Raw genomic sequence first — 144,179 nt, forward strand, 5'->3', positions numbered from 1 at the left:
GTTTTCATTCCTGATTGGTTCATAATAACAAAGTTTGTTGTGTCTTCATGCCCAGTTGGTTCATATTAACACGGTTTGTTGTGTTTTCATTCCCAGTTGGTTCCAATTAATTTGTTGTGTTTTCATTCCTGTTTTGTTTCTTCCTTGTTTGGTTCAGATTAACAGTTTGTTGTGTTTTCATTCTTGTTTGTTTCAGGTTAACACAGTTTGTGTTTTCATGTTCATTGGTTCAGATTAACACATTTTTTCTGTTTTCATTCCTGATTTGTCCAGATTGGTACGGTTTGTTCTGTTTTCATTCATGTTTGATTCAGGTTAACACATGTTGTTGTGTTTTCATTCCTGTTTGTTCAGATTAACACAGTTTGTTGGGTTTATATGCCCAATTTCTTCATATTAACAGTTTGTTGTATTTTCATACCTGATTTCTTCATATTAATAACACAGTTTGTTGTGTTTTCATTCCTGATTAGTTCAGATTAACACAGTTTGTGTTTTCATTCCTATTTCGTTCAGATTAACACGATTTGTTGTGTTTTCCTATTTCATTCTTGTTTGGTTCAGATTAACACAGTTTCTTGTGTTTTCACTCCCGATTGCTTCAGATTAACACAGTTTGTTGTGTTTGTCATGCCCGATTTGGTTCATATTAGCACTGTTTGCTGTGTTTTCATTCTTGATTGGTTCGATTAACACGGTTTGTTGTGCTTTAATTTGTGTTTAGTTCATATTAACACTTTTCTTGTGTTTTCATGCCTGATTGGTTCATATTAAGAAGGTTTATTGTGTTTTCATTTGTGTTTAGTTCATATTAACACATTTGTTGTGTTTTCATGCCTGATTAGTTTATATTAACACCATTTGTTGTATTTTCACGCCTGATTGGTTCATAAAAACAGTTTGTTGTGTCATGCCTGATTGGTTCATATTAACATGGTTTGTTGTGTTGTCAGTCGTGTTTGGTTCAGATTAACACGGTTTATCATGTTTTCATTCATGTTTGGTTCAGATAAACACTGTATGTTGTGTTTTTATGCCCGTTTGGTTCATATTAACACAGTTTGTTGTATTTTCATGTACGATTAGTTCAGATTAACAGTTTGTTGTATTTTCATGTACGATTAGTTCAGATTAACAGTTTGTTGTGTTTTCATGCCCGATTGGTTCAGATTAACACAATTTGTTGTGTTTTCATTCCTGATTGGTTCATAATAACAAAGTTTGTTGTGTCTTCATGCCCAGTTGGTTCATATTAACACGGTTTGTTGTGTTTTCATTCCCAGTTGGTTCCAATTAATTTGTTGTGTTTTCATTCCTGTTTTGTTTCTTCCTTGTTTGGTTCAGATTAACAGTTTGTTGTGTTTTCATTCTTGTTTGTTTCAGGTTAACACAGTTTGTGTTTTCATGTTCATTGGTTCAAATTAACACATTTTTAGTGTTTTCATTTCTGATTTGTCCAGATTGGCACGGTTTGTTGTGTTTTCATTCATGTTTGGTTCAGGTTAACACAGTTTGTTGTGTTTTCATTCCTGTTTGTTCAGATTAACACAGTTTGTTGGGTTTATATGCCCAATTTCTTCATATTAACAGTTTGTTGTATTTTCATACCTGATTTCTTCATATTAATAACACAGTTTGTTGTGTTTTCATTCCTGATTAGTTCAGATTAACACAGTTTGTTGTGTTTTCATGCCGATTGGTTCAGATTTACAAGGTTTGTTGTGTTTTCATTCCTTTTTGGTATAGATTAACATAGTTTGTTGTGTTTTCATCCCTGATTGGTTCAGCTTAACAGGTTGTTGGGTTTTGTGGGCGGCAATAGCTCAGTTGGTAGAGCAAGCTGTCTTGTGACGATGGGTCGGCAGTTCGAATCTGGCTCCCAACCAGTCAAAAACCTGCATATTGCCGTTGTATCCTTGGGCAAGACACTTAACCTACCTGTATGAATGAGGTGGTTGTCAGAGGGGCCACCTCCGACAATGGCAGCCATGCTTCCAGGGCAGCTGTGGCTACACTAGTATCTTACCAACCAATGTGTGACTGCATGAATGAATGAATAATGCAACTTGTAAACCGTTTTGCGTGTCTTGAAAAGCATGGCTCTAAGCACTCTATAAATCCAAGTTATTATTATTTATATGCCCGATTTCTTCATATTAACAGTTTGTTTTTTCATACCTGATTGGTTCATATTAACATTGTTTGTTGTGTTTTCATTCCTGTTTGGTTCAGATTATTGTTTGTCTATCAGTTTTCTGTGCTGCCTCTCGGTCACTGTGGGCTTATGTTTGCTCTTCAATGACTCACTTTGACTCACTGAGTTTTCAGTTCTGCCCAATAAGAAATGTAGCAGAGCTCAAACAGTGCACATTGCACTGTTTGGGTCAGACCCGGACGATTGGGGCCCTGAAACAATTTGACCAAGTTGTTGCCAGGCTGATAGAGGAAAGCTGTGATTATGCCTGCAGTGATGGGTGCATGGTCAGGGTTAGGACCTGCTCCTGTTCCAGTATTGCAGACTGAATGCCCCCCCAAAAGAAATCGGTCCACCTGCCTTCACTGCACATGCGCCATTTGCGACCACAGCAGCTCGTCTGAGTCTGAGTCTCTTCACCCAAAGCGATCAAAGGGAATAATGGGATTATTAACCATCAGATGACAAAGTAAAACCTCTTAAATCATTATAAAGTCAGTTTTAAGAAGAAACGAGGTGAAACTCGGTGATGCTTTGAAATGACCGACGTGCAGTGAACGCATCAGGTACTAGCTCGTGTAGCCATGCCGCTTCATCCATCTTTTATGATAAAATAATGCTGAATTTATGTGGAAATGATTGTTGTACAAAAGCTTCAGATATCTGTCGCTGAGATAGATGATGACTGAAGCAGAAACGAAGTGATAATCTGTGAACCGCGGCTAAAGACGCATGCACAGCGAAGGCAGGGCGGACAAATTTTTAGGGTGGACCGTTCAGTCGGCGACACCAGTCTTGCTAAAGTCCGGGCCTGTTCTTATATTTTCGTGTCTCATTAAGACGCTGTCATGTGCAAACTCTTTTTCCTTCATGGTTTTGTTATGTTCATATTTGGAGCATGTTTGCATTTTCAGAGTTTGTAATTTATTGGATTGTTTTTGCTGTTTACGATCAACACTTTTACAAAATAAACTGTTTGTTGAAATGCGTTCAGTATTTGTTTGTTCTGAAAGGTTTACAGCCGAATTAACAAGCATTTTGATTAGGCACCAATAAACAATGATATTATGATGTTTGATGGCTGAATTTTTAAATTAATTTTAGAATCTACATTCATTATTCTGCTGTCTTTTGTTTTATACTCATCGTATGTTTCAGAACACTGTGTTTGTGTCTTACTTCCTTAATTTTTCTCTCTTCTGTTTCATCATGTAGTGAAACAAGAGACAAAACCTGCTCTGGTCACAGCCACAGTTGTTCCAGAAAGTATTCACAGTGCTTCACTTTTTCCACATTTGGGTTATTCCATGTCAAATCAAACAATTTTAAAACTATTTCCCAGGTCACTCCTCAGCCCTGTTCTGTCAATTTGATATGTCACTCACATTCCAAAGTTAGGATGAAATGCCAAATATTATCTTCAAAGGTTTTGAAGTTACAGACCCAGGAAATTTTGGTGAATTTTTCACAATTTGTAAAAATGGTGCTTGTACCAACTTCAGATGTTAATAATTATCTTGCTGTTAGTTTCACAGGTGTGAAACTGCTCACTCTGGGCTAACCTTTGGTGTAGAGTGGAAAGACTGAGTCTGAGACTAAGTTTGGTTTATATTGTAGCAAGCCCAAAATTTGACATGTTCATATTTCTGATTGCTGGAAAACCAAAGAAATAGACCAGCTATGTCAGTCTAATTGGCTGTACCATAATTTATGATGTGTTACCTATACAGTCAAATTATAAATCAGATTGTTTGGAGCAAAATCTATAGTCATAAATCTACCAATTTTGAGCAAGCTTCAAAAGATAGGCCATTTTCTGCCCCCCAGATGGCAATGTGGGTATTTCAGCACCACATTAACATTTTTAATATGTATTCTTACATATATCAAAATGATGTGTAGCAGAGTTTAAGAAATTTGTACCACAGACCATGGAAGACTCCACTGGATTTTGGAGATGATCCAGATCTGGGCTCAGGATTTCACTTTATATAGGCTTTGAAGGCTTATGACAAATGTGGGTGTGGAATCCATTAGCTTAGTGGGGAATTTAGTGCAGAAAATCCACTATGGTGATAGTGCAGTTTATTTGTCAGGGATGGAATTTCAACAAGTTGAGACTGTGGCCTGCTTCCGTAATCGTGTCCATAAAAATCATAGAGGGATATGCTTTCCAAACTTAATACCCATTACTATATTGGATGATGTTGAAATTGAGGATGGCCCAGTGGTTGTTCCAGCAATAGCAAAGATTTCGTGTCTGCTACCTACAACGCACGTGGAATGTGTCAGGATGAGGCACAAACCAGGTGGACACAAATGCAAACTCACTGCAGATGCAGTTAGAATTAGGTTTAATCGTTGAAGAAGGCAGGGATTCGGTTCCCAGGTGGTCCAGCAATGAGGCAAAGGTACCGACAGACGTGAGGCTGAGGCTTGGTCAAAAAAACAGGCTGAGGTCAAAACACAAAGCGTGGTGGCAATCAAAGGCAGAGACAAAAACGTGGTCAAGGACAAAACAAGGTCTAATACCGGCAGGCTGAATACAAGACAAAAGGAGGCAGGAAACGACAGCTGGAAAGTGAAAGACATTCAACAAACAAGCAAGGGACTGTGAGACTGTGAGTGCTTAAATAACTGGTGGTGTGATTAGTGAAATGAGATTCAGGCGTGTGAAGGTTCTGGAAGGGGGTGTGACTAATGAACAGAGATAGGCATGAGACAAGATAGTGAAGGCAGGAAGACAGAGTGGGGTGATGAAACAGACAAAGATGTGTGAGCAGGTGCAAGAGTGGGAGTGAGTGAAAATGCAAAGCAGACAACGTGTGGGAGACAAAGACACAAGAGCTGGAGTAGTCAAAGAACAAGAGGCAGTAACAGAAACCATGGACAGAATGCAGAACAACTATGACCAGTAACAAACTAAGCCTGAACATAAGAACTGAATACACAAATGAGAAGAGCAAAATAAACAACTGAAAAACAGAATAAACAAACCCAGTGACTAGAGAATAATGCAATTAATAAAACAAGATAACATAAACAGAAAATGCAATAAATAACAAATGGAACATAATCAAATAAGAAGCACTGCAGATAAATAACAAAACCCTGTGACTAAAGTATAATAAAGCAACACAAAATAAATGATAAACAGAGTGCAATAAATAACTAAAGGAACATAACCAGACAGGAAACACTTGCAGGTAAATAACCACCAAAAACTGTGACCAAAGCATAATACACACAATGTGATGAACAGAACTAAACTACAGCTACATAAGGAACCAAGAGTGAACAACTACAAGGATGATTGACAAACAAAACCAGTGATAACATGAACATGAAAACCTGACAACAATAAACAAGACCAGCTTAAGCATGACTAGATACATGGCCTGAAAGCTCAGAGCACAAAAGTGGAAAAAAGACTTCAAAATAATAACAGTCGGGCCCAACAGGGCTGGATCATGACAGTATGTCTCAAACCTAAACCTACTTCTAGGCATCTTATATATGCTACTCTGGAACCACCCCTAAACCCAAACAGTTCAACTGTCAACCCCACTGAGGTCCTTAGACTGGGTCTCATTAACATAAGATCACTGTCCTCAAAATCATTGTTGATCAGTGATCTAATTATTGATCATCACTTAGATATGATTGGGCTATGTGAAACTTGGCTTAAACCTACAGCTGTCCTCCCCTTAAATGAGGCCTGCCCACCAGCATATACATTTAGTCACGTCCCTCGTGATGCAAAGCAAGGCGGGGGTGTTGCTCTTATTTATAAATCTAGGTTTAGTTTATTAGCTGTTGGGGGTTACAAATATCACTCGTTTGAGCATCTGATTCTCCGCTCTGCTCAGGATATTACACATTGCCAAGGTCAGAAGAATAAAAATCAGTCGTATTACTTTGTCACTGTCACTTGTCACTGACTTACTACTCTGATTTGATCAACAAAAACAAGCATAACTCAAAGTTCTTGTTCGACACGATGGCAACACTTATGCATGGACAACCACCTGTAGTTCGCTCTCCTTTTACAGCACAAGATTTCCTGGATCACGTTGGGAAGAAAATAGAACACATCAGGTTAAACATATCCCAGCATGCCTTAACCCAGCCACTACACCCTGCTATTGAGGTGGGCGCCACTACTGAGATATTACCTAGATTTACAGAATTTGATAGTATCTCACTAGGCATGCTGACAAAACTCAAAATGTCAACAAAAAGCACAACCTGTTTATTTGCTCCTATAACAACAAAACTGTTTAAGGACCTGTGGCCCACTCTTGGGCCGACTGTGCTGGAAATCATTAATCTTTCTTTAACTTCTGGATCTGTTCCTAAATGTTTCAAATCTGCAGTGATTAAACCATTACTTAAGAAACCTAATCTTGACCCTAGTGTATTGAAAACCTATTGGCCGATATCAAATCTATCATTTATTTCTAAAATTCTGGAAAAAGTGGTGTCACAGCAGCTCGTAGACTTACTGAGAATAATCTCTTTGAGCCACTGCAGTCTGCTTTTAGAAAATATCATTCCACAGAGATGGCTCTCACTAAAGTGGTGAATGATCTTCTGCTTACAATGGATTCAGACACTCCTACAGTTCTGTTGCTGTTAGATCTCAGTGCTGCATTTGATACAGTGGATCATCATATTCTACTGTGTGTCAGAGTGCCCTTGCATGGCTGACGTCATACTTGACCAGTCGTTCTCACTGTGTTTTGTACAGTAACACTACCTCTAACCTTAGTGACATGAAATTTGGGGTTTCACAGGGGTCTTTCTTAGGCCCACTGCTTTTCTCCCTTTATATAGCACCCCTTGGGCACATATTGCGGCATTTTGGGATTACCTTTCACTGCTATGCAGATGATACTCAGTTATACATGCCGATAACTGCTGGTAATCTCGTTCACATAAAATCCTTAGAAGATTGCCTTGCAGCAGTGAGAAGTTGGATGTCTAGAAACTTCCTACTTTTAAACTCTGATAAGACTGAAATGATGGTTCTTGGTCCAGTGAGACATCGGCATCAATTTGACCAGTTAATGCTCAGCCTTGGCTCGTGTGTCATACATCACACTGACAAAGTGAGGAACCTTGGGGTAATTTTTGATCCTTTGTTGTCCTTTGGCCTCCACATTAGAAATATTACTAGGACTGCTTTCTTCCACCTGCGAAATATAGCGAAGATTCGTCCCATCCTGTCTATGGCTGATGCTGAGACCCTGAGCCATGCATTTATCTCTTCCAGTCTGGACTACTGCAATGTTCTATTTGCTGGTTTACCACAGTCTAGCATTAGGGCTCTCCAACTGGTTTAAAATGCTGCAGCCAGACTTTTGACATGAAGCAGAAAGTACAACCACATTACACCCATTTTGGCATCCCTTCACTGGCTTCCTGTCCCAGTGAGATCAGATTTTAAGGTTCTGCTACTAACCTATAAAATTATTCATGGACTGGCACCTCCCTACCTAGCTGACCTAATTAAACCTTACGTACCGGCCCGGGCTTTATGTTCTCAGGGTGCAGGACTACTTTGTGTCCCTAAGGTGAATAAGAAGTCTGCGGGTCACAGAGCTTTCTCTTATTGTGCCCCTGTTCTGTGGAATGATCTCCCTGTGTCAATAAAACAGTCAGATTCTGTGGAGATTTTCAAGTCCAGACTTAAGATGCACTTATTTTCCCTTTCATATGGCTAGCATACTGGTACAGTTTTGTTTTACGCTTTTTACTCTTAATTCATTTATTAGTAATTGGAGCGGGCTGGAGCCTCAACTTTACCTAAATTCTGGGTCTTTTAGTGAAGTTTAGGGCTAGTGGCCGGTGATCACCTTAGTATTTCTGGTTTTTTTTGTTGTTTAATGCTGGCAAATTATACAGTATTTTTTGTCTTTCTGATGCCTGACTGTTTTTTCCTCTCTGTTTAATGTGCAGCTCCATCCAGAGATGGGAGTTGTATTCGTGTTGGCAATCCTCCTGTCCTGTGCACCAATAACATTTCTTGTATATTCGTCCATGAATTGTTCTGTAATTTATGTTTGTAGCATGGCCCAAGCAGAGGGTCACCCCTTTGAGTCTGGTCTGCTTGAGGTTTCTTCCTCAGAGGGAGTTTTTCCTTACCACTGTTGCTCTGGGGGTTGGTAAGGTTAGACCTTACTTGTGTGAAGCGCTTTGAGGCAACTCTGTTGTGATTTGGCGCTATATAAATGAAAATAAATTGAAAAATTGAAATTGAAGGATTACGTCAAAACTATTTCACGGGTTCTCTCCTAATTTGGACTACAGATACATATGAGGCCATGGAAGACTCCACTGAATTTTGGTAGTGATCCAGATCTGGATTGGCGGACGTCATTATTATTTGTTATTCATGTTTTCGTTTGTTTGTTTAGTCCTGTTTTGTATATTCATTTGATTTGTTTTTAGATTGATATTTGACATTTACAAAGAAATCAATTTTGAATGAATTTCAGAATTTTATTGTATTGTTCTTTTACACCTATATTTCTAATTATGATACACATTGGGGGAGGTGATGGTCTAGTGGTTAAGGTGTTGGGTTTGAGTCCAGAAGATCATGAGTTCAAATCCCCGCCTGACTGGAAAATCACTAAGGGCCCTTGGGCAAGGCCTTTAATCTCCTATTGCTCCCGGTATGTAGTGAGCGCCTTGTATGGCAGCACCCTCAGGGTGAATGTGAGGCATAATTGTAAAGCGCTTTGAGCGTCTGATGCAGATGGAAAAGCGCTATATAAATGCAGTCCATTTACATTGTTTGTACCTTTTTATTTGTGTCAAAATGTATTCAAAATGCAAATTTTAGGTTTTTAATTCAGAGAGAACTGATACTATTCAAACAATGAAGCTTTAACTATTTTGGCCTTTTTGCTTAACATTTCAGTAGTTTAGACAATTGTAGCCATATATAAATTTGAGGTATTGCAAAACCTAATTTTATTAATTTATTATCAACAGGGCATGATCCTGGGGGTGCTGGCGGAACAGTCCTTGCCTTTTACAATGGCTCCAGTACATAGAGATGTCCAGTGCCCTGGTGTCCGACCCAAAAGACAGAAGTGCTCACTCACACATGTTTAGACAGATTTGAGAACAATATTTGAGAGAAATTGGTATTTTTATGTATATAGAAAATGTTTTGGATATTTGAGCTCACCTCATGAAAATTGGGAGAAAAAACAAAAGTGTTGTGTTTTATATTTTTGTTCAGTATATTTTATCAGTCCCAAAACCAACAACCTTCATATTAACACACCTGTTTAGAAGAACCACCCACTAATCAGCTTCACTCTTACCACTCCACACAGACCTAAGAACTGTCAAAAAGAATGTCTAGACATCAGTCAGGGGAATGAAACTCAATCCAAAACTGTCGACCTAAACAGATTCACAAACACCAGTAAGAGGAACCATTAAGTAGCATACATTTGTATATTTTAATGTCCCACTAAGCTCCAATATTCTGGGTTGACAACTGACACATGCTACTGATCTACTGTAGGAGACCAGTAGCATGTGTCAGAACTACATTTTTCGTCGTAAACACGAGGAAAAATGGTTAACAGCCGATGCTGGGCCACATGTAACACATCACCTCTATCCCGTCCATTCACTCGTTTCCATTTGTGGCTTCTTCCCCCTTTGTATTTACAGACATTCAGTTTTGCAGGTGCATACACCTCAGTACACTTCACACAAGAACGAAATACAAATCCATGCTTCAGTCAGCTGCAGGTTCATATTCACATTTACATCAATATGTATAAAACCACATACATCAAACAATCAAACATTGTAAAGCAGATAAACTTTGTTTGTACGTAGCCTCATACAATTTCTTCAGGGTGGTAAAACAAAATCGAGGTGAGTTAAAAATGTGCGTGCAGTGTCACATCTTATTACATTTTATTACACATGACTTCTCTACCGGTGTCTTGAAAAATAAAATACACACTAATAATAATTTTCTAAGAACTGCTAAGAAATAGTTTTGAGTGTGGGATTAAAAACGCAGATGCCACATGGGAGCATCATAGGGATTTCTTTGTTCAACAGGTATGTGGTCCAAAACAGTTTTCAGGATTGTCGTCTCTCTTTGTTGTGCCTTCTCCTGCCCCCTGAACTTCCTCAGAGGCTTCTAGAGAAGACGTACATCCTGATGCAACATGGGAATCATAGTCCAAGAAGAACATGGGGCTTTGTTGAGTGACAGCTGGGCTTACTGGTGAGTCACCAAGTGGACAGGTGAGCAGGGAAAGCTGCAGCTGGTCGATGGTGCTGGTGGGAAAGTGTTGATCATCTGCAACAAAGGTTGGGGGAGAGGAGCTGGTTGCCACATTGGGACTGCTTTGTGGACCAGATGGTGAACTAAAGGTAGAATCTTCAGCAGACAGAGAACGCCTCAGCTTGGCCCGTGCATTCTGAAACCACACCTGGAAAACAGCGTAGCGTCACAGGTTAAAATTCATGGAAAATATCTGAGGCAAGCAGGGATGATTACATCATCACCAGCACCCTCAGTTTACACAGGCAACACATGATGATACAGATAATGAAAATTTGAGTACAATGGTTAGAATATTTTCATGCATTGAAAGGTGCATGAATGCAGATCAGCCCACAGTTCATCCCTTTAAGGTTAGCAGTGGAACAGACACTTGAGCTGCAGAAAAAACATCTCGCACAGCTCCAAGGCAAACAAGAGTCTTTTCAAATTGAGTTTTTTCAGCCACATCTTTCTGATTTCCTCATCCTTTGGTCGGCATTGGAAACTCTTAGTCTGGCTGCATGTTAAAAACATTGCTGTTGTAGCCGTAGATTTAATGTTGTCTGGTTGTTGGTACAACCGCGAATAGCGCAACATGTTCCTGAGCTGCACAAGGACATTTTTAAAATGCTACGGGAGCTCAACGTTTAGAAAAGAAAACAAACAATTTCAAATAGACTGGTACGGGAAATAAAAACCGCAAGTAAACAATGGCTCACTGCTACTTCAGGTGTCTCACAGGAAGTTGCACCCATAATCGCTTCTACAGCAGCGTCCCCAGGAATAAGGTGGATAGACAACTGCTAAGGGTGCTGTCCATCCAGGAGGGGGTGCCACAAATAAGGGAAAAAAGTAAAGTCAACTTTCACTGTTCTTATATTAAAACTAGTCGATACAGTTTCCCTATTAGTATAAAATAAAAGCCCATATTGAATTAACTACATAGCAAAACACATTAAATAAGAATGGTGATAATGAGAATGTAGCAAGCTGTAAGAAAAAACAAAGGTTAAGCTAGTACATTTGTCTTTTTTGCATTCTGCCAAACAGAGTTATCTTTACACACAACAACATGGAGACAATGGGGGAAGTCAGCAAATACACTACACTTTACACTTATTGTATCAACAGCACTAACAACACTGTGAAGCCAACATGAACCACAATAAAAACACTTAAAACCCTTAACTCCCACAATGCATTCCAGCACAACAATTTACATGCTTAGTGACCGGCCAATAGTTTCTTCGTTGCCTCCCCTTGAAAGTGTCTGATGAGCTTTTCCAGGTCATTATGTCAATGTGACATAACAACATCAAACAGCACAAACTGTCTGATGCCCAGGGGAGAAAAAAAAAGAAATGAAGAGCAGGGAAAAGCGGGTCCAAGACAAAGGTACAGTAAAAATAATGAAGCCACTATGACTGTAAATTGATGTGCTGCAATGCATTATGGGAGTTCGGTACCTCAGTGTAACATGTAGTGTGTTTTATGATTTCCACCATTATCTCTGTCACGTTGCGTAAAAAGATAATAGGCAAAAGCTTTGTTTTTAGGGTTTTTTTTTTTTTACACAGCACCATTGGGGGCACCATTAAAAATCTTGGCTACAGCACCAAATCGGTTAGGGCCAGCACTGCAAGAAGGAGAGTGAGGAAAGCCACCAAGACACACAGACAACCCAAACAAAGTTACAGGCTTATGTGGCTGTGATTGGAGAAATTGTGCACAGTGCAAATTTTGCATTTTGCACTATGTATCTCACTTGTTTCATTTTAATTCCAATATGGGAGCATGCAGAGCCCAAATCATGAAACTTGGGTCAGTGTCCAAATATTTCTGGGCCTAACTGCACAGTGCTGTGAAAAAGTTAGTGTCCTCTTGAGCACTAACTTTAATGGAGTAAATATGGACTGTATTTACTCCATTTAAGCACCCCCATTAACACCCTCCCCCACATTAAATCCCTTACTGATTTTATTCACGCACACACACACACACACACACACACACTGCATCCAGAAAGTAGTCACAGGGCTTCACTTTTTCCACATTTTGTTTTGTTACAGACTTGATCCAAAATGGACTAAATTCATTTTTAACTCAAAATTCTACTCAAAACACCCCATAAACGCAACATGATTTTTTTTTCTCAAATTTATAAAAAATGAAAACTAAGAAATCACATAAGTAAGATATCATCATTTGCTCAATATGTTGTTGATGTACCTTTGGCAGCAATTACAGCCTCAAGTCTTCTTGAATATGATGCCACATGTTTGTATTCACAGTCTTTGCCATGAAGCTCTAAATTGAGCTCAGGTGCATCCTGTTTCCACTGATCATCCTTGAGATGTTTCTACAGCTTAACTGGAGTCCATGGAGTAAATTCAGTTGATTGGACATGATTTGGAAAGACACACACCTGTCTACAGTCGCTTTTCTACTTCACAAAAGTAGCACTACTCAGCTCGACTCTACTCGTGTTTTGTTTTGTTTTTTTTTGCTTTTCCAAGCCGATACTAAAATGTGACGTCAACAGGCTGCCGGCCACTGATTGGTCCGAGAATGTCGTGAGCGCGCCGACCGAGACGAGAATCAAAACCCGCCATTTTTAAATAGTCACAGTGGTGTTACAGCGACCGTCCTTTTCTTTCATTTCACAGTGAGTTTTTTTTACTTGCACAAAACCACACTGTGGTCTGTGGATGAGTTGTGGATGTTTCTGTGTTTGGTGGCGGAGGAGAGAATACAGAGAGGTGGATGAAGCGAACATATAAGGTCCCACAGCTGACACTGCATGTCAGAGCACAAACCAAATCAGTCAAAGGAATTGTCTGTAGACCTTCGAGACAAGACTGTCTCAAGGCACAAATCTGTGGAAGGGTACAGAAACATTTCTGCTGCTTGGAAGGTTCCAATGAGCACAGTAGCATGGTGTTGGCAGCATCATGCTGCAGGGATGTTTTTGTTTGTTTTTCCATTTATATAGCGCTAAATCACAACAAAGTTGCCTCAAGGTGCGTCACACAAGTAAGGTCTAACTTTACCAACCCCCAGAGCAAGCACACAGGTGACAGTGGTTTTTCAGAAGTAGAAGGAACTGGGAGACTAGTCAGGATTGAGGGAAAGATGAATGCAGCAATGTACAGAGACATCCTGGATGAAAACCTGCTCCAGAGCGCTCTCGACCTCAGACTGGGGCAACGGTTCATCTTTCAGCAGGACAAAGACCCTAAGCACTAGGCATGTGGAGATTAATCGATACAAATCAGTATTGAGATATAAACGTGCGCGATGCGAGTGCATTGATTCAATTGACGGGTGAAATTGTGATGGATCACTCGCTGCCTGCTAGCATCAATTTTTTTCTGATGCACATTGAATGCACCACAGACTGAAGCCAGAAAGTAGATTTCTACCACAACAAAAATGATGACATCAATAGCCTTTTGCTTAATGATTCCCTTATCGGTCCTTCCGTTCGGGATAACGGAGCAGCCGTTGTTTTTGAGGGTGTTTATCGAGAAATGACCATTTCACTATGTTGATTGTGGACTACAGTGGGGCTGCTTGAAGCTTGAAGCAACGAAGCAGCACTTTGACCCACTGTTCGCTGGTTCTCTGCTTCACTTCCAGCGGCAGGTCCGCAATTTCTTCATCAACCCCTCTCAAAACCATTTAAAGATGTCAACTGTGAGTCACTTTTATGTGGACTAAAGTCATGAACTGGGACTCTTGTCCTGTTGCGTGCGTTTTACGCGATGGTTCTCTGGCATGAGCACCAGTCGGTGTGTAAACTGAAGTTGTCCATCAGGTAAAGGAAATAATAATAATAATAATATCCTAATTGCGCAACTCCAAAGGGTCGTGCAGATTTGATTAGAATTAATAACTTCAGAGCGAATTGCTGTTTTAAATCAAATGACACCTCTTTCCAAACATTATAATAACAATAACAATAAACTACAACTGACCAAACCCAATTTTTTCCTAAAATGATACATCTTCCGTTTTTTTATGAATTCCATCCTGATGTGCAGCGCAGCCTACTGAAGAGCTCAGTTCAGAGTCTATGGAGTTACATTTGTGTCATTAATATCTGAAATGAAATGCTTTTGTCAGAAACTACAGATCATTTCTATTTCTGTCCAGAGATCATGGATCCATCATGTACATCAAGGATCCAGTGAACATGTACAGATTCTACTGATTTTTATTTATGTCCAGAGATCAAGGGTCCAGTGACCAATTTCATATTTATTTACTTTAAGACTCAATAAATGTTGTTGACATAGAAAACCTGTAAAAGCCTACTTTTAGTACACCAAAAATTCACAAGAGGTATTGATAAGGGAATTGATAAAGAATCGGGTCGATAAACAGAATCGATAATGTCATCGATGTTGATAAAATCTTATCAATAACCATCATTAATCGTATCACATTAGGAGGAATTGAATCGCCATCAAATACATATCAAATTGCATCGAATCATCAGTATCTTCATATATCGCTATATGATACATATAGCGATACATAGTGCATTGCGGTGCGTATTGAATCGTTGTCAGTGATGAGATTCATATGCCTACTAAGCACACAGGCAAAATATCAAAGGCTTCAGGAAACTCCGTGAATGTCCTTGAGTGGTCCAGCCAGAGCCCAGACCTGAATCTGACTGAACGTCTCTGGAGAGATCTGAAAATGTCTGTGCACCGACGCTCTCCATCCAACCTGCTGGAGCTTGAGAGATGCTGCAAACTGGAATGGACAAAACTGTCCAAAGATAGGTGCACCAAGCTTGTGGCGTCATATTCAAGAACACTTGAGGCTGTAATTGCTGTCAAAGGTGCATCAACAAAGTATTGAGCAAAGGGTGTGAATACTTATGTACCTATGGTTTCTTAGTTTTTTATTTTTAATAAATTTGCAAAATTGAAAAAAACAATTTTTTTTTCATGTTGTGATTATGGGGTGTTGTGAGTAGAGGTTTGAGGGAAGAAAAATATTTGCTCCATTTTGGAATAAGGCTGTAACATAACACAATGTGGAAAAAGTGAAGCGCTGTGAATACTTTCCAGTTGCACCGTAAAGCTGTAACTGGTGATGCAACAGGCTAAGTTTCGCTCTCTACAGTCTCTCAGTCACATCCATATTTTCTGTGGATGAACGCTAGAACGCTTTATGTGTTTTCATGGGTGACTTGGTAGCTTTCCTCATCAATTTCCTTCTTGCACAGACTAATAGTAGCAGTAGTAGTAGAACCTGACGGGGCTGTTTGGATGCAATTACTGTACCATCAATTTAAAGCTCACAGTCTGAACAGTGACCTTATGTTCCGTGTTTGCTTTCAACTGTAATGTTGCCATGACAGCTGAAATTTTCTAAATGTTGATGTCCACATATTTATTAAAATATGTTTTTAAATGTATCCATTATTATGTTCATCACCAGCTGACCTGAAACTGTCAGTGCATGGATGCACTGCACTCATGCTTAAAATACTGAATGACTGATTTTTTTTTTTTTTTTAAGTTACCCCATCTAAGAAAAATAAATAAATAAATTGACTTTACTAATGTAATGTGATGTGACCAATCGCAGCACGTTGTGAGATCCAGTTGTCACCACACTCTCACCTGCAACACTCGCTTGGGCAGACCAGTTTTATGAGCAAGGCATGTCCAGTCTTTTCCATCAGGGTTGTGCTTCCGGGCAAAGTAAGATTCCAGCATCCTAACTTGCTCACTGCGGAAACACGTCCTGATGCGCTTTGTTCTCCGGCGAGCCTGCTCTCCTGCGATTCTGTCATCCAGTATGGGCTCTGGACTGTTCAAAGACACCTCTCCTTCTCCTGAGATCTGACTGTGAGCTGTCTCAAGGTTCACTTCATGCCGTCATACAAGGAAATAAGATGCAGAAGTTGAGACACAGAAAGACCTTCTCAGATAACCAGATTTTTATATTCACAGCCCAATGCACAATTCTACAAAAACAACAAATTGAGTGCATTATCGTGATGTAGTGAGATGTACCATTTACAAGCATGGGCACATGTGCACATGAGCACGTGTGTTCACTGAAACAAAGATGTGACACATACTGAAGACAACGTGACTGACTGAATGGGTTGTACACATCACCCAAAAAGTATCACCACAGGGCTCATCTACGGGAGCACATTGGATGGACTCTAAATGTTGTTGGCAGGTGCTGTGCTTCTGTCTCAAAGCTCATTATCTGTCTACGTTTGCTCCAGAAACTAAATCAATGGAGCGCTTTATAAAAATTCACTCACTGGGATGAAGTGCTCCAGGCACCAGGCCTGTGTTTTTATGCCAGAAGTGATTTTTTAATATGGAAACATTTTTAGATTAAAGCTCTAGTTGGATTCATTTTATTAGGGGAGGTGGGATAAGGTAATTATCACCAAGTGCACTCAAGTACTGGCAAAACTTCTAGCAACTTTTATCTTCTGTAAAACGATCCATAAAAATGAACTCAGGTTACATTAAATGTGTGGCAGAGACGATGACGCTGATTACAATTTTCTTTTTTAATGCTTAATTAGCAGCAGTTAATGAGCGTGTATGCGTAACCAGCTGCTACAGTACAAACAAATACCTAAATCAATAATCTGCAGAAGAAATGACCAAATAGCAGAACATAATCTGAAACAATAGTTCACATGCACCACGCAAATCCAAACCAATCAGAGTCATTTCCTCACCTTCTTTTGGACAGGGTGTGAAGTTGGGATTGTGGGGTGATTGACAGCAGATGTTCTGGCTCTGCAGACGGCACTGATCCTGTGACTGCAATTTCACATCACACTCCTGAAACATGAATTTCTTATAATGACGACAGAACATATTTGGCAGCTTTTCACCGATCGAACAAATAAACAAATGCAGAACTCAACAGAGCACACTCAGTGTAAACACATTTTGGCATTTTTGAACAAGCTTATTGGGATATGTGTGTGAAACTCACCATATTACAGTGCAGGCAGCAACCAGCATTTTGTTAAAAATCGCTGGCCTTGAATTAAGGCAGGGGTCAGCCGCATGTGGCTCTTTAACCCTTCCGCAGTGGCTCCCTGTACCTTAAAGGCTCTGTGTCTCTGAAGCTTTTTCTTTTGTTGTCCTGTGCGACAGCATCTTTTAATTTGAAAATCTCAGAGGATTTCAGACTGACGCTGTGACGGAACTGTAGCACCTCTGCAGGCAACCAATCACACGGAGTATCTGCACGAAGGCAGGAACTTTGTAGGCTACATTCTGCTAAGTAGCCTACAAAGGCTAGTTAGAACTAGAGGTGGGCGACACCGGGAATTTTGGTATTGATCCGATACCAAGTAAATATAGGCCCAGTATCGCCGATATTGATACCGATACTTTTTCATCTTTAAGCTTAGATCCAAAGGATCCAAAAGACCCAGGATCGAATTTTGCCAAACATTGTACGTGACAACAAAATACTTTATCACAATCAACATTTTTATTTAAAAAAATATCACTCAATGCAACTTAAAAAAAATCTCCTGACGTAGAGGGCTGACTCGAGGAGAGCGATGAGTGGGTGGGCCAGGCTGAGCCTACCTGCATGGCTGTTGGCTGGCGCCGCTGAGCCATGTCACGGTGCAACAACAAAAGACCAGAGGGGGGAGGGTGGGCTGCTCTGTGTTGTGACACAGCGCAGTGCTGCTCTTACAGAGATTAGACTTTGATGAATCTGCATACGCTGAAGTCGGTGCGTGTGAGAGAGAAAAAACCTTAAGTATTGATCTTATTACACGAGGATCGTTCCAATATCGGTACCAACATTGGTATCGATATTATCGATATTAGGATCGATCCGCCCACCTCTAGTTAGAACATCAATGCATGTGAGACAGCGAGTGCAGAGCAGAGAGGGAGGATTTTAAGCTGAGTGTGATGCAACATGGTCAGAAAACAAACTGTGGAGCCACCTTATTTCTTGCTCCACTTTCACTACCGGTGCGGTGCTGACTGTACTGTCCTGTTCACACCATGTACACGTTGGCGACAATTATACTGAATTTATGAGACGACACTGATGTCAATTTATGCATTAAGCATCATCACAGACAAATTAAATCATCAAAACACCTTAAAAGATGAGAATATATGAACGAACTGAATAAAAATCATGCATACGAGCAGAAATCAGAAGCAGAAATCTCTGAGCTTTAATAGGCTGTTATTTTCCAAAGGTATTTATTTTAGATCTTGAGTTAATGTAGTTATTTGATGTTCAATCACAAAATGTGACCAAGGAGGAATAAAAAACAGGATGACTTCATCACACTAAAATGAACTCGAGTCGTAATAAAAATATAAGATGGCTGATTTTTATGTTATTTTTCAAAGTTATTAAGCTGCAGCTTTATGTTTTATGTATTTCAAAATAAGTTACCTCTTATTTTATTCATACTTATTTAAAAAAAACACGGGGAGTCAAATCAGTCAGTTCAGTTCAGTCTGTTCAGTTTATATCAAAGTTTTCCTGCACACGTCTGTATTGTTTCCTTCTTTATGAGAGTTTGGTGTTTGCGTTTATTCTACAAAGTTAAAAAAAAAAACAATAAAATGTTAACACCAGTTCTGTAATTTCAAAAATGCAACAGAAAACAACCACAAATCAGAAAAAGTTAGGACTATATGTAAAATGAAGATAAAAATAAAAATGTTGCACTTGTCCCCATTTCTCCACTCACACCCACAGAAGCCATAAAATCTTTCAGAGTTGTGTGTTGGTGGCTTCCCTCACTCGTCTCCTTCCAGCATAGACATTTAGTTTTTGAGAGCTGCCTACCAGATACAGATTTACCATAAAGCACCACACTGTTTGTATTTTGGAATGATCGACGTAAATGAAGTCTAAGAAATATTCAGCAAGTTGGAAATGTTCTTGTATTCATCCCCTGACATTTCTTAAGAAAACTGGCTGTAAAAATTATGAATTAATTCTTACATTTAGAATAAACTGCCCTGTGCCAACTTATTTTTTTCTTGGAAAATGCTGCAGGCCTTGTAGGAATGGATTAACAAATAAAGCTGACCTCACAAAACATGAAATATGTTGGTTTTATACAGTTTGCAGTAAATAGAAGCCGAAGAAAATGTCAAGACATTATAAAAAGCAAAAAACATTGAGTTTTAACAATGTTTTTCTCCTTTTCCGTATCTGACGTGATAGTGTCATCCGTTTGTCCTGTGATCTTATTGTGACAATGTGGCTGGCTTTGTACAAGCCCCAGTCAAGCAGCTACTATCGGTTTGTGTTAGTTTTTGTCTGACAAAAGTCCCTTTTCCATTCAGCAAAATGAGTTCCTTGTCAGAAAGGTGTGTGTGTGTGTGTGTGTGGTGTTCAAATCTTTGAAGGGAGTTCAGATTGAGATCTTTCATGCTGCCTGGACGTTTGTTTGCCATTTTCAGTGTGAGTGTGGTGCACAGAGAGAACACGCAGCATTTCTGGACCAAACATGGAGAAAACTGATTTCACGTCTCAGTGACAGACTGGATGTTTCACTGTTTTCAGTGAGAGGCTGATGGGAAAATTATTATTATTTTTTTTTTAATGTTAACGAGGAGGAATCATGGACAGCAAGAAACTGATTGTGTGTAAAGTTTGTGGTCTGCTGAGAAACATCATTGATCTCTGATAAATAATATGCAAAGTAACATCCAAAACAAGTAAAAAAAGAAAAAGAAAAAAAGTCCAAAACAAGCAAAGCCACCAGACCTGGGCTTTGGAAATGAAATAAAATGAAAAACCTATGTATAAGATCAAAGTGTTATCCTTTATTGTCCAGGTTTTGAGCTGCGGATGGACTTATTTATGCAGTGACTCATCCACTGACTACCTGATTCAGGCTGTTCAGGACTGTCCAATCGAGCGCTTGACTAACCTGGCAGGAAAAGCAGTAAGGATGGATGTTTGGATCACTGGACGTCACGGCCAAACTGGAGGCTGGGATTGTCTGGGGGCAGTGGGCACACTGACCACCTCCAAACATCCTAACAGGAGAAAGTGAGAAAGAGATGGGAAAAACATTTAAAATAAATAAATAAAACTAAACTCACCATATTTTCTGGAGTAGAAGTCCCATTTTTTTTTTCTTTTACTAGTTTGTTTAGTCCTGGGACTTACAGTAAAAAAATTCACACATTCATTATTAATAATAAAAAATTATAATGGATATTTATGTAGAACTTTCAAAATAATGAAATCACTGTACAATATAAACTGCAACAATAAAAGAAAAAAAAATGACAATACACTGCAACAAAACCCAAAAACCCAAAATAAAGAGCTGAAAATCCAAACAAAAGGTGTGACATATATGGATTTTTCCTCTTCAAGAGGCAATTTTTAACAGGTGCAATTTAGACTCCAAAAACAGTATGTGCTTACTACAACAAAGTTCTTATTTCTGGTCCTTTAGGCTTGGGAGATTAAAATGAACTTTCCGATTTGGCATGAAGGGAGCAGAAGACAATTAAATCTCAGAGACATGTTTAGAGATTTTCTCTGTCGAGAGCTGATCTCTAATCACAAACACAAAGCTGATGCTGCCGTCCTCAAACTCTATGCCATCCTCCAACGCTCCACCACCCTCTAATGTCCTCTCACGCTCCGCCGTCCCCTAACGCCCTGCCATCCCCTAATGCGTCAGAACACTCCACCGTCCCCTAATGCTTCCGCTGTCCCCAAATGCTAGAACGTACCGCTGTCCCTTAACGCTAAAATGCTCCACCGTCTCCTAACGCTCCATCATTCCATAAAGTTCTGATAAAATACACACAAAATCACTAGTAAATTACACTGGTCAACAACAACAACAAAAATTGTTGTATGGACTTTGAGAACTGATTCAGGATAATTTTGGGATGTTGAATCACATGATCCATATTGATGGATTACACAAATGTTTCTCATTCACTCATGAGTTTGATGCCACTAATCATACACAAAACCAAGTAGTAAGATTAAGAAATGTTGTAATTTTTAAACATATGTTTGACTGTAACAGCATTAGTTTCTTAACAGGAATGTTGGTTAATGTGTGACAGGTTCAGCATGTTACAGTTTAGTGAAGATTTTGTCCTGATTCTTCTTTATGTTAAGGTAGTTAACATGTCCACAACTTCTAAACAAAGGAAGTGTTGCAATGACCCAGATATTTTCTGTTATATCTTTGGTTGCTTCACTTTACCACCTCAAAGACGTAACATCAATACTTTTATCAAAAGAGTGTACCTTGCGTATTTCAGAGTACCACATGGTGATCAGGACATAAATTATGCGCCTCGCCAAGTTTGCACAATTTGTGTTGAAACACTGAGATCCTGGTATCAAGGAAAGAATACTAAGCTCAAATTTGGTGTGCCAATGGTTTGGAGAGAACCAAATAACCACTTAGATGACAGCTACTTCTGCTTTGTAAACATCAAAAGATTTAATAAGAAAAACAAACACCTGCCAGTATTCCATCTGCTATACGACCGGTTCCGCACAGTGACGAAATGCCCGTACCCATTTTCACCAAGCTCCCAGACATCGATGAGGATGAGTTTACTTGTTCCACGTCTTCATCCACTTATGATGATGAAGAAGAAGAAGAGGATATAGCGCATGAGGCATGGGATGCAGATCGAGTTTCTCTGTATAGCCAGTCCAAATTGAACAATCTGATCCGAGATTTAAATTTGCCAAAGCAATCTGCTTAACTGCTGGCTTCCAGGCTACAGGAGAAACATCTTCTCAAGACTGGAACAAACGTTTCATTTTGTCATAACAGAGAGGCAAAACTGAGAAAGTACTTCCACTCTGATGGCCAACCGTCGATTTCTATTTACTCACTAGATGGAGGACCAGGGCTAGAGCGCCGCCATCTTGGTTAGTGACTGACAACCAGACATAAATAGAAATCAATGGACACGATCAATGTTTTCAAGAGCGTTTGACCATAAATCTACATTTTTCCATGCTTATACATTTATTCAAACTCAGTTCCACATTTGTACAGCCAATATTTGTCAACACAAATACAGAAGAGGATCAGACTATTTATATAATAGATTTGAATGAATTTGTTAGTCCAGATGTTGTGAAGCAAGATAGAAAATAAAACCATCAGTTTGTCAAACACCCAATGTCTGCCATGACACGAGATACAAGTCTGATCCTTAATTAATTTCATTATGAAGTTAAAGATGGGAAATAATCAGGGGTGAAAGTAAGAGCTTCGCTCGCTTGCATCATATTAAAGACATGAATATTAAAGACTGCTCTTAACCCACCTGTGGCGCCGCTTTTATGTAGCGCTTCTCCGCAAAAATTTCAAATAAAATAAATATAATGAAACAGCTACGCCAGCCAGGGTGAAAGTAAGATTATTCAATCATTTCTGGACCAAGCTGAAAGAAATCCAAAAACACTTTACTGAAATATTCATATTCATATCATAGAGAATTTAATCTCATTTGTGTATATTCTTATATTAGTAGAATATATAATGTCAAAGTGACTGTCATGTGACCCACCAAATTGAGAGAAAAACATTTCCATTCTATGAATTTGCTCTTACAGAATATCTCAGGATGGAAAATTTGATGTGAAGAAAAAAACAGAGATTCATTAAAAAGGGATAAATTGAGACTTATGAAAGTGAGATTTCTAATTGAATCGCTAAACAAACGGTGAGATATGTATCACAACAAAGCAGTAAAACTGAAGTCACTACTACTACAGAATACAGATCGATACAAAAATAAATCATTTTCTAACCTTTATTCAGCAATTTTAGTCATTTCCTCACATCATTTATATTACATATAATACACACTTATGAAAGCTCACTCCACAATTTATTATTATTTATTTTTTTGTTTATTTAACCTTTATTTAACCAGCTGATACTCCTTTGTCAGCTTGTCGCAGCACCTGAATGCTGCACAACACAGCATTTTCAGATCACTTTAAGCCAAGTTTAAGGCAGCACATCATAGATTTGTATGCCTGACAACGAGGAATAGCGCTAAGCAAGAGCTCACAGGCTGCATCCGCCATCTGGTGGATTAATAGAAATCGATGTGGCCAACGTATTTACTGCACAGATGTTGAGGGACTTCTTCTTGCTGTGGGTATGCCTACATATCAATTAAGTGACTGGAGACTTTTTGTTGATAGCTCAAAAAGAAGCCTAAAATGTATCTTACTATAATCTGATAATCCACTAGATTTATGTTTTATTCACAGAGTGGTGAAGGACATGTAAGAATAAAAACAGAACCTGGAGAAAGTAGAAACTCAAAGAAGAAAATGAGGGAACCACTGGTTCAGTAAGTCATCTGGCAAGTTACATTCAAGGATTTGTACACATTAATGAAGAACCAAGACAGGAGATGCATGTTTAGTGTTTAACACATTCATAAGAACACTCTGTCACCCTGAAGGAGAACTACACAAACATCAAGGTTGTGTTTGAAAGACTGAAATACTGTGATCACCAGTGGTTAATCTGTGTGGATTTGAAAATGGTAAGTTCTTATTGGGACAACAAGGAGGTCACACCAAATACCCCTGGATTTATGCTACTGGGATAGTGGAGCTAACAAAGAGCTTTGGGTAAGAAAAGAATGGCCACCGAAAAATACAATGAAACTTGGAGAAAAGAATATCATAAACAACCCCATGATTGAAAAAAATATCACTCTACCACCACTGCACATCAAATTTGGACTAATGAAGTAGTTTATCAAAGCACTTGATTGTTCTGGAGACTGTTTTAGCTACATATGCTCAACCTTTCCAGGCCTTAGCTATGAGAGGAAAAAAGCAGGAATATTTGACAGGCCTCAGATCAAAACATTGCTCAAGGACCACAACTTCATGACTACAATGACCGCCGCTGAGGCTTGAGCTAGGATTGCATTTACTAATGTGGTGTATAACTTCCTTGGCAATAAGAAAGCTGACAATTATAGAGAGATGGTGGAGGACCTTCTCCTCAGCCTGCAAGAACTAGGGAGTAGGATCAGCTTTAAAGTGCACGACTTGCACAGCCACCTGAGCGAGTTTCTCGAGAACCTTAGTGACCTAAGTGAGGAGCAGGGCGAGCGTTTCCATCAGGACATCAAAGTGATGGAAGAACATTACCAAGGTCGATGGTGTCAGATTAGTGCTGGGGTTTGATGAGAGAGGTCTTATGCAGTTTATAAGAAATAAGCTACAAAAAAGAAAATTTATGATAGTGAGGAAAATAAGTATTTGAACACCCTGCGATTTTGCAAGTTCTCCCACTTAAGCCCAGGTTACACGTCGACGGTTTTGTCGGCGGGTAGTACGTAGACCGAAGTTCGCGGTAGTTCCAGCTGTTTTCGCGGTGGAAAGGGGCGGAGCATTTCGCCGGCATTTTGAGCGCCGTACTAGCCGCAAATACGCGGATAAAACGCCGCTAAATCCGCCAAATAAAGCTGCGTTTTGACGCCGTAGCATCCGGCACACGTCAGGCAACGGGGGTTAATACCCAGTTCTATCCTTTACAATCGCAGGTTAAGACGCGCGTGAGAACGGCGGTGTTCTGCTGCCGCTGATAAAGCCCTGTGTACCGCTGGATTTATCCAGGCAAATCCTGCGTTACTCCAGGAAATTTTGCATATAGGCACCGCCCCCAGAGTATAATAGGCTGAAGCAGCTGTCACTGCAGGGGGAGGGAGCTCATCTCTCAGCCTTTTCTTCTCCTTTCCTTTTCCCCTCCTCAACGTGTTGCTCGTCTCCACCACAGGGCTACCCTGTGCTTCTGAACCAGACCTCTTGGTAAGTCCTAGCCACTGCCAATTTTCTTTTAGAAGGCATACTGGAGCTTCTCTGCAAAAATATCTGGAGCTGGCCGCGACTGAGAGGCCTGCATGCAGCGCGCTAGCGTTTTTAAACTGACCGCCGCCTATCAGCCGTTTGGAACGCCATTAACCGGGAGGTGGCGTTTAGAACGGCATACTGTCCGCTAGCGCCGCCGTTTTGTCTTCCTCTGTCGCCGGTTAAAACGCCTTTGAGATCGCCGGTGTCAAATCAAATCAATTTTATTTATATAGCGCCAAATCACAACAAACAGTTGCCCCAAGGCGCTTTATATTGCAAGGCAAGGCCATACAATAATTACGGAAAAACCCCAACGGTCAAAACGACCCCCTGTGAGCAAGCACTTGGCAACAGTGGGAAGGAAAAACTCCCTTTTAACAGGAAGAAACCTCCAGCAGAACCAGGCTCAGGGAGGGGCAGTCTTCTGCTTGGGGCTGAGGGAGAGAATCAGGAAAAAGACATGCTGTGGAGGGGAGCAGAGATCAATCACTAATGATTAAATGCAGAGTGGTGCATACAGAGCAAAAAGAGAAAGAAACACACAGTGCATCATGGGAACCCCCCGGCAGTCTAAGTCTATAGCAGCATAAATAAGGGATGGTTCAGGGTCACCTGATCCAGCCCTAACTATAAGCTTTAGCAAAAAGGAAAGTTTTAAGCCTAATCTTAAAAGTAGAGAGGGTGTCTGTCTCCCTGATCCGAATTGGGAGCTGGTTCCAGAGGGGAGGAGCCTGAAAGCTGAAGGCTCTGCCTCCCATTCTACTCTTAAAAACCCTAGGAACTACAAGTAAGCCTGCAGTCTGAGAGCGAAGCGCTCTATTGGGGTGATATGGTACTATGAGGTCCCTAAGATAAGATGGGACCTGATTATTCAAAACCTTATAAGTAAGAAGAAGAATTTTAAATTCTATTCTAGAATTAACAGGAAGCCAATGAAGAGAGGCCAATATGGGTGAAATATGCTCTCTCCTTCTAGTCCCTGTCAGTACTCTAGCTGCAGCATTTTGAATCAACTGAAGGCTTTTCAGGGAACTTTTAGGACAACCTGATAATAATGAATTACAGTAGTCCAGCCTAGAGGAAATAAATGCATGAATTAGTTTTTCAGCATCACTCTGAGACAAGACCTTTCTAATTTTAGAGATATTGCGCAAATGCAAAAAAAAGCAGTCCTACATATTTGTTTAATATGTGCATTGAATGACATATCCTGATCAAAAATGACTTCAAGATTTCTCACAGTATTACTAGAGGTCAGGGTAATGCCATCCAGAGTAAGGATCTGGTTAGACACCATGTTTCTAAGATTTGTGGGGCCAAGTACAATAACTTCAGTTTTATCTGAGTTTAACAGCAGGAAATTAGAGGTCATCCATGTCTTTATGTCTGTAAGACAATCCTGCAGTTTAGCTAATCGGTGTGTGTCCTCTGGCTTCATGGATAGATAAAGCTGGGTATCATCTGCGTAACAATGAAAATTTAAGCAATGCTGTCTAATAATACTGCCTAAGGGAAGCATGTATAAAGTGAATAAAATTGGTGGTCTGTGTAGTCTGTGAAGAAGATTCCCCATTTACATGAACAAATTGTAATCTATTAGATAAATATGATTCAAACCACTGCAGCGCAGTGCCTTTAATACCTATAGCATGCGCTAATCTCTGTAATAAAATTTTATGGTCAACAGTATCAAAAGCAGCACTAAGGTCTAACAGAACAAGTACAGAGATGAGTCCTCTGTCTGAGGCCATAAGAAGATCATTTGTAACCTTCACTAATGCTATTTCTGTACTATGATGAATTCTAAACCCTGACTGAAACTCTTCAAATAGACCATTCCTCTGCAGATGATCAGTTAGCTGTTTTACAACTACCCTTTCAAGAATTTTTGAGAGAAAAGGAAGGTTGGAGATTGGCCTATAATTAGCTAAGATAGCTGGGTCAAGTGATGGCTTTTAAGTAATGGTTTAATTACTGCCACCTTAAAAGCCTGTGGTAAATAGCCAACTAATAAAGATAGATTGATCATATTTAAGACCAAAGCATTAATTAATGGTAGGGCTTCCTTGAGCAGCCTGGTAGGAATGGGGTCTAATAGACATGTTGATGGTTTGGAGGAAGTAACTAATGAAAGTAACTCAGACAGAACAATCAGAGAGAAAGAGTCTAACCAAATACCGGCATCACTGAAAGCAGCCAAAGAGAACGATATGTCTTTGGGATGGTTATGAGTAATTTTTTCTTTAATAGTTAAAATTTTATTAGCAAAGAAAGTCATGAAGTCATTACTAGTTAAAGTTAAAGGAATACTCTTTGTCAGCCTGGCTACAGTGCTGAAAAGAAACCTGGGGTTGTTCTTATTTTCTTCAATTAGTGATGAGTAGTAAGATGCCCTAGCTTTACGGAGGGCTTTTTTATAGAGCAACAGACTCTTTTTCCAGGCTAAGTGAAGATCTTCTAAATTAGTGAAACGCCATTTCCTCTCCAACTTATGGGTTATCTGCTTTAAGCTGCGAGTTTGTGAGTTATACCACGGAGTCAGGCACTTCTGATTTAAGGTTCTCTTTTTCAGAGGAGCTACAGCATCCAAAGTTGTCCTCAAAGAGGATATAAAACTATTGACGAGATAATCTATCTCACTCACAGAGTTTAGGTAGCTACTCTGCCCTGTGTTGGTATATGGCATTGGAGAACATAAAGAAGGAATCATATCCTTAAACCTAGTTACAGCGCTTTCTGAAAGACTTCTAGTGTAATGAAACTTATTCCCCACTGCTGGGTAGTCCATCAGAGTAAATGTAAATGTTATTAAGAAATGATCAGACAGAAGGGAGTTTTCAGGGAATACTGTTAAGTCTTCAATTTCCATACCATAAGTCAGAACAAGATCTAAGGTATGATTAAAGTGGTGGGTGGACTCATTTACATTTTGAGCAAAGCCAATCGAGTCCAACAATAGATTAAATGCAGTGTTGAGGCTGTCATTCTCAGCATCTGTGTGGATTTTAAAATCACCCACTATAATTATCTTATCTGAGCTAAGCACTAAGTCAGACAAAAGGTCCGAAAATTCACAGAGAAACTCACAGTAATGACCAGGTGGACGATAGATAACAACAAATAAAACTGGTTTTTGGGACTTCCAATTTGGATGGACAAGAGTAAGAGTCAAGCTTTCAAATGAATTACAGCTGTGTCTGGGTTTTTGATTAATTAATAAGCTGGAGTGGAAGATTGCTGCTAATCCTCCGCCTCGGCCCATGCTATGAGCGTTCTGACAGTTAGTGTGACTCGGGGGTGTTGACTCATTTAAACTAACATATTCATCCTGCTGTAACCAGGTTTCTGTAAGGCAGAATAAATCAATATGTTGATCAATTATTATATCATTTACCAACAGGGACTTAGAAGAGAGAGACCTAATGTTTAATAGACCACATTTAACTGTTTTAGTCTGTGGTGCAGTTGAAGGTGCTATATTATTTTTTCTTTTTGAATTTTTATGCTTAAATAGATTTTTGCTGGTTATTGGTAGTCTGGGAGCAGGCACCGTCTCTACGGGGATGGGGTAATGAGGGGATGGCAGGGGGAGAGAAGCTGCAGAGAGGTGTGTAAGACTACAACTCTGCTTCCTGGTCCCAACCCTGGATAGTCACGGTTTGGAGGATTTAAGAAAATTGGCCAGATTTCTAGAAATGAGAGCTGCTCCATCCAAAGTGGGATGGATGCCGTCTCTCCTAACAAGACCAGGTTTTCCCCAGAAGCTTTGCCAATTATCTATGAAGCCCACCTCATTTTTTGGACACCACTCAGACAGCCAGCAATTCAGGGAGAACATGCGGCTAAACATGTCACTCCCGGTCCGATTGGGGAGGGGCCCAGAGAAAACTACAGAGTCCGACATTGTTTTTGCAAAGTTACACACCGATTCAATGTTAATTTTAGTGACCTCCGATTGGCGTAACCGGGTGTCATTACTGCTGACGTGAATTACAATCTTACCAAATTTACGATTAGCCTTAGTCAGCAGTTTCAAATTTCCTTCAATGTCACCTGCTCTGGCCCCTGGAAGACAATTGACTATGGTTGCTGGTGTCGCTAACTTCACATTTCTCAAAACAGAGTCGCTAATAACCAGAGTTTGTTCCTCGGCGGGTGTGTCGCCGAGTGGGGAAAAACGGTTAGAGATGTGAACGGGTTGGCGGTGTACACTTGTGTTTAGGACTACGCTTCCTCCTCACAATCACCCAGTTGGCCTGCTTTCCCGGCTGCTCGGGATCTGCCGGAGGGGAACTAACGGCGGCTAAGCTACCTTGGGCCGCATCGACTACAGGGGCCTGGCTAGCTATAGGATTTTCCAAGGTGTGGAGCCGAGTCTCCAATTCGCCCAGCCTGGCCTCCAAAGCTACAAATAAGCTACACTTATTACAAGTACCATTACTGCTAAAGGAGGCCGAGGAATAACCAAACATTTCACACCCAGAGCAGAAAAGTGCGGGAGAGACAGGAGAAGCCGCCATGCTAAACCGGCTAAGAGCTAGTAGCTGCGCTAAGCTAGCAGATTCCTAAAAACACACAAAGTGAATAATGTGTAAATAATTTAGAGGTGATTCAGCAGAGGGAGTGCTTTAGTTAAGGCACGTGAAGGCACCTGATGACTTTTACACTGTGAAACAAATTGTTATCTCATTATCTAGATCAATCTAACTACGCAGATTAAACAGCTAACAGATACAGCAAAACATTGCTGTGCTCCGGAAGAGGAAGTGATACAATACCGCAGTGAGAGCCAACCACCACGACGTGGGCTCTATCACTGTTTTACACGCCATTGATTAGGGATACAATGCCGGCCACCAATTACGGCAGTGTAAACTGCGGCACTACAGGAAGGGGCAGGATGAAACGGCGATTAAAAAGTATCAAACGGCGTTGTTTGCGTTGTCTCCATCGTCACGCGAATTCTCCGCTAGCGCTCCCGGAATTATTTGACATGTTGAATAATTTTTTCGACGATTCCCGGTAAAGCCGGAACTAAGCCACGCCCCCCAGTGCCGGCGTTAACAACGGCGTGTGATCCTTAAGACAGCCAAAAACTCTTCCGGGATGCTTCCGGGAGCTCTTACCGTCTATGTGTAAACGGGGCTTTAGAAATCAAGGATGGGTCTGAAATTGTCATCTTAGGTGCATGTCCACTGTGAGAGATATAATCTAAAAAAAAATTCGGAAATCACAATGTATGTTTTTTTTAATTTATTTGCATGTTACTGCTGCAAATAAGTATTTCAACACCTGCCAATCAGCAGAAATTCTGGCCATCAAAGACCTGTTAGTCCGCCTCTAAAAAGTCGACCTCCACTCCACTTATTATTCCAAATTAGAAGCACCTATTTGAGGTCGTTAGCTGCATAAAGACACCTGTCCATCCCACACAATCAGTAAGACTCCAACTACTAGCATGGCTAAGACCAAAGAGCTGTCCAAAGACACCAGAGACAAAATTGTAGACCTCCACAAGGCTGGAAAGGGCTACAGGGCAATTGCCAAGCAGCTTGGTGAAAAAAGATCAACTGTTGGAGCAGTTATTAGAAAATGGAAGAAGCTAAACATGACTGTCAATCTCCCTCGGACTGGGGCTCCATGCAAGATCCTACCTCGTGGCGTATCAATGATCCTAAGAAACGTGAGGAATCAGCCCAGAACTGCACAGGAGGAGCTGGTCAGTGACCTGAAGAGAGCTGGCACCACTGTTTCCAAGGTTACTGTGGGTAATACACGAAGACGTCATGGGTTAAAATTGTGCATGGCAAGGAAGGTTCCCCTGCTTAAATCAGCACACGTCCAGGCCCGTCTTAAGTTTGTCCATGACCATTTGGATGATCTAGAGGAGTCATGGAAGAAAGTTATGTGGTCAGATGAGACCAAAATAGAACTTTTTGGTCTTAATTCCACTCGCCGTGTTTGGAGGACGAAGAATGCTGGGTACCATCCCAAAAACACTGTCCCTACTGTGAAGCATGGGGGTGGAAGCATCATGCTTTGGGGGTGTTGTTCTGCACATGGGACAGGACAACTGCACTGTATTAAGGAGAGGATGACTGGGGCCATGTATTGTGAGATTTTGGGGAACAACCTCTTTCCCTCGGTTAGAGCATTGAAGATGGGTCGTGGATGGGTCTTCCAACATGACAATGACCTGAAGCACACAGCAGGATAACCAAGGAGTGTCTCCGTAAGAAGCATATCAAGGTTCTGGAGTGGCCTAGCCAGTCTCCAGACCTAAACCCAATAGAAACTCTTTGGAGGTGTTGTGTGTTGGGGGGGGGGGGGGGGGGGGTGTGGCTGGACATTTTGGTGTTCTTTTCTTTTCTTTGCTCTCCAGGTGGTATGAAAACTGATTTGTCTGTGGAGAAGGTGCTGGCTGAAGAGTCCTTCACCCTCATCAACGTTATGTGCAGCACCTGTGGATGGTGCTCAGATGCAACCTTAAAGACTTTCAGCTGAAGCAGATAATTAGATGGCGTTCTGCATTTAAGCCATGTGTGATTCAAGCAGAATTGCCGGGAACTCGACCTTGTGGTGTTCGTTTGAGAGACGCTGAGGACCGTGCCTGGGTTTGACACATCGTGCCTGTGAAGGAAGAAGGGTGAGGGACACATGCTGTCAGCACACATCTGAGGTGAATAATTGTTTGACTAATTGTTGATAGTAACTTGGTATTTTGTTACGCAGTATATTTGAATTGTGATGAGAATTGTGCAGCTCGCTTCTCACTGCCGTGGCGTGCGGACAACTGATCCTCCACCTGTTGTGAGAAGCTGCTCATTTACATAAAGCTTAAATACAGACCTGAATGTGTTGCTGATAGTGTGTGCCTTTTGAAGGATACTGCTTGTAACTGCTGACTTACCTCACCTCTTCTATCCTTCACAGAGAGTCGGTTTGTCGTGTCCACCTGGGGGGTGTTTGGCGGTAAAAGTGAGTCCAGAAGCGCCGGGCTTCGATCCTTTTGGGCGCTGGAGAGCGTGCCAGCCTTCACTCCACCAGACTGACGCTGTTTTAGTTTGTACACGTTGTTATGCACCAAAGGGTGGAAGAAATAAATTGTTTTGTTATTGGAACCGCTTTCTGGTTATTTTAGCGCTGGGTTCCGTCAGACGCAGGTCCGCTCCTCAACCCGCGTCGACACATAACAGTAGGACCCAGCGGCAGAGGCGGTTCCATTCGCCGAATGAGTTCAAGAACACTTGGAGAAAATATGGGAGCAATTACAGCATCTCGCAAACCAAATTGAACAAACAGACGCCCGTGTTACGGAGCTTGCAGCGCAAGCTGTTCCGCTTCCTGCTGCTCCAGCTGCGGCACCATCGATACCGGTGCAGATAACTCCGTCTCCCAGAGATTCGGCGTCCGAACTGATTATTTGTCATCCGGAGTCTTATGCGGGAGATGTTGAAGCCTGTGCTTCGTTTTTGATGCAATGTTCTCTGGTGACGTATCTCCAGGGGTTCTGGGACAGGCGAAATAATACACAAAAAAACAAAAAAAAAAAAAACTTGTATGGGTTAATGTTTTGTTTCTTTGAATAGGGGTTATAATTTGTTTGGGGAGTCAGAGGCGTGTCTGGTGGAGTGAACGTTAGGCGGCTAGAAGCCCGTCTGGGCTCACTTGATCGTTATTTTTTTATGTGTATTTAGGGAATTTTCTGTTTGGGTTTTGGGGTCGTTTTGTTTTGTTGTTTTTTATTTCCCTACTTCCCTAACCCCAACCTCACTTGCCCCAAGACCGTTCGTCTTGTGGCTTGTGGGGTGGTGCAGGTTGGTCACGCTGAGCGTTCTCAGAAGACCTCTGCACCTAGGGGGGGGTTGTTAGGGGCGTTTTTCTTGGTTTGGTTAGGGCCCGGTTCCACTCCAGCCTCGGTGAGCCTTTGTACCGTTCGTCATTGGTGTTGCCGGGGTGTGGTGCAGCGGGAACATACCTCAGTCGGAGGGGTGGGCCGATCTGTTGCCGTTCGCCATTTCGGTAGTTCCACCCCTCCCGAGAGGCTGGGGTATGGTCGAGTTGGGGCACCGGACGTATTTCCGGTTTTCCGCTGCGCCTTGGGGTTGGGGCTGGGTTAGTTTTTCCTGTTCCCTTCCCCAGCTTAATGTTTTGTGCCGTTCACCAAAATTGAGCCGCCGAGGGGCTCTGGGAGGGACCTGGGGTCTTTCGGGGTGCCGGGGAAGGTAACAGGGTTTAACGGTTGTTTTATTTGCCCCCAGGGTTGTTTAGGGTAGTCCTCCGGGGGTTGGATTTTGATTTTGTTTTGTTTCCTTCCACGTTCCACCTCCAGGGTTGATGGGACGGTCCTCTGGGGGGGAATTGGCTTGTGGGGCCGACTGGCCAAGTGTGGCCGGGTCTGGGGTTCCGGGGTTGTGGGGAGGGTGCCTCCTGGGGTTTGATGGTACGGTCCTCTGGGGGGCGCCGTTTGCTCCATGTGTACCTGGGGACCTTTGTGGGATTCCGGTTCTGGCTATTCCTCCTGGAACTGGCGGTAAAGGCCTTCTGGGGGGTGTTGGGCTCTGCAAGTTGTTCTGGGGGGGTTGTTTGTTATTTTTCTTTTATACATTTATGTTTGTATTGTGTTTGTGGGGCTGTGTTGGGTTTTTGCATTTGGGAGTTTTTCTTTTCTTCCCGGGGTTGGATGGGACGGTCCCCTGGGGAGGTTTTGGGTGGGTTTTATGTTTTTTCTTGTATGTTGGATTGTATTAGGGACGGTTTTGGGGTTTTTGTTGATGCCAGCCGGCCTTCCAGCTGCGGTGCCCTGTCCTGCTGTCTGTGGTGGACCTTGGGGGCGTTATGCTGTCTGCTTCCTGACGAGGACCCCGGAGGGAGGTGCTGTTCTCGGACCTGGTCTGTTCGGTCGCCGGGAGGCTTCCCGTTAAAGGGGGGGTACTGTTGTGTGTTGGGGGTGTGTGGCTGGACATTTTGGTGTTCTTTTCTTTTCTTTGCTCTCCAGGTGGTATGAAAACTGATTTGTCTGTGGAGAAGGTGCTGGCTGAAGAGTCCTTCACCCTCATCAACGTTATGTGCAGCACCTGTGGATGGTGCTCACATGCAACCTTAAAGACTTTCAGCTGAAGCAGATAATTAGATGCCGTTCTGCATTTAAGCCATGTGTGATTCAAGCAGAATTGCCGGGAACTCGACCTTGTGGTGTTCGTTTGTGAGACGCTGAGGACCGCGCCTGGGTTTGACACATAGTGCCTGTGAAGGAAGAAGGGTGAGGGACACATGCTGTCAGCACACATCTGAGGTGAATAATTGTTTGACTAATTGTTGATAGTAACTTGGTATTTTGTTACGCAGTATATTTGAATTGTGATGAGAATTGTGCAGCTCGCTTCTCACTGCCGTGGCGTGCGGACAACTGATCCTCCACCTGTTGTGAGAAGCTGCTCATTTACATAAAGCTTAAATACAGACCTGAATGTGTTGCTGATAGTGTGTGCCTTTTGAAGGATATTGCTTGTAACTGCTGACTTACCTCACCTCTTCTATCCTTCGCAGAGAGTCGGTTTGTCGTGTCCACCTGGGGGGTGTTTGGCGGTAAAAGTGAGTCCAGAAGCACCGGGCTTCGATCCTTTTGGGCGCTGGAGAGCGTGCCAGCCTTCACTCCACCAGACTGAAGCTGTTTTAGTTTGTACACGTTGTTATGCACCAAAGGGTGGAAGAAATAAATTGTTTTGTTATTGGAACCGCTTTCTGGTTATTTTAGCGCTGGGTTCCGTCAGACGCAGGTCCGCTCCTCAACCCGCGTCGACACATAACAGGAGGGAGCTCAAACTCCATGTTTCTCAGCGACAGCCCAGTAACCTGGCTGATCTAGAGAAGATCTGTATGGAGGAATGGGCCAAAATCCCTACTGTAGTGTGTACAAACCTGGTGAAAAACTACAGGAAACGTTTGACCTCTGTAATTGCAAACAAAGGCTACTGTACCAAATATTAACATTGATTTTCACAGGTGTTGAAATACTTATTTGCAGCAGTAACATACGAACAAAATTATTAAAAAAAAGAATCATACATTGTGATTTCTTGATTTTTTTTTTTAGATTATGTCTCTCACAGTGGACATGCACCTAAGATGAAAATTTCAGACCCCTCCATGATTTCTAAGTGGGAAAACTGCAGGGTGTTCAAATACTTATTTTCCTCACTGTATCTTAACATCACTGCTTTTGTGCCGAGATGTGTTTTGGATTTATGCAACGCTACTGACTGTTTTAAAATTACAGTGCTACCTTTTTGTGTATTTTTTGCATCCTTTTGGTTTAAAGCAGCAAATTTAATTATGTGAGAAAGACACAAAACTAAGAAAAAAATTACCTTTCAGTGGTGCCTCACCTGTGATGAGCATAGTGCTCCAGATAGTATTTTGTCAATATATTTCATTTATTTAGTATTTCTATACTGTGGTCAATAATGCTTAAAAAGGGTGCAAGTATAAAAGTAGTTCTGGAAATGTATTCTTAAAGCGTAGGTGACACGATATGTAATTTATTTATTTATTTTTTTGAGTATTTAAGACTAAAATTAAACAACAGTTTGAAATTCAGCCTTTCCTGGTGCACAGTTACTCAAGAGATAAATATTGTCATTTTGAACTGCACACCACTAAAAACCAGGAACTTTCAGGCGAGTCCCGACATTGGAGAAGAAGGAGGAAGTAGCATTAGTGCCAGAACCATTATCTTAATAGTCCCATTAATTTATGCATTAATTTATGACTTTTTACAGGCTACTGACAGCCCCATTTCCACCATGTGGTTCAGGTTGGTGCTGCATGGTGTTCTCGGTGTCAGAACGGTTAATTCTCACCGGCAGAATCCTTTGGATTGACAAGTGGAACACTTATATTGACAAGCACACACACACAGTGTCTGCAGCTTCTCCACTTGACACGGAGGCAAAACTGAGTATTTCCACATTATTTTATTTTATTGTTTTGTGGATCAGGGGATAATTTCATCATGTGCAGACTGAGACATTATGAGCAAATGATGGACTGTGAGTCTTTCAAATTGCAGAGCAAAGTGGCCCACGGTGGAAGAAGAGGAGGCTCAGCTAACAACAGAGGCTTGATCCTTCAGCGGCAATTAACGAATTACAGCCGGCACTGTAACCTGGCACCAAACTGCCGTGTGACAAGTAGCCTTTTCTTCAGCCAGGACATAAGGAATTAAATTATTTTCAGACGTTTTGTAAAGGTAGATCAGTTTTCAGCAGACTGAAGATGATCTCACTGAAACTGACAGATAAGACTATATTATTTACTCCTTGTGTGAATGCTTTTAATACTTAATGTGTTACACTACTAACGTACAGTACACTAACTGTATTCAAGAAGGAAATAGTAATTTTAAAAATAGCTTATATTTTCAGTCCCTTCTGTCATTTTTCAGATTTGAAATGTATGTACCTGTTTCCAAGAAAAAAAACAAATAAAAAATCCACACTTCCTCATCACTTTTTTTCTGATGTCACAGATAGTAAAACAAACTATTTTTTTTAAATCAGGTGATTATGACCAAAGAGCTGGCAAAAAAAAAAAAGGTTTATCACCTCCACCCGCATGCCGAAATCTCCTGCATTCGTTATTTATTTTTTTATAATCACCATTCTGTGTTCTGAACTCTGCCAATAACATCACTGTTGTCAGACTGAAAGTTTTCCTCCAAGGTTTCATCTCCTTCATTGTCATCTAAATATGCTCAAAACCTGTATTTTTGAAGAAGCTGTGTCCCCACAGCTTCTTCAGAAACACCTTCAGACTGAACTTAAAAAAAAGCTCCACACTAGAAAAAAAAAATCATCTGAAAACAGCTCGACCTCCGCTGTGTTTACAATTGATTTGGACTTGAATCAGCAGGTGCCGTTCTCCTGATGATGTAGCAACAATATGGCCACGGCTGAGAGCTAAAATGGAGCACAGGCGTCAGACAGCTGTTGTTTATCCTTCACCTGCGCACTTAATGACTTTTATTGTTCAGGATTTTTTTTAAAATATCTTACATTTCATCATTTTTAGTGATTATTTGTGCACATTTTTTGGTGTCACCTACATTTTAAGGGAGTAGCTGCCTTCCATTATAAACATTATTCCATGTATGGGTGCTTAAATGCAACATGATTTTTTTCTTCTGCGAAAAACAAATTAAAAAAAAAAAATTATTTTCATATCTCAAAAATGCAATGTGATTGGCAAAACCTTACACCAGATTCAGATTTATCACCCCCAAATTAGCCAAAATCCGTTGAAAACCTCCATGCAAGAAAAATCGTGTGACCAGGGTTGCATACAGCGGGTGTGGAGTTGGAAAAACTTCAAATCTCAATCACTCTTGCGGGTTCTCATCATCAGTGGTAAAACCTGCTCAGTGTGGAGTGCATGGGTTAAAAACACAAAGCCTCTGCACCTGTAGTAGTCCTGATGACAGTAGATGGCTCCATCTCGAAAGTAGAGGGAGGGGTGTGTCTGCAGTTCACAATGGCACTGGCTACAGCGGAGGCAAACGTTGTGCCACACGCTGCCTGCAGCCAATAGGAAGAAGTGGTCGCATACCTGCTTGCCACAGCCAGCACAAAACATCGACTCCTGGAGGGGCACGGGTGTCAAACTCTGGTGTGATAGAAAAAAACAGAAATTGTTAGAGTCAAAGGGACCGGAGACACTGATGTGGAGAATGTCTGTGTAGATAGCAGATAATGTGATAATCCAGTAGATTTATGTTTTATTCACAAAGTGGTGAAGGACATGTAAGAATAAAAACAGAACCTGGAGAAAGTAGAAACTAAAAGAAGAAAAGGGAACCATTGGTTCAGTAAGTCATCTGGCAAGTTGCATTCAAGGATTTGTCCACATATTAATGAAGAACCAAGATAGGAGATGCACGTTCAGTGTTTAAGTCCACAATTAGCCTTAGTTCAGTCATATGTTCATTAATGATTTAAAACTGCAAAAGACAAAGAAATTCTGTGCACCATCCTTAGATTGACCATTCAGCACCATCAAATCTGACATGTCAAATAATAGAGAGGAAACATACTGAGTGATGAAATCGATAGTCTTATTTAGCTCATAACATCAATAATAATTGACATTTCTCAAATATTAAATCAATGATCAAATATTTATATATTTATTTTTTCATTTTAATTTTCATAGATGTGGCCAACAGCTCCAAATAAAAATGTAATAAAAATTCATAACTCAGGACTGAAGTTTTGAGCCAGACCCAGAAAAAGTAGAGCATGGTTCTCTGTCGCCTCCATGCCAGATGCAGGAATTCATTCAAAAGGAACACAAATGTTCATTCAAAATGAACACATTTCTCTGAAATTCAGCATTTCAGTATTAGTATAAAGCCTTTTGTTTTGGATTGATCTTATAATTTTTTTCATATTCTGAAATGCACATGTTCTGTTTTAATTATGGACCTGTAGGTCATAATTACCTCTCCGGGACCCATCACTTTATTGTGGTGGAGAGGTTTGTGTGCCCCTATGAACCTGAGAGCTGTATTGTCTGGAGCCTTCCAGTAGGGTCTCTCATGGCAAATTGGTCTCAGGCAAGGGGCAAGACTAAGAATGGCTCACAATGACTCCATGAAAAAACGAGGAAAAGGAAACATCACCTGGCCCGGAGAGTCTGTAGCCCTCATCTGGAGCCAGACCTGGACGGAGGGCCCATCATCGAGCGCCTGGTGGCTGGGTTGCCACGGTGTCTGGTCGAGCACAGCCCGAAAAGGCAACATGGACTTTTCGCCTCCATTCTGTGGGCTCACCACCCACAGGGGGAACTGCTGCAGTCGGGTGCACTGTCCCATGGGTGGCAGTAAACGTCAAGCACCTGGACGGAGCAGACCCTATCACAGGCTAGCTATGAGAGCATGGATTGTCATCTTGTTGTGGGAGAAAGAGCCAGAGCTTGTGCTGTGGGACTTTAACACACACGTAGGCAATAACAGAGACACATGGAGAGGAGTGATTGAGAGGAATGGCCTCCCTGATCTAAACACAAGTGGCCGTTTGTTATTGGACTTCTGTGCTAGTCAGGAACACCATGTTTGAACATAGGGATGCGCATAAGTGTACATGGTACCAGAGCATACCTGGCCAACAGCTGATGATCGATTTTGTGATCACATCATCTGATCTGAGGCCGCAAGTTATGAACACTCAGGTGAAGAGGGGGCAGAGCTGTCACCTGATCACCATCTGGTGGTCAGTTGAATCAGAGGGTGGGGGAGAACTTTGGACACATCTGGTAAGCCCAAAAGGATAGTGCGGGTGAACTGTGAATGTCTGTAGGAGCCCACTGTCCGACAGATCTTCCACTAACACCTCCGGCAAATCTTTTCTAGCATCCCTGTGGAGGTTGGGGGCATTGAACCAGAATGGGCAAAGTTCAAAGCTTCCACTGCTGAATCTGCAGTAGGAACAGTGGCCTGAAGGTCTTAGGTGCCTCAAGGGGCGGCAATCTTTGAACACCAGTGGTCAGGGAAGCCATCCGACTGAAGGAGATCCTTCTGGGATGTTATATTAGAGGACTCCAGAGGCAGCTGCAAGGTACCGACAGGCCCAAAGGGTGGCAGCCTCTGCTGTGAGAGAGACAAAGCAACGGCTGTTGGAGGAGATCAGAGTAACCATGGAGAAGGACCTTCGGTCGACACCAAGGGCTTCTGACCCTGAGACACCTCATGAGAGGAAAATGGGGAGTCATCCGAGCTGTCTACAGTAAGCACCCAAATTACCTTCTCAGATGAGAAGGTAATTTGGGTGCTGGATGGAACTCCTGCATCAGACTGGAGTGCCCTCTATAGTAGGGGCAGAGCTGGAAGTTGATAGGGGATCATCATCAGTTTCCATGGTGGAGGTCATTGAGGTAGTCAAACAACTCTGCAGTGACAAAGCCCTGGGGGTTGATGAGATCCATCCAGAAATGCTGAAGGCTCTGGGTGTGGAGGGACTGTCTTGGAAGACATTGTGTCAAACATTGCGTTGAGGTCTGGGACAGTGCCTAAGGAGTGGCAAACTGGGGTGGTGGTCCACATATTAAAGAAAGGAAAAGAGAGTGTGTGCCAATTACAGGGGCATCACACTACTCAGCCTCCCTGGTAAAGTCTACTCCAGGGTGCTGGAAAAGAGGGTTCAGCCGATAGTCGAACCTTGGATTGAAGAGAAACAATGTGGGTTCCGTCCTGGCCATGGAACATCTGACCAGCTGTTTTTTTTAATAGCGGTTTTCCATCTACATCAGATAGTCAAAGCGCTTTACAGATCATATGCCTCACATTCACCCCTATGTGAGACTGCTGCCATGCAAAGTGCTCACTACACACAGGGAACAACTAGGGGATTAAGGACCTTGCCCAAAGGCTCTTGGGCAAGTGATTTTCTGGACAGGCTGGGATTTGAACTGAGGATCCTCTGGTCTTCACTCTCACAAGAATCCTGGAGGGGGCCTGGGAGTATGCCCATTCAGTCTACATGTGTTTTGCGGACTTGGAAAAAGTTTATCATTGGTTATCCTGGGAGATACTGTGGGTGCTTAGGGAGTATGGACTGAGGGTGCTCCTTCTCAGTGCCATCCAATCTCTGTACTCAGAAAGCAAGAGCTGTGCTCGGGTTCTCAGCAGTAAGTCATACTTATTTGCAGTGGTGGTTGGCCTCTGCCAGGTCTGTGAGTTGTCACCAATCGTGTTTGTGATATTCATGGTCAGGATATTGAGACATAGTCGGGGGGAGGAGGGTCTTCAGTTTGGTGGGCTCACGGTCTCATCACTACTTTTTGCAGATGATGTGGTCCTCTTGGCTTCATCAACCCATGACCTACAACACTCACTCGGTCAATTTTACAGCCGAATGTGAAGCAGCTGGGATGAGGATCAGCATGTCTAAATCTGAGGCCATGGTTCTCAGCAGGAAACCGATGGATTGTCTACTCCAGGTAGAGAATGAGGTCTTGCCCCAAGGGAAGGAGTTCAAGTACGTCAGGTCTTGTTCACGAGTGAGGGGCAATGGAGCGTGACACTGGATGGAGAATCGGCAAAGCAGGGACGATGTTGCATTTGCTCTAACGTACTGTTGTGATGAAAAGGAAGATGAGTCAAAAGGCAAAGCTCTCGACCTACTGGTCAATCTTTATTCCTACTCTCACCTAGGGTCATGAGGGTTGTGTCATGACCGAAAGAACTAGATTGCAGGTACAAGCAGCAGAAATGGGCTTCCTTAGGAGGGTGACTGGTGTCTCCCTTAGAGATTAGGTGAGAAGCTGTTATTCACGAGGAGCTCGGAGTAGAGCCACTGCTCCTTCACGTTGAGAAGAGCCAGCTGAGGTGGTTCGGGAATCTGATACGGATGCCTCCTGGGTGCCTCCCTAGGGAGGTGTTCCAGGCATGTCCAGCTGGGTGGAGACTCCAGGGAAGACCCGGGACTAGTTGGAGAGATTATATCTCCACACTGGCCTGGGAATGCCTCGATGTCTCCCAGTCAGAGGTGGTGTTAATGTGGGAAAGGGATGTTAGGGTCCCCTGCTGGGGGTGTTGCAGCCACCACCCGATCTTGGATAAGCGGTTGAAGATGAGTGAGTGATAAGTGAGGCCATAATAACCAAAATTAAAATTGAATATGCATGAAAATTTTAGTCTAGATGTAATGAGTCTAGAATACACACAAATCTTCTGAAATACCTGACAAAATTTAAAAATTTTTATGATGCACCTGGGCCAGAATTCATGAAGCAGTTTAATTTTTTAGTCTACTAAACTTACTTAGTCGACTAAGGTTAGGCGCCCAAAATTATCTGTCTAATCATTTCACATCGATGGCTAAACTTGTAGATTAGCCATTTTATGTTAGTCAACGATTTTCACAGTCATAGCTGCCTCACGAGTGCCGTTGCCACGAAAGGCCTCCAATGTGCAACAGTTTTGTTTACTTCCGGGTTGGTCTGCTACAAACATGGCTGAGTCCGGTGCAGCAGAGGAGAAGCCCTCCTGAACTCAGCATCTGGAAACATCTCCAATGGATTATTCCTTGTCCCTGAACACCTGCTCCAAGTCTCTCCTTCCTTCCTCCTCCATCAAGTGATGGTACATGATAGCCGCCTTTTTTGGAGGTAAGATACTAAAGTTTTGTTGACTAAAATAAGATTAGCCCCCTCTGTACCAGGCTCAAAACTTTAGTCAGGTAATGTGAAATTTTAACCAACTAAAGCGCTTTGTGCGACAACTAACGCCAAAAGATGAGTCAACTAAGTGAGTTTAGTCCACTAAACAAGATGAGACTGCTTTATGAAACCGGCCATGGAGATAGACAACCATACATTACTGGTTAAATTGTTTTCAGTATATGTGTATAATAGACATTCGTGCAAAGTACTGGCTTAGTGGCATATTCGCAAAGTCGCCATTACAGTGCTAATGTTCTAAACAATTTACCACTCTACAAATGTTACTTCATGGGCTGACAAGTGTATTTAATATTTAAGTTAAGTGGGAGGACTTGTCACTGAGTTGGTCTGCTATAAGAGCTGTTCTCAGATTTTTTGTTTTCCAACATGGAACACGTGGTGTTAGAATAACCTGAAGGCTTGTGGTGCTCTTTGTGCCTGCTGTCGCGTTTTCTTCCCTCTGCGGTGCACAACTGCACAGCTGCGTGTCGTTACCAAAGTCACCACCGTATAGTAGATCCTCCAGGATTCGGTCTCCTGCCGACATCATAGCTATCCTGGGATGGGGGTGGGGGGAGCAGAGGGCCTCATTATTTGACCACCAGATAATCACAGCAGTGATGCGATGAAAAAAAGAATGATTTATTGATGCTTCCATTCATGAACACACCCGTATGATCCAAACATTCAGACTGCAAAAATACACCACATATTTTTCATTATGCGAGGTTTAGATGCAAAATATGATGGGATATTGGGACCAAAACCTCAAGGACAAAGTCAGAATCTTTAGGCAAACTTCAACTCAAAACTAGCAAATTTTCTGACAATTTGTAATTTCATGAGAAATATTTTAGAACTTTAAACAGATAAAAGACATGTTACAAGTAAGAGGAAGCAACAGGAAGACAGAGATAGGCGATAAATACATTCTTACCAGTCTGGAGAAGTCAACTGTTCAAAAAAGATCTCACCGGCTTCAGACGTCACACAGGCATTCCCTGACCTTCAACAAACTGCAGCTTTTCACTTGCAGTCTGGACTTCTTCCTTTGGACGGATGCTGGGACCTCACAGGATTCAGTTTCTCATTCCTAATCTGAACTCTGCTTGCACACTGGCTACTGATAGCACGATCAGCAGGCTGCTGGGAGCAGTCACCCCGGGCAACGTCCTGGCACACCTGCACACAGGAGGCTCAGGGCACAGGTAAGAAGAGCTGAGATTGGCCACATGGTGTGCAGCTGCGATGTTCCATGGGGACCAATTAAAATGCGCCAAAAAAACAAAACATGACTTTCCCCTTAAACCAAATAGCCACCTGGATTCAAAAAAATAAACTACAACTGTGAGCAAATGCAGCAGTGGTAGGAATCTTGTGATCTAACACTTCAATTAATAAAATTAGTAATTTTTGAAAAATGAATGGATGGCCCTGCAAATGTCATCTTGCAGGCAGCAAAAACCTCAATGTATCTTTCTACGTTTTCTGCCATCATAGAAGCATTAATGACCTTTGTCAAGGGCACTGACACAACCCCATACCATGACAGAGCCTGGCTTTTGGACTTGTTGCTGATAACAGTCTGGATGGTCCGTTTCATCTTTGGTTTGAAGCACATGGTGTCCATTCCTTCAAAAAAAAAAAAAAAAAAAAAACTAGAGCATCACACTGCTAGAGTGCAAACCTCTGCCAACACTAGTTTCCAATTCCTCAAAATTTTACCTTGGAAAAATTTTCGAGGTCAAAGTCCTGTTAGAAGTGGCATTTCATAAGATACAGTGAGGAAAATAAGTATTTGAACACCCTGCAATTTTGCAAGTTCTCCCACTTAGAAATCATGGAGGGGTCTGAAATTTTCATCTTAGGTGCATGTCCACTGTGAGAGACATAAAAAAAAATAAAAAAAAAAATTCCAGAAATCACAATGTATGATTTTTTTTAATAATTTATTTGTATGTTACTGCTGCAAATAAGTATTTGAACACCTGTGAAAATTAATGTTAATATTTGGTACAGTAGACTTTGTTTGCAATTACAGAGGTCAAACGTTTCCTGTAGTTTTTCACCAGGTTTGCACACACTGCGCAGGGATTTTGGTCCACTCCTCCATACAGATCTCCAAATCTTTCAGGTTTGGAGTTTCAGCTCCCTCCAAAGATTTTCTATTGAGTTCAGGTCTGGAGACTGGCCAGGCCACTCCAGGACCTTGAAATGCTTCTTACGGAGCCTCTCCTTAGTTGCCCTGGCTGTGTTTGGGGTCACTGTCATGCTGGAAGACCCAGCCATGACCCATCTTCAATGCTCTTACTGAGGGAAGGAGGTTGTTTGCCAAAATCTCGCAATACATGACCCCATCCATCCTCCTTTCAATACGGTGCAGTCGTCCTGTCCCCTTTGCAGAAGAGCACCCCCAGAGTATGATGTTTCCACCCCCATGCTTCATGGTTGGGATGGTTTATTTGGGGTTGTTCTCATCCTCTAAACATGGTAATTGGAGTTGATTCCAAAAAGCTCTATTTTGGTCTCATCTGACCACATGACCTTCTCCCATGCCTCCTCTGGATCATCCAGATGGTCACTGGTGAACTTCAAACAGGCCTGGACATGTGCTGGCTTGAACAGGGGGACCTTGCTGCCCTGCAGGATTTTAAACCATGACAGCATCATGTGTTACTAATGTAATCTTTGTGACTGTGGTCCCAGCTCTCTTCAGGTCATTGACCAGGTCCTCCTGTGTAGTTCTGAGCTTTCTCAGAATCATTCTTACCCCACAAAGTGAGATCTTGCATGGAATCCCAGATTGAGGGAGATTGACAGTCATCTTGTGTTTCTTCCACTTTCTAATAAATAATCATAACAGTTGTTGTCTTCTACCAAGCTGCTTGCCTGTTCTCCTGTAGTCCATCCCAGCCCTGTGCAGGTCTACAGTTTTGTCCCTAGTATCTTTAGACAGCTCTTTGGTCTTGGCTATGGTGGACAGGTTGGAGTGTGATTGATTGAGTGTGTGAACAGGTGTCTTTTATACAGGTAACAAGTTCAAACAGGTGCAATTAATACAGGTAAAGAGTGCAGAATAAGAGGGCTTCTTAAAGAAAAATTAACAGGTCTGTGTGAGCCAGAATTCTTGCTGGTTGGTAGGTGTTCAAATACTTATTTGCAGCAGTAACATACAAATAAATTATTAAAAAAAAATCATACATTGTGATTTCCGGATTTTTTATTTTAGATTATGTCTCTCACAGTGGACATGCACCTAAGATGAAAATTTCAGACCCCTCCATGATTTCTAAGTGGGAGAACTTGCAAAACCGCAGAGTGTTCAAATACTTATTTTCCTCACTGTAAAATAGATGTGATCAGTCAGGAGTATGTATTTATTTAATGCACTTGAATCAAAGTTTTTTTGTGGTGTTGCGTTGTTTTTTTTTTGTTTTTTTTCTTTCAACTTTTTCAGTTTCTGAATTCTTTTTCAGATAATTTTCACAGAACACTGGTTATCTCTGCTATGCACAACTTGTCGTTGCTTTTTGGCACTTGGTTTATGGCTGATAACTGGAAAATCAACAAACAGGCACCTCCATCTAGTTTTGGTGGTGTAGGTAAATGCATAACAGAAAAATGAGCGTTACTGAGGCACTTGTTATAATTCAAAATGTACACCAAATGGGCTTTTCAATATTAAATAAGTGTCCACAAAATCCACAATCCAGATCTGCTCCAGATCAAACTTTGTTAGGTGATAGTGAGTGCCAGTCTGCACCTCACTTTCAAACACGTTTAAGATATAATGTAAAATATACGTTAAATGGGGTTTACAATGTTAAATTTAAATGGCCACAAAATCTGTTATATGGCTCAGATCTGGATCAAACTGTGTCAGTTGATCAAGGATACCATCCTACATAACACTCTCAAATATGAAAGAAATAAGATGTTTTTTGACAGTTATGAATTTCTAAAAATTTGTTCAATGTTAAGGATAGGGATTTTTCCTGACTTTAACCTTGAAAATTTAATCAGTTCTTCCCTATGAGGATATGAGTCTTCAGTAAAAGTTTCATAAGGATACGAGTATATGGAAAAACTGGGGGCTCCCAGCTGTTCAAAAACAAACAAGTAAATGGGCAAAAACAACATTCTCACAACTTTGTTGGAGTAGGTAAAAAAAAAGCAAACCAAAGATCAGAAATATTAATTTATCTGACCATAATACATGATTTACTGTGTGATGTTCCAACCCAGATGTTTCAGAGCCTAAAAACGTCAATCCCATTTCTGGATAAGGTTAACAAAAGGCATTTTTATACGTCCGTGAAGGATGCAATAAAATCATGAACATTTATTTATTTGTCTGCCTGATAGCAGGATTACATCAAAACTACTGCACAGATTTTGATGACATTTTCACCAAAGACAGCTTTAATGAAGTCTTCTATGGCCGACTTCATTAAATTCTGGAGTGGCTCAGGATCAAGATCCAGATTCTAGATCATTTCTTAATTTTTCACCATTTCGAGGATCATCTCAAATCTGCTTGATGGATCTTGACAAAATTTAAATCATGTGGCTATTGTACAAAGGAAGACCTTGTTATTGTTGGATGTTGGGAGTGATCCAGATCAATATGCAGGTTCTGCAGCAGAAACATATGACATCACGATGTAAAACCAATATCAGGAGAACACGATTTTGTTTCAGCTTGAGAAATAAATATCAGATTGTAACATCTTGATAAGGCAGACCATTCTGGATCAGTATGTAATTATTGCATTGAGTTGTGGAATCCAGATCCAAATAAAGTCCAGGTCACGATGTCAATCAGATAGCTTTAGAGTCCTTGTCAACCCTTGGCAGACGTCAGAAATGTCTGATTGCGCTTGTTTGCCACAGTATGATTTTACAACCGCAATTCCAATGAAGTTGGGAGGTTGTGTAAAATGTAAATAAAAACTGAATACAGTGATTTGCAAATCCTCTTCAACATATATTCAATTGAATACACCACAAAGACAAGATATTTAATCTTCAAACTGATAAACTTCATTGTTTTTGTACAAATATTTGCTCATTTTGAAATGGATGCCTGCAACACGTTTCAAAAAAGCTGGGACAGTGGTATGTTTACCACTGTGTTACATCACCTTTCCTTCTAACAACACTCAATAAGCATTTGGGAACTGAGGACACTAATTGTTGAAGCTTTGTAAGTGGAATTCTTTCCCATTCTTGCTTGATGTATGACTTCAGCTGTTCCAACAGTCCAGGGTCTCCATTGTCGTATTTTGCGCATCATAATGCACCACACGTTTTCAATGGGTGACAGGTCTGGACTGTAGGCAGGCCAGTCTAGTACCCGTACACTTTTACTACGAAGCCATGCTGTTGCAACATGTGCAGAATGTGGCTTGGCATTGTTTTGCTGAAATAAGCAGGGACGTCCCTAAGTTGGCCATGCCATGGACACTAACACCCACCCACACTCACCTGTTTCCAATTAGGTCTTCTTCGAGCATTCATCAACTTTCCCAGCTGTTTGTTGCCCCGTCCCAACTTTTTTGAAATGAACATTGAATATCTTGTCTTTGTGGTGTATTTAGTTGAATATAGGTTGAAGAGGATTTGCAAATCACTGTATTCTCTTTTTATTTACATTTTACACAATGTCCCAACTTGATTGGAATTGGGGTTGTGCCATTTGTGAATGTAATTCTACTGTAGTGCTTGACAAAGGCTTGTGAGCCGTTTATTGTGGTTCTTGCAGTGCCATCTGAGGAACTAGAGATCACTGGTGTTCATGTTATGCCTTCTCCCTTACCCTTTGAATAACCTACAGATTCCTTGAACCGTTTGATATTGTGCAATGTAAATGGAGAAATATGTAAATCTTTCTTAGAGGAACTGTCAAGGTCCACGTCTCATTCTGTTGTGTTATTTCATGAATTTATTCTGCCTTTGCATTTTAATGTGTAATTAGTTATTATGACATCCGTTGTCACTCCATGTCAGTTTGCTTCCAGGTTTGTGTTCTGTTTGAGCACAGAGAAGACATTCATAAATTGTTAGATTGCACCCAGCTTTCTCCCAGTGCCTTTCTCCGTGTTTTAGGATTGTATTTGTATTTGTTGCCTGTTGCTAATAGCCTGTGCTGGGACACTAAACTAAACTAGTTAATCTGCTCTGGAATAAATTGCCTCGTTGTTATAAGAACATTGTTTTTAAAAATTTGAATTTTCTTATGCATTTGTGGACAAAAGTGGAGATCCTCTGCCAATCTTTGCTCCTCAAAGATTCATGGATACTACATCATGATTACAATCACCTCGCATTATTATTTTACATATTTATTTTTGGGCCCTCATTACTAGCCCTACATTTCTTGGAATATGTTTCAGGCCTGAAATGCAGAAACTGATGTATATTAATGAATGACACTGACCAAACAAAACATGAAATGTCTTTGGTTCATACTCTTTGTGATGAAATCAAAGACAACGCAAATGTAAGAATGTTAAACTGTAAATCACAAAGCGTTTATCATAAAAAATTCTCAATTTTATTGAGAAAAGTACTTCAGGGGAACCCATTAAAGAGGCACAATGCAAACTGGCAATACAACTCAAACACAGTGATAAAAAGTGAAAACACAATCAAATTTAATATAGTTGAACACTTGAGCAGAAATCTAGTTCTAAATATAAGATGGGTCTATCTATAATCTAGAGGTTGAAAGTCAGTGATAACGTGTTTCTAGATTATGATGAAACTATTACAATTATTAACTGTTGCCACTATTAATATGAACAACAACATGGTACAGCAAAGCAAGAAAACAGAGTACTGCAAAAAAAAAAAAGAGAAAAAAAAAAAAAGAAAAAAAAAAAGAGTCCTTTCTTTTGGAGGTCGTCCCCAGTAATGCATTTACATGTGGACAACTCCACGAATCCTGCGGGCCAGTTGAATGTCACGGGGAAACAGTGTGACCCGCTTGGCATGGATGGCACACAGGTTGGCGTCACTGAACAACAAAACAAGAAACGCCTCCGCTGCCTGTGATGAAGAGCACAATGACAAGAAGGGAAAATACAAATTAAAAGAAAAAAAAGTTGTTTCCAGTGTAAATGGATAATTTATGTTCAGGACCAATTTCAGAAAGCAACTTTAGAGAAAACTCAGTTGCAGAAACTTTTTCCAGCTCTGATAAGCATGTTATGTTGTACTCAAGGGTTTGTTACTATGGTAACATGCCCAGCAACCATAACCTACTCACCAGCAGGCTACCATAACAAACCCCCAGAATATTCTCTTTAGCTGAAACCTGCAGACTGAAAGAGGAGTTGGACATCCTGTGTCCTTTTCTTGAAGAGCTAATTGGTATAGAAGTAAAAACAGGCCTTAAACACACCAGATGTGTTGTGTGCCCATGGCAGTTGTGTTATGGACTCCTGATGATACATACACTACACCTTACCCATATGTGGTCAGGATATTGGATATACAGGATACATGTGTACAACTGTGTACATGTGTTCACGTAGGTCACATTGTGCTTTAATATGAGTCGGGTCGGGTTGCGGCCAAGCAGCCAGTGCAGTGGACTCCCAGTTAAAACCCCATCCCTGCCACACCTCACCTTTTTATGTGGCGTTGCATCAGGGACACCGTCTGGCGCCAATATTCAACATATAGGGTGATCAGTGACGTATGGTGAGGTTGATGGCAGGTGAGGCACTGATTTCATCACAATCAGATTTACAAATATATGAACTCCCCAGAGTAGCTTATTCACTGTGCGATTGACAGCAGTTAACAGGTTATGTTTAAAATCTGTCAGCATTCTTTACACATACAAAGTGTAGCACACAAAAGCACATTTAATAACAAAAAAAGTTATTATGGTCTGACATTTACATATAAATGTGCCGCTCCTGAACAAAAGCATCAATGACTTACTCGTGGAAGTTTTCCTTATCTTCCTTCAGTTTTAAAGTCTCTCTCAGTGGAGATCACTGCTAGGGAAGAAAATTGTCCTTCATCAGTCCTGGTCCGACTGTATGTTTTCATCCGTTTCTGGCTTTGAATGCGAGTGGTCGACCGCTTGTGTTTGATGAGACTTCTTTGCAAATTGTTCAGGTCACAATATTCCACCTGAGTCCAGACATTGTCACAAGTTGAGAAAATAAAGCAGGAAAAGTTGAAAAGGCAATTTCGTACTGGACATCCACACAGCCAGACTTTTCGTGTGTCCCGCTCCATTTGAAAAGAGCAGGTCTTCAGTTTTCTGAAGCAAACCTTTCAGCTATGGAGTCGGTCTTTCTTTAGTTATTACCTCCTGCTTCAATTGCAAGTCGAGTTTAGAAAATTGTTTCAGTTTGGATATGTAATCTTCCATTCTGAAAGTAAAGTCCCAGCAAGAGGAAAAAGATAATTGAACGGCTGCTCTTGTAGCTTGCTGTCACTTATTCTGTGGTGGAAACGAGCTGCTGCAAGAAAAATCCCCAGGATCACTAGCGCCCCTACCATGAGGCAGGAGAACTGCGTGCCTCACCTGGTGCCTTTTTGCAGCTGTTTTCTGATTGCTCAGCCAGGGCTGTGAAATGAAAATTGTGAAATCCGAGGAAAATTTGCAGGGGGGGTGTACAGCTCCCCATGAGCCGTTTATCTAATAATACTTTTTCAGCATCTCCTGGAAGAACAAATCTCAAAATTAGTGGATATTTAGATGATCCTACATTCAACCTTTTATTTGACCTGTCTGTGCAACGTCGGTCCGAGACACAGACATGCTGCACAAATCTTCTTTTAAAAACTTGAAAGCTCTAAAAGTATGGGATATCCACATGCTAAGTTTAGCTTAAGCGTTGCACAGGAGCCACACAGCGTCGCCGCAGCAACCAACCAGTCCTGCTTTCCGACAGCTGTCGTAACAGCTACACTTTGAGTGGCATTTTTCCTCCGCAAAACTCCACAGATCCGAGGAAACTGATTCATATCTGTAACACACAGATCAGTGTCCGCGGACTTATCCCTGCCTGACTGGAAAATCACTAAGGGTCCTCGGGCAAGGCCTTTAATCCCCTATTGCTCCCGGTGTGTAGTGAGCGCCTTGTATGGCAGCACCCTGACATCGGGGTGAATGTGAGGCATAATTGTAAAGCGCTTTGAGTGTCTGATGCAGATGGAAAAGCGCTATATAAATACAGTCCATTTACCATTTACTTATAAAACTTAAATGATGTCGTAAAAAAGAGAACGCTTTGAAATAAGCATTTTAAAAACTCAGTGATGTTCACGATTAAAGAGTACATCACTAACAACCCATCCCACCCCCCCATGATGAAATCTGCGGATCCGCGGAGTTTTCACAGCCCTGCAGCACAAGAAACACGTCACACACACATACAGCTGCTGACAAAAAACACTGTACATTATGTACATCAGCTAAACTATGGAATTTGGGGTGAGGAGTTCACTCCTCACCTCACCTTGGAATCCCCCAGTCAGAGGTGGTCAATGTGGCATCGGAAGGGAAGTCTGCCGTACCCTGCTGGAGCTGGTTGCCCCCGCGACATTAACCCAAAAAAGCAGTTGAAAATGAGTGATGATGAGTGATAATTTGCTTCTACAACTGTACAAACAATATGACTCAGCATAATTAGAAACACAAATACACTGAACAACAGATTAAACAACATAAACCTTAAACACATCAGGCTAACCCGAACGTAGCTGTAGGAAAGCGGGAGGAAGAAGAAAAAAAAAACCCCCACCAAAAAGAACAAGAAGTGAAGCTTCCCTGTCTGAGTAGCATAACTTACTAAGACTTACTTTCTCTGGGGGTGTCCACCAAGCTTAGATACAAAAACATGGCCTACTTCCAAAATGGAGCTTAGAAAATATTATAAAACAGCTGCATATACAGAATATTAACTTGTGCAAGTATCTTTGGCTTGTTTCTGTGAAGGCTCTCAGTTGTCCAGGTGGTTTCCATAGTAGAGAAGCTTGAATCTTCGACTGGAAGCCCTGTGACCCAGTCCAGACATCCTGGGGAGCCAAGGACGTCTTTTAGGGGCCCTAAAAAATATCCTTGACCAGGCCAAGGATGTTTTTTAGGGCCCCTTCAGCCCTTGAAGAGAAGAACGTCTCTACAAGGGTGAAGGCAGAAGCTTCCTCAGCTAAAATTCTTGCTACGGTAGTCTGACTTCTGTCTTGACCCTTGTAGAGAAGAACTTCAAGACAGAAGTCAGACTACCGTAGCAAGAATTTTAGCTGAGGAAGATCTGCGATTTGAAGCGAAATGTCCTCAAGTCAAGCAACCCAGTCCAGTCGAAGATTCAAGCTTCTCTACTATCTTTTGCTTATTAACACAATTAAAGTCCGGTAGGAAAGACTCTCTGCCTCTGTACCTTATAATGTTGTCTTGCCACATTTTAATGTGGTGTAAAATAAAAATGGTCTATACAAGTGGGGAATATGACGCATTAACCGTTTAACTAGTAACAACTCTCTCCCGATGGTGTTGCCGTGAGATGCTCAGCATACTCCTCCCTCGGCCTTTTGTGGGTCAGTAATAGATTTCTGGCCGTTGTGGGTCACCAGAAATCTCGTTGGGTAGAGCAGACCATATCTGTCACCAGGTTGGTTGCGCAATAGCTGCCGGGCTAAATTGCACCCGTCGCTTTGACACTGATGAAGGGTAGTCGGGGAAGTGACATATTTTTACCTTGATATTGGAGGTTTTTCACTGCAGCAGCTTTACGGAGAATCTCCTCCAGAACGTGATGATAGTGGAGCCGTATTATGAATGGGCATGGGGGCTCGGAGGGACTCGATTGCTGACGGACAGTTCTGTGGGCCCAGTCGATGAGTGGCGCCTTGTCCAGGCCAAGGATGTCTTTTAGGGTCCCTTCACACATAGTATGAATGTGGTGGAATTACACATGAAACAGGAATCGTATGCAATACGTGTGAAATCGGAGCTGCCTCCAACACCTCGTACACCTGTTGCTACAATTATTTGTGCATTTGATCCCACTCACGGCAGGTATCAGCCAAATTCCAGGGGACACACAAACATCCGACACCGCTCGCTTGGCACTTAAAGGATGTGTGGCCATTCGCACTGTTAGCACGAAAACAGTCAGCAGGCAATCACTTTCAAGCTAGCAGTGAAATTTGTCGAAGTGCCCCCAGAGTGTCAGCTCCCCCACAACACGTGTGCATGTGTTTCACGCACTCCCCCACCCCCAACATGTGTGTGCGCATGGTTCGAGCCCCCCCCTCCACAGGTGAGGAGCCTCTCATCTGATCATAGAGTGACACCTTGGTCTGTGCGCTGAATGGACAGGGAGCGTGGCTGGCTGTCAATAGCAGGAGCTGTTGACAACTCTGGTCCTGGACGTCACAGCTCCAGAACACGTACTGTGTTTTGACAGACACACACGTGTGTGTGCGCTTGCTGTCCTCACGTGGAAATACATAAAAACATATATCGCTTTTGTGATGGGCTGGAGAGTGTGCACACTGACAGGAGGTCCCAAGCTGCAACGGACCGTCGGTTCATGTGGACATGCAGCAGGAAATCTGAATGTCACGTCTGTCTAACAGTGTGAGCGGTGTGCCACAGGACTATATGACAAGCCAACAGTGCGACAAATATGGCACTTTCAGTCAAGTATCAGCAGAAATACGCATAAACGCCATTTGGTCAGTTATGACGGCGCTTTTTTCTGTTTTTTAAAAAAATACGTTTATGTCCTTGTTGATTTCAGCCATTTTCCGCACCCTTTACAGGACAGCGATGGTTGCATGCTCATGTGTAGTTGCGCGGAGAACAGGAATGACAGAACACCAGTCAGAACGCGGAGTAATACATCCAAATGTGAAACGGTCGAATATTTTGCCACCGTTACCCCAATATTATACGGTCTGAAATCTCACACACTTACCCAATCAGATTAGTGGAAAAAATGTAATTGGATTAGAACTGAGCATTCACCCCTTCAACCCATTTCACACTGGGCCTGCGTAGGGTTGTATTGTGATGCGAATCCAGTACGCAGGAATTGCTGCATGTGCGCAGGAAAGAAAAAAGTTGCGGGGGGGGGGGGGGGGGGCTTGGCTCCATGATGCTGTTTTTACAGACTACCTGGACACGCAGATGGATTTGATACCTTGGGAATAAGTCAGAATACATTATTTCCAGGAGTTAATAAACTTTATATAACGTGCCACAATTGTGAAAGAACTTGAGGAAGTGAAACCGGAGCTACAGCCAGCGACTGCATGCGCGATCTGTCCGTGAGGAGTTAGTGAACATAGACATGTTCTATCGCTGGCAATCTGTCATTGAGGAGTGGATGCAGACATGGATATGTCCTCTTGTTGGCGATCTGTCCAAGAGGAGTTAGTGGCCTGTTCTTCCATGGTTTTGAAGCTTCACTGCCAGCAAAGTTCAGCAGGATGAATAAAATCTAGCAATGCAGGTATGTACTGAAATGCAATTTTACAAGATACTTCATCTGTAAATGTGTGCAGCGGTGGTGTCTGTTGATGTTCCGGGGGGTGCGGGAGGGTGCAGGTTTTCTTTGAAGCGGCTGACTCCAGCAGGTGATTTCATTGATGAACTCATCCCATCTGCACAAACCTGCACCCTCTTGGCTCTTTCTGGGGTGTCTTTGGACACCAGTACAATGCTTTTTTTTTTTTGTTGGACTTGCATCCTGTCCAGGGGAGGATGTAGACACTCATCTTTTCATGAATACCATGTTCAAGCCGTATGCTGTGACCAGTACAAGGGGAGCCCCCCTCTCCTCCAATTCAGTTTTAAAAATCTACATAACTGAAGTTTGTTCCATTTCCTATAGAGAGGAGATGCAGCGGTTGTCGGTCCGGTGTAGGGAGAACAATTTGATCCTCAACACCTCAAAGACAAAGGAGATGGTGGTGGACTATAGAAGGAGGAAAACAGTCATCCAGCCACTGGTCATCGATGGGGACTGTGTGGAGTGGGGCTCTGAATTTCGTTTTTTGGGCATGTATTTGAGAGACGACCTGACTTGGAGCACAAATACTATGGGTACCATCAAGAAGCCACAGCAGAGACGATTTCCTGAGAGTTCTAAGGAATAACCATCTGCCACAGAGACTGGTGGTGTTCCTCTATCGCTGCTATATAGAGAGCATTTTGACCTACTGTCTGTGTGTGTGGTTTTCCAGCTGCACAGTCACAGACAGGAAAGCTCTCCAGAGGGTCGTCACCACAGCCCAAAAGATCACTGGTTGTCTCTTGATTCATTAGAGGAACTGTATACAAGTTGTTGTCTCAGGAAGGTAAGGACTATAATCAGCGACCCCTCCCATCCTGGACACTATTTGTTTGAATTATTGCCATCAGGCAGACGATACAGGGCACTTAAGGCCAGAACAAACAGAATACAATGATTTGCAAATCCTCTTCAACCTATATTCAATTGAATACACAACAAAGACAAGATATTTAATGTTCAAACTGATAAACTTCATTGTTTTTGTGCAAATATTTGCTCATTTCAAAATGAATGCCTGCAACACATTTTAAAGAAGCTGAGACAGTGGTATGTTTACCACTGCATTACATCACCTTTCCTTCTAACAACACTCAATAAGCGTTTGGGAACTGAGGAGACTAATTGTAAGTGTCATGACTGGGTATAAAAGGAGCATCCCCAAAAGGCTCAGCCATTCACAAGCAAAGATGGGGTGAGGATCACCATCTACAGTCCATAATATAATCAGAAGATTCAGAGAATCTGGAGAACTTTCTACATGCAAGTGGCAAGGACGAAAACCAACACTGAATGCCGGTGACCTTTGATCCCTCAGGCAGTCTATATAAAAACCGACATCACTGAGTAAAGGATCTTACCGTGTGGGCTCAGGAACACTTCAGAAAACCACTGTCAGTTAACACAGTTCGTCGCTACATCTACAAGTGCAAGTTAAAACTCCACCATGCAAAGTGAAAGCCATACATCAATAACTTCCAGAAACGCCGCCACCTTCTCTGGGCCCGAGCTCATTTGAAATGGACAGACGCAAAGTGGAAAAGTGTCTTGTGGTCTGATGAGTCCACATTTCAAATTGATTTTGGAAATTACAGACGTCGTGTCCTCCGGACGAAAGAGGAAAAAGACCATCCACATTGTTACCAGCACAAAGTTCAAAAGCCAGCATCTGTGATGGTATGGGGGTGTGTTAGTGCCCATGGCATGAGCAACTTACACATCTGTGATAGCACCATCATTGCCTGAGCGGTGTGTTTGGGATCATTGTCGTGCTGGAAAAACCAGCCACGTTGCATCTTCAATGCGCTTACTGATGGAAGGTTTTGTCTCAAATCTCACTTTTTACATGGCTACGTTCATTCTTCCTTTAACACAGATAAGTCGTCCTGTCCCCTTTGCAGAACAAACAGCCCCAAAGCATGATGTTTCCACCCCCATGCTTCACAGTAGGTATGGTGTTCTTGGAATTCAACTCAGCATTCTTCTTCCTCCAAACACGACGAGTTGAGTTTTTACTAAAAAGTTCTATTTTGGTTTCATCTGACCACATGATATTCTCCCAATCCTCTTCAGGATCATCCATATGCTCTCTGGCAAACTTCAGACGGGTCTGGACACATACTGGCTTAAACAGGGAGACACACCTGACACTGCAGGATTAAAGTCCCTGTCTGCGTAGTGTGTAGCCTTTGTTACTTTGGTCCCAGCTCTCTGCAGGTCATTCATCAGGTCCCTCCGTGTAGTTCTGGGATTTTTGTTCACCGTTCTCATGATCATTTTGACCCCATGGGATGACAACTTGCGCGGAGCCCCAGATCAAGGGAGATTATCAATGGTCTTCCATTTTCTTACAATTGCTCCCACAGTTGATTTATTCACACCAGCCTGCTTGACTATTGTAGATTCACTATTCCCAGCCTGGTGCACATCTACAATTTTCTTCCTGGTGTCCTTCGACAGCTCTTTGGTCTTGGCCATGGTTGAGTTTGGAGTCTGACTGTTTGAGGCTGTGGACAGGTGTCTTTTATACAGATGAGTTCAAACAGGTGCCATTAATACAGGTAACAGGTGGAGGACAGAAGAACTTCTTAAAGAAGAAGTTACAGGTCTGTGAGAGCCAGTAATCTTGCTCGTTTGTGGGTGACCAAATACTTATTTTCCACCATGGTTTTACAATTAAATTCTTTAAAAATCCTACAATGTGATTTTCTGTTTTTTTTTTTCCTCATTTTGTCTCTCATAGTTGAAATGTACCTATGTTGAAAATTACAGACCTCTCTCATCTTTCTAAGTAGGAAAACTTGCACAATCATGGGCTGACTAAATACTTTTTTACCCCACTGAATATTAGCAAGTTTTGTCCTGAACACAATTTCAAATCAACAAGAACTTCATTCAAGCTACACTTTGAACATATGTCGAGAGGATAACTTGCTGAAGCCAAGGCAGAAAGCGCAAGAAAGCATGGGAAAAAAAAACATTCTTTACATTGCTGGACAGTAAGTAAGACGGTCAGAAGTAAATTACCCCAACTCTCGCGGCTGAGTGGCTGAAATTTCAGGCGTCGCAAGCTCACAAACAGAACTCAATGGAACCAGATATTGAATTGGCATTCCAGTCTCTCTACTTCTATGCATATAGCAAGGGACAAGATCCAATATCTGTGCCTGTACTGCAGTCGTCTGTTATCTAATTCACATTGGTTGCTATAGTATTGAATGTCACTGTAGATATATAAAGAGTGAGATTCAGAATCAAATTTCTTGCCAAGTGAGTTTGCACATACAAGGAATTTGATCTGGTGTTATTGGTGTATAAACAATAAAAAAAGAAAACAAAAAACACTTCTGTAACACTTCTGTAAGTGGGTAACTCAGACCATCATGTGGAGAACACACAAGATTTTGTGAATAAAATCAAGGATTGTTTCATCTGGAGGCAGATGAAACAATCATGTCATTTGATGTGACTTCGTTGTTCACCTGCATCCCCACCGCTGAGGCCGTCTCAGCTGTGAGGCAGAGACTGCTGGAGGACGTGTCTCTACTTGAAAGGACCAAACTCACACCAGACCACATCTGCCAACTCTTGGAGATCTGTCTCAACACCACGTATTTCCTGTTTAGGGGGAATTACTACAGGCAGATTCATGGTTGTGCGATGGGGTCTCCAGTATCCCCCATTGTGGCCAATCTGTACATGGAGCAAGTGGAGAAGACAGCCTTGATGTCGTTCACGGGCATCTCTCCCAGTCACTGGTTCAGATATGTTGATTACACATGGGTTAAAATCAAGCAACAGGAAGTTGAGGACATTACAGAACACATCAACTCGGTGGACGCCAATATCAAGTTCACACGTGAGGATGCCAGAAACAACCATTTAGCCTTCTTGGACTGTGATGTTACCATTGAAGAGAACAGGCAGCTCCAGACAGGGGTTTACAGAAAACCAACTCACACTAACCAATATCTGCTCTTTGGCTCAAACCACCCCCTTGAACACAAACTCGGGGTGATCAGGACGCTTCAACACAGAGCCCTACAGGTGCCTACAACTGCAGAGGGAAGGGCTAAAGAACAACAACGTGTCCGGAAAGCCCTCACAGTATGTGGGTACCCACGATGGTCCCTGGACAAAGTGCAGAAGTGCCAGAGAACAAAGAGACCAGATAGACAGGAGACAGAGACAAGAAGAAGAGGAGTGTCTCTCCCTTATTTAGCAGGAGTAGGGTAAAAACTACAGAGGATCTTCAGACAGCACAAAATCCCAGTTTACTTTAAACCGGTTAACACCTTGAGACAGAAATTAGTTCACCCTAAGGACATGATCCCTAGTTACAAACAGAGCAATGTAGTGTATTCTATCAGATGTCAGGAAAACTGTAACAAACACTACATAGGTGAGACTAAACAACCTTTACACAAAAGGCTATACCAGCACCGCAGAGAGGGCACCAGTGGACCTCAGTCTGCAGTTGATCTCCACCTTAAAGACACTAACCACACGTTTGAGGACAAGGAAGTTAAAATATTAGCCAGATAGAAGAAATGGTTTGAGAGAGGGGTCAAGGAGGTATTCTCTGTGAAACGCTTAAAACCCAGCCTTAACCGGGGAGGGGGTCTGAGACACGCTTTATCCCCTGTTTACAATGGGGTACTCAGGTCAAAGGAGTTTCAGTCTTTTGTCCATGGTAATGAGTCATTCACGTCATCAGGAGAGTCATCAAGGGAGCCACCACGAAAGGCATCCATCCCATCATTAGGAGGGACAGCTGCCCTGTCATTAGGAGAGTGCTAACTAGAGCACAATAGTTGCTAATTAGAGCTTTTGTTTAGTCACTAGCCTATAGCAGTCTGCCTCTCAGTAGGGGTCTGGTTAAGTTTAAAACTCCAGCTTTTGTGGCTTTCTGTTTATTCGTCTCTACAAGAGTCAGACAGAAGTCAGACATCCAGAGCAAGAATTTTAGCTGAGGAAGCTTCTGCGATTTGAAGCGAAATGTCCTCGCGTCAAGCAACCCAGTCCAGTTGAAGATTCAAGCTTCTCTACTTCTGTAAGAAGTAAAAAGTCAAATAGGCAAAACTATATTCACTGCTAAATAAATATAATGGAATGCAATGGGACAGTGCAAAAACAGGTGACTGGAGTACAGATTTACAGTACCTTACACTGCAGGGATGACCAATCTGTACTTTATGGTAGTGGGAGAAGGAGGCAGGATAAATGGACAAAATGTCACATGTCTGCTGTCTCATGTTCAAACGCTGCAACTACAGAGCTCTGACATGCACTGTAAGCAAAACTGGCAAGTTTGTTTGTATTTATGTTATATTTTTATGTTTATACATTATAAAACAACAAAAGGTGTCCTGTCAGTTGAGCGAATCAGCCAAACGAGCAAGTAAAGGAAAAGGAAAAAGGGCATGTAGAATAAATACATGCTGTTGCTCAGTCTGTCCACATAATCACGTGAACAGACTGAGCAACAACTGAAATGCTGCTGTCTAAATACACCAACACCTGAGACTCCCATCAATGTGCATGTCCAGCACAGGTGTCCAACATGCATGTCCAATGCTTGAAATGGCTTCAGAAAACCACATTTCCTGTAATTTTTGACTGTTCAGACATACAGCATGGAATTAGATTTAAATTGGATGAGCACATAATCAATTTTTACTGGCAGTCAAAATAAGTTCTAATTGTTAATACCTGTTTGAAACCAGAAAAGTCAGAGTTTGCTAGCTTGGATTTGGTCAAGCCAGTGTTCATGTTGACACTCACTTTGTTGTACTTGCTTTCTGAGAAAGGCTCCTGGTCAGTTATTAATTATTATATAACAGCTGAGTGGACCCTTGTCATTTGATTGGTGCTTTGTATGTCACATGACATACATTAATTCATCCCATTTGTGTTGCACTGCACTTAGAGTCCAGCTTGGTTCCATTTAGAGTGCAAATTTGGTTCCATATGTTTGGTACCATTGCACTCTGCACACACGTGTGTGCGCACACGTGCTCGTGCATGTACATGCTTCCCAGACATGCGCGCGTGCACACACACACACAAAACAAATCCACTGTGCTGTCTGTAGGCTGTTAGCAGGAACAAAGAACAGCTGGACTCATTTCTGACGTGATTTTTTTTTCGCTGCACTGAGGACATACATTAGATATACTTTCGTGATCTCACAGTGGAGAAATTACGTTTACACTCCAGTTACCTCAGACAACAATTAGTCCACAATTATTACTTGTTTACCGTAATAATGGCACACATCAGAATTAAAGGCAACACATACACATTTGGACTCATGGACTCATCTCTGTGCTTGTTCTGTTAGACCTCAGTGCTGCTTTTGATACTGTTGACCATAAAATTTTATTACAGAGATTAGAGCATGCCATAGGTATTAAAGGCACTGCGCTGCGGTGGATTGAATCATATTTGTCTAATAGATTACAATTTGTTCATTGTAAATGGGGAATCTTCTTCACAGACTAAAGTTAATTATGGAGTTCCACAAGGTTCTGTGCTAGGACCAATTTTATTCACTTTATACATGCTTCCCTTAGGCAGTATTATTAGACGGTATTGCTTAAATTTTCATTGTTACGCAGATGATACCCAGCTTTATCTATCCATGAAGCCAGAGGACACACACCAATTAGCTAAACTGCAGGATTGTCTTACAGACATAAAGACATGGATGACCTCTAATTTCCTGCTTTTAAACTCAGATAAAACTGAAGTTATTGTACTTGGCCCCACAAATCTTAGAAACATGGTGTCTAACCAGATCTTTACTCTGGATGGCATTACCCTGACCTCTAGTAATACTGTGAGAAATCTTGGAGTCATTTTTGATCAGGATATGTCATTCAAAGCGCATATTAAACAAATATGTAGGACTGCTTTTTTGCATTTACGCAATATCTCTAAAATTAGAAAGGTCTTGTCTCAGAGTGATGCTGAAAAACTAATTCATGCATTTATTTCCTCTAGGCTGGACTATTGTAATTCATTATTATCAGGTTGTCCTAAAAGTTCCCTAAAAAGCCTTCAGTTAATTCAAAATGCTGCAGCTAGAGTACTGACGAGGACTAGAAGGAGAGAGCATATCTCACCCATATTGGCCTCTCTTCATTGGCTTCCTGTTAATTGTAGAATAGAATTTAAAATTATTCTTCTTACTTATAAGGTTTTGAATAATCAGGTCCCATCTTATCTTAGGGACCTCATAGTACCATATCACCCCAATAGAGCGCTTCGCTGTCAGACTGCAGGCTTACTTGTAGTTCCTAGGGTTTGTAAGAGTAGAATGGGAGGCAGAGCCTTCAGCTTTCAGGCTCTCTCCTGTGGAACCAGCTCCCAATTCAGATCAGGGAGACAGACACCCTCTCTACTTTTAAGATTAGGCTTAAACTTTCCTTTTTGCTAAAGCTTATAGTTAGGGCTGGATCAGGTGACCCTGAACCATCCCTTAGTTATGCTGCTATAGACGTAGACTGCTGGGGGGTTCCCATGATGCACTGTTTCTTTCTCTTTTTGCTCTGTATGCAGCACTCTGCATTTAATCATTAGTGATTGATCTCTGCTCCCCTCCACAGCATGTCTTTTTCCTGGTTCTCTCCCTCAGCCCCAACCAGTCCCAGCAGAAGACTGCCCCTCCCTGAGCCTGGTTCTGCTGGAGGTTTCTTCCTGTTAAAAGGGAGTTTTTCCTTCCCACTGTAGCCAAGTGCTTGCTCACAGGGGGTCGTTATGACCGTTGGGGTTTTACATAATTATTGTATGGCCTTGCCTTACAGTATAAAGCGCCTTGGGGCAACTGTTTGTTGTGATTTGGCGCTATATAAAAAAAAAATTGATTGATTGATTGATTTGAAATTGTTTATGTGTACTAAGTTTGAAGAAGTCCGTTATCCGAATTGAGGCAAGTGGGTGAAGGCCACGCAGCAACCATAAGATGTGCCGCCATCAGCTTGGGGGGGACGTGGGCTGCAGCAAAAACTGCACCGCCCCTGCCGAAGGGGGAAGGAATGACATTAGCGGGCGCCGGAAAGGGGAGGTGTTGATGGTGGAAGGAGGGGGTGGGGGAAGAGAATGGAACATGCTTCAGTCCTGTGAAAAGCAGTTTATTGTCTTTGTGAGATGAGATAAGAAACAGCTAATGTTCCCCAGGCCGAAACAAATCCCTCTGGAGGAAAAACAGTCGGGCAATTTGACCTTCAAGTTTGATAAGCCTGTAATGTTATGGTTACAGCAGTGAAAAACACTTTTTAACAGTTCCACTTGCACAACCAAATCCCAATTATGAATTAAGAATATTCCTAATTATGAATTAAGAATATTCACTGGCCTCTGAAATCTTCAGCTTCAACTGCAAGGCACACATCTGCTCCCAGATGTCATCCAATGTGCGTCTGAGTTCAAGAGTCATCGCAGTCTGAGAATGCACTGCCTTGCCAACCTCGTTAATCAAGATGCACATAAACCAAAAAGTACCAGCCCTGCTACCATGAGACCAAAAATGAATAAATTGTCGACGTGCTCAACGTAGAAAGGCGCCAAGCATGCAACACGCCAAGACCCCCAGGAGTAGAGGACATAGCGCGCAGGATACGTTCCATTAGGGCAGGTAGGATCCCCCAGTCCTGACCTTCTCGTAGAAAAAATGGTGTCAATAGTGTTCAGAGACCAGCTGATCAGTTCCATGGTTAATCTAATAGTAGTCCAATAGATCCAGAATCCAAAATAATTTGAGGAATTCACAGTCTGGTGAAATAGGGACTTGAAGGTTAAAGGCAGAGAACAGAGATAAGGGAGAGTGGAGGAGATGCGACCGCCCTCGTCGGAGTCCCAAGCTGAACGCAGTATTTTTTTGGTAGTACACGCACGCACAAGCGCCGACCAGGTTGCGTGTGTGTGCGTGCGCTTGCTCACGGGGGACATCATCTCTCTCAAAACCAGGTTGTCCCCTGGTCTTGGTCTGGAATTAGCAGCTAATTGATGCTGCTAATTCTTATAAGACCCACACCCACACGCAAATCCACTGTGCTGTCTGGAGGCTGTTAGCAGGAAGAAATAAGAAAAGCTGGACTCATTTCTGACGTGATTTTTTTTTCCGCTGCACTGAGGACGTACACAGTCGACTGATCCGGTTGCGTGTGTGTGCGCACGTGCGCAGGGGACAACGACACAATGATTTGATTGACCTAACTATGCTGCTAATTCTTGTAACACACACACACACACACGCTTTACAATTATGCCTCACATTCACCCCGATCTCAGGGTGCTGCCATACAAGGAGCTCACTACACAATGGGAGCAATAGGGGATTAAAGACCTTGCCCAAGGGCCCTTAGTGATTTTCCAGTCAGGCGGGGATTTGAACCGAGGATCTTCTGGTCTCAAGCACAACACCTTAACCACTAGACCATTACCTCCCCCAAAACAGTTTTTCTATTGGTATTGATCAGTCTTGTCAGAGTCATGTTGTAGGAAACAAGGAGTCAAGCCCATCACAGACTTAGATGATGCAACAAGAGAACTTCTGCTTTGCAGAACAGGCACATCACACGACATCACACTCATCATGCAGGTGGATATAAGCCTAGTAACCATGGAAACCATGGGGAATCCCCCTGGCAGATCTATGTGCAAGCATTCTGGGGTGTGCCATGAATCATATGAATGCAGTGTGTGCACACAATTAAAATGAAATGGTCATTTCAGCACTAGAAATACATTTACGAGTGCACAAATTAGCCATAATTGGATGCTTAAATTAACCAGGAAGGAGTTTCATAAAGAAGGCCATATTTATAACACAAAGTAGACATCAATACTTTCAAAATGGAATCAGTTTGAAGAGTTTTATTTACTGGCCACAGCTTTTCTTCTAATAAAATTCGACCACAAAATGTTTTTTCAGATTTCAGGGGTTTCTCCCACAATAACTGTTACCACAGATATGCCAAATTTCCATATTTCATAGCCAGTATAGCTGGCATTAAGGAGCCAAGAAATGGAAAGGCTTCTTTGAGTTTAAAGGTATGCTTCAGTGTCTCAAACATGGATGCTCGCAATAGTCAATGTAATATCTTCCATAGTTTGGGCATACATAAACTTCACAGTTTAGTGTCAATGTCTGTTGTTTGACTATAGTCCAAGTCTGGGTGTCCATGACAACTGCCACAGAAAATTTCAGGCAAGTGTGTGAGGCCCCTCAAATATTCGTTGAATTGACATGGAATGACCCTCCAGCTTTCACCTCATGAAATATTCGTACCATCCATCCATCCATCCATTTTCTTCCGCTTTATCCAAAGTCGGGTCGCGGGGGCAGCAGCTCAAGCAAAGCCGCCCAGACCTCCCGATCCACACACACCTCCCCCAGCTCCTCCGGGGGAACCCCAAGGCGTTCCCAAGCCAGCCGAGAGATGTAATCCTTCCAGCGTGTCCTGGGTCTTCCCCGGGGCCTCCTCCCAATGGGACGTGCCCGGAACACCTCTCCAGCGAGGCGTCCAGGGGGCATCCACCTCAACTGACTCCTTTCAACGTGGAGGAGCAGCGGCTCGACTCCGAGCTCCTCCCGAGTGACCGAGCTCCTCACCCTATCTCTAAGGGAGCGCCCAGCCACCCTGCGGAGAAAACTCATCTCGGCCGCTTGTACTCCCGATCTCGTTCTTTCGGTCATGAGCCAAATCTCATGACCATAGGTGAGGATCGGAACGTAGATCGATCGGTAAATCGAGAGCTCTGCCCCCCTACTCAGCTCTCTCTTCACCACGATGGTCCGATACAGCGACTGGCATCACTGCAGATGCTGCACCGATCCGTTTATCGATCTCACGCTCCATCCATCCCTCACTCGTGAATAAGACCCCAAGATACTTAAACTCCTCCACTTGAGGCAAGGACACTCCACCGACCTGAAGAGGGCAAGGCACCTTTTTCTGGTCGAGAACTATGGCCTTGGATTTGGAGGTGCTGATTTTCATCCCAGACGCTTCACACTCGGCTGCAAACCGCCCCAGTGCACGCTGAAGGTCCTGATATGACGAAGGCAACAGAACCACATCGTCCGCAAACAGCAGAGACGAGATTCTGTGGTTCCCAAACCAGACACCCTCTACACCCTGGCTGCGCCTAGAAATTCTGTCCATAAAAATAATGAACAGAACCGGTGACAAAGGGCAGCCCTGGCAGAGGCCAACGTGCACTGGAAACAGGTCTGACTTACTACCGGCAATGCGAACCAAGCTCCTGCTGCGGTTGTACAGGGACCGGATAGCCCTTAGCAAAGGACCCCGGACCCCGCACTCCTGGAGCACTCCCCACACGGTGCCCCGAGGGACACGGTCGAATGCCTTCTCCAGATCCACAAAACACATGTGGACTGGTTGGGCGAACTCCCATGAACCCTCGAGTACCCAATGGAGCGTGTAGAGCTAGTCCAGTGTGCTGCGACCAGGACGAAAACCACACTGGCTGAGTGGATTCTTGTCATTTGATTGGTGCTTTGTATGTCACATGACATGGATTAATTCATCCTATTTGTGTTGCATTGGATTCAGAGTGCGGCTTGGTTCCATTTAGAGTGCAAATTTGGTTCCATATGTTTGGTACCATTGCACTCATGTGCACGTGCGCGCGCATACTCGTGCACATTGGCCACAACATGCTCGCATATGAGTACGTGCGTGCCCACGCATGCTCATGCATGCACCCACACGTGCATGCGCGCGCACACACACAAAACCAATCCACTGTGCTGCCTGGAGGTTGTTAGCAGGGAAAAAAGAACAAAAGCTGGACTCATTTCTGACGTGATTTTTTTTTTCCACTGAGACCTAAATTTGAGCTAACTGACGCTGCTAATTCTTGTAAGACACACACACACACACACACACACACACACACACACACACACACACACACACACACACACACACACACACACACACACACACACACACACACACACACACACACACACACACACCAAATCCACTGTGCTGTCTGTTAGCAGGAAGAGATAAAGAAAACCTGGACTCATTTCTGATGTGACTTTTTTTTTCTCCTCTGCACTGAAGAGGTACACAGCTTGACCAAGCCGACTGCACGTGTGGGACGGTGACATGATGACTTGATTGAGTTAACTGATGCTGCTAGACACACACAAAATCCAGTCCGCTGTAAGCCGTCTGGATGCATGAAGAGCTGCTAACATGAAACACTGATGTGATTTTTGGCTGGACTGAGGAACTACACAAAGTCTTTTTTTTTTTTTTAATGGAAGCCCGAAGACAGTGCACAGCATCACTGGACTACAAGTCACAGTGAAACACCAAAATGTAAGTCCCTTTTCTGTTGTTCATAAATTAATAAAATATCAAATGACAAGGATCTACTTTAGCTGTTATATAAAACAAATAATGAATGTTTTTACATTCTTCATTGGAACCAATATTTAATTCGGTGAAAGCTGGAACATACCATTCAAGGAGGCGAAGCTGAGTTGAATGGTATGTTCCAGCTTTCACCTCATGAAGTATTCGTACCATTGAACTCATAAATTTCCATTATTTGTATAATGTAATGATATCTTAGTACTTGAAACCTCATTATTTATTATAACAAAAACCTTTCCAAAGAAAGTGCTTCTTTGGAAGTATTCTAGCACCGTAAGGCCTCAAACTGAGGTAACATTCACAAAGCTTTCTCTGAATTCTATGTACAGCCAACACTTTTAGCAAGCTGTGTGAATGAACACCTTACCTCCTGCAGGGCCAAAAGAGCATAGACCTGCCAATTCAGTGGATGACTGGAAAAATTCTGTGCAACCTCCCTCACCTAAAGCAAGAGAATAAGAGGGGGGGAGAGACAATTTACAAGTTTACCCTGACAGGGAAAATAGTGAATGCATGTATAAATGCAACCCTTGTTACATTTTTCATGGGAAAGGCTTATTTCAAATCAAATCAAATCAATTTTATTTATATAGCGCCAAATCACAACAAACAGTTGTCCCAAGGCGCTTTAGATTGTAAGGCAAAAGCCATACAATAATTACAGAAAAACCCCAACGGTCAAAACGACCCCCTATGAGCAAGCACTTGGCGACAGTGGGAAGGAAAAACTCGCTTTTAACAGGAAGAAACCTCCAGCAGAACCAGGCTCAGGGAGGGGCAGTCGTCTGCTGGGACTGGTTGGGGCTGCGGGGATAGAGTCAGGAAAAGGACATGCTGTGGAAGAGAGCAGAGATCAATCACCAATGATTAACAGCAGCGTGGTGCATACAGAGCAAAAAGAGGTGAATAAAAAGAAACACTGGGTGCATCATGGGAAACCCCCCAGCAGTCTAAGTCTATAGCAGCATAACTAAGGGATGGTTCAGGGTCACCTGATCCAGCCCTAACTATAAGCTTTTTCAAAAAGGAAAGTTTTAAGCTTAATCTTAAAAGTAGAGAGGGTGTCTGTCTCCCTAATCCGAATTGGGGAGCTGGTTCCACAGGAGAGGAGCCTGAAAGCTGAAGGCTCTGCCTCCCATTCTACTCTTAGAAACCCTAGGAACTACAAGTAAGCCTGCAATCTGAGAGCGAAGCGCTCTATTGGGGTGATATGGTACTAAGAGGTTCCTAAGATAAGATGGGACCTGACTATTCAAAACCTTATAAGTAAGAAGAAGAATTTTAAATTCTATTCTGGAATTAACAGGGAGCCAATGAAGAGAGACCAATATGGGTGAAATATGCTCTCTCCTTCTAGTCTTATTTCTCACAAATTTGTTGAAATGCATGTTAACAGGCACGTTACCTTTGTCAAGCTGAGATTTTCTTTCTTTTCCCCCCTTTTTTCTCAAAAGTGTTATGACTACGGCTGTACAGCTGATAATGGGAATTACCAAATTTTGCTGAAGAATGATAAATGCCTCGATGTCATTTACTGCACTAATGTGTGATAGATCACAGCTCAGTCCATCATAACTACCATAAAGATTTTTCATATGATATACAACATACGTATGTTCATACAAAAATGTGTCAACATGACACCAGATTAAACTGCTACTACAGACTCAGTCAGTGTGTAAATCAAATGAACACAAGAAAATACAATACATGAAAACACATTTTTCTGTCATTTTTGAGCATGCTTCTGCTGTGTATTGTCTGTGTGGGAGTTTCACTGCAGCCAGAGCAAAGGATGCTCCACCAAACACGTGCACACATGCAGTGAATCCACTGAAGCTAAAATAAAGTGTTACCCAATGCCAACTGGTACGTTTCCCCAGTGACTGCATAATTACAACCAGATGTTTTGGAACAATAAGGCCAAATGAAGTCTTTCAAAGCCATAGTGCTGTGGAACATTTTGAGTTTAAGCTGAACAAAATGCGAGAGAAAGGGGCATTAACATGAATGAGCCAGTATGTCAACTGTATAAAGGCCCTGTCACACCTTGATGATTTAATCAGCGTATGTTAACCGTATTAAAAAACACTGGCATATGTGGGCATACGTCTATTAAGTTATGGGTACATTTTTTATAAAGTAAGAGCATGCTAACGCACGCTGAAATACATCCTAATACACCAAGTACCTCAAAGAATTTTGGGCATGCTGAAAATTTTCAACGCATGCCAGCGTATGACTCATATGTCCCGCACACGCAGGACATAAGCTGCAGGTAAGTTATGCAACTGTTGACACACGTTTCTTCTAATTTACTTATCAGTTGAAATACGTCCATTAATGCTGTCCATTGATTGGTTGAAAGCTGCGTCTTCATGCGAACAGACTGTTTCAAATATTAAACCATTTACATGGAGTAAATATAAAGTCTTACCTGTTCATTTCAGCATCATAGTCTGATGAAAAAGTATATCCACATAAAGCCTCCTTGGAAAATAACACCTGAAAATACTTTAATTCCTTGTCATGGCTAAAGAAATGTCTGTCTGTGATACCAGCCCTTTGCGCACTTGTCTCCATCAGATCATGGTTTCGAAAGCGGCCCTTTGTGCACTTGGCTCCATCAGATCATGGTTTCGACAGTGGCACTTTGAGCATGTGGCTCCATTAGATCATGGTTTTGACAGTGGCACTTTGCTCACTTGGCCCCATTAGATCATGGGTGAGTGGGGCGACAATGGACCGGTGTACCGTCTGCAACAGCCACATGCAGTTGAACCACCAGCCATGCTGCAGCCATCAGCTTTCATGTCATCCATGTGACATGGGTGCAAATCAGGATGGTGACATCCATCATGATCCAAGGGCAGATACATCGTCCACTATGAAATAATTATTCCATATGACGCTGCATCCAGACAGCCCTCGCTGCTCTCTCTCTCTTTAGGACATCAGCCCTATAGTGGACAGCGGACCTTCCCGCTGTCTGGCAGCTGCGAGCAGCGATGAGGGTGGACGGTTTTGTGTGGGAGATTCCTGATGAATCTCCGACACAATGAATGATTCCTGATGATGACTCTGGATCCTTACTGTTGGTTCAGATCGGGCTGGGATTTATTCACGGACATGCTACACACGCAACCACCACAAACCACCACGTGTGTGTACGAATCAGTTGGGGCGGGTGGGCACAGTCTGGGTATTCGGACAGCTGTCCTCTGCAATTCTCATACCCTCCCAAATGTGGCACAGATTGTGCTTTTGACCACACTGATATTCCAAAACTTAAACTCTCCAGGACAGCCTGGTGGAATCTAAACATGATCCTCTGGTGTACCTCAAAAACTTTAAGTCTGCGTAAAAAATATAGTCTTTGCTGAATTGGAGAACACAGACTATCAACATGGACCTTCCAGCTAAAAGTATTATCCAAATGAATTTTTAGGTACTTGTATGTGCAAACATGGCTTGTGTGTGTGTTATGTATGACCACCGGACTGTGGTCCCCTACAGACCTAAAATGAGGTGGTTGGTGTCACACTACTGAACAAAGTTCTCCATTTCTGAGCGATAAGCTAATGTACATGCAACTTTGTGCAATAGGCTGGATGGCTGTATCTTACGAAAATTTTAAAACATAATTTTCTGGATGAATGTGTGAGCATTCGTTTGTGTATAGTGTGAAGAGAACTGGTCAAATCAAATCAAATCAATTTTATTTATATAGCGCCAAATCACAACAAACAGTTGCCCCAAGGCGCTTTATATTGTAAGGCAAAGCCATACAATAATTACGGAAAAACCCCAACGGTCAAAACGACCCCCAGTGAGCAAGCACTTGGCGACAGTAGGAAGGAAAAACTCCCTTTTAACAGGAAGAAACCTCCAGCAGAACCAGGCTCAGGGAGGGGCAGTCTTCTGCTGGGACTGGTTGGGGCTGAGGGAGAGAACCAGGAAAAAGACATGCTGTGGAGGGGAGCAGAGATCAATCACTAATGATTAATGCAGAGTGGTGCATACAGAGCAAAAAGAGAAAGAAACACTCAGTGCATCATGGGAACCCCCCAGCAGTCTAAGTCTATAGCAGCATAACTAAGGGATGGTTCAGGGTCACCTGATCCAGCCCCAACTATAAGCTTTAGCAAAAAGGAAAGTTTTAAGCCTAATCTTAAAAGTAGAGAGGGTGTCTGTCTTCCTGATCCGAATTGGGAGCTGGTTCCACAGGAGAGGAGCCTGAAAGCTGAAGGCTCTGCCTCCCATTCTACTCTTACAAACCCTAGGAACTACAAGTAAGCCTGCAGTCTGAGAGCGAAGCGCTCTATTGGGGTGATATGGTACTATGAGGTCCCTAAGATAAGATGGGACCTGATTATTCAAAACCTTATAAGTAAGAAGAAGAATTTTAAATTCTATTCTAGAATTAACAGGAAGCCAATGAAGAGAGGCCAATATGGGTGAGATAGGCTCTCTCCTTCTAGTCCCTGTCAGTACTCTAGCTGCAGCATTTTGAATTAACTGAAGGCTTTTCAGAGAACTTTTAGGACAACCTGATAATAATGAATTGCAATAGTCCAGCCTAGAGGAAATAAATGCATGAATTAGTTTTTCAGCATCACTCTGAGACAAGACCTTTCTAATTTTAGAGATATTGCACAAATACAAAGAAGCAGTCCTACATATTTGTTTAATATGCGCATTGAATGACATATCCTGATCAAAAATGACTCCAAGGTTTCTCACAGTATTACTAGAGGTCAGGGTAATGCCATCCAGAGTAAGGATCTGGTTAGACACCATGTTTCTAAGATTTGTGGGGCGAAGTACAATAACTTCAGTTTTATCTGAATTTAAAAGCAGGAAATTAGAGGTCATCCATGTCTTTATGTCTGTAAGACAATCCTGCAGTTTAGCTAATTGGTGTGTGTCCTCTGGCTTCATGGATAGATAAAGCTGGGTATCATCTGCGTAACAATGAAAATATAAGCAATGCTGTCTAATAATACTGCCTAAGGGAAGCATGTATAAAGTGAATAAAATTGGTCCTAGCACAGAACCTTGTGGAACTCCATAATTAACCTTAGTCTGTGAAGAAGATTCCCCATTTACATGAACAAATTGTAATCTATTAGATAAATATGATTCAAACCACCGCAGCGCAGTGCCTTTAATACCTATGGCATGCTCTAATCTTTGTAATAAAATTTTATGGTCAACAGTATCAAAAGCAGCACTGAGGTCTAACAGAACAAGCACACAGATGAGTCCACTGTCTGAGGCCATAAGAAGATCATTTGTAACCTTCACTAATGCTGTTTCTGTACTATGATGAATTCTAAAACCTGACTGAAACTCTTCAAATAGACCATTCCTCTGCAGATGATCAGTTAGCTGTTTTACAACTACCCTTTCAAGAATTTTTGAGAGAAAAGGAAGGTTGGAGATTGGCCTATAATTAGCTAAGATAGCTGGGTCAATTGATGGCTTTTTAAGTAATGGTTTAATTACTGCCACCTTAAAAGCATGTGGTACATAGCCAACTAATAAAGATAGATTGATCATATTTAAGATCGAAGTATTAATTAATGGTAGGGCTTCCTTGAGCAGCCTGGTAGGAATGGGGTCTAATAGACATGTTGATGGTTTGGAGGAAGTAACTAATGAAAATAACTCAGACAGAACAATCGGAGAGAATGAGTCTAACCAAATACCAGCATCACTGAAAGCAGCCAAAGATAACGATATGTCTTTGGGATGGTTCTGAGTAATTTTTTCTCTAATAGTTAAAATTTTATTAGCAAAGAAAGTCATGAAGTCATTACTAGTTAAAGTTAAAGGAATACTCGGCTCAATAGAGCTCTGACTCTGTCAGCCTGGCTACAGTGCTGAAAAGAAACCTGGGGTTGTTCTTGTTTTCTTCAATTAGTGATGAGTAGTAAGATGTCCTAACTTTATGGAGGGCTTTTTTATAGACCAAGAGACTCTTTTTCCAGGCTAAGTGAAGATGTTCTAAATTAGTGAGATGCCATTTCCTCTCCAACTTACGGGTTATCTGCTTTAAGCTGCGAGTTTGTGAGTTATACCACGGAGTCAGGCACTTCTGATTTAAGGCTCTCTTTTTCTGAGGAGCAACAGCATCCAAAGCTGTCCTCAATGAGGATGTAAAACTACTGACGAGATAATCTATCTCACTCACAGAGTTTATGTAGCTACTCTGCCCTGTGTTGGTATATGGCATTGGAGAACATAAAGAAGGAATCATATCCTTAAACCTAGTTACAGCGCTTTCTGAAAGACTTCTACTGTGATGAAACTTATTCCCCACTGCTGGGTAGTCCATCAGAGTAAATGTAAATGTTATTAAGAAATGATCAGACAGAAGGGGGTTTTCAGGGAATACTGTTAAGTCTTCAATTTCCATACCATAAGTCAGAACAAGATCTAAGGTATGATTAAAGTGGTGGGTGGACTCATTTACATTTTGAGCAAAGCCAATCGAGTCTAATAATAGATTAAATGCAGTGTTGAGACTGTCATTCTCAGCATCTGTGTGGATGTTAAAATCGCCCACTATAATTATCTTATCTTAGCTAAGCACTAAGTCAGACAAAAGGTCCGAAAATTCACAGAGAAACTCACAGTAACGACCAGGTGGACGATAGATAACAAATAAAACTGTTTTTTGGGACTTCCAATTTGGATGGACAAGACTAAGAGTCAAGCTTTCAAATGAATTAAAGCTCTGTCTGGGTTTTTGATTAATTAATAAGCTGGAGTGGAAGATTGCTGCTAATCCTCCGCCTCGGCCCGTGCTACGAGCGTTCTGGCAGTTAGTGTGACTCGGGGGTGTTGACTCATTTAAACTAACATATTCATCCTGCTGTAACCAGGTTTCTGTAAGGCAGAATAAATCAACATGTTGATCAATTATTATATCATTTACTAACAGAGATTTAGAAGAGAGAGATCTAATGTTTAATAGACCACATTTAACTGTTTTAGTCTGTGGTGCAGTTGAAGGTGCTATATTATTTTTTCTTTTTGAATTTTTATGCTTAAATAGATTTTTGCTGGTTATTGGTGGTCTGGGAGCAGGCACCGTCTCTACGGGGATGGGGTAATGAGGGGATGGCAGGGGGAGAGAAGCTGCAGAGGGGTGTGTAAGACTACAACTCTACTTCCTGGTCCCAAACCTGGATAGTCATGGTTTGGAGGATTTAAGAAAATTGGCCAGATTTCTAGAAATGAGAGCTGCTCCATCCAAAGTGGGATGGATGCCGTCTCTCCTAACAAGACCAGGTTTTCCCCAGAAGCTTTGCCAATTATCTATGAAGCCCACCTCAGACAGCCAGCAATTCAAGGAGAACATGCAGCTAAACATGTCACTCCCCGTCCGATTGGGGAGGGGCCCAGAGAAAACTATAGAGTCCGACATTGTTTTTGCAAAGTTACACACCGATTCAATGTTACAATCTCAATTACAATCTTACCAAATTTACGCTTAGCCTTAGCCAGCAGTTTCAAATTTCCTTCAATGTCGCCTGCTCTGGCCCCCGGAAGACAATTGACTACGGTTGCTGGTGTCGCTAACTTCACATTTCTCAAAACAGAGTCGCCAATAACCAGAGTTTGTTCCTCGGCGGGTGTGTCGCCGAGTGGGGAAAAACGGGTTGGCGGTGTACACGGGGCTTCTGTTTAGGACTACGCTTCCTCCTCACAGTCACCCAGTCGGCCTGCTTTCCCGGCTGCTCGGGATCTGCTGGAGGCGAACTAACGGCGGCTAAGCTACCTTGGTCCGCACCGACTACAGGGGCCCGGCTAGCTGTAGGATTTTCCACGGTGCGGAGCCGAGTCTCCAATTCGCCCAGCCTGGCCTCCAAAGCTACGAATAAGCTACACTTATTACAAGTACCATTATTGCTAAAGGAGACCGAGGAATAACTAAACATTTCACACCCAGAGCAGAAAAGTGCGGGTGAGCTAACACAGCCCTGTGGAGCACGTGCTGGAGGTTCACACCTCCAAGAGAGTGTTATGACTCTAACATACTGACGGCGGTTAGTTAAAAAAGAAAAATACCATTTGATTAAAAGGGATTCACATTCAACTGACTCAGTTTCTCAATGAGCAAATGAGGCTGGAGTGTGTTAAAAGCTGAACTAAAATCAACAAATAAAATACATGCATACTCTTGGGAGTCCTCTAAGTGTTTGATGATGCGGTAGGTAATGCTGGTGATGGCATTATCAGTAGCCCTCCTGTGTCTAGAGGCAAACTGATAAGGGCCAAGTGCCGAATTGACCATTAACTTTAGCACAGCCCCCATGTACTTTTCAAAACATTTCATGACCACTGAAGTCAAAAGCCACTGGTCTAAATTCATTATTTTCTATTTGACAGTTCTTTTTGGCTATTGGCAATATAACTGATTTTTTCCCAGATGTTGGGTCTACTGACTGCAAGGCAATATAACTGATTTTTTCCCAGATGTTGGGTCTACTGACTGCAAGCCCATTGACTTCTGAAAAATGGGGCACCATACTGGAGTGAGCTCCTCTACACATGCCTTTAACAGCATAGTAGAGATACCATGTAGGCCTGAAGCTTTTGTGCAGCATGTATATTTAAAAATGGACTGAATTCGCACTGAATCCGCTGAGGATTAATTACAATCCTACACTCAGGGTCAGTAGAGATATTATTCAGTATCCTATCACTTTCCTCAAGAAAATTAAGTTTCAAACCTAGAGGAAAAAAAAAAATTCAATTCATTTGCTTTATCCACATCATTATTAGTAACCACTCATTTCTTAGTTGTATTCATATTGATTATTCTCTTAACAGTACCACATCTTTCTGAAGTCCATTGACTTAAAATTATGTTCTAAAATCTGGATTACTTTCACACCAACTTTGTCCTTATTCATGAAAGCTATCTTTTTCCTATTAATACAGTCCTTTACATCCTTGGTTATATATGGCTTGTTGTTGGGGTAAACTACAATGTTTGTTTTTGGTGACCACACAGTCAGTGCAAAACTGTATATAATCAGTTATTGTTTCTGTGGCCACCTCCAGTTCCATCTGATGGAAAGATCTCAGTCTGTACAAAGGAGGGATCCTTTAAGTGTCTCTATACTATCACTATCCCATATGGTCACCCGTTTGGTTTAAGGCTTATTCCTTTTCAAAGCATTTTGTAAATTGGAATAAGGTGGACTGTATTATGGTCAGAGTTTGACAAAGGAGGAGTTGATTTTGCAATATAAGCACATTTTATATTTTCATAACACTTCAACACTTCATCTAACATTCGGGTAAAAATAGTACCAATTTACAATGGTTAAAATCCCCAAAAATAAAAAAGGGAGCTACAGGCGATGTTTCAATTGCTGGTGGTGAACACAGTCCGCAGTTATGCTCGTGGCTCTGGCTGCATTACCTCCTGGGGGAACATACACTGCACAAATACAAATATTCCCAAACTCCCAAAGAAGATAGAAGGGTCTCAGTGACGTGCATAACAGTTCCACATCAGCAGTACACACAGTCTCACGTATGGTGTAGTTCCTGCACCAGCTCTCATACACAAACATGCAGGGACCTCCCGCTCAGCTCTTGCCTGGCAGTTCAGTTCTATCCAACCGTATGAGCGAAAATCCTTCAAGTTCAATGAGTGAGTCTGGAATATCCTGATGGAGCCAAGTCTCAGTGAACACCATCATGTTTCATTCCCTGTACTCATAACCAGTGTTGCCACAGTTACTTTAACAAAGTAATCTAGTTGCTGATAACTAATTACTCCTTAAAAAGTAACTTAGGTACTTTACTGGTTACTCAATTTCAAAAGTAACTAAGTTAGATTACTAGTTACTTTATTAGTTACTTTCTGCAGTTCAATCAATCAATCAACATTTATTTATAAAGCGCTTTACAGCACCGACTGGTGTCCAAAGTGCTTAACATTAAAAACACAAATTTACAAAATAAAACACATAAAATAAAATTTTAAAACAACACATAAAAAAAAAGAACATAAAAATAACAGAACATGTCACCTCCCCACTAAGTGTTAAAAGCCAGTTTAAATAAATAAGTCTTTAACTTAGATTTAAAAAGTGCTAGGTCAGGAATAGTACGTAACTCAAGAGGTAGCTCATTCCACAGTCTGGGGCCAGCTACCGCGAAAGCATGATCACCCCAGCGTTTATATCTTGACCTTGGAACATCTAAGTAAAGCTGGCCAGACGCCCTTAACGTCCTACTGTAGGTGCGCAAAGTTAAAATTTCAGACAAGTAGGGAGGTGCAAGGCCATAAATAGCTTTAAAAACAAACATTAAAATTTTAAAATCAATTCTAAAACGAACTGGAAGCCAGTGGAGTGAGTATAGGATGGGCGCAATATGCTCACGTCTAGATGAGGGCGTTGTCAGTTGCCGACAACGCCCCCCTGCCATCTCAATATGAAAATGATAACGCTTTTTGCCAATACTCACTTTATAGTCGTCCTTTCTTGACATCAATGAACATAAATACTTGTTTTACAAAAATAAAATAGACATCTTTCTTGACCTCATATTTAACTGCATAAAGGTAAAACTTGCAATTTTTTTTGTTTATAAATGTAACTATTAAATTCTTTCTAACATTTTTCTAACATTTAACTGCTCTCTAAGCATTTTAGTTGTTGAAATTATTATAAGTAGTATTAGTAGTAAAAAAAAAAGCCTTTAAAAGTGGACTTTTAATCTAGGAGTGATGTGGGTGGGGAGTGTCCCTGCCCCGCTGCATGCTCCGTTTCCGCTCCTGCTTTGGCGTTTGAGCAGGAAGAATGGATGTTTATTTATGCAGAAATCACAGCCAGATTGGCAGGCAAGAAATTTTTATCAGTGCTTTTTTTTTTTACATCGTGTCATCAGAAAGAGAGTTTAGGCACATTTGGGAGGGGGAAAAAAGTGTTAGTTCCTCCTGTCCTGTGCGCCAATAGCATTTCTTGTATATTCGTCCGTGAATTGTTCTGTGAATTGTTCTGTAATTTATGTTTGTAGTATGGCCCAAGCAGAGGGTCACCCCTTTGAGTCTGGTCTTCTTGAGGTTTCTTCCTCAGAGGGAGTTTTTCCTTACCACTGTTGCTCTGGGGGTTGGTAAGGTTAGACCTTACCTGTGTGAAGCGCTTTGAGGCAGCTCTGTTGTGATTTGGTGCTATATAAATGAAAATAAATTAAAAATTGAAATTGAAAATTGAAAAATAGATGTGAACGCATCGAGGATCAGCTGGTTTTAGGAAGGACACACAGAGCAACTCAGAGTTTTAAATAAAGGGGGAAAAAATGTCTGAGGTCAGTGCAGGTGTGCTGTTGTCACCGCACTTTGAGAGATGACAACTGTTTTTTCAACTCAGAGAGGCTGCAGAAAACTGCGGATGAAACGCTCGCAGCTCGCTGAAAGCGGGCAGATCAGTTGAACCCTGTACCCCTGCCCGTGGGCCACGTTTAATGCTGCAATTGACCTGCAATGCAAAGATAATAGTAACATACAGTGACTTGGAGAAATAACTTTAATCTGATTACTGATTTGGAAAGATTAATGCTACGCATGTGGAGATTAATTGATACAAATCAGTATCTAGATGCAAACGTCTGCGATGTGAGTGCATCGATTCATTCAGTGGGCACTGATTCAATTGATGCATTGAATCCTGTTGCATCGCTTGCTGCCTGCTTCCATCGATTTTTTCTGAGGCACACTGAATGCACCACGGACGGTTCAAGACAGCGGAGCGGCCACTGTTTTGAGAGTGTTTACCGAGAAAGGAATAATTTCTTTACCTCAATTGCAAACTGCAGCTGGGCTGCCTGAAGGAGCGAAGCAATGCTTCGACCTGCTGTTCACTGGTTAAATGGTAAATGGACTGCATTTATATAGCGCTTTTCCATCTGTATCAGACGCTCAAAGCGCTTTACAACATTAATGCCTCACATTCAACCCGATGTCAGTCAGCTGCCACGGAAGGCGCTCACTACACACCGGGAGCAACTAGAGGATTAAGGACCTTGCCCAAGGGCCCTTAATGATTTTCCAGTGAGGCTGGGATTTGAACCGAGGATCCTCTGGTCTCAAGCCCAACGCTTTAACCACTAGACCAACACCTCCCCTGGTTCTCTGCTTTGCTGGTTTTCAGAAGCGGCAAGTCCACTGGTGAGAGCACCAGCCGATGGAGTCAGGTAAACTGAAGTTGTCCATCAAGTAAAGGAAATAAAATAAAATAATAATATCCTCTGTTTTGTGGGTCTAAGTGCACAGCTCCAAAAAGCCGTGCAGATTTCGGTCGGAATTAATAACCCCAGAGCAAATCACCGTTTTAAATCAAATGACACCTCTTTCTAAACGTTATAATACAAACAACAAACTACAACCAACCAAACCTGTTTTTTTTTTTTTTCTCAAAATGAGACATCCTACATCGTTTATGAATTACATCCTGACGTGCAGCACAGCTGGCTGAAGAGTTCAGCTCAGAGTCCATGGAGTTACATTTGTGTCATTAATATCTGAAAGGAAGAGCTTTTGACAAAAACTACACATTTTATTTCTATTTCTGTCCAGAGATCAAGGATCCACCATGTACATCAAGGATCCAGTGAACATGTACAGAAGACATTATTCAACAAGCAATCTCATTTTAAATATTTAACTCAACTTTCAAAAGATTTCTATCAAATATGGCCCATATATATATATATGTGTGCTGAATGGTACCAAAATAACACCGCATGGTGGAAAAATAAGCATAAAATTGTTCTGCTGGTCAGTATTAAGTTAATTTATGTTAGGTACAAGTCCGGGTACCTATAATGTACCAGTTTACTTTGGATACCTAGCACAGTTTCATAAATAAGACAACTGGAAAGTCTAATTTAGGGAAAAATCACCCAAAATTGCATGTCACAATTCGCCACATCACATTTAATGTGCACAACTGTCACTAAAATATGTCTGTTGTTGTTGATTCAGAGACACTTTGTGTTTTTTATTTCCATGGGTTCCACTGAATACACATAAAACATACAAATAAAAATCAAAAATCTGGCAATAATTTCTTCATTAGTATATTCATGTGTACAAGTCAATCATATATGTCACAGTTCAATGGTTGAGAAAACATGTCATTTTGAAACAGCTGTTTCAAGCTCCAAATGTATGTTTTTACTAATTCCATGCCGTCTATTTTTCGCAGGATATTTATTGTTTACAGATATAACAGAATTTTTACCTCTGTTTCGATACATTGCTGCATTATGACTGCCATGGATGCGAATTCCATAACGGTTTTGTCACGTCCATAGACCGCCATTTCCTGATGATCTTATGGATGTTTTTGTTCTAAAACTGGTTGTTTAGTTGTCAGTGTCAAAAATAGTGCTGAACACAACAGTATTTATGAATTTCAGTCTAAGCATGCTTGGTGGTGGTTCTCGATCTTCCACTGACTAATTATTGCATGTCATGTCTGTAGACCAAACAGTACCTTCGTGCTCACAGCCTCCTAACCTATTATCATTGATTACTAATATTAGTAAACAACTTTTATGCCTGCTATATCCCTATACCACTATCTCATGCCAGAGATATGCTTATGCCAGTTAACTAATTATCTTGGCTACAAAATTAAGGTATTTCCATGAGGCTAACTCACAATTCATTTTGAGGGGTAGGTGGCCACCCTAAGCAAATTTCAGCCGATGTATACATACATACACACATATATACATATACATATATACATATACATATATACATATACAGTGAGGAAAATAAGTGTTTGAACACCCTGTGGTTTTGCAAGTTCTCCCATTTAGAAGTCATGGAGGGGTCTGAAATTTTCATCTTAGGTGTATGTCCACTCTGAGAGACATAATCTAAAGAAAAAAAATACGGAAATCACAATGTATGATTTTTTAATAATTTATTTGTATGTTACTGCTGCAAATAAGTATTTGAACACCTGTGAAAATCAATGTTAATATTTAGTACAGTAGCCTTTGTTTGCAATTACAAAGGTCAAACGTTTCCTGTAGTTTTTCACCAGGTTTGCACACACTGCAGCAGGGATTTTGGTCCACTCCTCCACACAGATCTTTTCCAAATCATTCAGGTTTGGAGTTTCAGCTCCCTCCAAAGATTTTATATTGAGTTCAGGTCTGGAGACTGGCCAGGCCACTCCAGGACCTTGAAATGCTTCTTACGGAGCCCCTCCTTAGTTGCCCTGGCTGTGTGTTTGGGGTCACTGTCATGCTGGAAGACCCAGCCATGACCCATCTTCAATGCTCTTACTGAGGGAAGGAGGTTGTTTGCCAAAATCTCACAATACATGACCCCATCCATCCTCCCTTCAATACGGTGCAGTCGTCCTGTCCCCTTTGCAGAAGAGCACCCCCAGAGTATGATGTTTCCACCCCCATGCTTCACGGTTGGGATGGTTTTCTTGGGGTTGTTCTCATCCTCTAAACATGGTAAGTGTAGTTGATTCCAAAAAGCTCTATTCTGGTCTCATCTGACCACATGACCTTCTCCCATGCCTCCTCTGGATCTTCCAGATGGTCACTGGTGAACTTCAAATGGGCCTGGACATGTGCTGGCTTGAGCAGGGGGACCTTGCTGCCCTGCAGGATTTTAAACCATGACAGCATCATGTGTTACTAATGTAATCTTTGTGACTGTGGTCCCAGCTCTCTTCAGGTCATTGACCAGGTCCTCCTGTGTAGTTCTGAGCTTTCTCAGAATCATCCATACCCCACAAAGTGAGATCCTGCATGGAATCCCAGACCGAGGGAGATTGACAGTCATCTTGTGTTTCTTCCACTTTCTAATAAATAATCATAACAGTTGTCTTCTACCAAGCTGCTTGCCTGTTCTGTAGTCCATCCCAGCCTTGTGCAGGTCTACAGTTTTGTCCCTGGTGTCCTTAGACAGCTCTTTGGTCTTGGCTATGGTGGACAGGTTGGAGTGTGATTGACTGAGTGTGTGAACAGGTGTCTTTTATACAGGAAACAAGTTCAAATAGGTGCAATTAATACAGGTAAAGAGTGCAGAATAAGAGGGCTTCTTAAAGAAAAATTAACAGGTCTGTGAGAGCCAGAATTCTTGCTGGTTGGTAGGTGATCAAATACTTATTTGCAGCAGTAACATACAAATAAATTATTAAAAAATCATACATTGTGATTTAGGGATTTTTTTTTTAGATTCTCTCTCTCTCTCATTATATATATATATATATATATATATATATATATATATATATATATATATATATTTGATTGGATGGATCACAATGGAAAAAAGTGTTTTCACTTTCTTGTGTCATCCGTTTACTTTTAACATATATACAATGATGTAATTTCGTTTAACTTAATCATGTACGTGCGCATGCACAAGTGCAACCTTTTAATATGTAAATGATTTACCACCCCCTGCTGGATTGGCGTGTGAGTCCCCAATGTACCTGTCAGCGTTCCGTTTTCGGTGTTCATCCTTGACCCAAAATACATACTGATCATACCAAACCAAGACTGTATGGCTGTAGACCTGCAGACTCCCTTCTCATAAAGTCTCATGAGGCTCCCTTGGTGAATGTGAGCCATGCCCCCTGAGCTCTTGCATTTCAAAATAAAAAGTTTTTTCAAAATAAAAACTCATGTCATAACCAGCCACTGGTCTACCTATTTTAATGGACATACGGGAAATATTCAGGTTATGTTCTCAACATAAATAAAACACAGGTTATGACATTTAATTTTGCTCCCACACAGGAACTTAAAACAAAATATATGCTCAACTGGCATTCTACCCAAATTACATACTTAGGAGTATATTTGACTAAAGATCTGTCTCAGCTATTCCAAAGTAATTATAATAATGTTAGTAAAAAAATATATGAGGAGCTTAAAAGATGGAGTCTCCCCCCCCCTTGACTTTGGCAATAGAATTAGAACAGTTAAGATGAACGTCTTGCCCAGATTACTTTATCTTTTTTTGTCACTTCCTATAGACATCCCTACAAAACAATTCAGAGAATGGAATAGGCACATTTCATTATTTGTATGGAACAATAAGAGGCCAAGGGTGAAGTTTTCCACACTCCAGTTATCAAGGGAGGAGGGGGGTATGGCGCTCCCATCCTTAAAGGATTATTATATATCAGCTCAGCTAAGGCCACTTGTATGTCTATGCAACCCATCTTATAAAGCTAAATGGAAAGACAGAGACATCTTTAACAGATGTCCCATTGCAATCATTAATAGGTTGTATTGACAGGGATAAGGCAAGACCACAGATAGAGAGTGACTGGGTGAACCTATCATTGAAGATATGGTTTGAAATTGTTCAACGCTATCAGCTCCAGAGGGAGGTAAAACTACTCAGTTGGCCTGCTTTTGACCCTGACTATAAGCCATCATTGTATGATTTCAGATACAAACAATGGGTTTATCGTGGTATCACATCTCTATGTACAATGGTTAAAGACAGAACACCTCATAGTTTTGAACATTTATGTAAGGTCTATGGGTTGAGGAGACAGGATTTTTACAGATACTTACAAATCTCTGATTATTTCTGTAAAGAGGTTAGGGACTCTGACCAGAAAGAATGGTCTAAGGTTGTTCAGTTACTTGTTGATGCATATAACTGCAGGAGCAGTAAGGGACTGATAAGTAAACTGTATCATGCTGTCACATCTCTTAAGAAGGACTCCACAGAATATGTGAAGCAACGCTGGGAAAAAGAACTGGACATTGTAATAACAAAGGACATATGGGTGAACGCTTGGTTAACACAGTCAACTACTACTAATTCATTGGGGTGGAGAGACTTTTGCTGGAAGAATCTGATTCGCTTATTTATAACCCCTAAGCAAAAAAGCAAACAAACAGACACTCAGCTGGGATGTTGGAGAGAATGTGGAGAAAACATGGCGGACCATGCCCACATATTTTGGTTGTGCTCCCCCATCCAGACTTACTGGAGGGAGGTGACGGAAGTTATTGTTAAGGTTTTGGGTTTTAGTGTGGATGTGACATTTCTTTATCTGTATTTAGGTAATTTTTCTGAGGAATTGGACAAAGATGATGAGTATCTCCTAAAAATTCTGATGGCTGCACGGAAGAAGGCAATCACTAAATATTGGCTTCAGAAAGACACCCCCACTGTGGGCACATTTGTTGGCATTGTAAAACATTTACACTTACTCGAGCAGATGACCTATTCCTTACGGCTACAAAAAGAAATTGGAGAGAGAAGGTGGGGAAAATGGTCCGCTTACATGAATGACAATCAACAACACAGGTTAATCAGTTATGTACTGATGATGTGCATTTACTTAATGACCTCAAGTTTTCATTTGTTTTTTGTTTGTTTTTTTGTCTTTGTCCCTCTCTGTTTTTCTCAGTGTTCTTATTGTGACAAAAATACCATAAATAAAAAGTTACAAAAAAAAACAAAAAACAAAAAAACAAAAAACTCATGTCATATATCATAAAATGTCTGGTTGCGTATCATAACAAATGTCCGGTTTAGTTTCTTACAGGAACATTACCCGACTATCAGTTTTGAAGAAACTGACACACAATAGCTTTAATCCAGTGAGGCACAATTGTGTCAGGCAGAGATTTTCTGTCATCTTAACAGTTTTTTTTTTCTTTCAACATTTTTCATTAGGATTGCATTACTTTGCATTATAACCACGTTAATAATTGTCTATTTTAACAAGAGCTGAAACTGGCCTGATTTGTTTGTGAAACCTTCTCTTTAAAGGGTAAAACCTGGATAATAAACTTTCTGAATCGCATACACTGAATTACACACTTTCTTGTTTCATTAAGTGAGGCTGTGTGCTGAAGATGATCGTCTATCATTGTTAAGTTGCTGAACTAGTTTAAGGAGCGTTTAGCGCTCAAGTCTGCTGTTCACAAAAATGGTCATGTGATCGTCTGTGTAAACAGTAAATAGTTTGTGTAGGTTGTAAACAGTCTAATGAAAACTATTAAATTTTCATGTGAAAATGAGTGAAGCTCCCTTCCTCCTTTCTCTCTTTGTCCCTCCCTGCCCACTCCCCTCACTCACACGGTCTTTGCTGTTTTTCCTCCTTCTAACAAACTTAAGAGCTTTTCGAAAACACAAAGCCTTTAAATTGTAAAATAAACAGTTAATTATTTAATGTAAATTATTTAATGAAGGATTTTGATGCTATTTTTTTTTTCTTTCACTCAGACAAAGATGCTGCTTTCAGCTGCATAACTGCAGCTCCTCACAGAACGTTAAAGTCACTGACTGCCGATCTCTCTCTCTCTCTCTTTTTTTAATGTAGGCATGAAGGCCTGCAGGCATGCGACCAGCGAGTCGCTACATACATACAGTGCTGCAAAATACAATACAACATAGACTTGTACCATGTTACATGAAATTCTATCTAGAAGTCTGAGAGGAGTTGATCAAGTTAAATCAAGGACCATAACTAATAAAAATGAGCCCAACTCAAACAATATAATATGCGTATTACCAACCTACAACAAGGCCTTGTACCAAGTTTCACGAAATCTCTTAAAAATGTGAGGAGTTGATTTCAGAACGCAGGACAACGTCCAATGTTAACTGATTAGCTAAAATTGCTAATTTTTCCAAAAATATTTGGTGTATCAACTTTCAGTTTTTGCAGTGTTCATCCTTGACCAAAAACAGATAAGGCCTTTTTGGCCACATAAGCACACAAATGGTGTGCTTATGTGTTTTTGCATGATCGAAGCTATACACGCGTATGCACACAGACGGCACTTGACTATTATAATGTAGATGCTGTACAATCATTCCACCCTGACAAAAGAACAGTTCAAGAACATCACTGAAAACCCCAAAATACCATGACCATGATGAGTGTATATAAATGTCCGAGCACAACTGTAAACCTTTTTGACTGATAAGGTAATCCAAAGTTAAAATTGTAAATCCAACCATCTGATATTCAGCTGCCATATGTGCCAAAACAGGTTCCTCACTCTGACTTACCACACGAGCAAAAGGAGCTTTCCTGAGCAGTAAATCAGTGCTCTTCTGGTATTTACGAATCTCCATCAGGGCCTTTGTTCCTGGACGAAATCTTTTCTTCTTGGGAGTTTCTGGTTGACGCCCTGGAGAGCACATTTATATCTTCACAATAAACTCTACAACACGTTTGGCAAGGAACACATTTTATACTGAAAAGATTGTAGAGGTTGTGAGAATTACTGACTTGCATGTACAGTGCTGTGCAAAAGTATTCACCCCCTTGGGCTTTAACACATTTTAATTTGTTTCTGCCATTTCAGACACAAAAGGTAATTCTCTTTATTAAAAGTTCTAAAATTATCCTCCTTAAACTCAAACTGGAAACAAATCTCTTATGCTGCGTTCACACCGGGCGCGACGCGAGCGACTGCAGCCACAGGTTGCCATGTAATCCCTATGTAAGGACGCGTTTTGGCGCCAAACCGTGCAGCGCGACGCGATGGACGCGAGTGAAGCGATTTTGAGAGTTTTGCGCATTTGTGGCGCAATATTGCGTCGCGACACGTCGCGTTGCCCTCCTCCTCAAGTTCAAAAATCTGAACTTTTTCGTCTCGTCGCGATGACCAATCAGGGACTGAATATGTAGTGACGTGGAGATGTCTGGAGTTTGACTGAAGATGTGAACATGTCCTGTATCTGGTAGCAGCCTGTGAGCAGGACTTATGTCTCTTTTGTCCTTTATTTCACAATCATGAAAGAGTTTTTGGAGCGAACAGCAGCACCACAGCAGCAGGGAGCGGAGTTTCTTTTTATTTTTATTTTACGTGCGCGCGAATCGTCCTGGAGATTATTTTACTTATTAACTACACACCTGTATAATAAAGCAAATGGTGACTGGTTTCTAAACACAATTATGACAGTTTTTGGAGCGAGCAGCAGCCTTACTTGCAGCAGCGGGAGCGGAGCTTTTTCCTTTTCTTTTTCCGTTTACGTGCACGCGAGAGCGAATCGTCTGTAGGGTATATTTTATTAATTAACTACACAGATGTAGTCTTTTTTTTATTATTATTATTTACATGTGCGCGCGCGAACGGGACAGTTGATCCTCAAACTGGGTCCCGCAGAGGTGGAAGGACCGTTGAAAGCGGCCGTCACCCAGACACAGCTCCTGCAGCAAATAATGATACTCTCTGTATTGGGAGCTTTCCACAGCAACTCACTCCGTGTGATCAAGGTCCGTCATGTTAGCTTGACTGACAACTGGAGCCGGTGAGCAGAATGGAAGCTCCTCCTATTTGATGACGCACTGGGGCGAATTTTCGCAGCGAAAGTCCACCCAAGCAGAGCGACACACCGGGCGAAGGAGGCGCGTCCGTCGCCTGGCGACCCACGCGAATTTGTAGAGTCATATCGCGCCCAGTGTGAACGCGGCATTAAACTTGATATATATTAAATAAAAAAAAAACTGCCACAGGCACTGTAGCTCACCTGGATACAAGATATCACAGTTTCAGCTAGAAAAGTAGGCATGGCCAAACTCCAAAGGTCGCATCAAGGTCAAAATTAAAAAAGAAACCCATTGGATATATTTTGGAGCTATCTAAAAGCTACTCCTGTACCAAAATTCAGATCAATTGTTTCCATCTCACCTTGTCCTCTGTCACACCAACCACCTGCATGTCCTCCCTCAGCACATCCATAAACCTCCTCTTTGGCCTCCCTCCTCCTGTCTCGTGTCTCCATCCACAGCATCCTTCTCCCTGGGTGCCTCCTCTGCACATGTCCAACCATCTCAATCTCGCCTTTCTGACTTTGTCTCCAAACTGTCCCACCTGTGCTGTCCCTCTGATATGTTCATTCCTAATCCTGTCCATTCTCATCACTCCCAAAGAGAATCGCAACATCTTCAGCTCTGCCACCTCCAGCTCTGTCTCCTGTCTTTTTGTTAGTGCCACCCTCTCTAAGCTGCACAACATAGCTGGTCTCACTACTGTCTTGTAAACTTTCCCTTCACTCTTGCAGATATTCTTCTATCACAAATCACTCCTGCCACCTTTCTCCACCCTGTCTGTACTCTCTCCATCTCTCTACCACACTCTCCATTACTTTGGACAGTTGACCCCAAGTATTTAAACTCTTCTACGTTCAAAACTTTGACTCCTTGTATCCGCACTATTCCACTGGGCTTCCTCTCATTCACACACATGTACTCAGTCCTGCTCAGACTGACTTTCATTCCCCTTCTCTCCAGAGCACATCTTCACCTCTCCAGGTGAGATTCAACCTGCTCACTACTCTCTCTACGAGGCATGTGAATCTCATGAGAATCTCATGATGATTCGACACACACCTCGATACACTACCAGCGATATGATAAATATAGCGATACATGATGATACTGACGATACGATTCACCCCTGCTCCCGATTCGATGCGATTTGATGGCGATTCAATTCCTGACAATGCGATATGGCACGACACGATTAATGATGGGTATTGATAAGATTTTCTCAATATCAATTCCGTTTATCAATACGATACTTTATAGATTCCCTTATCAATACCTCTTTCTGTGTACTAAAAGTAGCCTTTAGAGGTTTTCTATGTCAGCAACATTGTATTGAGTTTTAAAGCAAATAAATATGAAATCTGTCACTTGATCCTTGATTTCTGGACATAAATAAAAATCAATAAATCTGTACATGGTCACTGGATCCTTGATGTACATGATGGATCCTTGATCTCTGGACAGAAATAGACAAAATCTGTAGTTTTTGTCAAAAGCATTTGCTTTCAGATATTAATGACACAAATGTAACTCCATAGACTCTCAGCTGAGCTCTTCAGCCGGCTGTAGTCAGTAAGTAATTCATAAAAAATGGAGGACGTATCATTTTGGGGAAAAAAAAAAACGTGTTTGGTCAGGTGTAGTTTATTGTTTGTATTATAACGTTTGGAAAGAGGTGTCATTTATTTAAAATGGCGATTCGCTCTGAAGTTATTAGTTCACACTGAAATCTGTGCGGCTCTTTGGAGCTGTGTACTTAGTCCCACAAAACAGAGGATATTATTATTATTATTATTATTATTATTATATCCTTTACCTGATGGACAACTTCAGTTTATGCATGGGCAGGTGCTCACGACAGAGAACCATTGTGTAAAACTCTGGTGTGGAATGTTGGACGATTCTCGGAAGAAGAGTCCCAGTTTGTGACTTTAATCCACACAAAGCTGACTCACGAGTGACATCTTTAAATGGCTTTGAGAGAGGTTAATTAAGAAATTGTGGACCTGCCGCTGGAAGCGAAGCAGAGAACCAGCAAACAGTGGGTCGAAGCGCTGCTTTGTTCCTTCAAGCTGCCCCACTGCAGTCTGCAGTAGACGGTTTCACGGATACCTCCATTTTGGATTAGGCGTGGTGCACGCTGGGAGTGCTTGGGGACATCCTGCATCGTCCGCCTATTTGAACATATTGTAAAAGTTGTGATCCTTCAGTGTTATCTAGTAATTAAGTGATAAAACCCTGCTGAATCTAATCAACGTACTCAATTGTCAAGCAAGTGTGTGTCTGAGCCTGGGAGTATAATGGGGGGCTGATTATTATTATTTTTTTGAAGCAGCAAGTTCACAATTTATTTATCAGCTTCTGTCAAAGCAGTTTAAAAATGTCAATTGTAACTCACCTGTCTGCTGATTAGAGACCAGGACTAACATCTGCTGATGTGGCAAGAGAATTATTTGATGTTTCACAGTGTGCAGTTATTATTAGTTCCTCGTTAGTGGTGGGACGGCACACAATCCTCTGGTGTGTATATATATATATATATATATATATATATATACACACACACACACACACACGTCATTTACATTCACAACATACAGAGCCCCCAACGTGTGGCAAAAGGCATACACAGCAAAACAGGTTTGACTTATGGTTTGATTTAAAAACCAAACTAATTCCGGATGGTTTACTGATATTAACGTTAACATCAGATGGGTCAAAATGCATGGAACACTGCCATCTACTGAATGGTAGTCTGAATAGTGCCAACCCAAATCTCACACAGCCACTGAGCTGAATCACACTTAAACAGAATTTTCAGTTTTGCAAATGCCGATATTTTACAAATGAAAAAAAATTACATATTATACAAATACAGATTTATTTGTAAAAAACCAACACACGATACTGTAATGTGTGTGTTGGTTTTTACATATAAGAAATGAAGGAATCAGTGATGAGTGGAGGCTGATTTTCCCATAATGCCTTTTGGCATCTGTGTGTGTTAATGTTCAAACCTTCAGAATTAGTGCATTGTTTTAAAATTAAAAGCTATGTGGTATATTTTCACTTTGTAAAAATGACAATTAACGTTAATATCAATAAAATGTCTGGAATTAGTTTGGTTTTTAAAATCAAACCAAAAGGTCAAACCTGTTTTGCTGTGTATGCCTTTAGCCACACGTCAGGGGCTCTGTATGCTGTGAATGTAAATGACTGTTCCTTACAGCAGTGGGCAGGGCGCACAAAGAAAGAAGCTCTGACTCACTGTGTTGGGTTTGTGAGGGCCTTTGATTCTACGCAGAAGCATCGCCAGTGCTTAAACTCAAAACTGGTTTGTCATTAGCTTACAGTGTACCGGAGTCAATACTAAAACTTATTAGCTGTAGCTTCCGCTACATTTTTTTTTATTAGTTTATCATTATAAAAGTTAACTTTTCAGTTAGCGGATTAGCAGTTATCAAAGCTAACTTTTTGGTTAGCTGTGCCCACCACTGCCTCTAAGTCTGGCAAGCTGAAGTTACATCTGTGTGTGTGTGTGTGGGGGGGGGGGGGGGGGGGGGGGTCTTAAAAAAATCATTGCACTCATTTGTCGTAGTGTCTGAGCCTGAGAGTAATGGTGCTGATTATTATTATTTTCTTTTATTATACCCCCCTCCTCTTTTTTTTTTTTTTGTTTTTTTTGTTTTTTTTTTGTTTACACAGACTGTAAGCCTGCCTGCTGGCAACAACAGCAGCATGTAGAGGAACGATCCTTATAATTAGTCAAATCCCACAACATCGGAGAATTATTATTATTATTAATATTTTTTTCCCCTTTAAACAGACATAACTTCACTTCGTGAACAGGGTGATATTAATGGTCCCAGTCCACGCCAGAGGATCATGTGCTGCCCCAAGAAAAAAGAACACATTAATGAGTAATCATAACTGCACACTGTGAAATGGGAAATAGTTCTCTTTTCTTGACACAACAACAAACATGAGTCCTGGTCATTAATCAGCAGACAGGTGAGTTACAATTGACATCTTTAAATGGATTTGACAGAGGCTGATAAATAAATTGTGGACTCATTGCTTAAACAAATTATAATAATAATCAGCCCAACCTATTATTGTCACAGGCTCAAGACACACACTGGCATGACAAATGAGCATGATGATTAGACTCAGTAGGGTTTTATGACTTAATTACTAGATAACAAGGAAGGATCACAACTTTTTCAACACATTCGAATAGGCAGACGATGCGGGATGATCATTTCCCAATAAACACCCTCAAAAACAACAGCCTCTCTGGTGTCCTGAACTGAAGGACCGATAAGGGAATCATTAAGCAAAAGGCTATTGATGTCATCATTTTTGTTGTGGTAGAAATGTGCTTTCTGGCTCTGTCCATGGTGCATTCAATGTGCATCGGAGAAAAAAAAAATTGATGCAAGCAGGCAGAGAGCGATGCAACACAATTCAACCCGTCAAATGAATCAATGCACACTGAATGAATCAATACAATCGCATCGCGCACGTTTGTATCTAGACACCGATTCATACTGAATAATCTCCACGTGCCTTCTCACTGTGGGACTTGTCTCCTCTAAGCAGTGGTGGGCACAGTTCCGCTAATCTACTAGCCGTTAATTAGTGAAGCTAACTTTTTGTTAGCGGGTTAGCTTTACAGCTAACTTCAAAAACCATCAGCGGACCAATTAGCTTCCACTAAATTTCGTTCCACTAACTTAGTCCACTATGGGCTTTTTGCTGGCATAGTTAGTTATGGTCAAAAACATTTGCAAACCCTAAAATCATACATGTTGGTTCCTGTTTGCTACATATTTTGCAGCAGTCAGGCAGTTGTGAGGAGCTGAGTTCAACTGTACCCCAGCAGAAGGCGCCTGGCTGCCAGGCTGCTATAAAAAAACAAAAAACACGTCATTTACATTCACAACATACAGAGCCCCCAACGTGTTGCAAAAGGCACACATAGCAAAACAGGTTTGACTTATGGTTTGATTTAAAAACCAAACTAATTCCGGATGCTTTACTGATATTAACGTTAACGTTAGATGGGTCAAAATGCATAGAACACTGCCATCTACTGGATGGTAGTCTGAATAGTGCCCACCCAAATATCACACGGTCACTGAGCTGAATCACACTTAAACAGAATTTTCAGTTTTGCAAATACTGATATTTTACAAATGGAAAAAAATTACATATTTTACAAATACAGATTTATTTGTAAAAAAAACCCAGCACACAATACTGTAATGTGTGTGTTGGTTTTTACATATAAGAAATGAACCAATCAGTGATGAGTGGAGGCTGATTTTCCCATACAGATCACAATGTCATCTGCAAACATCATTGTCCATTGAAACTCTTGTCTGATCTCATCAGTCAACCTGTCCATCACCATTGCAAACAAGAAAGGACTCAGAGCTTATCTTTGGTGTAACCCCACTTCCACCTTGAGAGAGGCCGTTATTCCTACTGGGTATCTCACTGCTGTTACACTATTCTTGAACATGTCCTGCACTACCGTCACATACTTCTCTGCCATTCCAGACTTCCTCAGCCAATCATCTTGTAAGATTAAAAAATTTCCTAGGTCTGCACAACGAGGGAAACCTGTGATATCACTACTAAATTTGCAGCCATATAACCTGTAAGAAATGAGCAATATTTGGGCAAAAGATCACTTAAGTGCTTCCACCCAGAGATCTTTCAATGTGAGCTTTGTGGGTATGTGCACCAGTAGAAGACTATTATTCTCCGGAATTTGTAGTTTCAACAGATTGTCTATTAAAGACAAAAACAACCTGAATGGCACTGTCAATGTTTGCTCTAAAATAACTAGGGTCAAACAAGACACTTGCGTTCGTTTGGGGAAAATCAGGTGAAAAAGAAAGCTAAGTGTATTCTCAGCCAACCTGATCATGTGTTGTCCGGTCAGTTCACAGAGAACAGTACAATGGACTGTGCAATGAAGCATATGCTCAACGTCTTGACCTTGGGTGGGTTGTAGTCGGAGAGGTGTGTCTTGGAGCAGCACACAAGTCGGCCAATATCAGTGCCTACAAGACCAACAGCGATTGGACAGATTGGACGCGCTTCAATCTGGGGTCCACGCAAAAGCAACATTCAGGTCAAAGAGAGACTCAGTTGCCACACTCCAAACCTGAGTCTTCAAAACACCATGAACCATGTAGTAAGAGAAACTGATGATCTTGGCAGTCAAGTGTTTCAGAGAATGCAGCATGATGATCAACCCGCTCTGACAGTTGAAGATGAGATTTTCCACTTTATAGGCAAGTCTATAAAGATGAGACAAACACTTGGGGTGCCCCCTTACCTTTTCGGTCACCACGGAACCATCTCCCAAACAAAAGACCTCAAGCTGCAAAACGCTTGTTGTCCCTACAGCGCACTCTAGACAAATCAAAATCAAATCAATTTTATTTATATAGCGCCAAATCACAACAACAGTTGCCCCAAGGCGCTTTATATTGCAAGGCAAAAGCCATACAATAATCACAGAAAAACCCCAACGGTCAAAACGACCCCCTATGAGCAAGCACTTGGCGACAGTGGGAAGGAAAAACTTAACAGGAAGAAACCTCCAGCAGAACCAGGCTCAGGGAGGGGCAGTCTTCTGCTGGGACTGGTTGGGGCTGAGGGGAGAGAATCAGGAAAAAGACATGCTGTGGAAGACAGCAGAGATCAATCACTAATGATTAAATGCAAGAAACACAAGAAACCACAGATGAGAAAAGATTTCATCAACTTCATACAAAAGATGCCAAGCAAGCAGAGCCAGCTCCGCTGCTAAAAGAAGGCCAAGAGTGTGGCTAACTACCCTTGTTTAGTGTTTACCACCCTCGCAAACCAGAGCTGATAAGAGTAGTGTTTGACTCCAGTGCCAAACATGAAGGAGTTTCTCTTAACGACATTCTCTTGAGTGGTCCTGTGGTCCAACATCCTTATTGGGGTTCTGATCTGTTTTCGAAAAGAACCAATCGCAGTTACAACAGATGTGCAGATAATTGTTTCACAGTCTGTGAGGAACACAAAGATTTTTTTTAAGGTTCTTGTGGTATGAAGATAATGACTTGCAGAAACCAGTGAAAGAGTTTCGCGTGACAGTGCATTATTTGGCAACAGTTCAATTCCAGCAGTACTGCGTACGATAAGCTGGTTCGGTGGCAGCTGAGTCCAATGCTAATGCAAGAGAGTTTGTCATGCGCAATTTCTATGTGGATGATGGACTTGCATAATTTCCCAATGAAACAGAAGCCATCAAAACTCTGCAAATGTCCCAAGAAATTCTAGCTGAGTCAAAGATCAGATTGCACAAAATAGCATCGAACAGCAACAAGGATTCTCTACAGAAGATGGAGCTACTGATGTGAATGATCTGGATTTGGGAGGGGAATCACTGCCCCTTCAAAGGAGTCTAGGTCTCAGCTGGAACCTTGAGACAGATTTTCTGTGTGACCCAACAGAATACCTCTCTGACCAAGAGAGGTATTCTCTCTACAGCGAACAGTCTCTTTGACCCTTCAGGATTTGTGGCACCAGTCACTGTGGTAGGAAGGAACCTAATGAGGAGCGTTCGGTTGAACAGTATGATTGGGATGCTCCACTCCCAACAATAAAATAGGAACAATGGAAACTCTGGAGGGATGCCATGAAAGAACTGGAACAACTTGAGATCCTGAGACCTTATGTTGCTGTTTCACTGGCCAATCAGACAGTACAGGGAGCTTTGTGTATTTTCAGATGCATCCACCACTGCTATAGCTGCTGTAGCCTATTTGAAAACCATCTCCACAATAGGGGAATGTCATGTAAGTTTTGTCATGGCAAAGTCCAAGCTAGCTCCACATCCCGTCCACACAGTTCCTCGCCTTGAACGTTGTGCTGCTGTCTTGGCAGACTTCATTAAAGGTGAAATAGACATCGACATACACTCTGAAATTCTACACAGATAGTAAAATCATGTTGGACTACATTCATAACACCTTGCACAGATTTTACATCTATGTGTCTAACCGAATCACACAGATCAGGAAGATATCTCATCCACACCAGTGGCATTATATCAACACTGAAGAAAATCCTGCAGACCATGGAACACGACCAGTAGCTGCGACAGCGCTTGAAAGCAACTGATTTTCTTGGCCATTATTCCTATCAAAACCTCAGCAAGAGCACACCACACAGACTGACAACTTCGAGCTAGTACATCCAGACATGGATCAAGAAACCCCTCCTGAGGTAACAGTCATCAGTAGTAAGGTGACAAAAGGCCTGCTTGGATCCCATAGGTTTGAGTTATTCTCCACGTGGAAGTCATTAATGCGATCATTCTCCACACTAATCTTGAAAGCCAGAACTGTCACAAAGAGTCCTAAAAGTGATGGCATTAGAGGAAATCAAAGAGTCCAAGCAACGATTGTGATTATCAGGGCTATACAGCAAGACATCTTTGGATCTAAGGAAGTCCAATGTCTTTCCAAAGGAGAACAAATTCCAAGACACAGCCCTCTTTTCAAGTTGGCTCCATTTCTAGATAATGATGGATTGTTAAGAGTTGGTGGTTGCATAATCTCGACGCACGTCTTTCGATGATAAGCACCCACTAATCACTGTCAAGTCCCATATTGCTACACTGTTAGTGAAATATTATCATGAACAAGTTGCACCTTAGGGACGCCACTTTACAGAGGGCGCTGTAAGATCAGCTGGGCTATGGCTAATTGGGTGGAAGAAACTTATTCTAGTGTGATACATAAGTGTGTCATTTGTAAAAAATTTTGAGGGAAACTGGAAGAACAAAGTTGGCAGACTTACAAACAGACAGATTGTCGTTGGAACCACCTTTCTCACATGTTGGGGTTGACATCTTTGGCACATGGATGGTGACCTACCGGAGAACACAAGGAGGCTATGCAGAAAGCAAACGGTGAGTAGCCATATTCACTTGCTTGTGCACCAGAGCGTCCAGTGGTCATTATTGAGACAATGACCACTGCAAGTTTTATCAATGGCCTCAGACATTTCATGGCCATTAGAGGACCTATAAAAAAATGCTCAGATCAGGTCAGGGTACAAATTTGTATCGGCGCCTGTAAAGAGCTCAACGCCAACTCAGAGGATACTGAGCTAAGGGCATACCTTAAGGACAACAAATGCAGCTGGATTTTCAACACTCTCCACTCGTCCCACATGGGTGGAGTATGGGAGAGGATGATTGGCATTGCACAACGCATTCTGGATGCCCATCTTCTCAAGACTAACACATTTCATCTGACACACGAGATACCTACCACTCTGATGACAGAGGACACCCCCTGCACCAGTTTCTGGCCAACCAGAGGAGCCTGTTCAGCTACAGACTCCGTGCCATCCCCTGCCGGACAGACAGACTATGGAAGTCTTTTGTCCCCAGGGCCATCCAGCTCTTTAACACCACACAGAAGGTTATAGTGATATAGGTATATAGGTTATAGTGTATTAGGTCTTTGTGTACTCGTATGTTTGTGTATTTATGTATCTATGGAAGCTGACAGACACCTTAATTTCCTTCGGGATTAATAAAAGTACTCTACTCATGAACTCAAGACCATTGGTTCCAGTATCTTCTGACCTGGAAGCTCCTGCAGTTCTCACTCCATCAATGTTGATGACACAAAAACCAATACACTGTCTGCACCTATAGAGGATTTTGATGTTAATGACCTTGCTGACCTTAATGATGTTCAAGGCTTTGCTGACGAATTTTGGAATAAGAAGAGGCAGGAATACTTAATGATACTTCAACCGAGGAAAAGTGACATTCAGAGAGACGTAACCTGCAGGTGGGAGATGTCATATTGTTAAACTTGACTTGTAATCAAGACCATACCCGGTCAAGATACCAGGGTGCGTAAAGTGGAAGTTAAAGTAGTCCAGCAGGGCACTCAAGTGTATTCACGGCCTGTTTCAGAGGTCATCTTACTCTTTCATAAAGACAGTGAGTAGTGGTATAAACTATTATACCAGGCAGGGAGTGTGCAGCCTCTCTTATGGCTGGCATGCATGTTTTCGCCAAGAGGTGGCAGTATTGTTAAAGTTATTCTGAATTTGAGTTTTTGAAGTTTGCCACCATTGGGCTTCCGTAGATGGTTAGACTAGAGGGCTGAAGAAGAGCAGCAGACTAAAGTAGCACAGCAGCTTTACTTTGTTTCCACAGAGTTTTGGAAATATACGTCTTTTTACAGTACCTTCATGTGTAAGGCAAAAATTAAACAAGCTGAACCTGGAAGCCTTTGTCTCTCATTTGGAGAACTGTTTATCTGTCTGCTGAACTAAACACTTCAAGGAGGACAGAATACCCCCATCCAAATGTCTTTTATGTCCCCACTGTCACAAACCGCAATTGTGCAAAAAGCAAAGGACTTAAAGGACAGCACTGCCTTGTCCAACGGTAAACCCTAAAATAGTCAGAATAGCAACAATTAGTTTAAAACTGAAGCCAAAGGACTAGTGTAAAGAAATTTAACCCAGGAACAAAATAAAGGGCCAAAACCAAACCTTTCTAAAGTAAAAAAAAAAAATAATAATAATTCCCACTCAACCCTGTCAAATGTTTTTTCAGCGTCCACAGCAATGCGACATTCAGGTATCTTGTAGTTTGGAGTGTAAATGATGTTAAATAGCCGTCTTATGTTAAAGAAAGAATGCAGATTCTTAATAAAGCCAGTTTGGTCAGGTGACATTATGGAAGGAAGACTTTTTTCTAACCTACAAGCCAGTAGTTTTGACAGAATTTTAAAATCAGTGTTCAACAAAGATATAGGCCTATAAGAAGCACAATCAGCCAGATCCTTATCTTTTTTAAGCAACACAGAGATACAGGCCTGGTAACACGATGGAGGAAATGCACTAGAGTCAAGAGACTCTTTCCAAACTTGGCAAAGAAAAGGTCGTCTGAAATTTTTTTTGAAAAAAATCAGCGGAAAACCCATCAGGGCCTGGAGATTTTCCTGATTGCATAGATGAAATTGCCAACTGAAGTTCCTCTTTTGTGATGTAAGCTTCAAGAGTTTGTCTAAGTTCCAGGGAAAGCAAAGTCGAAGTAATGGAGTCAAAGAAATCAAGCAAATCCTTTAAATTTACGGTAGATTCTGATGTGTATAGTCTGGAGTAAAATTACCTGAATGTGTCAATCACCTTTTGGTCTGATGTCACCTCTCCGCTGTTGTCCCAAACTTAGTTATTATTTGCTTCGCCCTGATACCAAGTAACTGATTAGCCAGGAGCTTACCAATCTTTTCCTTGTGTTCATAAAACTCACTCTTATTCCTAATCAAACAGCCCAACTCTTCTGTGTGCCCCTTCGATAAACCCGTCTCTTTCTCTCTTCTTTTATTGTGGCTTAACAAGGCCCCACACAGCCTGTTTCATTCTTTGATCCTAACTTTAACAATAAGGTAACAGCCTTGACAAAGTTTTACAGTTCGTCAAGTCTTCAATTTTTTTTTAAAGACAACTTCCGAGCGTACCGTTTCAGAATAAGAGCGAATTTACAGAAAAGTGACTTTTCCTTTTTTTTGTAATCCAGCGCGCTGCTCTTAAAACTTTAACTTTTTCTAAATTCACAAAGACTTTCAATTAGGCAACAACAACCTTTTTAAAGCTACTTGGGTCAAGCAAGCTGACAACGAAGCACTGAGCACCTCAGCCGTTCTGTCAGCTCATCAAGCCAATCCTGCACCTGGTAGTGAGCACTTCTCCTTTGCTGAGATAATCCATCCCACCTCACAGGTGTGCCATACCAAGATGCTGATTAGACACCATGATTAGTGCACAGGTGTGCCTTAGACTGTCCACAATAAAAGGCCACTCTGAAAGGTGCAGCTTTGTTTTATTGGGGGGGGGGATACCAGTCAGTATCTGGTGTGACCACCATTTGCCTCATGCAGTGCAACACATCTCCTTCGCATAGAGTTGATCAGGTTGTCAATTGTGGCCTGTGGAATGTTGGTCCACTTCTCTTCAATGGCTGTGCAAAGTTGCTGGATACTGGCAGGAACTGGTACACGCTGTCGTATACGCCGGTCCAGAGCATCCCAAACATGCTCAATGGGTGACATGTCCAGTGAGTATGCCGGCCATGCAAGAACTGGGACATTTTCAGCTTCCAAGAATTGTGTACAGATCCTTACAACATGGGGCCGTGCATTATCCTGCTGCAACATGAGGTGATGTTCTTGGATGTATGGCACAACAATGGGCCTCAGGATCTCGTCACGGTGTCTCTGTGCATTCAAAATGCCATCAATAAAATGCACCTGTGTTCTTCATCCATAACAGATGCCTGCCCATACCATAACTCCACCGCCACCATGGGCCACCTCGATCCACAACATTGGACATCAGAAAACCGCTCACCCACATGACGCCACACACGCTGTCTGCCATCTGCCCTGGACAGTGTGAACCGGGATTCATCTGTGAAGAGAACACCTCTCCAACGTGCCAAACGCCAGCGAATGTGAGCATTTGCCCACTCAAGTCGGTTACGACGACGAACTGGAGTCAGGTCAAGACCCCGATGAGGACGACGAGCATGCAGATCAGCTTCCCTGAGACGGTTTCTGACAGTTTGTGCAGAAATTCTTTGGTTATGCAAACCGATTGTTTCAGCAGCTGTCCGAGCGGCTGGTCTCAGACGATCTTGGAGGTGAACATGCTGGATGTGGAGGTCCTGGGCTGGTGTGGTTACACGTGGTCTGCGGTTGTGAGGCTGGTTGGATGTACTGCCAAATTCTCTGAAACGCCTTTGGAGACGGCTTATTATAGAGAAATGAACATTCAATAGACGAGCAACAGCTCTGGTTGACATTCCTGCTGTCAGCATGCCAACTGCACACTCCCTCAAATCTTGCGACATCTGTGGCATTGTGCTGTGTGATAAAACTGCACCTTTCAGAGTGGCCCTTTATTGTGGGCAGTCTAAGGCACACCTGTGCACTAATCATGGTGTCTAATCAGCATCTTGATATGGCACACCTGTGAGGTGGGATGGATTATCTCAGCAAAGGAGAAGTGCTCACTATCACAGATTTAGACTGGTTTGTGAACAATATTTGAGGGAAATGGTGATATTGTGTATGTGGAAAAAGTTTAGATCTTTGAGTTCATCTCATACAAAATGGGAGCAAAACCAAAAGTGTTGCGTTTATATTTTTGTTGAGTGTAATTGGCTTCAAAATTCATCACAAATTCAAATTACATTTGTTTGCTTAATTCGTTAAAGCTTTATTCCACTGCTTTCTTTCAGCGTCTCATGAGAAACAACATATGTCCATAAATAAACTTATTTAATCACTGTCCACTCAAAAAATACCAGTAAACTGTTCAATTTCTTGTATATTTGTAAATAAAATGTAAATATTTCTGCTGTGGTTCATTTTGTGTTCAGATGGAAACTCTTGGTTAATATGTATCGTAGGATTCATGACTTTCACATTTGAGACTGATTAATTTGAGACTGATGAATTAATGTTTAAATCGAGGTTCCCAGTCCTTAAAACTGGGTGGTGCCCCTGAGGTTAATATCATATGAATTAAAATTTGCTTTACTAATGTGGCGTGACTTAACCTGGGTTCCTCCAAAGAGGACCTTACAATATTAAAGATTAATAAATCTTAATATTCAAATTCCTTACGTTTCTGGTCCAGTCATTTGATCAAAATAATTATTCTTTAAATTCATGTGAGAGGGGCCATCCATTCCAATTATTAAATTAAGTGATTTAATTTCAATACATTCTTTTGGTCCCCAGTGTGAGGCCAACAACACATATAAGGTGATTAAAATAATTACATTTAAATTTGTTACATTATTTTGGTGCCCCTTTGCGAGACTTTTTTTTTTTCATTACACGGCCATGCCGGCTGCTATAACAGTGATGTGTGACGTCACATGGGCACAGAGGTTCACAACTCTGCCAGTGTCGCTCTGCAGGTGAAAGGCAGGAGAGGAGGAAGTTTCTGCACTGAAGGCGAGCTGTTTCTTCCACGAGTCAGCAGTAGAGGCTAGTTTTAAACTGCCAGTAACGGCAAATTTCTGCCAGCTCTTGGGTTCAAGTGGTCTGTGCCGCAGAGCATGGATTTTCCAAAAAATGGACTGAATTGTTACTAAAAATCAGCCCCTTCAACGTCTTGAGGCTGTGAAGCCATAGCTTTGGAGTGCAGCTGAAGAGGTCAGCCGAATTGGGGGGGGGGGACTGTTACATCAGCACCTGTTCTGGTTAAATGCCGACTTTCGAGGCATATATTTTAGTTGTAAGAGCTCCTTATTTTCATTGATACACATCAATCGTTAGTTTATAGCACAGTCTATCTTTCCAGAGACTACACAGGATATGCATGAGCAATCACACAGTGTTCCTGGTAGCCCCATACTGGCCGGGCAGACATGTTCCTCATAATTCTGATGTTCCCTCAACGAGGAGCCGTGGCCACTCCCTCAGAGGAGGGACCATTTGTCACAGTTGGAGGGGTGCATTTGGCATCCTCACCCAGATAGTCTTCAACTGTATGTGTGGACCCTGAAAGGACAGACTCCATGCTGAACTCTAGTGATCAAGCTGCAGTACATACTATACTGAATGCCCATGCTTCCTCCACGAGGGCATTATACGACAACTGATGGAAGCTTTTAAACTGTTGGCGCAGTACGCAGGGTGTAGACCCAGAGAGTTGGTCTGTGCCAGTGCTGCTTAGCTATCTTCAAACATCATTTGACAGTGACCTTTTGGCCTCTACTATTAAGATCTATGTTGCTGCTGTCTCTGCTCGGCACATTATGGCGGATGGTCAGTCAATAGGGCCACACTCTTTGATATACATTTTTTATGCAGTACCCTACCCCTTCGGCCTCCAAGGGCTGCATGTGTGCCATCCTGGGATCTTCCATTGGTCCTAGAGTGCTTATGTTCCCCACTGTTTGAGCCACTGGGAGGTGGTGACCTCTGATGGTTGTCTGTTAAGACTGCATTCCTTCTGGCAATTTCTTCCGCAAAGCATGTTAGCGAGGTCCATGCCTTGTCAATCACTGAGAACTGTGTGTCGGGAATCCAGGTGTTCACCAGAATTCAGAATCCAGAATTCACAGAATCGTAATTACATATGTTATGTCCCCTGACACAAGCATGTCTTTGATTCATGCATAGCACGACCTGTGTCGTGCTGGAGAGTAAACTCGTCTTTAACGGGTGCAGACAGCACGGGAAAGGGGCGCTATTGCTATGTGCACAGAGAATTTTGAAATGTTCAAAAAATCTTTCACGCATAAATGTTGTGCTACTAGTGCAGCGGATAACTGAAAAAATGCTTCAGATGGTGATGCAAGCACCAAATTTGGCACACGTACTCCTTCGACATTACTCTTTTAAAAATGCAGACTGGCCACATGAGCTTTCAATAGGTGGCCAAGAAGGGGTCAATTGAAGAATTACACAGGGGTCAAAATTTAAAAATGCTCCAGTCATATTGAAAGGTATTCCATATTATTTGTCTGATCATAAAGATTCCAAAAAAGGTATAGTTTGGACTATCTATGAATTTTATGGAGTTATGGGGTAAAACAGCAAGAATGGCGATAAAGGTCAATTTCAATTTGTAAAGGGGTCAAAAGTTAAAGTTGCTCAAATTTTTGTAAAAGGTGATGCAAATTATTAGTTGAGTGAATATGGTTTTAAAAGGAATAGTTTGCATCATGTATCATACTTAGTTATCAAGTTACAGAGTAGCATATGTCACATGTCATAGAATCCAATGGATGCCCGACATTGTTTATCCTTCACTTTGCAAACCAAGCATGCAACACAGTCAAAACTATTCCAATTATTAATCCTATTAGCTCAACCAGTAATTTGCACCACTTTTTACCAAAATTGGAGCAACTTCAACTTTGACCCCTGTACAAACTGAAATTGACCTTTCTCAGTGTTTTTTGCTGTTTTTACCTCATAACTCCATAACATCATTGCACAGATAGTCCAAACTATACCTTTTTAGAATCTTTATGATCACCCAAATAATATGGAATACGTTTCAATATGATTGGAGCATTTTTTAATTTGACCCCTGTGTAATTCTTCAATTGTCCCCTCTTGCCCACCTATTGAAAGTTCATGTGGCCACTCTGCATTTTTAAAAGAGTAATGTCCTAAGGAGTATGTGTGCCAAATTTGGTGCTTGCATCACCATTTGAAGGATCCCTCAGTAAATATTAATTATCTGCTGCACTATACATGGTGCGATCTAATCGCCAACACAATGTGCAGCTCATCAAGTGGAGCAAGAAGAAGTGAGAAGAGCGAGTGGTGACATCAGCGGATTGCATCAGACCGCAGCTCGACTGAAAAATTATAACGAAGTTATATCTGTTATAAACATACTTTAAACAGCTGTACACACAAAGGAAAACACCTAACTTTTACCAAGCCATAACAATGTAAACTGACAAATAATTACCTTTTTAGATGGCTCAAAATGCTTTCTGCAGCTTGTTACGCCCACTCGTGCGCACCGCAAACAGCTGACGTTGAAGTGGTCCTCTGTGATTCAAGAAGTGATTACAGCCATTTTCAACAGGCAATTTGCAGAGAAAATGATTAATCCGAAACAAATAATTACTTATATACACAGCGTCCAGTGCAGAGCGCGTGGCAGCCGATAGAAACAAGACCAGCATTCCAGCTGGGCTCACAGCGGGGGATTCATCACGACAGCGGGTGTGCAAGTGCGTGAATCAAAGTCATGCTCACGTCAGGGGGCCTTAACTCTCATTTTAGGAGGTGGTGAATTCCTGTAATGCGTTTTGGTGCTGCACTGTGCCCAAAACTGTAAGTTTTTCTTCATGAATTTCTTGAGGAGAGAAGCACTGGGCACACGTTTGTCAAGAGGATACAAGACGACTGGGATGGTCCCACAAAAAAGAACCTCTATTATCACGTAGTTTGTATTACACTGAAGACAGCAACATAAAGACGTGGTGTTTGACCCAGGGTCCGCTATTCCTGAAGCCGAAGACAGATGTTGACTACCAATGTCTGTCTTTGCCCATCACTGATTCAATGCAACACAAGTAGTTATGTCTTCTTGTGAAAATGACTTTATAACCAATTACAGATTAAAAGTATTTAACAGGTGTTTGGACTCCCCAGAATGGTCAGGGGGCTGATTAATGGTCATACAGGAGAGGTGAGAGGGGGCTTTGTCGGGAGACACTCCAGCATTTTGCTTTTTTCAAAAGCCAACGTTAGTCATTTTCTGCAACTTCAGCTTTACATTTTATCCAGAATTATAAAATAAGGCCTTGTCCACACGGAAACAGATAAGATCAGAGCCACTTTGTCAAGTTCACAAAGTGTTCTGTAAACATGGAACTGTTTCAAGAAATATCCACTGAAACCACATACATCAGGCATGTATGTGGTGCTGTAAGACTTCCACAAAAAAAACAAAAGAATATGTAGACCATATGCATAACCAGTGGAAGGAGCAAATCAATGTACCTGCAGAAGCAAGACCTTTAAAGCCTTTTAAAAGAAAGAGGGTTTACTGGCTGTTCTTATCGACTCCATGCTAACAGCAAGACAGACACTAAAGAGACTTATTGAGTATTTTAAGCAAACCAGTGTTCATGTATTTTTACAATCACATTGTGGCCAGCCCAAGGCTGTCTAATCAGCATCCTGTGAGGTGGGATGGATTATCTTGGCAAAGAAGGCTCACTAACAAATTTAGACAGATTTGTGAACAATATTTAAGAGAAATAAGTCTTTTGTGTATACAGAAAATGTTTTAGATCTTTGAGTTCAGCTCATGAACAATGGGAGGAAAAACAAAAGTGTTGCATTTATATTTTTGTCCAGTGTACAACCAAAAATGCTAACCATAACTCCTACCCCTAACCACCAGGCTGCACTACATATAAATAGAATTTGGAATTATTAATATAGTTTTGTACAAATAGCCACTTCCTTTGTTTAATGTGTTTGCAAATCAAAAGTTATGGCACTTTTGTATATAGCACTAATTTTAAATAGTGTGTAATACACTACTTTTAAATTCACGGTTGAATTTTGTGCATAACAGTGCGATTAACTGCAGAATATCATATGATAAACAATTCGAATGGTTGCCCAGCACTAATTTTTATTCATTTTGATCACTAACTCCTGTGGTGTTTGTTTGCTTTCCACCAACATTTCAGACAAGTAGATCCTTGTTCTTGCTGCTAGCTTCAATCTCAAATTAAAATAATAAAAAAAATTTAATCACTGTTTACCTTCTAACAATCACCCAACATAATTTCTTGATCCTCCATTTCCTCTGACATACAACCGTTTCACAAAAACACCAATGTTGAATTCCTCCTGGCTTTCCAATCTCACTCACTGCAAAATTATTGAACTTGAACACTTCCAGGTCAAATACTGGCACATGCAAAAAAAGTGTTTTTAATTTTACTGCAGTTTAGGGATTATTTTGCAAAGTGTTTGTCACACATGATCATGTCATGACAGTGATGAGCATTAAGTTAATCATGCAGCACTAAGTTTTTAAGTATAAATTTGTTTTTGTCGGAGATGTCTCTCAATTACACAGTGTAGAAGTAACAAAATCTCACCTGAACGTCGAGTTAATCTGGGGGAACTGGATGTTGAGGGTAGTGGGACAGGTTGCGGAGGTCGACGTTTAGGTGTAGCGGCCTTCCGGCGGCTGGCAGACGGTGTATGACGCATGGCCTTTAGAAATAAGAAACAAAGAAAAATAAAAACACTGTATATACACAAGGTCTCACAATAACACAGGTTGGCATTGTGTGTGTTATTCCTGAATACAACCTCTATGTCATATCTAATGTGCTTCAATTTATACATGTTCGATGAAGGACCAGCTGGCTCCTAACTTGAAAAACTTTGGGGCAGTCAAAATGTCATAAAGCCAAAGCTACTTAAAAGTCTTTTGTTTGTCATTATTGTTTCCATAACATGTCTTTTCTCCTGAAAAGTAAATTTTACAATCAACAACAAATACAAATACTTAAATTTCATTGGAAAACACCCTTGTTTGAATGCTAAAATTGTTGCTTTTTCTGTTGACACTGTAGCCATGTTCCAATTTCAATTCAATTTTCAATATATTTTCATTTATATAGCGCCAAATCACAACAGAGTTGCCTCAAAGTGCTTCACACAGGTAAGGTCTAACCTTACCAACCTCCAGAGCAACAGTGGTAAGGAAAAACTCCCTCTGAGGAAGAAACTTCAAGCAGACCAGACTCAAAGGGGTTCCGGATTCTTCCTGGGGTGATATCTTGGGGGGTGTCAAAGGAATATTTTTTTTTTTGGTGGTATATCTGATTAGATGCAAAAATGTACATGATATCAAGTTCCATTTAATTAGTTTTGTTCTCATACCGCGTCACTCAGGATGCAAGTGTAGCCACTTTTTTCTTCAGTTTAATGCCAGACACCCTGGTAAAGCATGTCCACACAAGAAGAGGCCATGCCAAACGTGGGCCAGTGAGTGACTTCAATTCAGCCACAGCAACTGACTTGAGGGGCATATCACACTCCAATGAACAATGTCTTTTAAACAATTATATACCACTTCCAACTGTTTAACTTGTACGAGTGCTGATGTAACTGATGAAAATAAAAATCGCCTTACAGCGTCTGAAAAATGCAGATTCAGAGGTACTTTTAGCCATAAAACTTGCATTTACATTGCCTGAAGGTCACTCCACTTGTGTTCAGCCACAGTCCAATTCACAACTTAAGGTGCCTTGACATTTGCACGCATTTTGGCGCACTTCATCGTGACAATGCCACCCACTGTGTTCCCAGTTGGATGCTGCTGGACGCTGCATATATAAAATAATTATTTTGTTGCTGATTATTCATTTTCTCTTAGAGTGTGGCTAATGAAAACACCTCTTATCGCTTCCGGAATCACAGAGGTGCGTTTCAGCTGGAGCTTTTCTTCCTCTCTGTTTCCTGCACTTAATGAGGTGGAGAAGGCATTGGAACCGTCTAAAAGGTACTTATTTGTAATGTTTATATGAGCGAAGCGTCGCACAGCGGCGCAAAGCTTACTCATGGTACAGGGCATCCTAAACAGGAAGTGCCAATTTTCAAATCCACAGTAAAACAGGAAATGTTAAAATGTCAAACAGTTCCTAGATTGACAGACGAGATTCCATGGAATCTCGCGGGAACTCAGTGGCAAGCTCACACTCAAACAGGAAGTGCCAATTTATCAGTCACAATGAAACAGGAAATGTTCAAATGTCAAACACTTCCTGGCATGGGTGGAGCTAGAGCGGAGGCCGGGGTTTCACTGGACTCTCCTAAAATCTGATTGGACACAGATGACTGACATGTCACGGCACCATACGTCTGGTTGAAAGAGCTGCATTTTCCAATCACTGAGTCACATTGACTGCTAGGTTCCTCCTGTCCAGTAGTTTGTGCCGTGTACCACAAAAGGTTCTAATCCACCTTTATAGAAGAAAAAAAAAATGTTTGCTTCAAATTTGAACTGAACACGTCGTTTGAACTATGGGCTTCTAATTACACCAAACTTATCTTGGTGAGTAAACAACCGTATTTTATGTCAGAAATGAGGTCCAGGTTGTTAAAAGCAGCATTTCTTCTTTAATTCGGGTTGGTTTATTGTTGTTGACTTATTAGTGCAGCAGATAACTGAAACAATCCTTCAAATGGTGACAAGCATCAAATTCAGCACAAATACAGCTAGAGCAAAATTAATGGAGCAACTTTAACTTTTGACCCTTGTACAAACTGAAACTGACCTTTGTCACCATTCTTGTTGCTTTTACCTCACAACTCCAAGCTAAAAGGTTTTAGTCATGCTCATGCTCCCAAAAACCATTTTACTGAAAAAAAGTCTGAAGGACCTAAAGGACATGGTTAGATGGTGAGGAGCTTTTCCAAGTATGTGAGAGCCAAATAAAGAAAAATGCTTAAAAAGGCGGGGGGTCAGACCCCCGCCCCCAGAAGCTGAAAGGTTTTTGCCATGCTAATGCTGCCCTGAAGCATTTACTCAAAATAAAGTCTGAAGAACTTAATAACATGCTGATGAGCTTCACTCATTCATGTCCGCAACATATACATATTATAATGGCTTGGTAAAACAGTTGCATGTTCATTCTGTCTTATGAGCAGGTGTGAAAGTATGTTTACGATAGATTTAACATTTCGTTATAATCGTTCAGATGAGCTGCACTGTGACGCAGTGCAGTGACACAATCACTCGCACTCAGTATTTTTAAATTGTTCAATGTGCACTGTTCGTGTGAAGTTCAAATAATGTGTGATAGAGCTTTTAAACATTTCAAAATTTTCTTTGCGCACTTGCATGAAGCTGTGCAGTTTACAACAGTTTACAATGACTTTACTCCCCTGCACGGCAGATTGCATACCAGTGCGCAAATCAAATTTGAGCACGTGTCAAGGCATCTTTACTCCAGTACACACAGTCAATCTGGGCTGTTTGTCTCTAAATGTAATATGGCTTTAATTTGGCTTTCAAACCAAATTCTTGTATTTTGTGATCAACAAATGTCCGTCTCTGCTTCTTTGTAACCTGCTGTGTATTCAGAAAAAACAAAACAACATTGCATACGTCTCAATAAGACTGAACAGCAATGACCAAAGTGGTGTCTCTGATTTCACTCCTGTTATGGTCACACACACAGAGCCATGCAGAATTATTGTTCCACTGTGTGGCGCTCCACAGAAATACAAAGTCCCTTCATTAACCTGCAGATCTGGTGCCAGTGGCAGCAAATCCATGGTTAGATCCATGTATGAAGACCATTCTCATGCTGTGGTCAACTTCACTTGCATGGTTTGTATGACACGCACTATAAAAAAAAAGGCAAAGGCTATACGCCCAACTGTTGGGCAAATAAATATGTCTTACCTTATTTGCCCAACCGTTAGGCAGATAAGTCATACACTGAACGTTACATGCACGACCGTTGAGCAGATAAATATGTCTTATCTTATTCGTCCAACTGTGATCGTGTATTTGACATGTTTTAGGCATCTAAACTACGTTTTACACCACTTTTTAGGGCTCTATTGCGGTGTATGTTTGACACATTTAACGGCGCCATCTTTAATTACTGCGAAAACACCGCAATGGATAAAAACAGACAAACTTCATAAGTATTTTGAACGGAAGCCTGTTAACGACGAAACAGTTTTTGAACAAAATGCTGCTTGTTGTCTGTAAGATGGTGTTAGTTTGACACAGTTCCCTGTGTGTGATGTGCCAAACAGAACTGCTTTAGATCACAGCTCCCCCGCAGGCTGCGAATCCTCCCGCAGCCGGCGAGAAAATATCCGCCTTTTTTCCCCTCCCGCGTTGAAAACCGGAAGTGAGCTTACAAGCGCCCTCATTGGTCAGTTGTGGTTGGGCGTATATGCTCGCGAATTTACTTTATTGACCCAGCGGTTAGGCGTATAGCCACTCAAAAAAAAAAAAAAAAAAAAAAAAAGTCATTTTCCTCCTCAAAATATTATCTTTGTAAAATCTGTCCACCTAATAAGCAACACCAGCCATGAGACTACATCCTTACAAAATACACATTAAGAATTTTGATGTATTCACTGTCAAAATCCACAAAAAAAAAAAAAAAAAAAAAAAAAAAACACTGATTTAACACATTTTCCCACTATTCATTTTAGGGGCATGACCTGAGATGATGTCACAAAAATTGATATTGCCCCACAACTTCAGGTTTCTGAGCTTTTACGAGACACAGCTGAAATCATGCTAATTTACCCATGTTTATTACTTAATTTTTATTACTTCATTTATCAGGGCATATGGGATGAAAAAATAGGAAACATCAATATTTTCATAATTTATTTATAAACAATTATTTATTTAGAAGAGTTAAATCATTTGACATTATATTTATTAGGGATACGCACTAGGAATACAACTTTTTAATTTTTTTGTCTCAGAAACAATTTACTGTATCATATTTTAAAAAAAAGTTCAACCATGAACCTGTATTCTTGGGTAAAACTTGTTTAAATATGGGCAGGGTTGCATAGCACTCTTGGCTTTCAATAAATTCTCAACATTTGTAAAGGTGCTTTGACACTTGCATGCATTTTGGCTCCACACTCACACACACTTCCTCGTAACAATGCCACCTGCTGTGTTCCCAGCTGGACGCCATGCTTTGTTCGCTGGATGCTGCGTATATACAGTGGGGTAAAAAAGTATTTAGTCTGCCCCTGATTGTGCAAGTCCCAGTTGCTTCCTGTAGTGTCATGACGACGCAGGAATTTCTGCATCAGGTGCGCGCAGCAAGGGGCAGAGAGGAGTTGAGAACGCAGACTGCAGGTTCTCTGCACAGAGAAGTCAGAGTGCACAGTTTGGCTGCAAACAGATTGTGCACTCTGACTTCTACTTGTCGTGCTGAGCTGCAGGGATGCGCTCTGAGTTCTGTTATATACTCAACAAAAATATAAACGCAACACTTCTGGTTTTGCTCCCATTTTGTATGAGATGAACTCAAAGATCTAAAACTTTTTCCACATACACAATATCACCATTTCCCTCAAATATTGTTCAGAAACCAGTCTAAATCTGTGATAGTGAGCACTTCTCCTTTGCTGAGATAATCCATCCCACCCACAGGTGTGCCATATCAAGATGCTGATTAGACACCATGATTAGTGCACAGGTGTGCCTTAGACTGCCCACAATAAAAGGCCACTCTGAAAGGTGCAGTTTTATCACACAGCACAATGCCACAGATGTCGCAAGATTTGAGGGAGCGTGCAATTGGCATGCTGACAGCAGGAATGTCAACCAGAGCTGTTGCTCGTGTATTGAATGTTCATTTCTCTACCATAAGCCGTCTCCAAAGGCGTTTCAGAGAATTTGGCAGTACATCCAACCAGCCTCACAACTGCAGACCACGTGTAACCACACCAGCCCAGGACCTCCACATCCAGCATGTTCACCTCCAAGATCGTCTGAGACCAGCCACTCGGACAGCTGCTGAAACAATCGGTTTGCATAACCAAAGAATTTCTGCACAAACTGTCAGAAACGTCTCAGGGAAGCTCATCTGCATGCTCGTCGTCCTCACTGGGGTCTCGACCTGACTCCAGTTCGTCGTCGTAACTGACTTGAGTGGGCAAATGCTCACATTCGCTGGCGATTGGCACGTTGGAGATGTGTTCTCTTCAACTCTATGCGAAGGAGATGTGTTGCAGTGCATGAGGCAGATGGTGGTCACACCAGATACTGACTGGTATCCCCCCCCCCCCCCCCAAAAAACAAAACTGTACCTTTCAGAGTGGCCTTTTATTGTGGGCAGTCTAAGGCACACCTGTGCACTAATCATGGTGTCTAATCAGCATCTTGATATGGCACACCTGTGAGGTGGGATGGATTATCTCAGCAAAGGAGAAGTGCTCACTATCACAGATTTAGACTGGTTTGTGAACAATATTTGAGGGAAATGGTGATATTGTGTATGTGGAAAAAGTTTTAGATCTTTGAGTTCATCTCATACAAAATGGGAGCAAAACCAAAAGTGTTGCGTTTATATTTTTGTTGAGTATAGTTTATCTTTCTTCCCTTGACCACGAGATGCGCGCGTGTGAACCATCCTTGAGCAAATGTGGAGATGCCTGGAGTTCTACTTGATGTTGACATGTCCTGGACTTATGTCCTCCTTTTTTTTTTTTTTAACTGTGATGAGAGAGTCTGAGGAGAGAAAGGAACTAACTGCCTGCAGACAATTTTTTTCTTTTCTTTCCTCCTTTGACCGCGAGATGCACGCGCGCGCGAACGAACCGTCAAGCAAATGTGGAGGTGTCTGGAGTTCTACTTGATGTTGACATGTCCTGTCTCAGGACTTATATCCTTTTTTGTCCTTTTTTAACTGTGATGTGAGAGTTTGAGCAGAGAACAAGGAACTAATGCCTGCAGCCAGACTTTTTTTTTTCTTTTAATTGTTCAAATGTGCGCGCGTGAACGAACGTCCATGAGTGGACTCGAGATGTCTGGACTTTTTACTGGATATTATTGGCAATCAGTCTGCATTTTTTTCCTGTGGTCTTTTTTTTTCTTCAACATGTAGTTTTTACTGCATTAAGTACACGGTATAAAACAATCCTGCGTGATTTATACTGCGGGAACAATGGAACACAGCAGGAATCATAAACTGGCTTCGAGTCACACCGAGTAACGCCTCTTTGCCCTGACTTGCGCTGGAAACACTTCCTTTCTGTTGAGCACAGCACAGGACGCCAAAAAAAATTAAACAGGTTTAATTTTTCGGCGCCCGACTTGCTTCCTCCTTTGCGTCCCTCGCACTGTTGTGGCGCCGAGCAGCGTCGTCTCGGCACAAATATGCCCGAAATATCCAGTAAAAAGTCCGGACATCTCAAGTCCACTCATGGATGTTCGTTCACGCGCGCACATGTGAACAATTAAAAGAAAAAACAAGTCTGGCAGCAGGCATTAGTTCCTTGTTCTCTGCTCAAACTATCACATCACAGTTAAAAAAAGGACAAAAAAGGACATAAGTCCTGAGACAGGACATGTCAACATCAAGTAGAACTCCAGACATCTCCACATTTGCTTGACTTGTCGTTCGCACGCACGCGTGCATCTCGCGGTCAAAGGAGGAAAGAAAAAAAAAATTGTCTGCAGGCAGTTAGTTCCTTTCTCTCCTCAGATTCTCCCTGCAGCTCAGCACAACAAGTAGAAGAGAAGTGAGAGTGCACAGTCTGTCTGCAGCCAAACTGTGCACTCTACCTTTTCTGTGCAGAGAACCTGCAGGCTGCGTTCTCACCTCCTCTCTGCCACCTGCTGCGCGCACCTGACGCAGAAATTTCTGCGTCATCATGACACCACAGGAAGCAACTGGGAGCAGCCCCGGTGTGAAAGGGGCTTTAGAAAGATGAGAGAGGTCTGTAATTTTCAACATAGGTACACTTCAACTGTGAGAGACAAAATGAGGGGAAAAAAAAATCCAGAAAATCACATTGTAGGATTTCTAAAGAATTTAATTGTAAACCATAGTGGAAAATAACTATTTGGTCAACCACAAACAAGCAAGATTTCTGCCTCTCACAGACCTGCAACAACTTCTTTAAGACGTTATTCTGTCCTCCACCTGTTACCTTTGAACTTGTTAACTGTATAAAAGACTCCTATCCACAGCCTCAAACAGTCAGACTCCAAATTCAACCATGGCCAAGACCAAAGAGCTGTCGAAGGACACCAGGAAGAAAACTGTAGATCTGCACCAGGCTGGGAAGAGTGAATCTACAATAGTCAAGCAGGTTGGTGTGAATAAATCAACTGTGGGAGCAACTAAGAAAATGGAAAGCATACAAGACCATTGATAATCTCCCTCGATCTAGGGATCCACGCAAGATGTCATCCCGTGGGGTCAAAATGATCATGAGAATGGTGAAAAAAAAATCCCAGTACTAGACGTGACCTGATTAATGACCTGAAGAGAGCTGGGACCAAAGTAACAAAGGCTACACACTACGCAGAGAGGGACTTAAATCCTGCAGTGCCAGGCGCGTCCCCTTGCTTAAGCCAGTATGTGTCCAGGCCTGTTTGAGTATTGAGTTAAACTTTTATTATTGACCAAATACTTATTTTCCACCATAATTTACAAATAAATTTTTAAAAAAATCCTAAATGTGATTTCCTGGATTTTTTTTTCTCATTTTGTCTCTCACAGTTGAAGTGTACCTATGTTGAAAATTACAGACCTCGCTCATCTTTCTAAGTAGGAGAACTTGCACAATCAGGGACTGACTAAATACTTTTTTGCCCCATTGTAAAATACTGAGTTCATAGCAGATTAATCATTTTCTCTCAGAGTTCTAACGCTATGTCATTCAAGAAAAGCTTTGAAGTTATTCAGAAGAACAAGGAGAAATGGAAGAGAATTTGGCGCAGTTCCAGTCCCATTCATCTCGAGGTCATGTGACTGTAGAAGAAGCCTCAATGGCCAGCCAAAGCCAAATGCCACTCCAGGAGGAGAATGTTGGTCGGAATCAGTTTCTTGGGAAGTCAGTTAAAGGCAGAAAGGAGAGAATGGGGCAATTATCTCGAGAGATAACACTACTGTTGAGAGATCAACTGAATTTTCCAATTATTTTCAAGCAAGCAATACAGTCTAAACTCACAACTCAACTCAAAAATGTGCTTCATTTGTATGACAAATGCGCCAAGAAAGGAAACTTTGAGCAATTAGAAGAACTGTTCGGTATCACCAAAATCCACGGTGAATGGCTCAATGCCGATGACAAAAAGCTATACTCCATCCAATTCCAAAGCAAGGACAAAGTGGGCCATTTGATAGGAAAAAGCAAGCACACTATCCATCCTCCAAAGAGAAGAAGATGTTCTTATGCTGAAGCCTCCCATTCTTTGTCAAACCCAACAGCCCTGGATTAAAGTCACTGACTGCCGATCTCTCTCTCTCTCTTTTTTAATGTAGGCATGAAGGCCTGCAGGCATGCGACCAGCGAGTCGCTACATACATACAGTGCTGCAAAATACAATACAACATAGACTTGTACCATGTTACATGAAATTCTATCTAGAAGTCTGAGAGGAGTTGATCAAGTTAAATCAAGGACCATAACTAATAAAATGAGCCCAACTCAAACAATATAATATGCGTATTACCAACCTACAACAAGGCCTTGTACCAAGTTTCACGAAATCTCTTAAAATGTGAGGAGTTGATTTCAGAACGCAGGACAACGTCCAATGTTAACTGATTAGCTAAAATTGCTAATTTTTCCAAAAATATTTGGTGTATCAACTTTCAGTTTTTGCAGTGTTCATCCTTGACCAAAAACAGATAAGGCCTTTTTGGCCACATAAGCCACAAATGGTGTGCTTATGTGTTTTGCATGATCGAAGCTATACAGCGTATGCACACAGACGGCACTTGACTATTATAATGTAGATGCTGTACAATCATTCCACCCTGACAAAAGAACAGTTCAAGAACATCACTGAAAACCCCAAAATACCATGACCATGATGAGTGTATATAATGTCCGAGCACAACTGTAAACCTTTTTGACTGATAAGGTAATCCAAAGTTAAAATTGTAAATCCAACCATCTGATATTCAGCTGCCATATGTGCCAAAACAGGTTCCTCACTCTGACTTACCACACGAGCAAAAGGAGCTTTCCTGAGCAGTAAATCAGTGCTCTTCTGGTATTTACGAATCTCCATCAGGGCCTTTGTTCCTGGACGAAATCTTTTCTTCTTGGGAGTTTCTGGTTGACGCCCTGGAGAGCACATTTATATCTTCAATAAACTCTACAACACGTTTGGCAAGGAACACATTTTATACTGAAAAGATTGTAGAGGTTGTGAGAATTACTGACTTGCATGTACAGTGCTGTGCAAAAGTATTCACCCCTTGGGCTTTAACACATTTTAATTTGTTTCTGCCATTTCAGACACAAAAGGTAATTCTCTTATTAAAAGTTCTAAAATTATCCTCCTTAAACTCAAACTGGAAACAAATCTCTTATGCTGCGTTCACACCGGGCGCGACGCGAGCGACTGCAGCCACAGGTTGCCATGATCCCTATGTAAGGACGCGTTTTGGCGCCAAACCGTGCAGCGCGACGCGATGGACGAGTGAAGCGATTTTGAGAGTTTTGCGCATTTGTGGCGCAATATTGCGGCGCGACACGTCGCGTTGCCCTCCTCCTCAAGTTCAAAAATCTGAACTTTTTCGTCTCGTCGCGATGACCAATCAGGGACTGAATATGTAGTGACGTGGAGATGTCTGGAGTTTGACTGAAGATGTGAACATGTCCTGTATCTGGTAGCAGCCTGTGAGCAGGACTTATGTCTCTTTTGTCCTTTATTTCACAATCATGAAAGAGTTTTTGGAGCGAACAGCAGCACCACAGCAGCAGGGAGCGGAGTTTCTTTTTATTTTTTTTTACGTGCGCGCGAATCGTCCTGGAGATTATTTTACTTATTAACTACACACCTGTATAATAAAGCAAATGGTGACTGGTTTCTAAACACAATTATGACAGTTTTTGGGAGCGAGCAGCAGCCTTACTTGCAGCAGCGGGAGCGGAGCTTTTTCCTTTTTTTTCCGTTTACGTGCACGCGAGAGCGAATCGTCTGTAGGGTATATTTTATTAATTAACTACACAGATGTAGTCTTTTTTTTATTATTATTTACATGTGCGCGCGCGAACGGGACAGTTGATCCTCAAACTGGGTCCCGCAGAGGTGGAAGGACCGTTGAAAGCGGCCGTCACCAGACACAGCTCCTGCAGCAAATAATGATACTCTCTGTATTGGGAGCTTTCCACAGCAACTCACTCCGTGTGATCAAGGTCCGTCATGTTAGCTTGACTGACAACTGGAGCCGGTGAGCAGAATGGAAGCTCCTCCTATTTGATGACGCACTGGGGCGAATTTTCGCAGCGAAAGTCCACCCAAGCAGAGCGACACACCGGGCGAAGGAGGCGCGTCCGTCGCCTGGCGACCCACGCAAATTTGTAGAGTCATATCGCGCCCAGTGTGAACGCGGCATTAAACTTGATATATATTAAATAAAAAAAAAACTGCCACAGGCACTGTAGCTCACCTGGATACAAGATATCACAGTTTCAGCTAGAAAAGTAGGCATGGCCAAACTCCAAAGGTCGCATCAAGGTCAAAATTAAAAAAGAAACCCATTGGATATATTTTGGAGCTATCTAAAAGCTACTCCTGTACCAAAATTCAGATCAATTGTTTCCATCTCACCTTGTCCTCTGTCACACCAACCACCTGCATGTCCTCCCTCAGCACATCCATAAACCTCCTCTTTGGCCTCCCTCCTCCTGTCTCGTGTCTCCATCCACAGCATCCTTCTCCCTGGGTGCCTCCTCTGCACATGTCCAACCATCTCAATCTCGCCTTTCTGACTTTGTCTCCAAACTGTCCCACCTGTGCTGTCCCTCTGATATGTTCATTCCTAATCCTGTCCATTCATCACTCACCCAAAGAGAATCGCAACATCTTCAGCTCTGCCACCTCCAGCTCTGTCTCCTGTCTTTTTGTTAGTGCCACCCTCTCTAAGCTGCACAACATAGCTGGTCTCACTACTGTCTTGTAAACTTTCCCTTCACTCTTGCAGATATTCTTCTACAAATCACTCCTGCCACCTTTCTCCACCCTGTCTGTACTCTCTCCATCTCTCTACCACACTCTCCATTACTTTGGACAGTTGACCCCAAGTATTTAAACTCTTCTACGTTCAAAACTTTGACTCCTTGTATCCGCACTATTCCACTGGGCTTCCTCTCATTCACACCATGTACTCAGTCCTGCTCAGACTGACTTTCATTCCCCTTCTCTCCAGAGCACATCTTCACCTCTCCAGGTGAGATTCAACCTGCTCACTACTCTCTCTACGAGGCATGTGAATCTCATGAGAATCTCATGATGATTCGACACACACCTCGATACACTACCAGCGATATGATAAATATAGCGATACATGATGATACTGACGATACGATTCACCCCTGCTCCCGATTCGATGCGATTTGATGGCGATTCAATTCCTGACAATGCGATATGGCACGACACGATTAATGATGGGTATTGATAAGATTTTCTCAATATCAATTCCGTTTATCAATACGATACTTTATAGATTCCCTTATCAATACCTCTTTCTGTGTACTAAAAGTAGCCTTTAGAGGTTTTCTATGTCAGCAACATTGTATTGAGTTTTAAAGCAAATAAATATGAAATCTGTCACTTGATCCTTGATTTCTGGACATAAATAAAATCAATAAATCTGTACATGGTCACTGGATCCTTGATGTACATGATGGATCCTTGATCTCTGGACAGAAATAGACAAAATCTGTAGTTTTTGTCAAAAGCATTTGCTTTCAGATATTAATGACACAAATGTAACTCCATAGACTCTCAGCTGAGCTCTTCAGCCGGCTGTAGTCAGTAAGTAATTCATAAAAAATGGAGGACGTATCATTTTGGGGAAAAAAAAAAACGTGTTTGGTCAGGTGTAGTTTATTGTTTGTATTATAACGTTTGGAAAGAGGTGTCATTTATTTAAAATGGCGATTCGCTCTGAAGTTATTAGTTCACACTGAAATCTGTGCGGCTCTTTGGAGCTGTGTACTTAGTCCCACAAAACAGAGGATATTATTATTATTATTATTATTATTATTATATCCTTTACCTGATGGACAACTTCAGTTTATGCATGGGCAGGTGCTCACGACAGAGAACCATTGTGTAAAACTCTGGTGTGGAATGTTGGACGATTCTCGGAAGAAGAGTCCCAGTTTGTGACTTTAATCCACACAAAGCTGACTCACGAGTGACATCTTTAAATGGCTTTGAGAGAGGTTAATTAAGAAATTGTGGACCTGCCGCTGGAAGCGAAGCAGAGAACCAGCAAACAGTGGGTCGAAGCGCTGCTTTGTTCCTTCAAGCTGCCCCACTGCAGTCTGCAGTAGACGGTTTCACGGATACCTCCATTTTGGATTAGGCGTGGTGCACGCTGGGAGTGCTTGGGGACATCCTGCATCGTCCGCCTATTTGAACATATTGTAAAAGTTGTGATCCTTCAGTGTTATCTAGTAATTAAGTGATAAAACCCTGCTGAATCTAACGTACTCAATTGTCAAGCAAGTGTGTGTCTGAGCCTGGGAGTATAATGGGGGGCTGATTATTATTATTTTTTTGAAGCAGCAAGTTCACAATTTATTTATCAGCTTCTGTCAAAGCAGTTTAAAAATGTCAATTGTAACTCACCTGTCTGCTGATTAGAGACCAGGACTAACATCTGCTGATGTGGCAAGAGAATTATTTGATGTTTCACAGTGTGCAGTTATTATTAGTTCCTCGTTAGTGGTGGGACGGCACACAATCCTCTGGTGTGTATATATATATATATATATATATATATACACACACACACACACACACTCATTTACATTCACAACATACAGAGCCCCCAACGTGTGGCAAAAGGCATACACAGCAAAACAGGTTTGACTTATGGTTTGATTTAAAAACCAAACTAATTCCGGAGGTTTACTGATATTAACGTTAACATCAGATGGGTCAAAATGCATGGAACACTGCCATCTACTGAATGGTAGTCTGAATAGTGCCAACCCAAATCTCACACAGCCACTGAGCTGAATCACACTTAAACAGAATTTTCAGTTTTGCAAATGCCGATATTTTACAAATGAAAAAAAATTACATATTATACAAATACAGATTTATTTGTAAAAAACCACACGATACTGTAATGTGTGTGTTGGTTTTTACATATAAGAAATGAAGGAATCAGTGATGAGTGGAGGCTGATTTTCCCATAATGCCTTTTGGCATCTGTGTGTGTTAATGTTCAAACCTTCAGAATTAGTGCATTGTTTTAAAATTAAAAGCTATGTGGTATATTTTCACTTTGTAAAAATGACAATTAACGTTAATATCAATAAAATGTCTGGAATTAGTTTGGTTTTTAAAATCAAACCAAAAGGTCAAACCTGTTTTGCTGTGTATGCCTTTAGCCACACGTCAGGGGCTCTGTATGCTGTGAATGTAAATGACTGTTCCTTACAGCAGTGGGCAGGGCGCACAAAGAAAGAAGCTCTGACTCACTGTGTTGGGTTTGTGAGGGCCTTTGATTCTACGCAGAAGCATCGCCAGTGCTTAAACTCAAAACTGGTTTGTCATTAGCTTACAGTGTACCGGAGTCAATACTAAAACTTATTAGCTGTAGCTTCCGCTACATTTTTTTTTATTAGTTTATCATTATAAAAGTTAACTTTTCAGTTAGCGGATTAGCAGTTATCAAAGCTAACTTTTGGTTAGCTGTGCCCACCACTGCCTCTAAGTCTGGCAAGCTGAAGTTACATCTGTGTGTGTGTGTGTGGGGGGGGGGGGGGGGGGGGGGGGGGGGGGGGGGGGGGGGGGGGGGGGGGGGGGGGGGGGGGGGGGGGGGTGAGAGTAATGGTGCTGATTATTATTATTTTTTTATTATACCCCCTCCTCTTTTTTTTTTTTTGTTTTTTTTGTTTTTTTTTGTTTACACAGACTGTAAGCCTGCCTGCTGGCAACAACAGCAGCATAGAGGAACGATCCTTATAATTAGTCAAATCCACAACATCGGAGAATTATTATTATTATTAATATTTTTTCCCCTTTAAACAGACATAACTTCACTTCGTGAACAGGGTGATATTAATGGTCCCAGTCCACGCCAGAGGATCATGTGCTGCCCCAAGAAAAAGAACACATTAATGAGTAATCATAACTGCACACTGTGAAATGGGAAATAGTTCTCTTTCTGACACAACAACAAACATGAGTCCTGGTCATTAATCAGCAGACAGGTGAGTTACAATTGACATCTTTAAATGGATTTGACAGAGGCTGATAAATAAATTGTGGACTCATTGCTTAAACAAATTATAATAATAATCAGCCCAACCTATTATTGTCACAGGCTCAAGACACACACTGGCATGACAAATGAGCATGATGATTAGACTCAGTAGGGTTTTATGACTTAATTACTAGATAACAAGGAAGGATCACAACTTTTTCAACACATTCGAATAGGCAGACGATGCGGGATGATCATTTCCCAATAAACACCCTCAAAAACAACAGCCTCTCTGGTGTCCTGAACTGAAGGACCGATAAGGGAATCATTAAGCAAAAGGCTATTGATGTCATCATTTTTGTTGTGGTAGAAATGCTTTCTGGCTCTGTCCATGGTGCATTCAATGTGCATCGGAGAAAAAAAAAAATTGATGCAAGCAGGCAGAGAGCGATGCAACACAATTCACCCGTCAATGAATCAATGCACACTGAATGAATCAATACAATCGCATCGCGCACGTTTGTATCTAGACACCGATTCATACTGAATAATCTCCACGTGCCTTCTCACTGTGGGACTTGTCTCCTCTAAGCAGTGGTGGGCACAGTTCCGCTAATCTACTAGCCGTTAATTAGTGAAGCTAACTTTTGTTAGCGGGTTAGCTTTACAGCTAACTTCAAAAACCATCAGCGGGACCAATTAGCTTCCACTAAAGTTCGTTCCACTAACTTAGTCCACTATGGGCTTTTTGCTGGCATAGTTAGTATGGTCAAAACATTTGCAAACCCTAAAATCATACATGTTGGTTCCTGTTTGCTACATATTTTGCAGCAGTCAGGCAGTTGTGAGGAGCTGAGTTCAACTGTACCCCAGCAGAAGGCGCCTGGCTGCCAGGCTGCTATAAAAAAAACAAAAACACGTCATTTACATTCACAACATACAGAGCCCCCAACGTGTTGCAAAAGGCACACATAGCAAAACAGGTTTGACTTATGGTTTGATTTAAAAACCAAACTAATTCCGGATGCTTTGTGACTGATATTAACGTTAACGTTAGATGGGTCAAAATGCATAGAACACTGCCATCTACTGGATGGTAGTCTGAATAGTGCCCACCCAAATATCACACGGTCACTGAGCTGAATCACACTTAAACAGAATTTTCAGTTTTGCAAATACTGATATTTTACAAATGGAAAAAAAATTACATATTTTACAAATACAGATTTATTTGTAAAAAAAAACCAGCACACAATACTGTAATGTGTGTGTTGGTTTTTACATATAAGAAATGAACCAATCAGTGATGAGTGGAGGCTGATTTTCCCATACAGATCACAATGTCATCTGCAAACATCATTGTCCATTGAAACTCTTGTCTGATCTCATCAGTCAACCTGTCCATCACCATTGCAAACAAGAAAGGACTCAGAGCTTATCTTTGGTGTAACCCCACTTCCACCTTGAGAAGAGGCCGTTATTCCTACTGGGTATCTCACTGCTGTTACACTATTCTTGAACATGTCCTGCACTACCGTCACATACTTCTCTGCCATTCCAGACTTCCTCAGCCAATCATCTTGTAAGATTAAAAAATTTCCTAGGTCTGCACAACGAGGGAAACCTGTGATATCACTACTAAATTTGCAGCCATATAACCTGTAAGAAATGAGCAATATTTGGGCAAAAGATCACTTAAGTGCTTCCACCCAGAGATCTTTCAATGTGAGCTTTGTGGGTATGTGCACCAGTAGAAGACTATTATTCTCCGGAATTTGTAGTTTCAACAGATTGTCTATTAAAGACAAAAACAACCTGAATGGCACTGTCAATGTTTGCTCTAAAATAACTAGGGTCAAACAAAGACACTTGCGTTCGTTTGGGGAAAATCAGGTGAAAAGAAAGCTAAGTGTATTCTCAGCCAACCTGATCATGTGTTGTCCGGTCAGTTCACAGAGAACAGTACAATGGACTGTGCAATGAAGCATATGCTCAACGTCTTGACCTTGGGTGGGTTGTAGTCGGAGAGGTGTGTCTTGGAGCAGCACACAAGTCGGCCAATATCAGTGCCTACAAGACCAACAGCGATTGGACAGATTGGACGCGCTTCAATCTGGGGTCCACGCAAAAGCAACATTCAGGTCAAAGAGAGACTCAGTTGCCACACTCCAAACCTGAGTCTTCAAAACACCATGAACCATGTAGTAAGAGAAACTGATGATCTTGGCAGTCAAGTGTTTCAGAGAATGCAGCATGATGATCAACCCGCTCTGACAGTTGAAGATGAGATTTTCCACTTATAGGCAAGTCTATAAAGATGAGACAAACACTTGGGGTGCCCCCTTACCTTTTCGGTCACCACGGAACCATCTCCCAAACAAAAGACCTCAAGCTGCAAAACGCTTGTTGTCCCTACAGCGCACTCTAGACAAATCAAAATCAAATCAATTTTATTATATAGCGCCAAATCACAACAACAGTTGCCCCAAGGCGCTTTATATTGCAAGGCAAAAGCCATACAATAATCACAGAAAAACCCCAACGGTCAAAACGACCCCCTATGAGCAAGCACTTGGCGACAGTGGGAAGGAAAACTTAACAGGAAGAAACCTCCAGCAGAACCAGGCTCAGGGAGGGGCAGTCTTCTGCTGGGACTGGTTGGGGCTGAGGGGAGAGAATCAGGAAAAAGACATGCTGTGGAAGACAGCAGAGATCAATCACTAATGATTAAATGCAAGAAACACAAGAAACCACAGATGAGAAAAGATTTCATCAACTTCATACAAAAGATGCCAAGCAAGCAGAGCCAGCTCCGCTGCTAAAAGAAGGCCAAGAGTGTGGCTAACTACCCTTGTTTAGTGTTTACCACCCTCGCAACCAGAGCTGATAAGAGTAGTGTTTGACTCCAGTGCCAAACATGAAGGAGTTTCTCTTAACGACATTCTCTTGAGTGGTCCTGTGGTCCAACATCCTTATTGGGGTTCTGATCTGTTTTCGAAAAGAACCAATCGCAGTTACAACAGATGTGCAGATGAATTGTTTCACAGTCTGTGAGGAACACAAAGATTTTTTTTAAGGTTCTTGTGGTATGAAGATAATGACTTGCAGAAACCAGTGAAAGAGTTTCGCGTGACAGTGCATTATTTGGCAACAGTTCAATTCCAGCAGTACTGCGTACGATAAGCTGGTTCGGTGGCAGCTGAGTCCAATGCTAATGCAAGAGAGTTTGTCATGCGCAATTTCTATGTGGATGATGGACTTGCATAATTTTCCCAATGAAACAGAAGCCATCAAAACTCTGCAAATGTCCCAAGAAATTCTAGCTGAGTCAAAGATCAGATTGCACAAAATAGCAATCGAACAGCAACAAGGATTCTCTACAGAAGATGGAGCTACTGATGTGAATGATCTGGATTTGGGAGGGGAATCACTGCCCCTTCAAAGGAGTCTAGGTCTCAGCTGGAACCTTGAGACAGATTTTCTGTGTGACCCAACAGAATACCTCTCTGACCAAGAGAGGTATTCTCTCTACAGCGAACAGTCTCTTTGACCCTTCAGGATTTGTGGCACCAGTCACTGTGGTAGGAAGGAACCTAATGAGGAGCGTTCGGTTGAACAGTATGATTGGGATGCTCCACTCCCAACAATAAATAGGAACAATGGAAACTCTGGAGGGATGCCATGAAAGAACTGGAACAACTTGAGATCCTGAGACCTATGTTGCTGTTTCACTGGCCAATCAGACAGTACAGGGAGCTTTGTGTATTTTCAGATGCATCCACCACTGCTATAGCTGCTGTAGCCTATTTGAAAACCATCTCCACAATAGGGGAATGTCATGTAAGTTTTGTCATGGCAAAGTCCAAGCTAGCTCCACATCCCGTCCACACAGTTCCTCGCCTTGAACGTTGTGCTGCTGTCTTGGCAGACTTCATTAAAGGTGAAATAGACATCGACATACACTCTGAAATTCTACACAGATAGTAAAATCATGTTGGACTACATTCATAACACCTTGCACAGATTTTACATCTATGTGTCTAACCGAATCACACAGATCAGGAAGATATCTCATCCACACCAGTGGCATTATATCAACACTGAAGAAAATCCTGCAGACCATGGAACACGACCAGTAGCTGCGACAGCGCTTGAAAGCAACTGATTTCTTGGCCATTATTCCTATCAAAACCTCAGCAAGAGCACACCACACAGACTGACAACTTCGAGCTAGTACATCCAGACATGGATCAAGAAACCCCTCCTGAGGTAACAGTCATCAGTAGTAAGGTGACAAAAGGCCTGCTTGGATCCCATAGGTTTGAGTTATTCTCCACGTGGAAGTCATTAATGCGATCATTCTCCACACTAATCTTGAAAGCCAGAACTGTCACAAAGAGTCCTAAAAGTGATGGCATTAGAGGAAATCAAAGAGTCCAAGCAACGATTGTGATTATCAGGGCTATACAGCAAGACATCTTTGGATCTAAGGAAGTCCAATGTCTTTCCAAAGGAGAACAAATTCCAAGACACAGCCCTCTTTTCAAGTTGGCTCCATTTCTAGATAATGATGGATTGTTAAGAGTTGGTGGTTGCATAATCTCGACGCACGTCTTTCGATGATAAGCACCCACTAATCACTGTCAAGTCCCATATTGCTACACTGTTAGTGAAATATTATCATGAACAAGTTGCACCTTAGGGACGCCACTTTACAGAGGGCGCTGTAAGATCAGCTGGGCTATGGCTAATTGGGTGGAAGAAACTTATTCTAGTGTGATACATAAGTGTGTCATTTGTAAAAAATTTTGAGGGAAACTGGAAGAACAAAGTTGGCAGACTTACAAACAGACAGATTGTCGTTGGAACCACCTTTCTCACATGTTGGGGTTGACATCTTTGGCACATGGATGGTGACCTACCGGAGAACACAAGGAGGCTATGCAGAAAGCAAACGGTGAGTAGCCATATTCACTTGCTTGTGCACCAGAGCGTCCAGTGGTCATTATTGAGACAATGACCACTGCAAGTTTTATCAATGGCCTCAGACATTTCATGGCCATTAGAGGACCTATAAAAAAATGCTCAGATCAGGTCAGGGTACAAATTTGTATCGGCGCCTGTAAAGAGCTCAACGCCAACTCAGAGGATACTGAGCTAAGGGCATACCTTAAGGACAACAAATGCAGCTGGATTTTCAACACTCTCCACTCGTCCCACATGGGTGGAGTATGGGAGAGGATGATTGGCATTGCACAACGCATTCTGGATGCCCATCTTCTCAAGACTAACACATTTCATCTGACACACGAGATACCTACCACTCTGATGACAGAGGACACCCCCTGCACCAGTTTCTGGCCAACCAGAGGAGCCTGTTCAGCTACAGACTCCGTGCCATCCCCTGCCGGACAGACAGACTATGGAAGTCTTTTGTCCCCAGGGCCATCCAGCTCTTTAACACCACACAGAAGGTTATAGTGATATAGGTATATAGGTTATAGTGTATTAGGTCTTTGTGTACTCGTATGTTTGTGTATTATGTATCTATGGAAGCTGACAGACACCTTAATTTCCTTCGGGATTAATAAAAGTACTCTACTCATGAACTCAAGACCATTGGTTCCAGTATCTTCTGACCTGGAAGCTCCTGCAGTTCTCACTCCATCAATGTTGATGACACAAAAACCAATACACTGTCTGCACCTATAGAGGATTTTGATGTTAATGACCTTGCTGACCTTAATGATGTTCAAGGCTTTGCTGACGAATTTTGGAATAAGAAGAGGCAGGAATACTTAATGATACTTCAACCGAGGAAAAAGTGACATTCAGAGAGACGTAACCTGCAGGTGGGAGATGTCATATTGTTAAACTTGACTTGTAATCAAGACCATACCCGGTCAAGATACCAGGGTGCGTAAAGTGGAAGTTAAAGTAGTCCAGCAGGGCACTCAAGTGTATTCACGGCCTGTTTCAGAGGTCATCTTACTCTTTCATAAAGACAGTGAGTAGTGGTATAAACTATTATACCAGGCAGGGAGTGTGCAGCCTCTCTTATGGCTGGCATGCATGTTTTCGCCAAGAGGTGGCAGTATTGTTAAAGTTATTCTGAATTTGAGTTTTGAAGTTTGCCACCATTGGGCTTCCGTAGATGGTTAGACTAGAGGGCTGAAGAAGAGCAGCAGACTAAAGTAGCACAGCAGCTTTACTTTGTTTCCACAGAGTTTTGGAAATATACGTCTTTTTACAGTACCTTCATGTGTAAGGCAAAAATTAAACAAGCTGAACCTGGAAGCCTTTGTCTCTCATTGGAGAACTGTTTATCTGTCTGCTGAACTAAACACTTCAAGGAGGACAGAATACCCCCATCCAAATGTCTTTTATGTCCCCACTGTCACAAACCGCAATTGTGCAAAAGCAAAGGACTTAAAGGACAGCACTGCCTTGTCCAACGGTAAACCCTAAAATAGTCAGAATAGCAACAATTAGTTTAAAACTGAAGCCAAAGGACTAGTGTAAAGAAATTAACCCAGGAACAAAATAAAGGGCCAAAACCAAACCTTTCTAAAGTAAAAAAAAAAAATAATAATAATTCCCACTCAACCCTGTCAAATGTTTTTTCAGCGTCCACAGCAATGCGACATTCAGGTATCTTGTAGTTTGGAGTGTAAATGATGTTAAATAGCCGTCTTATGTTAAAGAAAGAATGCAGATTCTTAATAAAGCCAGTTTGGTCAGGTGACATTATGGAAGGAAGACTTTTTTCTAACCTACAAGCCAGTAGTTTTGACAGAATTTTAAAATCAGTGTTCAACAAAGATATAGGCCTATAAGAAGCACAATCAGCCAGATCCTTATCTTTTTTAAGCAACACAGAGATACAGGCCTGGTAACACGATGGAGGAAATGCACTAGAGTCAAGAGACTCTTTCCAACTTGGCAAAGAAAAGGTCGTCTGAAATTTTTTTGAAAAAAATCAGCGGAAAACCCATCAGGGCCTGGAGATTTTCCTGATTGCATAGATGAAATTGCCAACTGAAGTTCCTCTTTTGTGATGTAAGCTTCAAGAGTTTGTCTAAGTTCCAGGGAAAGCAAAGTCGAAGTAATGGAGTCAAAGAAATCAAGCAAATCCTTTAAATTTACGGTAGATTCTGATGTGTATAGTCTGGAGTAAAATTACCTGAATGTGTCAATCACCTTTTGGTCTGATGTCACCTCTCCGCTGTTGTCCCAAACTTAGTTATTATTTGCTTCGCCCTGATACCACGTAACTGATTAGCCAGGAGCTTACCAATCTTTTCCTTGTGTTCATAAAACTCACTCTTATTCCTAATCAAACAGCCCAACTCTTCTGTGTGCCCCTTCGATAAACCCGTCTCTTTCTCTCTTCTTTTATTGTGGCTTAACAAGGCCCCACACAGCCTGTTTCATTCTTTGATCCTAACTTTAACAATAAGGTAACAGCCTTGACAAAGTTTTTACAGTTCGTCAAGTCTTCAATTTTTTTTTAAAGACAACTTCCGAGCGTACCGTTTCAGAATAAGAGCGAATTTACAGAAAAGTGACTTTTCCTTTTTTTTTGTAATCCAGCGCGCTGCTCTTAAAACTTTAACTTTTTCTAAATTCACAAAGACTTTCAATTAGGCAACAACAACCTTTTTAAAGCTACTTGGGTCAAGCAAGCTGACAACGAAGCACTGAGCACCTCAGCCGTTCTGTCAGCTCATCAAGCCAATCCTGCACCTGGTAGTGAGCACTTCTCCTTTGCTGAGATAATCCATCCCACCTCACAGGTGTGCCATACCAAGATGCTGATTAGACACCATGATTAGTGCACAGGTGTGCCTTAGACTGTCCACAATAAAAGGCCACTCTGAAAGGTGCAGCTTTGTTTTATTGGGGGGGGGGATACCAGTCAGTATCTGGTGTGACCACCATTTGCCTCATGCAGTGCAACACATCTCCTTCGCATAGAGTTGATCAGGTTGTCAATTGTGGCCTGTGGAATGTTGGTCCACTTCTCTTCAATGGCTGTGCAAAGTTGCTGGATACTGGCAGGAACTGGTACACGCTGTCGTATACGCCGGTCCAGAGCATCCCAAACATGCTCAATGGGTGACATGTCCAGTGAGTATGCCGGCCATGCAAGAACTGGGACATTTTCAGCTTCCAAGAATTGTGTACAGATCCTTACAACATGGGGCCGTGCATTATCCTGCTGCAACATGAGGTGATGTTCTTGGATGTATGGCACAACAATGGGCCTCAGGATCTCGTCACGGTGTCTCTGTGCATTCAAAATGCCATCAATAAAATGCACCTGTGTTCTTCATCCATAACAGATGCCTGCCCATACCATAACTCCACCGCCACCATGGGCCACTCGATCCACAACATTGGACATCAGAAAACCGCTCACCCACATGACGCCACACACGCTGTCTGCCATCTGCCCTGGACAGTGTGAACCGGGATTCATCTGTGAAGAGAACACCTCTCCAACGTGCCAAACGCCAGCGAATGTGAGCATTTGCCCACTCAAGTCGGTTACGACGACGAACTGGAGTCAGGTCAAGACCCCGATGAGGACGACGAGCATGCAGATCAGCTTCCCTGAGACGGTTTCTGACAGTTTGTGCAGAAATTCTTTGGTTATGCAAACCGATTGTTTCAGCAGCTGTCCGAGCGGCTGGTCTCAGACGATCTTGGAGGTGAACATGCTGGATGTGGAGGTCCTGGGCTGGTGTGGTTACACGTGGTCTGCGGTTGTGAGGCTGGTTGGATGTACTGCCAAATTCTCTGAAACGCCTTTGGAGACGGCTTATTATAGAGAAATGAACATTCAATAGACGAGCAACAGCTCTGGTTGACATTCCTGCTGTCAGCATGCCAACTGCACACTCCCTCAAATCTTGCGACATCTGTGGCATTGTGCTGTGTGATAAAACTGCACCTTTCAGAGTGGCCCTTTATTGTGGGCAGTCTAAGGCACACCTGTGCACTAATCATGGTGTCTAATCAGCATCTTGATATGGCACACCTGTGAGGTGGGATGGATTATCTCAGCAAAGGAGAAGTGCTCACTATCACAGATTTAGACTGGTTTGTGAACAATATTTGAGGGAAATGGTGATATTGTGTATGTGGAAAAAGTTTTAGATCTTTGAGTTCATCTCATACAAAATGGGAGCAAAACCAAAAGTGTTGCGTTTATATTTTTGTTGAGTGTAATTGGCTTCAAAATTCATCACAAATTCAAATTACATTTGTTTGCTTAATTCGTTAAAGCTTTATTCCACTGCTTTCTTTCAGCGTCTCATGAGAAACAACATATGTCCATAAATAAACTTATTTAATCACTGTCCACTCAAAAAATACCAGTAAACTGTTCAATTTCTTGTATATTTGTAAATAAATGTAAATATTTCTGCTGTGGTTCATTTTGTGTTCAGATGGAAACTCTTGGTTAATATGTATCGTAGGATTCATGACTTTCACATTTGAGACTGATTAATTTGAGACTGATGAATTAATGTTTAAATCGAGGTTCCCAGTCCTTAAAACTGGGTGGTGCCCCTGAGGTTAATATCATATGAATTAAAATTTGCTTTACTAATGTGGCGTGACTTAACCTGGGTTCCTCCAAAGAGGACCTTACAATATTAAAGATTAATAAATCTTAATATTCAAATTCCTTACGTTTCTGGTCCAGTCATTTGATCAAAATAATTATTCTTTAAATTCATGTGAGAGGGGCCATCCATTCCAATTATTAAATTAAGTGATTTAATTTCAATACATTCTTTTGGTCCCCAGTGTGAGGCCAACAACACATATAAGGTGATTAAAATAATTACATTTAAATTTGTTACATTATTTTGGTGCCCCTTTGCGAGACTTTTTTTTTTTCATTACACGGCCATGCCGGCTGCTATAACAGTGATGTGTGACGTCACATGGGCACAGAGGTTCACAACTCTGCCAGTGTCGCTCTTCAGGTGAAAGGCAGGAGAGGAGGGAAGTTTCTGCACTGAAGGCGAGCTGTTTCTTCCACGAGTCAGCAGTAGAGGCTAGTTTTAAACTGCCAGTAACGGCAAATTTCTGCCAGCTCTTGGGTTCAAGTGGTCTGTGCCGCAGAGCATGGATTTTCCAAAAAAATGGACTGAATTGTTACTAAAAATCAGCCCCTTCAACGTCTTGAGGCTGTGAAGCCATAGCTTTGGAGTGCAGCTGAAGAGGTCAGCCGAATTGGGGGGGGGGGACTGTTACATCAGCACCTGTTCTGGTTAAATGCCGACTTTCGAGGCATATATTTTAGTTGTAAGAGCTCCTTATTTTCATTGATACACATCAATCGTTAGTTTATAGCACAGTCTATCTTTCCAGAGACTACACAGGATATGCATGAGCAATCACACAGTGTTCCTGGTAGCCCCATACTGGCCGGGCAGGACATGGTTCCTCATAATTCTGATGTTCCTCAACGAGGAGCCGTGGCCACTCCCTCAGAGGAGGGACCATTTGTCACAGTTGGAGGGGTGCATTTGGCATCCTCACCCAGATAGTCTTCAACTGTATGTGTGGACCCTGAAAGGACAGACTCCATGCTGAACTCTAGTGATCAAGCTGCAGTACATACTATACTGAATGCCCATGCTTCCTCCACGAGGGCATTATACGACAACTGATGGAAGCTTTTAAACTGTTGGCGCAGTACGCAGGGTGTAGACCCAGAGAGTTGGTCTGTGCCAGTGCTGCTTAGCTATCTTCAAACATCATTTGACAGTGACCTTTTGGCCTCTACTATTAAGATCTATGTTGCTGCTGTCTCTGCTCGGCACATTATGGCGGATGGTCAGTCAATAGGGCCACACTCTTTGATATACATTTTTTATGCAGTACCCTACCCCTTCGGCCTCCAAGGGCTGCATGTGTGCCATCCTGGGATCTTCCATTGGTCCTAGAGTGCTTATGTTCCCCACTGTTTGAGCCACTGGGAGGTGGTGACCTCTGATGGTTGTCTGTTAAGACTGCATTCCTTCTTGCAATTTCTTCCGCAAAGCATGTTAGCGAGGTCCATGCCTTGTCAATCACTGAGAACTGTGTGTCGTGGAATCCAGGTGTTCACCAGAATTCAGAATCCAGAATTCACAGAATCGTAATTACATATGTTATGTCCCCCTGACACAAGCATGTCTTTGATTCATGCAATAGCACGACCTGTGTCGTGCTGGAGAGTAAACTCGTCTTTAACGGGTGCAGACAGCACGGGAAAGGGGCGCTATTGCTATTGTGCACAGAGAATTTTGAAATGTTCAAAAAAATCTTTCACGCATAAATGTTGTGCTACTAGTGCAGCGGATAACTGAAAAAATGCTTCAGATGGTGATGCAAGCACCAAATTTGGCACACGTACTCCTTCGACATTACTCTTTTAAAAATGCAGACTGGCCACATGAGCTTTCAATAGGTGGCCAAGAAGGGGTCAATTGAAGAATTACACAGGGGTCAAAATTTAAAAATGCTCCAGTCATATTGAAAGGTATTCCATATTATTTGTCTGATCATAAAGATTCCAAAAAGGTATAGTTTGGACTATCTATGAATTTTATGGAGTTATGGGGTAAAAACAGCAAGAATGGCGATAAAGGTCAATTTCAATTTGTAAAGGGGTCAAAAGTTAAAGTTGCTCAAATTTTTGTAAAAGGTGATGCAAATTATTAGTTGAGTGAATATGGTTTTAAAAAGGAATAGTTTGCATCATGTATCATACTTAGTTATCAAGTTACAGAGTAGCATATGTCACATGTCATAGAATCCAATGGATGCCGACATTGTTTATCCTTCACTTTGCAAACCAAGCATGCAACACAGTCAAAACTATTCCAATTATTAATCCTATTAGCTCAACCAGTAATTTGCACCACTTTTTACCAAAATTGGAGCAACTTCAACTTTTGACCCCTGTACAAACTGAAATTGACCTTTCTCAGTGTTTTTGCTGTTTTTACCTCATAACTCCATAACATTCATGCACAGATAGTCCAAACTATACCTTTTTAGAATCTTTATGATCACACAAATAATATGGAATACGTTTCAATATGATTGGAGCATTTTTTAATTTTGACCCCTGTGTAATTCTTCAATTGTCCCCTTCTTGCCCACCTATTGAAAGTTCATGTGGCCACTCTGCATTTTTAAAAGAGTAATGTCTAAGGAGTATGTGTGCCAAATTTGGTGCTTGCATCACCATTTGAAGGATCCCTCAGTAAATATTAATTTATCTGCTGCACTATACATGGTGCGATCTAATCGCCAACACAATGTGCAGCTCATCAAGTGGAGCAAAGAAGAAGTGAGAAGAGCGAGTGGTGACATCAGCGGATTGCATCAGACCGCAGCTCGACTGAAAAATTATAACGAAGTTATATCTGTTATAAACATACTTTAAACAGCTGTACACACAAAGGAAAAAACACCTAACTTTTACCAAGCCATAACAATGTAAACCTGACAAATAATTACCTTTTTAGATGGCTCAAAATGCTTTCTGCAGCTTGTTACGCCCACTCGTGCGCACGCAAACAGCTGACGTTGAAGTGGTCCTCTGTGATTCAAGAAGTGATTACAGCCATTTTCAACAGGCAATTTGCAGAGAAAATGATTAATCCGAAACAAAATAATTACTTATATACACAGCGTCCAGTGCAGAGCGCGTGGCAGCCGATAGAACAAAGACCAGCATCCAGCTGGGATCACAGCGGGTGGATTCATCACGACAGCGGGTGTGCAAGTGCGTGAATCAAAGTCATGCTCACGTCAGGGGGCCTTAACTCTCATTTTAGGAGGTGGTGAATTCCTGTAATGCGTTTTGGTGCTGCACTGTGCCCAAAACTGTAAGTTTTCTTCATGAATTTCTTGAGGAGAAGAAGCACTGGGCACAGTTTGTCAAGAGGATACAAGAAGACTGGGATGGTCCCACAAAAAAGAACCTCTATTATACGTAGTTTGTATTACACTGAAGACAGCAACATAAAGAAGCTGGTGGTTGACACAGGGTTCCTCTATTTCCTGAAGCCGAAGACAGATGTTGACTACCAATGTCTGTCTTTGCCCATCACTGATTCATGCAACACAAGTAGTTATGTCTTCTTGTGAAAATGACTTTATAACCAATTACAGATTAAAAGTATTTAACAGGTGTTTGGACTCCCCAGAATGGTCAGGGGGCTGATTAATGGTCATACAGGAGAGGTGAGAGGGGGCTTTGTCGGGAGACACTCCAGCATTTTGCTTTTTTCAAAAGCCAACGTTAGTCATTTTCTGCAACTTCAGCTTTACATTTTATCCAGAATTATAAAATAAGGCCTTGTCCACACGGAAACAGATAAGATCAGAGCCACTTTGTCAAGTTCACAAAGTGTTCTGTAAACATGGAACTGTTTCAAGAAATATCCACTGAAACCACATACATCAGGCATGTATGTGGTGCTGTAAGACTTCCACAAAAAAAAACAAAAGAATATGTAGACCATATGCATAACCAGTGGAAGGAGCAAATCAATGTACCTGCAGAAGCAAGACCTTTAAAGCCTTTTAAAAGAAAGAGGGTTTACTGGCTGTTCTTATCGACTCCATGCTAACAGCAAGACAGACACTAAGAGACTTATTGAGTATTTTAAGCAAACCAGTGTTCATGTATTTTTACAATCACATTGTGGCCAGCCCAAGGCTGTCTAATCAGCATCCTGTGAGGTGGGATGGATTATCTTGGCAAAGAAGGCTCACTAACAAATTTAGACAGATTTGTGAACAATATTTAAGAGAAATAAGTCTTTTGTGTATACAGAAAATGTTTTAGATCTTTGAGTTCAGCTCATGAACAATGGGAGGAAAAACAAAAGTGTTGCATTTATATTTTTGTCCAGTGTACAACCAAAAATGCTAACCATAACTCCTACCCCTAACCACCAGGCTGCACTACATATAAATAGAATTTGGAATTATTAATATAGTTTTGTACAAATAGCCACTTCCTTTGTTTAATGTGTTTGCAAATCAAAAGTTATGGCACTTTTGTATATAGCACTAATTTTAAATAGTGTGTAATACACTACTTTTAAATTCACGGTTGAATTTTGTGCATAACAGTGCGATTAACTGCAGAATATCATATGATAAACAATTCGAATGGTTGCCCAGCACTAATTTTTATTCATTTTGATCACTAACTCCTGTGGTGTTTGTTTGCTTTCCACCAACATTTCAGACAAGTAGATCCTTGTTCTTGCTGCTAGCTTCAATCTCAAATTAAAATAATAAAAAAAAATTTAATCACTGTTTACCTTCTAACAATCACCCAACATAATTTCTTGATCCTCCATTTCCTCTGACATACAACCGTTTCACAAAAACACCAATGTTGAATTCCTCCTGGCTTTCCAATCTCACTCACTGCAAAATTATTGAACTTGAACACTTCCAGGTCAAATACTGGCACATGCAAAAAAAGTGTTTTTAATTTTACTGCAGTTTAGGGATTATTTTGCAAAGTGTTTGTCACACATGATCATGTCATGACAGTGATGAGCATTAAGTTAATCATGCAGCACTAAGTTTTTAAGTATAAATTTGTTTTTGTCGGAGATGTCTCTCAATTCACAGTGTAGAAGTAACAAAATCTCCACCTGAACGTCGAGTAGTTAATCTGGGGGAACTGGATGTGAGGGTAGTGGGACAGGTTGCGGAGGTCGACGTTAGGTGTAGCGGCCTTCGGCGGCTGGCAGACGGTGTATGACGCATGGCCTTTAGAAATAAGAAACAAAGAAAAATAAAAACACTGTATATACACAAGGTCTCACAATAACACAGGTTGGGCATTGTGTGTGTTATTCCTGAATAACAAACCTCTATGTCATATCTAATGTGCTTCAATTTATACATGTTCGATGAAGGACCAGCTGGCTCCTAACTTGAAAAACTTTGGGGCAGTCAAAATGTCATAAAGCCAAAGCTACTTAAAAGTCTTTTGTTTGTCATTATTGTTTCCATAACATGTCTTTTCCTCCTGAAAAGTTAAATTTTTACAATCAACAACAAATACAAATACTTAAATTTCATTGGAAAACACCCTTGTTTGAATGCTAAAATTGTTGCTTTTTCTGTTGACACTGTAGCCATGTTCCAATTTCAATTCAATTTTCAATATATTTTCATTTATATAGCGCCAAATCACAACAGAGTTGCCTCAAAGTGCTTCACACAGGTAAGGTCTAACCTTACCAACCTCCAGAGCAACAGTGGTAAGGAAAAACTCCCTCTGAGGAAGAAACTTCAAGCAGACCAGACTCAAAGGGGTTCCGGATTCTTCCTGGGGTGATATCTTGGGGGGTGTCAAAGGAATATTTTTTTTTTGGTGGTATATCTGATTAGATGCAAAAATGTACATGAATAATCAAGTTCCATTTAATTAGTTTTGTGTCTCATACCGCCGTCACTCAGGATGCAAGTGTAGCCACTTTTTCTTCAGTTTAATGCCAGACACCCTGGTAAAGCATGTCCACACAAGAAGAGGCCATGCCACAACGTGGGCCAGTGAGGACTTCAATTCAGCCACAGCAACTGACTTGAGGGGCATATCACACTCCAATGAACAATGTCTTTTAACAATTATATACCACTTCCAACTGTTTAACTTGTACGAGTGCTGATGTAACTGATGACAATAAAAATCGCCTTACAGCGTCTGAAAAATGCAAGATTCAGAGGTACTTTTAGCCATAAAACTTGCATTTACATTGCCTGAGGTCAATCCACTTGTGTTCAGCCACAGTCCAATTCACAACTTAAGGTGGCCTTGGACATTTGCACGCATTTTGGCGCACTTCATCGGGACAATGCCACCCACTGTGTTCCCAGTTGGATGCTGCTGGACGCTGCATATATAAAATAATTATTTTGTTGCTGATTATTCATTTTCTCTTAGAGTGTGGCTAATGAAAACACCTCTTATCGCTTCCGGAATCACAGAGGTGCGTTTCAGCTGGAGCTTTCTCTTCCTCTCTGTTTCCTGCACTTAATGAGGTGGAGAAGGCATTGGAACCGTCTAAAAGGTACTTATTTGTAATGTTTATATGAGCGAAGCGTCGCACAGCGGCGCAAAGCTTACTCATGTACAGGGCATCCTAAACAGGAAGTGCCAATTTTCAAATCCACAGTAAAACAGGAAATGTTAAAATGTCAAACAGTTCCTAGATTGACAGACGAGATTCCATGGAATCTCGAGGGAACTCAGTGGCAAGCTCACACTCCAAAACAGGAAGTGCCAATTTATCAGTCACAATGAAACAGGAAATGTTCAAATGTCAACACTTCCTGGCATGGGTGGAGCTAGAGCGGAGGCCGGTGTTTCACTGGCTCTCCTAAAAATCTGATTGGACACAGATGACTGACATGTCACGGCACCATACGTCTGGTTGAAAGAGCTGCATTTTCCAATCACTGAGTCACATTGACTGCTAGGTTCCTCCTGTCCAGTAGTTTGTGCCGTGTACCACAAAAGGTTCTAATCCACCTTTATAGAAGAAAAAAAAAATGTTTGCTTCAAATTTGAACTGAACACGTCGTTTGAACTATGGGCTTCTAATTACACCAAACTTATCTTGGTGAGTAAACAACCGTATTTTATGTCAGAAATGAGGTCCAGGTTGTTAAAAAGCAGCATTTCTTCTTAATTCGGGTTGGTTTATGTGTTGTGACTTATTAGTGCAGCAGATAACTGAAACAATCCTTCAATGGTGACAAGCATCAAATTCAGCACAAATACAGCTAGAGCAAAATTAATGGAGCAACTTTAACTTTTGACCCTTGTACAAACTGAAACTGACCTTTGTCACCATTCTTGTTTGCTTTACCTCACAACTCCAAGCTAAAAGGTTTTAGTCATGCTCATGCTCCCAAAAACCATTTTACTGAAAAAAAGTCTGAAGGACCTAAAGGACATGGTTAGATGGTGAGGAGCTTTTTCCAAGTATGTGAGAGCCAAATAAAGACAAATGCTTAAAAAGGCGGGGGTCAGACCCCCGCCCCCAGAAGCTGAAAGGTTTTTGCCATGCTAATGCTGCCCTGAAGCATTTACTCAAAATAAAGTCTGAAGAACTTAATAACATGCTGATGAGCTTCACTCATTCATGTCCGCAACATATACATATTATAATGGCTTGGTAAAACAGTTGCATGTTCATTCTGTCTTATGAGCAGGTGTGAAAGTATGTTTACAATAGATTTAACATTTCGTTATAATCGTTCAGATGAGCTGCACTGTGATGCAGTGCAGTGACACAATCACTCGCACTCAGTATTTTTAAATTGTTCAATGTGCACTGTTCGTGTGAAGTTCAAATAATGTGTGATAGAGCTTTTAAACATTTCAAAATTTTCTTTGCGCACTTGCATGAAGCTGTGCAGTTTACAACAGTTTACAATGACTTTACTCCCCTGCACGGCAGATTGCATACCAGTGCGCAAATCAAATTTGAGCACGTGTCAAGGCATCTTTACTCCAGTACACACAGTCAATCTGGGCTGTTTGTCTCTAAATGTAATATGGCTTTAATTTGGCTTTCAAACCAAATTCTTGTATTTTGGTGATCAACAAATGTCCGTCTCTGCTTCTTTGTAACCTGCTGTGTATTCAGAAAAAACAAAACAACATTGCATACGTCTCAATAAGACTGAACAGCAATGACCAAAGTGGGTCTCTGATTTCACTCCTGTTATGGTCACACACACAGAGCCATGCAGAATTATTGTTCCACTGTGTGGCGCTCCACAGAAATACAAAGTCCCTGCATTAACCTGCAGATCTGGTGCCAGTGGCAGCAAAATCCATGGTTAGATCCATGTATGAAGACCATTCTCATGCTGTGGTCAACTTCACTTGCATGGTTTGTATGACACGCACTATAAAAAAAAGGCAAAGGCTATACGCCCAACTGTTGGGCAAATAAATATGTCTTACCTTATTTGCCCAACCGTAGGCAGATAAGTCATACACTGAACGTTACAGCACGAACCGTTTGAGCAGATAAATATGTCTTATCTTATTCGTCCAACTGTGATCGTTGTATTTGACATGTTTTAGGCATCTAAAACTACGTTTTACACCACTTTTTAGGGCTCTATTGCGGTGTATGTTTGACACATTTAACGGCGCCATCTTAATTACTGCGAAAACCACCGCAATGGATAAAAACAGACAAACTTCATAAGTATTTGTTGAACGGAAGCCTGTTAACGACGAAACAGTTTTTGAACAAAATGCTGCTTGTTGTCTGTAAGATGGTGTTAGTTTGACACAGTTTCCCTGTGTGATGTGCCCAAACAGAACTGCTTTAGATCACAGCTCCCCCGCAGGCTGCGAATCCTCCCGCAGCCGGCGAGAAAATATCCGCCTTTTTTCCCCTCCCGCGTTGAAACCGGAAGTGAGCTTACAAGCGCCCTCATTGGTCAGTTGTGGTTGGGCGTATATGCTCGCGAATTTACTTTATTGACCCAGCGGTTAGGCGTATAGCCACTCAAAAAAAAAAAAAAAAAAAAAAAAAAGTCATTTTCCTCCTCAAAATATTATCTTTGTAAAATCTGTCCACCTAATAAGCAACACCAGCCATGAGACTACATCCTTACAAAATACACATTAAGAATTTTGATGTATTCACTGTCAAAATCCACAAAAAAAAAAAAAAAAAAAAAAAAAAAAAAACACTGATTTAACACATTTTCCCACTATTCATTTTAGGGGCATGACCTGAGATGATGTCACAAAAATTGATATTGCCCCACAACTTCAGGTTTCTGAGCTTTTACGAGACACAGCTGAAATCATGCTAATTTACCCATGTTTATTACTTAATTTTTATTACTTCATTTATCAGGCATATGGATGAAAAATAGGAAACATCAATATTTTCATAATTTATTTATAAACAATTATTTATTTAGAAGAGTTAAATCATTTGACATTATATTTATTAGGGATACGCACTAGGAATACAACTTTTTAATTTTTTTGTCTCAGAAACAATTACTGTATCATATTTTAAAAAAAAGTTCAACCATGAACCTGTATTCTTGGGTAAAACTGTTTAAATATGGGCAGGGTTGCATAGCACTCTTGGCTTTCAATAAATTCTCAACATTTGTAAGGTGCTTTGACACTTGCATGCATTTTGGCTCCACACTCACACACACTTCCTCGTAAACAATGCCACCTGCTGTGTTCCCAGCTGGACGCCATGCTTTGTTCGCTGGATGCTGCGTATATACAGTGGGGTTAAAAAAGTATTTAGTCTGCCCCTGATTGTGCAAGTCCCAGTTGCTTCCTGTAGTGTCATGACGACGCAGGAATTTCTGCATCAGGTGCGCGCAGCAAGGGGCAGAGAGGAGTTGAGAACGCAGACTGCAGGTTCTCTGCACAGAAGAAGTCAGAGTGCACAGTTTGGCTGCAAACAGATTGTGCACTCTGACTTCTACTTGTCGTGCTGAGCTGCAGGGATGCGCTCTGAGTCTGTTTATACTCAACAAAATATAAACGCAACACTTCTGGTTTTTGCTCCCATTTTGTATGAGATGAACTCAAAGATCTAAAACTTTTTCCACATACACAATATCACCATTTCCCTCAAATATTGTTCAGAAACCAGGTCTAAATCTGTGATAGTGAGCACTTCTCCTTTGCTGAGATAATCCATCCCACCACACAGGGTGCCATATCAAGATGCTGATTAGACACCATGATTAGTGCACAGGTGTGCCTTAGACTGCCCACAATAAAAGGCCACTCTGAAAGGTGCAGTTTTATCACACAGCACAATGCCACAGATGTCGCAAGATTTGAGGGAGCGTGCAATTGGCATGCTGACAGCAGGAATGTCAACCAGAGCTGTTGCTCGTGTATTGAATGTTCATTTCTCTACCATAAGCCGTCTCCAAAGGCGTTTCAGAGAATTTGGCAGTACATCCAACCAGCCTCACAACTGCAGACCACGTGTAACCACACCAGCCCAGGACCTCCACATCCAGCATGTTCACCTCCAAGATCGTCTGAGACCAGCCACTCGGACAGCTGCTGAAACAATCGGTTTGCATAACCAAAGAATTTCTGCACAAACTGTCAGAAACGTCTCAGGGAAGCTCATCTGCATGCTCGTCGTCCTCACTGGGGTCTCGACCTGACTCCAGTTCGTCGTCGTAACCGACTTGAGTGGGCAAATGCTCACATTCGCTGGCGATTGGCACGTTGGAGATGTGTTCTCTTCAACTCTATGCGAAGGAGATGTGTTGCAGTGCATGAGGCAGATGGTGGTCACACCAGATACCTGACTGGTATCCCCCCCCCACCCCCCCCCAATAAACAAACTGTACCTTTCAGAGTGGCCTTTTATTGTGGGCAGTCTAAGGCACACCTGTGCACTAATCATGGTGTCTAATCAGCATCTTGATATGGCACACCTGTGAGGTGGGATGGATTATCTCAGCAAAGGAGAAGTGCTCACTATCACAGATTTAGACTGTGTTGTGAACAATATTTGAGGGAAATGGTGATATTGTGTATTGTGGAAAAAGTTTTAGATCTTTGAGTTCATCTCATACAAAATGGGAGCAAAACCAAAAGTGTTGCGTTTATATTTTGTTGAGTATAGTTTATCTTTCTTCCCTTGACCACGAGATGCGCGCGTTGTGAACCATCCTTGAGCAAATGTGGAGATGCTGGAGTTCTACTTGATGTTGACATGTCCTGGACTTATGTCCTCCTTTTTTTTTTTTTTAACTGTGATGAGAGAGTCTGAGGAGAGAAAGGAACTAACTGCCTGCAGACACTTTTTTCTTTTTCTTTCCTCCTTTGACCGCGAGATGCACGCGCGCAGCGAACGAACCGTCAAGCAAATGTGGAGGTGTCTGGAGTTCTACTTGATGTTGACATGTCCTGTCTCAGGACTTATATCCTTTTTGTCCTTTTTTAACTGTGATGTGAGAGTTTGAGCAGAGAACAAGGAACTAATGCCTGCAGCCAGACTTTTTTTTTTCTTTTAATGTTCAAATGTGCGCGCGTGAACGAACGTCCATGAGTGGACTCGAGATGTCTGGACTTTTTACTGGATATTATTGGCAATCAGTCTGCATTTTTTTCCTGTGGTCTTTTTTTTTCTTCAACATGTAGTTTTTACTGCATTAAGTACACGGTATAAAACAATCCTGCGTGATTTATACTGCGGGAACAATGGAACACAGCAGGAATCATAAACTGGCTTCGAGTCACACCGAGTAACGCCTCTTTGCCCTGACTTGCGCTGGAAACACTTCCTTTCTGTTGAGCACAGCACAGGACGCCAAAAAAAATTAAACAGGTTTAATTTTTCGGCGCCCGACTTGCTTCCTCCTTTGCGTCCCTCGCACTGTTGTGGCGCCGAGCAGCGTCGTCTCGGCACAAATATGCCCGAAATATCCAGTAAAAAGTCCGGACATCTCAAGTCCACTCATGGATGTTCGTTCACGCGCGCACATGTGAACAATTTAAAAGAAAAAACAAGTCTGGCAGCAGGCATTAGTTCCTTGTTCTCTGCTCAAACTATCACATCACAGTTAAAAAAGGACAAAAAAGGACATAAGTCCTGAGACAGGACATGTCAACATCAAGTAGAACTCCAGACATCTCCACATTTGCTTGACTTGTCGTTCGCACGCACGCGTGCATCTCGCGGTCAAAGGAGGAAAGAAAAAAAAAAAAATTGTCTGCAGGCAGTTAGTTCCTTTCTCTCCTCAGATTCTCCCTGCAGCTCAGCACAACAAGTAGAAGAGAAGTGAGAGTGCACAGTCTGTCTGCAGCCAAACTGTGCACTCTACCTTTTCTGTGCAGAGAACCTGCAGGCTGCGTTCTCACCTCCTCTCTGCCACCTGCTGCGCGCACCTGACGCAGAAATTTCTGCGTCATCATGACACCACAGGAAGCAACTGGGAGCAGCCCCGGTGTGAAAGGGGCTTTAGAAAGATGAGAGAGGTCTGTAATTTTCAACATAGGTACACTTCAACTGTGAGAGACAAAATGAGGGGAAAAAAAAATCCAGAAAATCACATTGTAGGATTTCTAAAGAATTTAATTGTAAACCATAGTGGAAAATAACTATTTGGTCAACCACAAACAAGCAGATTTCTGCCTCTCACAGACCTGCAACAACTTCTTTAAGACGTTATTCTGTCCTCCACCTGTTACCTTTGAACTTGTTAACTGTATAAAAGACTCCTATCCACAGCCTCAAACAGTCAGACTCCAAATTCAACCATGGCCAAGACCAAAGAGCTGTCGAAGGACACCAGGAAGAAAACTGTAGATCTGCACCAGGCTGGGAAGAGTGAATCTACAATAGTCAAGCAGGTTGGTGTGAATAAATCAACTGTGGGAGCAACTAAGAAATGGAAAGCATACAAGACCATTGATAATCTCCCTCGATCTAGGGATCCACGCAAGATGTCATCCCGTGGGGTCAAAATGATCATGAGAATGGTGAAAAAAAAATCCCAGTACTAGACGTGACCTGATTAATGACCTGAAGAGAGCTGGGACCAAAGTAACAAAGGCTACACACTACGCAGAGAGGGACTTAAATCCTGCAGTGCCAGGCGCGTCCCCTTGCTTAAGCCAGTATGTGTCCAGGCCTGTTTGAGTATTGAGTTAAACTTTTATTATTGACCAAATACTT

General features: G+C 41.7%; 3 protein-coding genes across 3 annotated transcripts; all 3 read right to left on the reverse strand.

Moving 5' to 3' along the window:
- Positions 1-10,270: 10,270 nt before the first annotated feature.
- LOC117501856 (LIM/homeobox protein Lhx2-like) lies at positions 10,271-16,504 on the reverse strand. Its single transcript, XM_034160821.1, has 2 exons — positions 16,148-16,504; positions 10,271-10,671 (listed from the first exon to the last, which is right to left on the reverse strand). The coding sequence occupies exons 1-2, from the start codon at positions 16,241-16,243 to the stop codon at positions 10,288-10,290; spliced, it is 480 nt and encodes a 159-aa protein (XP_034016712.1). The 5' UTR covers positions 16,244-16,504; the 3' UTR covers positions 10,271-10,287.
- Positions 16,505-17,137: 633 nt separating this feature from the next.
- LOC117501643 (LIM domain only protein 3-like) lies at positions 17,138-39,267 on the reverse strand. Its single transcript, XM_034160569.1, has 5 exons — positions 39,076-39,267; positions 37,858-38,060; positions 20,443-20,551; positions 17,239-17,344; positions 17,138-17,145 (listed from the first exon to the last, which is right to left on the reverse strand). Exons 1-5 carry the CDS (start codon positions 39,265-39,267, stop codon positions 17,138-17,140), a joined length of 618 nt encoding a protein of 205 aa, XP_034016460.1.
- Positions 39,268-49,193: 9,926 nt separating this feature from the next.
- Positions 49,194-106,721, reverse strand: LOC117501864 (histone H3.3). The gene is made up of 5 exons (XM_034160832.1): positions 106,597-106,721; positions 86,639-86,760; positions 67,946-68,020; positions 49,501-49,664; positions 49,194-49,469 (listed from the first exon to the last, which is right to left on the reverse strand). The coding sequence occupies exons 1-4, from the start codon at positions 106,709-106,711 to the stop codon at positions 49,536-49,538; spliced, it is 441 nt and encodes a 146-aa protein (XP_034016723.1). The 5' UTR covers positions 106,712-106,721; the 3' UTR covers positions 49,194-49,469; positions 49,501-49,535.
- Positions 106,722-144,179: the final 37,458 nt, after the last annotated feature.

Source organism: Thalassophryne amazonica, chromosome 2 (assembly GCF_902500255.1).
Source record: "Thalassophryne amazonica chromosome 2, fThaAma1.1, whole genome shotgun sequence".
NCBI classification, from domain to species: domain Eukaryota; kingdom Metazoa; phylum Chordata; class Actinopteri; order Batrachoidiformes; family Batrachoididae; genus Thalassophryne; species Thalassophryne amazonica.

Coding starts and splice junctions, on each gene's coding strand:
- LOC117501856 (XM_034160821.1), bottom strand. CDS start 16,243: ATGCTGGAATCTTACTTTGCCCGGAAGCACAACCCTGATGGAAAAGAC. Junction 10,672..16,147: donor TGCCCAAGCGAGTGTTGCAG/GTGAGAGTGTGG, acceptor GCTGTTTTCCAG/GTGTGGTTTCAGAATGCACG.
- LOC117501643 (XM_034160569.1), bottom strand. CDS start 39,267: ATGGGACAGTGCACCCGACTGCAGCAGTTCCCCCTGTGGGTGGTGAGC. Junction 38,061..39,075: donor CTACAGACTCTCCGGGCCAG/GTGATGTTTCCT, acceptor CTATCACACCAG/AGTTTGACACCCGTGCCCCT. Junction 20,552..37,857: donor TGTCATCAGGACTACTACAG/GTGCAGAGGCTT, acceptor TTCTCCTGTTAG/GATGTTTGGAGGTGGTCAGT.
- LOC117501864 (XM_034160832.1), bottom strand. CDS start 106,711: ATGCGTCATACACCGTCTGCCAGCCGCCGGAAGGCCGCTACACCTAAA. Junction 68,021..86,638: donor AAGCTCCTTTTGCTCGTGTG/GTAAGTCAGAGT, acceptor CTCTTGCTTTAG/GTGAGGGAGGTTGCACAGAA. Junction 49,665..67,945: donor CTCTTTTGGCCCTGCAGGAG/GTAAGGTGTTCA, acceptor TCTTCATCACAG/GCAGCGGAGGCGTTTCTTGT.